The 121896-nt window shown below is 48.7% G+C and overlaps 3 protein-coding genes across 3 annotated transcripts; all 3 read left to right on the top strand.

The window, feature by feature from the left end:
- Window positions 1-4590: 4590 nt before the first annotated feature.
- Window positions 4591-95235, top strand: Tgfa (transforming growth factor alpha). The gene is made up of 6 exons (XM_057785577.1): window positions 4591-4980; window positions 39795-39848; window positions 79251-79368; window positions 88482-88631; window positions 90172-90281; window positions 90702-95235. The coding sequence occupies exons 1-6, from the start codon at window positions 4941-4943 to the stop codon at window positions 90707-90709; spliced, it is 480 nt and encodes a 159-aa protein (XP_057641560.1). The 5' UTR covers window positions 4591-4940; the 3' UTR covers window positions 90710-95235.
- A 12994-nt stretch (window positions 95236-108229) lies between these two features.
- LOC130879240 (histone H2A.Z) lies at window positions 108230-109054 on the top strand. Its single transcript, XM_057777522.1, has one exon. It carries the CDS (start codon window positions 108332-108334, stop codon window positions 108716-108718), a length of 387 nt encoding a protein of 128 aa, XP_057633505.1. The 5' UTR covers window positions 108230-108331; the 3' UTR covers window positions 108719-109054.
- Window positions 109055-111222: 2168 nt separating this feature from the next.
- On the top strand, window positions 111223-111728 carry LOC130887286 (ubiquitin-like). Its single transcript, XM_057789633.1, has one exon. The coding sequence runs from the start codon at window positions 111256-111258 to the stop codon at window positions 111634-111636; it is 381 nt and encodes a 126-aa protein (XP_057645616.1). The 5' UTR covers window positions 111223-111255; the 3' UTR covers window positions 111637-111728.
- Window positions 111729-121896: the final 10168 nt, after the last annotated feature.

Below are 121896 nucleotides of genomic sequence, written 5' to 3'. Positions count from 1 at the left end.
ATTTGAGGTAATTCACATGTCCAGGGTCCACATCTGAGGTCAGTCTGAGCACCAGGAGCAAGGCAGGAAGCAGGGACCACATCCATTCTGAACAACACTGGCAATGAAAATCACCCAGGTGCCTAAGGGCGGAGGCCTCCTCACCCAGGCAAGGAAGATGCACAATGAACCCAGCAGGAGTCCCCCGTCTTTGTCCTCCCCTAGAGCTGGAGACACACTGATCGCTGAGGCCATGGGGCTGAAACTTAGACAATTCATCACTTTGCATCCCTTTCTCTCCCTAAATCCCTTCTATTAGAATATCCTCACTCCACCAAAACTCAGTTCTAAGAGTCCTCCAAAAAGGTTCCCCGTGACCAATGGCTTCTGAACTTTACCATCTGGTGGATGCCTCTGCCACCACCACCCCCCCCCCCCCCCCCGCTCCCCTTGCCTTGTATCGCTTCCTGAGGGAAGGTCCTGCACATGCTGAAGGCAGCAGGTCACTGGCTCTGAGACTGGCACATGGGAGCCATCTTTCCTCTCACACCCATAGCTGTATTTCCTTCTTGAGACTGTCTAGAAGTATCTGGGGCTGTTTACTCGAGACCAGGCCAGCTGGCTGACTGCTAGGTGATAGCGCCAGGGCCTGTGACTGCCCCATAACCAGGAATGAGGGGAAGCTGGGGAAGAGGGGGGGGAAGGACCCCTACACACACTCTCGGAATTTGGGTGGAAGGCACCTGGGCTGTGACTTGGTGGCCTCTGCCCCAGCCCCACCAGAGTTCTCTTGTTTGCCCTGGACAGGTACGATTGGTTCTGCAGACTGAATCACCCTTGCTCCATCCAGAATATACTCTTATAAAGAGGGCTCTGCGTGCATGCAGGAATGGAGCCTCAGGGATGCAGGGGACAGATGCAGGGTCTGCAGGGGTAAGGGCACCCAGTCTTTTTCCGGTCTTAAGGACACACTGGGATTCATTCTGCTCAGAGAGCCATGAATTCTGTATAACTGAAACATGAGTATGTATATGTGCACACGTGCAGGTGTACAGTGTGTTGTGTATAGGTGTGTGTGCGTGTATGTGAATTTGTAAACAAGGAAATTGGCATGGAATGACTGAGCAAGGAAAGAGTTTGGAACATGGAAGGAGAAGGCGAGTCCACAGAGGGAGACTTTGCTGATATGAAAGACTGTTAAGCAAACTCTGGCACCTAATTCTCCTACCCAATACGTCAAGCATTATCTTTAATAAAAACGTGGGGAACCGAGACAGTGGAGCAGAGAAACTTTGGAACAAATTTTGTTTCCAACATCACTCTTGCCCTTTGCTTCCCAAACCTCATTATCTAGTCATAAAAATAAACTGGAAGGCGTCATTGTTTAAAGGACTTGTCACTCAAGCATAAGGACTGGAGTTCAGAGCCCCAGAATCCACATAAACACTGGGTGGTGTAATAGCCTACCTGAAATTCCAATCTTGGCAGGCAGAGAGGTATCTCAAGAGCAAGCTAGCTACAGACCAGCCCAGTCACTGAGCTCTGGGTTTGATTAAGACACCTTACCTCAGTGAACAAATGAGTTAGAAGGACAGTGGATGATGATTTAACCTCTGGCCTCCACATGCACACACAAATGTGCACAGACACCCACACACATACACACACAATACACACAAAAGCATACCACACACACACACACACAAGAATGAAAAATAAACCTGAATGTTCTAAAACCTCATTGCACCAGATCAAAAAAATCTTGGGGAATAAGGAGTGATTCTCATGTATCGGAGCACACTCTAAGCCAGGCACCGCGACACGCTTCTGTTGTCCCAGCACTACAGAGGCTGGGGCAGGAGAACTGAAAATTCCTGGCTGTATAACAAGATCCAGACCCAGAAGAGAAAGACAGAAAGGGAAAGGGTAGAAGGGAGGGAGGGACAGAAGGACGGAAGGAAGGAAGGAAGGAAGGAAGGAAGGAAGGAAGGAAGGAAAGAAGAAAGGAAGAAGGGAGGGAGAGAGGGAGGGAGGGAGGGAGGGAGGGAGGGAGGGAGGGAGGGAGGGAGGGAGGGAGTAAAAACAAAAAGAATATGCCTGGCATTGTGTACTTTTGAGTTTGCAAGCTAGCAAATTATCTTTTTTTCTGTTAAAGAACTTTTCAAATTATATTTATTCATTTTATTGTATGTGTGCTTTGCCGCATTTATGCATATGTACCATGAGCATGCTTAATGCCCACAGAGGTCAGAAGATGGTATCAGATCCCCTGAAACTGGAGTATGGATGGTTTTGAGCCACCATGTGGGTGCTGGATACAGAACTCTGGTCCTCTGCAAAAGTAACAAGCGTTCTTACCCTCTGAGCCATCTCTACATCCCTACAAATTATCTTTTGATTAAAAATACTTTCCAGCCCTTCAGGGAACCAGCCCACTTGCTTGGTTCTGCCAGCCCCAGCAGTGTGTAGGCAGTGGGCAGAGGACCAGGAGAGACCGATTCCCAGACAGCCACAGCCAACCAGAGCCTCCGCTGCTCTGCGCATGCTTCAGGAAGGAGACAACCAGTCCCCAGCCCTGATTCTTTCCCTGCCTCTTGTGGCCAAAAACACCAGGCAAGCTCCAGGGCAGGTTCAGGTCAAGCCGAAGGAAGCGAGCCCCTATGCTGAAGACCTCTGGAAGGAGCTATGCAGTGGGTGGAGGGACTGACTGACGGGCGGACCCTCAGCAGTCACAGCTTAAAGCGGTGACGGAAGCAGCACGATATTGTCTGTCAACGTAGGGAAGGGATGGTTTTCTATGTGAGTTCACGTCCTTTTTTTTTCTTTTCTTTTCTTTTTTGATTTTTCAAGACAAGACTTCTCTGTGTAGCTTTGGAGCCTGTCCTGGAACTCATTCTGTCAACCAGGCTGACCTCAAAATCACAGAGATCTGCCTGTCTCTGCCTCCCGAGTGCTGGGATTAAAGGTGTGTGATACCACAGCAAGTTCACATCCCTTTCAAAGTACCTTTTTATAATAAAATAGTCCGTTTCTTATGGTTCAGATCTTAAATGCCCACCTGCCTCTGAAACCTTTTATGACTGGAAAGCTGGCTCAGTGGTTAAGAGTGCTTGTTCCTCTTGCAGAGATTCTGGGTTCAGTTCCCCCCACACACATGCTATGCATCCCCCCCCCATGCTATGCATCACCATATGTAATTCCATTCCAGGGATCAGACGCCGGCCAGACACGCACGTACAGTGAAAGCCCTTATGAAAACAGTATTGACAAATCTTTTTTTTTTTTTTTTTTCAAAAGAGGCACTTGGAACTGGGTCTGGCTGTGCAGGCCTTATAATCTCAGTCAGTACTTTGGAGGTAGAAGCAGGTAGATCTCTGTGAGTTCAATGAGACCCCGTCTCCAAAAGAAAAAAAAATCAATCAAACAATTAATGAATTAATTAATTAAAACAAAAGAGATGCTTGGATTTAACACCCTTTCTCATAAAAACTTGTTTGTTGCTCTCTTGGACCCCCCAGTGGGCGGTGCTAGTGAGAAAAGGAGGAAGCTCCAGTAGGTGGGACCCTATTGGAGGAAGTTAGATCAATGAAAGTGTACCCTTGAAGGGGATATTGGGACCCCCTTCCTTGTTTTTGGGGCTGCCGAATAGCGCTTCCCACTGTGACATCCTTCCTCTTGACAGGACCAAACCTATAGGGCAAGTGACGATGAACTAGAACAGAAGCCCAACTCTTCATTTTACGTTCCTTAACTGAAGGATGGTTAACACAGTAGCCACACATTGGGTCCAATGGCTTGGGCCTCCTTTTGGAATAGTGGTCCCTCTGTTCTTACAATAAACTGGAATTTTTAACCCTGAGACCTTTGAGCATCCAGCTAAGCAGACAGCAAGCGAATCCCAAGACAAACAGGCCCTAGCACCAACGCTCCACCCCCAAGGAGCATGGGGCCTCTCTGGGGCAGCAAGGCGCAGGAAACAGAGGGGGTCAGTCTGACAACTGTGGCTAGTCTCTTTGGGGCTATTGTCCCCCATGGATGGTCCCGCAAACACACATGAGCCATCCTTTCTCCACCCAGAAAGTCTTCCCTTCCTGTGTTCCCCTCTCCTAGTCCAGTATCGAGGGCCAGGTCAAAGTTATATAAACCTTGAAAGGATCAGCTAGCTGACCCCCACCACCCACTCCCACTTTGTCCTGCACTTAACTGCATGCTAGCCTGCCGTGTTCCGGCTCCCGCACCCCTGAGACAGTAGGGTTGAAACGTGATTCGTGGTAGACTGAGTCCCTGATCTTTACAATTTATCTGGGAGCGAAGGGTGGCTTTGCCCCTGGTTGGTGCAGACGTCCCAGAGCCAGCAAGGATGGAGGCGCAGGTGGGAATTCACGTTTAATGAATGTTTGGCTGACTATGAAGAGAGCGCTTTTCTTGGGTCAGTCCCTGTAGGGTGATTGGCCCTGTTCAGGAGTTGTCTTGGAGCAACCCCTGGCGCAGGTGACTAGATCCTGGGCGACTCCGCTCCGCCGCCTACAGCCTAGACGCAGCTACTGCGCAGGGGACTCGGGCGGCGACCCTGGGCACGAGCACCGCGGGGAGGTGTCTGAAGCCCGGCGCTTCCTGCCTGGCCCTTGGCCCAGGGTGGTGACTGGCTGTCGCGATCGGGGCGCGGGTCCCCGCCCCCGGCTCCCAGTCCCCACCCCTGCGCCCTCGGGGGCGCCCCATCGCGGGAGGGTGGTCCGCCGGCCCCGTTCGCCTAGGGGCGGAGAGGTGGCGGGAACCTCCTTCCCGTTTCCGCCGTGGGCAGCGTGCCGGCCAGTGCCACCGGGAGGCGCGGTCGTCCCTCCGCCCGCGCGCCGGGGGCCGGCCCTGCCGCCTGCGCCTTTTTCCCCGCTCTCACCGCGGCGGCGCGCGGTCACTAGCCAACCGCAGGGAGCGCGGTGGCTGCAGCGCCCTGCGCTCGGAAGATGGTCCCCGCGGCCGGACAGCTCGCTCTGCTAGCGCTGGGTACGTAGATGACACTCGGTGTTCCCGGGCCCACTCCAGACTGCCCTCTGTGGTGCTCCGGAGTCCGCTTGGGAAAGGGGGATGTTTGAAGTGGGTGGGAGCGTGCGAGCGACCGGGAGTCACTGTGAACTGTGAAGCGGGGGGGACAGTCCTGGCGAGGTGGCAGCCGGGCGGTGAGATCCGGCTTGAACTTTACTCTACGCGACGTCGGCTCGCCGGTGCCCACGCCCTCCTGCCTACCTGCTTGTCACGGAGCCGGGCTCCTCCGGAGCCGCCTGAGAGCGGGGTGTTTGAGTGCGACCCTCTGGGTGCCCCTGGCTTGAGCCCCTTTCTTTTCCCCGGGGTGGGAGTCCACGTTGCTGGGCGCCCTCCGCCTTCGACTTCAAGCTCTCCTAGGCGTTGGGTGGGTTTGGGCTTTTTGTGCCGATTAATCGTTCTGTTAATGAGCTTCCCTGGAAGCCATAGTGTCCCTGTCAGAAGAGGCCGAAGTGACACCTGAGCGTGACCAGTTTCCTGAGAGTTGGTTCTTGGACATAAACGGGGGTGGGGGAAGGGACACGCGTCCCGGCGTGTCTGGGAGGCGGGAGAGCTTTCCCGCTGCGAAGCTCGCAGGTGTGTGCTTTGGTAACCGGTCTGTCCTTAACATGTGTGTTCCCCAAGCGCAGTGTGCACTTTCATCTGTCTGGTGCAGGGTCTGTGATGTTTGACAGGGTGGACGGAGGCACCCAGGTGTCCCGGTCATTTCTGCCGCCTTGTGAATCTTTTCTGGTATCTTCAGCATTTAAAAACCCTGTAAAGTGGCTGAGGCTGTAGGTCAGTGGGCCTTGGGAAGGATCCCAAGCACCATGTAAAGCCAGATTTGTAACCCCAGCGCTCGGAAGGGAGAGGCAGTGGGATCATAAGTTCAATACCATTCTTATCTACATAGCGAGTTTGAGATCGCCTGAGCTCGTGAGAATCCGGTTCTAATTGTTAATAATTAAAGCCCTGTAAAGTAAGATACTTGCTCCTGGGTCAATAGAGCTCAAAGGGAAGCTTGGAACTCCCCTCCCCAGAATATGCACAGAGTTGCAGCCTGTCCCAGCCAAGGAGAGGGACAGCTCACAAGTCCCCCTCAATCCTGCCCTGGGAAATCTAGTCCTGCTCTGGGGCAGGAGGGAACACATCTTGAAGTTTCTAGCTGCTTCCTCACCTGAAGCGACAGATAAGGGCAGATTTCTTCACTTTTTCGGGTGTCTGCTAACACCGGTTTTCCCTTCAAATACATCTATACAAGCTGTGAAAGTGGGGGTGTTGGGAAGCAGGTAGGTGTTTCCCATCCCCCTCCCACCCTGCCCAAGAGTATTTACTAGCTAGAGCACCATGAGTGTTTGCCTGGTGTTGCCAAGCAGTTCTAATTCCTTCACTCATTTGGCTTATGCACCCATCTGATGAAAGAAGGAGCCATCCTTGTTCCCATTTTATAGAGGAAGGAAGGACAGGGCAAAGAGCCGCTGTCCTAGGTGGACCAAGAAGTGGAACGTCACCTCACTGTGGTCAGCAGACCAGTCCCATCTCAGGGATTTTGATGTGGCTTTGAGAGATGGCGTAGAAAACTCTAGAACTCACTGTTTGGTGTCTTTGTGGTTGAGCTCTAGGGTGGCAAGGCTGTTTTTATTCAGTGAGAACGTGAGGCAGAGGTGCCTCCCAGCAGCTGCTGACAGCTCCCCAGCCTCTAGCTCTCACACAGTGATTTTCTCCTTGCCTGCGTGTTCTGTTCAGCGTCCTCTCTGCTTCTCTGAGAGAGAGAAAAGCAATTGAAAACCTAAGATTGACCAAGCTATAAAAGCCAGCTTGTACGGTTCCAGAATGAGTAGTTAAAAAATGCATGTGAAAGGGAATTAATTTACACCAGTGAGGATTTCTTTTTATTTAATACTCTTTAAAAGAAAAGAAAAATCACAGTCCTTAGGTGTGTACCTTTATTCAAACGGTTGCCTCCCACGTGCCTTTAATTTGTGATATTTCCTCTGAAGCTGCTTTCTCTGATTTTTCTTAGACAGCTCCAGGCAAATCAGCCAGTATTTCATCGATAAACACGGTCTAGAAAACCCTCGATTGTCCTGAGAGAGGCCTGGATGTTAGTAGAGGCTCAGGCTTATATCCCAACACTTATCCATGTTCTGAGGGACAGAGTGTGGGCAGTGTGGCCCAAATGGCAACTTTAGAAACATGGCACCTCCCTTGTGTCCAGGGAACAAGAGGTTAAGTTGTGAGCATTACATAGCCTTTCTGTGCCTTGTTTTTCCTCTCTGTGAAATGGGAATGTTAAGAGGGCTACTGGATAGACTTGCTGCCTGCAGACTAATGTCTGGTATGCAGTAAGAGCTTAATTAATCTCAATGCCACCCATCCCCTTGTTGTTGGTACTCAGAGCGCCAGAGAATTCTAGATGTCGGGGCAGGTTACGTGGGTTCTATGACCCACAGGTCACCACCTGAGCTTGCCTCAAGCTCCTCACCCTGTCTCTGCCAGAAAACCTGCCCGAGTGATTTCTAGTCGGTGCCACCTGGCGGGGGACAAACTCAAGTAAGCCTCGGCATTCTTCCGTACGTTTCAAACCAACGAGTTTTCCTGGCCAGGCGTCTGTGCCTGCTCTTTGGTGCTCAACAAACAGTGGTTTCCCTTCTGTAAAGTGGGAAAATAAAACCGGTACCTGGAGGCCCAGAGTCCCAGGCTCCGCCTCTGCCACCGCAAAGACGTTAAATCAACTCTGCACTGGAAACCAACCTGATTCTGTGACAGCGAGGGGCTTTCTAACTCAGAGATAAAGCCTGTTTCTGCGGTGCTTTCCCTAGGTGAAGACTGTGGAGCGCAGAGAAGGCTGTCGTGGAGGCGAGCACGGCGGTGACCTTGTTTTGGGTTCATGCTGAGGGTTCATCAGGGAAATGTCATCTTTCAGGCCTCTACTGTCCACCCTTCATGAGTCCTGAAAGACTCATGCCTTCCGTACCGGGCAATTAGGGTGTGCTCGCTGGCAGTGAGGCCTGGAGAGGGGTAGATAGATGCTGGCAAGGTTGCTGACCCTATTTGCTCTCCCAGCATTTGGTTTCCTCGGGACAAGGTGATCTTTTAAGTAATGTGTCTTGCAAGAGAGACTTTTCTTATAGGAGTAAATGATGCTTTGCACTCTTGTTACTATGGTAACCCATGACAAACAGATGACTTTTCCATTGGACCTTTGCAATATGTGTTTGGAACAAGGCCCCCGTCACCACGCTGCCCTCTAAAGCAGGCAGGCATCAGGTCATCCCACACTAAAAACCTTTCTAGCATCTTCTACAGCAATATGCTTCTGTCAGAACCATCTGGAGGCCTGGGGAGCACAGATGGAGGGGTTTGCAAGCTCTGCATGACCTCACATGTGACCTGTGTGCCCAGATCCTCAGACAGGTGCTGTGGGGACCTTCTGCCTTCACCCACTGCCCTGTGCGTCAAAGCCATCCTCACGATTGTAAGTGTGGTTGGCCACTCACGAGCTGTCATTAAAGCTGCTTCCGCCTGTACTGCTGGCCAGGACAGAGTTGGAACCTTGCTGAGAGTTCACAGTTCTGCTTTGCCTATGGCCTGTGTTACTGAACATCAGCTTGCAACACTAACTATTTCGTGCCTTTTCTTTTTAAATTTTGACTTACTTTTAGCGTATGAGTGTCTTGCCTGTGTGGACACCTGAGCACCGCATGCACACAGTGCCCAAGGAGGCCACAAGGGTGTCAGGTACCTTGGGACTGGAGTTACACAGGACTGTGTGCCACCAGATAGGTGCTGGGAACTGAACCGATATCCTCTGCAAGAGTAGTCGGTGCTCTTAATCTCTGAGCCATCTTTCCAGCCCTCTGCCACACCTGGTTGTCAATTGCAAAAGTGACTTGACGTATAGCTTTTTCAAGTATTTCTGATCATATAATTTTAAGATATAAACTTAAATATATATATTTCTAGATAGAGAGGGCTTGGGAGACTTTTCTGCTGACTTTGGTTTGCATTTTATTTTTGTTAAGATTTTTAAAAATTGTGTGTGTGTGTATGTGTAGATTTGTGCACATGAGTAAAATGCCCATGGAGGCCGAAACACAGTATCAAATCCCCTGAGCTGGAGTCACAGGTGGTTGTGGGCCACCCATGTGGTTACTAGAAACTAAACTCACGTGCCCTGTAACAGCAGTGGGCTCCTTTAACTGCTAAGGCATCCCTCCAGCCCCTTGGTTAGTTTCGTAATGTCTCCTAGGGCAAATGGCAAATACAAAAATCTTCCCTGAAGTCAGGAAAGCCAAAAATCTAGCTGGCAGAACCACCTCTGAGCGTCAGCTCAAACGCAAAGGGGTGTGCTCCTTTAACCCACATGCTCAGGTCTAGACACCCCTACCTCTCTCTCCAGGGTGGAACTCACTATGTAGACATGGCTGGCCTTGAACTCACAGAGATCTGCCCGTTTAAAAGCATGTGCCACCACCGTGGCTAGGCTAATTCTTTTGAAGCATCATGAATGTGTTGTATTAAATACGACTTAAGAAATAAAGACTGTTGTTACCTGGGGTTACGAAAAACCAGAAGCTTATGGGAACCTAATTGTGCTCCATCTAATACTGGTTTGTCTTAAGCCTGAGGAAGCTTTTTTTTTTAAAAAAAAAAAAAAAAAAAAAAACACCAGCATGGAGTCATCTTCTAGTCTACTGAATTCTGTGTGTTGATGTATCTATTATTTTTGGAGCTGTAGACTGAGGCAGGATCTTTCCGCATAGCCCAGGAATGCACCATCCTCCTGCCTCTGCCTCCTGGGGGCCAGAATCACAAACGCAGCTGCCTGAAAGAACTACTTTCCTCACTTGAGCCTTTGGCTTCTCAGTTTCACAAAGACGCAGGAGGCTGCCCCAGGAAGGACTCAGACATGGCGCTCCTTCAGCTTGCTGGCGCTTGGCTGTTGGTTTAATCTTCCAGCACTCACCTTTCCTGCCTGGGAAACAAACGGCAGCGCCTCAGCCTCAGAGTCTGGCTCATGTCAGCCAGCTCATTCCTCTTCTCTACGGGGTTCAGGCTCCATGCTCTTCATCCCTGCCTTGGGAACCTGTCAGCACGACCTCATGGAGTGTCTACCTAGGACACTCTAAATATGCCTCGTCTGCCAAACACCAGCCAGGGCTGTCAGCATCCATCCCAGACAGCTCTTTGATAGTCAAGGGTAGGGTGGTTGGAGGCAAATTCTCATGTCACCAATGTCACTCTTCTTTGGGATGTTTCTTGTTGTTTTCAAAAAAATGGATTATGGGGCCAGTAAGATGGATCAATAGGTCAAAGTGATTGCTGCAAAAGCTTGATGAACTGAGTTCAATTCCCCAAAGCCACACAAAGATGGAAGGAGAGAACTGACTTTTGAAAGTTTTGGTTTTGGTTTGCACGCATGCATGCACACATGCAGTAATAAATAATTTTTTAAAAAATATGAAAAGTAGATTTGAAACTAGGGGAATGGCTCAGTCAGTAAGAAAAGTTCGTGTCTTATGAGAGCCCAATTGGGTTCAGTCCCCAGATCTTATGTAGCATGAGCAGAATAAACTCGTAACTGTAGTCTGGTGAGGCTGAACTAGGTGGTTCCTGTGGGCTCCGTGTCCAGCCACCCTTGCTAACTTGGTAAATGCCAGGCCAATGAGAGACCCTGTCTGATGGAGATATGTGGTATCCTGGGGATAACACCTAAGGCTGCCCTCTGGCATCCACATGCTCATTCACATGTGTGTGCACACACGCACACTCACTCACTCACTCACTCATGCACTCACATGTGCATATAAACAAATTCTGACATGTCTTTATGATAGCAAAAGCCTATTTTACTCTTCTGGAATATTTGGAATATTAGAGGAAGAATGAGCAGTGTTTGGGTAACCACACAACGTAACTACAGTTAACACTGCATTAGAGCCAGTGGGGGAGTATGGGTCAGTGTTAAGATGGATATGAATCCCAATGGGTTCATGATGTGTTTATTAGTGTGAGTAGCTCAATCATTTATAATAAACACTTTTATATGACTCCTGGGTAATATATACTAATGTCTAGTGGCTGAGACTTTCTTTCTCTTTTTCACACACACACACACACACACACACCACACACATGTATGCATGTACGCATGCATGCATTCATAGTACCACACAGCCAGCTTTCAAGGGCTTTGGCCTCGTGGTTTGCCTCCAATCACTCTCTGCTAACAAAGAATCCATATATTTTGTCTTGGGAATATCAACTGATACAACACCTTCCGGAAGTCACTGTAGTCACAGCGTCTGATCAGTTCCCAGTGGGCATAGCTTGGTAATACACCCGGCCCACGTTCCCACCTGTGCTACAGAAATGCTTGTAGAGATGCAGGCAAAGACAGGCGAACGATGCTGCTTGCTGAACTGTCGTGATGCTGGAGTTATTTGAGTGAGTGACTTCTCCCTGTCATCACCACGGTGATTCACTCGGCAACTATTTGATGAGAGTTTTCATAATACACTCCAACTTGAAAGGTGAGTTCCTGAGCTGAACGTGCTGCGCAGTGCTTTGGTTTCAAACAGTCTTTTAAAATTTTTGTGGTAGTGAGGGTTGGACCCAGGGCCTCATGCATGCTTCCTCAAGCACTGGTTCACCGTCTTTTATAACAATCATATACTAAATTTATTAAACTTACAATGTCTACAATCTACAAACTCAGAGCTACAGAGATGACTCGGTGGTTAAGATCATTTGTGGCTCTTCCAGAGGACCAGAGTTCCGTTCCCAGCACACACGTCACATAGCTCACAGCCATCTACAACTCCAGCTCAAGGGGCTCCAGCATCCTCTCCTGACCTCTGTGCACAGAGCCACACAGAAATACACACATGTGCATAAGCAAATAATAATCAGAGTCAAGAAACTCACCTTACATCAGACACATTTATACAGAAATGCTGGATTCCTCTTTGATTATTTAAGTTCCCAGAAATTGGCCTTGCTTCCACCTCGTTCCCAGAAGCCTTCAGTCTTCTACAGCACCACACCTTAGATCTCACATCTGACAGGTTTGTTGGAAGGAAAAGATCTCAGCCGAATTCTCAGCTTGGCCCTTTAGTGGGGTAAGTTCATGCATTCATACACCACCCATTTGCTGCCTCAGGATCCACATCTTAACGTTTTAAAAGTGTCTTTGAATTGATCCGTCACTCTTTCTAGGGGGCTCTAGGAGAAAGCGTGTCTCTCCACAGCCTTTCCCAGCCACGTATCAGAGCGCTCTCCTCTGTCATCTATCCCTTACTGTGCTGAGTAGGGCATCTTTGTGAATCTATAGTCTCGGCTTTCCCTGTGATGCTTGGGTTAAATATTTAGGAAAAAAATCTTCCTGAATTCCAAGATACAACAAGTATTTCCTTACTTTTCCCTTCCAGGTCTGTAGTGAAATCATACATTTGGTTGAGATATTTGACTATAATAGAATATAACTTATTTTATGGTAGAGAATATGGTGTAAGAGTGTGACTCATCTTCCATTTGTTTGTTTGTTTGTTTTTTGTTTGTTGTTGAGACAAGATCTCATGTAGCCCAGGCTAGCTTCAAACTCAATATGTAGCTAAGGATAACCTTGAACTCCTGATTCTGCAACCTCCACCTCCCAAGGGTCTGGGATTACCTCTGCCCACTACCACACCTGATTTCATATCCACTCTTTACAGAACAGCCTAGCAATTATTCTGGTTTATCCTTTGTACCATAATCCACCTTGAAAGATTATTATTTAAACCATTTGCTAAGTGCTTTCAAGCACATGCATCAAGCTGGAATTTCAGTTTGACTCCATAATTGCGCATTATTGCCCTAACTGCAAACATTTTCTGTTTCCCAGCGTGGATTCTGATGGGGCTCGAGGTCAGCCATGAGAGAGGCAGGCCCCATCTTCCCATCCCGAGTTAGCAGCGAAGCATCTATCTCCCTGCTGCTGACTCCGACACATGAGGGCTTTCAGTACCTCCATATTTCTGTTTTAATGCCCTTTGCCAACTCTAAGCAGCCTTCAGTTGATTCCCTTAATGTTTCAAGAGAGGAGAGTGTGTTCTTGAACAAAGCCTTCAGCATTTTTTGTGTTTTGTCTATCTCCTTTTATTACACGGTGCCAACTAGAATTTTAAGAACATTTAATTTTTTTATTTACATGTATTTAATTGATTTATTTATGCTCACCTGGCAGGTGTGAGTGTGGAGGTCAGAGGACAGCTTGTGGGAGTCAGCTCTCTTCACTGCATGGCTTCTGCAGTTCAAACTTAACTTTCCACGCTTGCTAGCAAGGATCTTTGCCCACTGAGCCATCTCTCCAACCCTGAAAAGCAATGTCTATTTTTTTTAAGCAGTAGATATTCTTGGGTATAATTTCCATGGATTTACTAAAAGTATTTATGGGTTAGCTTTTTGTTTCATGTATGCTTATGTGTACATTTAAAATACACTTTATAACTCACTGAGAGTCAGCATTTTTCCCTTGGTTTCCAAAACAAGAGGAGATAATTTGAGGTGAAGTTCAAGTGTCTTTAGGACACTTGACTCAATTATATTAAGGCAATCTTTCAAATCTTGAAATAAGCATTGCCATCGGTACGACATTATTTTCTGTAAATACTGCTAGGTTTGATCCACTGCAAAACGTCTGTGCATATAGCTTCATTTTTTAAAGATTTATTTGTGTTTTTATTAGTGTGTGTGTGTGTGTGTGTGTGTGTGTGTGTCTGTATGTGCCATATACGCAGTACCCATAGAGACCAGATGAGGGAGTCAGACACCTTGACCCTGGAGTTACAGCACCCTTAACACCCTTTCTTTTCTTAGGTTTTGGCACTAACTTTAAGTGAACTTCATAAAACAATGTTTTAATGATTCCATGATTTTATGTTGAAGGTTGAAATAATGTAGAAGTCACAATCTCATGAAAGAGGGAAGAGAATGGCAGGTGTGGCTCTGGACCTTTTCAGTGATTGGTTCCAGGTTCCTATTGGTGGGAGCTAGAATAGGAATGGCCACCATAAGTTCATATATTTGAATGCTTAGTCACCTGGGTGTGGAGCTGTTTGAAAGGACTACAAGGATTAGAAGGTACAGCCTTGTTAGAGGAAGTGTGTCAGTGTGTGTGTGTGTGGGGGGGTGGAGTTTCTAAAACCATGCCAGGCCTAGTCTCTCTCTCTCTCTCCCCTTCCCTCCCTCCCTCCCTCCCTTCCTCCTTCCCTCCCCCCTTCCTTCTCCTTCTCCCTTCCCCTCCACCATGCCACCCCATGCGACAGGAAGCAGCTCTTAGCCATGCGACAGGAAGCAGCTCTTAGTTACTGCTCCAACACCACGAGTCTTCACCATCTTTCCCACCAAGGTGATAATGGACTAAACCTCTGAAACTGTAAGCAAGCCCCAGTTAAATGCTTTCTTTGATAAGAGTTGCCTTGGTTCTGGTGTCTCTCCACAGCAACCGAACAGTGACAAAGACATTTTTTCCTAAGTCAGTTTTGATAATTATGACTTTTTCTTAGAATCTGTTCAGCTCAGGTTTTAAAACTTTACGGTAGATTTAGAAATAGTTTTTTATTTTAAATGTTTCCCTTAGAAGCTACCCTTTAGCAGAGTAAATAAAAAGTGAGCACCAGGGCCCCCAAATAAAATAGATTTTAAAATTTGTTTCTCTTGATGATATTGAGGAGAAAAATCTTTTAAATTATTAAATAAAATTCAAGAAAAATTTTCATAGTTGATGCTGTTCCCATAAGTCCATGAATATGATTTTGTTTGTAGAAAGTACTTAGTGGGTTTGTTATCAGACACTATTTCTGATTTGGGGAGTGTCTAATGTAATGATTTCCAGAGGCTTCTAGAAGCCTATGTGTCTATGTGGAGATCAGAGGTCACCTTTGGTGTCATTTTTTAGGTGCCATCTACCCTTTTTTTAAAGTTCTTTTTTAAAAGATTTTATTTTTATCTTTTATGTATGAGTGTGTGCCTACCTGAATGTATGTATATCATATGTGTGCAGTTCCTGCCAAGGCCAGAAGGGGGCATCATATCCCCCTGGAACTGAATTTATAGATGGTTATGAGCTGTCATTTTGGTGCTGTGATCTCAGTCCTCTGGAAGAAAATGAATATTCTTAATTACTGAGCTGTCTCTCTAGCCCTTATCCTATAATTTGAGACAGGGTCTCTGTCACTGTCCTGATGCTCACTGATTACACTGGGCTGACTAGCCAGTAAACTCCAAGGATCTTTCTGCCTTTACCTCTCCATCACTGGAATCATAAGAGTGCATTTCGATGCCTGACTGTTTTTCAGTGGATGTTTTGAATTGAACTTGAGTCTTCATGACTGCAAGGCAGGCACTTTGCCAACTAAGCCATCTTCTCAGTCCCACCTTAAGCTTTAAAAAGCTTGGTGCCCTCCCCAAATGCTGCTGTGTCTATCAGATGCCACTATTACACAGCCAGGGCTGGGGTGTGGACTTGTTGCTTGTTTGTTTGTTTAATTTCTTTTATTTTTCTCATCAGTACCTCCAGACACAAATATTTGGTTCTTGAAGCAAGAGCCTGTCTTCAGTTTGGGTTCTCTGGGTGCTTTAACCCAAGTCTGAATGAGGTAAATCAGCAGTTGTCTGGGCACCAAGTGAATAACTGTGTCTTCATCAGCTACCAGTCATCATGTCCAAACTAAAGCATTTTCTGTCTCATTGCTGTACCTATAAAAGGTCCCAAGGATTAACCAGCTAAATAACACAGTGACACGGGACCTGCCATCACTGATGAATGAGGGATTGGCAGAGGAACACCGTTCCTTTCCCACTGCTGGGCATAGGCAACCAACAGGGAACATTCAAAGTTAGGGGACTTTGGTTGAGTTTAAAGAGAAAGCTTTAGTCCTCCATCTCCACAGATGGAGGAACAGGACAGGTCCACTGACTTGCCACCAAGCTTGACTGGAAGCTTCGGTTTGAACCCTTCTTGCTAGTGCTGGTCTTGCGCTGGGGAACGGCATCCGCAGGCCTGTTGGTGAGCTATACTTACTCCATGCAGCAGATTTAAACAATGACAGATTTTTTTTTGGTACATTGCAGACTCAGGTGTTATAATTAAGGTTTAAGGGGGTGAGTCATGGGTCCCTACACTGGGAGGAAAGCCGGCCTGGAGCCTGAGCGTTTCTCAGGGATGTGAGGTCAACTCATAGATCATACAGATGTGAGGTCAACTCATAGATCATACAGATGTGAGGTCAACTCATAGATCATACAGATGGAGACTCCTGCTGGATTTGGACTCTCTGTGCCTCAGCCTCCACTTCAGTGCCCTCTAAAGGAAACCCCTCAAACACACGCACCCCTGGTGCTATCTGTGGTGTAGGCCACTTCCGATCTCTGGCACTCATGTCCCTGTGGCTGTCACCTCCCAGGTGGGCTGGCCAGGACCTCTCCTCTGCCATCCTCATTAAGTCTGCTGAGTCTTTTTCCAAAAGAAAACAGAAACAGGAATCCACAAACAAGAAAATCTAAAAACACTCCAACATGGCTCTCCAGAGACCCCCAGTCTCTTGCTCTTCACTGCATGCCCTTCTCCTGGACATGAATATAGAGATTTGTAATTTCATCCCCCACCAAAAATGGCACCTGAGAGATTCTATTTTAAAAATCTGTCACTCACAAGGCACGAGGACAATACTGCTGCAGATGTATAAATACCTCTATATGTCCATTTGATGGGTAACAGGTGTTCTACCACACCCGTCATTTAATTATCTGCCCCTTATTGATGGGCATGGGTTGGCTTTTGCTTTGTTTTGGTTTGGTTTTTTGAAGCTTTTAAATATGCAGACCCGAAAGTTCTTGCTGTTAAGTTGTGAGCCATCCAAGACAGGCACTGGGTTTGAAACCAAAAGGGTTTCTAACTGCCCAGCCATCTCTCCAGCCCCAAGCATCACACATTTTCCTCTTAATATGATTTGACACCTGGCTTCCTGAGACGCTGAACAAAGCTACTTTTCCGTCCCCGTGCGAGTGCTGTAGCGCAGCAAACTCGCCTTGGTGAGCACCATCGTTTCAAACGTGAAATGCCATCATACTGTCGTCATTCATACGTCACTGGGTGTTGATTTTCTTGTGTCCATGGTGGAGTTGGTTAGTTGTTTCCTTGTTGACCTGTAAACAGTTTCTAAACCATGCATTAAGTGTTCTTTGCTATTTTCCCTTTTAGACTTGCTTCTGGGTGCTTCTGCTTCAGCGAAGCCTCGGGTTAAGGGGAAAAGGGGTGCTCTATGGCTCTTTCGTGTGTCATTTTCTCTTGGACTTTTATGATATTCATTTACATTCTTTTGGAGAATGTGCTTGGATTTGAGGTCAAAGTCTAATTTTTTTCATTTTTGTCAAATATTGTCTCAGCTGTTCTTTGGTTGCTGGATCATTTCTTCTGCATTTATTGGTTTCAAATTCCACCTTGAAATTCATTCATAGGAGATGTGGGTCTGTCTGCAGTGATTGTTCTGTCCCACAGTTCTGAGGATTGGGGCTATAGTGCACCATCCTTGTAGGGACTGGAGTGTACGATTGCTCCCGGGGACTGGGACAGGACTGAGAACCGGAAGGTCACAGTATGTCACGAGGATGTCCTTCTTTTCTCACTCTGGTGACAAGAGTTTCATTTCCTGACACCTCTGTGGAGCTGGAGAGCTGCTTCTGTACTCCCTGAGAGCGGAGGATCGCTCCACCCTGTTACTTAGCTACAGGCTGGCGGACATTGGGCCTCATTGCCCTGAGAGACCCAACAAGCCTGGTTGGATCCCTGATAGTCTTTCTCAACTTTGGGCTTTCTGGAAATTGGAAGCCATGTGACAGGTCTGCCGTCCTCCATGGAACATTCTGGAGAACTGAGACTGTCTTCCTTCTCATTTCCCCCTCAGCTGAGAACATATGGTGTCTGCCCTGGCCCACTTGGGACCCCAACCCCAACCTGGTACATCTTGTTGGGACATGGATAAATCGGGCATTCAATGGGAACTTAAAAGACTTAAGTCACGACACTGATTCTCGATTAAAACAACCTCCAACAGGGTGGTAGTTGGGCACACCTTTAAGGCCAGGACTCAGGAAGCAGAGGCAGGCGGATCTCTGTGAGTTCAAGGCCAGCCTAGTCTACAAAGCAAGTTCCAACATAATCAAGGCTAGAAGGAGAAACCCTGTCTCAAAAACAAAAGAAATAAATAAGTAAAATAAGATAAAATAAATTTAAAAATTATTAAAACCCAAAAACCTCATGTGCGTTAGTGAACAGAAGGCAAGACTGGAAACACTAGGTTTTCAGTGTCTCCGCTTGTCCTGGATTAAAACAAGACTTCAGAAAGATTGTCGTCTCCCTCCCTAGCCAGTTAGTTACGTGACTCGGGGACAGACACAGCCCCATCTCTTTGCAATTTGGGGAGAGTTGGTGGAAACTTAGAAGGCTTCTCATCCTACATGAGTGACTAATTTTCAGGAACTCCGAGGGGAACACTAACCAAAACGAGGTCATAATTCTTCTGCTTTCTCCCTCTCCCCCTCCCTCCCTCTCCCCCTCTCCCCCTCCCTCCCTCCCTTTCCCCCTTCCTCCCTCCCTCTCCCCCCTCTCCCTCTCCCCCTCCCTCCCTCCGTCCCTCCCTCCCTCCCTAGGCAGCACTGCACCTTTCCCTCTGAGCGCCACTTTCACTGTGTCCTACAGACTTCAGTGAGTTTCCGTTTGCTTCAGCAGCTACTCACTCCTCTCCATAGCCCTTCTTTGACCCATGCTTTGTTTAGGAACGTGTTGTTCAATCTCCAAGAATTTGGAGATTTCCAGCTATTTAAAAATTATTTTTATCATTTTTAATTATGTATATGTGGGGGGGTTGTGCACGTGAATGCTATGCCCACAGAGGCTAGAGTGTAGGATCTCCTGGGGCTCGAGTTACAGGTGCTGGGAGCTGAACTTGGGTCCTCCGCGAGAGTGACTCTTAACCACTAAGCCATCTCTCCAGCCTCTAGCTGGTTTTCTGTTGTTGATTTCTAGTTTCACTTGGTTGTGATCTAAAGCACACACTATGATTTCCATTCCTTTCTGTTGGTTGTGTTTAATGGCTCAGACTGTGGTCCGTCTTGGCGAATGTTCCACATGAGCTTGAGAAGATATTGTGTATACGGCAGCATCTAAAGATGCTCATTCTATCCATTGATGGATGGTAACTTTTTTTTTTTAGACAAAATCTCATGTAGCCCAGGCTAGCACTGAACTTGTTACGTAGCTGAGTGTGGGCTTGAACTTCTGATGCTCCTGCCTCCACCTCCCTCTCAAATGCTGAGATTACAGCAAGCACCTCCACAGCAGGCTTATTCAGAGCTGGGAACACAAGCAAAGAGTTCATCCGTGTTAGGCAAAGCCCTCTGTCAACAGAGCTGCATCTCCAACCTGATTGAGGATGGTTTTTAGATAAACACTGTTTGTTGGTTTCTGGTCTAGATTTTTGACGTGTCCAGCAGCCACGGTAACGTCTGCACCCTCTTTCAGTCTATGGATTTTGCTACAGATTCCGCACAGCAATATTAGGGATTGTGTGACTTTATCCTTTAGACGATTGAGGGGCTGGGAATTCCAGTGAGTCGAGTTCCCTCCTCTATTATATTTTTATGTTTATTGTGGAGAAAGAAAAAAAGAACAAAAGGTTTGATTCCAACTTCCTGGACTAAGGCTCTATTCAGGTTAAGGTAGAGGGATAACGGAGCAGTTCCGCACCAGTGAGCCACTTGAAAGCCGAGAGACGCACCCTTAGGAAAACAACATCAACCGCTTATGTAACGTGAGCGTGGCTTCCTGGGAACGGCCCTTTTCCCATAGTGTGCAACCAGGGAAAATAAACAAAACAGCCCTTTCAACTAAATCGCCTTTTTTTCTGGACTTCAAATTAAAGGGAAGCGATGGGCTCGCACTGCTCCCACCCCAGGTGGGGTCATCTACACGCTCAAGCAGCCCCGGTGATTGTTGTGGCCCAACTCTAATGTGCCACCGGGTACTTAATTTACCCAACAGAGCTGTTTCATCCGTGGTATATTACAGAGCTAGTGAGGTAACAAGGAACACACATCAGTCAGCCATGATGCAAGGGAGGCATGTCTTCAGGTTATCTCACGGGTTATCACTGCAATTGGCATATAACTGTGTTGAGCTGGACTTGGTGATGTTGCGAAGGGAACCATGACCTAGCCCTGGCCCCCAGCCATGAAATATCTTGCAGAAAGCGACATAAGTGGACACGGGGGCTTTTACAAATGAGCATAAGGTATAGAGTGGACCTTGCGCTCAGAAGAGTGTCACAAGAGTACCTAAGGAGACAACACCTGCCCTCTGAAGTCCCGAAGTTCCTTAGCTGTCGTACAGAGCCCTCTGACCCCACGTAGCAGTACTATGAGACACGGTGGGACCCCCAGTTCCATAGATGAGGGGACTGAGGCACAAAAATGTTAAATGACTGGCTCGAACTGCAACCAGCAAGTGCCAGACCCAGAACCAGGGTTTGGATCAAGAACCCTTGTCTGCTGTTCTGCCCCCTAACCTACTTCCAGTTCTCTGCATCAAGTCACAGACGCCATGCAGGCTGAGGCACTGGGCACTGAGGGCTGTGGAGGCTGAGGCGCTGGGCATTGAGGGCTGTGGAGGCTGAGGCGCTGGGCACTGTAGGCTGTGGGGGCTGAGGTGCTGGGCACTGTAGGCTGTGGAGGCTGAGGCGCTGGGCACTAGAGGCTGTGGGGGCTGAGGCGCTGGGCACTGTAGGCTGTGGAGGCTGAGGCGCTGGGCACTGGAGGCTGTGGGGCTGTGGCGGTCAAGCCCCAGGTCATGTGTGAGGGGCCGTTGTTTTCAGGCTGCCATTCCCACATTTGCGCCCAGTCAGACCAACTTCTCAGCAGGTCACCATGCTAGCTCCGAAGGATAGCAAGCTGCCATTGCTCTAGACCGCAGAGTGCTATAAACAAGCCAGGAGTTCAGGTTCAGATGGCACATGCTCACCTGAGGTGCCATTATATGTGTGTATTGTGCCCAGGAACTTAGAGTCAAATTGTTAGTGGTATCCTGTTTGCAGTTCTACCCTGAATTTTTCAAAAGGTGTTTGTCTGAAAGGGTGTTCTCATCCACTGGTTTGTACAATCTGTCACCCATGAATGGCAACAAAATTCGCAGGGCGTGACGTGCAGGCCTTGTGCTGCAGATCTGGCCTCCCCTCTCCTCCCCCAACCCCTAGAACTTTAGTCAGTGCTTCCTCAAATCATCGTGGAAGCCCCCGAAGCAGCTTTAACACCTTCACGTGAACACCTGCGGTCCTTCACAGCCCAGCTAAAGATAGAACCTGCCCTAGCAGGTGTGTCAATCACCGCCCTTCCTTTCAAACTCTGCACCCCCAGCCCTGGGATGCCGTGCGCCCAGCGAAAGCACAGGCGCTGCTGATGCCTTGAGCAGCCGATGAGAACAAAGGAACATTTGCTGCTCACGCCTACACGAGAGCCTGGTCCAGCTGGTGCATTTTTTTTTTCTTTTTCCTTTTTTGACAGGCTTTGCGTATCAGAATAGACAGACACCACAGTATCTGATTCAGGTTAGGGCCCCGTAAAGGCATTCTACAAATGTTTCTCAAAAGTGCTTAGGGTTTTGTTTTTTTCTTTTTTTTTTCTTTCTTTTAAGTACATATTGGCACATTGACCCCTTCACAATGAGCAAGTGTCTGAAAAAACTAAAAGGTTTTTAAAAATCTGAATCTTGGGACAGGAGAACTGGCTCAGCAGTTAAGAGTACATGCCAATGTTTAGATTTCTAGGCACCCACATCAGGTGGCTTATAATGGCCTTAACTCCAGTTCCAGGGGGATCTGAAACCCTCTTCTGACTTCCACAGACAGTGCACTTGCATGCACACACATACACACACACACACACACACACAATTTAAAAATAAATCATTTTTCTTAAAGTATTGATCTTTGGACCTAGTAATTCATTTCTGGAGACTTAACCATAGAAAAGTATTAGAACCTGCCAGTAATGAATCTCATACCTGCACATTGTCTCAGGTTTTCTATTGCTTTAATGAAACACCATGACCAAAAAGCAAGTTGGAGAGAAAGGGGTTTATTTGGCTTATACTTCTACATCACTATTCATCGTTGGAGGAAGTCAGGACAGGAACTCACACAGGGCAGGAACCTGGAGGCAGCTGATGCAGAGGCCGTGGAGGAGAGTTGCTTATTGGCTTACTTCCCATGGCTTGCTTAGCCTGCCTTCTTATAGAACCAGGACCATCTGCCCAGGGATGGCATCACCCACCATGGGTTGGGCCCTCCCCCATTGATCACTCATTGAGAAAATGCCTTATAGCTGGATTTCATGGATGCATTTCCTCAACTGAGCCTCCTTCCTCTCTGATGACTCTTGTGTCAGGTTAACACCAAACTGGCTGGTACACACATTAAATCAATCAATCTTTAAGATTCTAGTACTGTACGTGCCTGTCTTCCTAGCGCTGGGAAGGCTGAGAAAGGACCATTATCAGTTTAAGGCTAACCTGGGCTACGTAGTAAGACCTTCCATCTCATACAAGAAAGGATCTGTATAGTATGGCCTTAAATGGCCTAGAGCATCATTTTCCAGAACCATCTCTCTTTAAGTTATCCACTTAGTTAAGGTAGGCCAGGTCTACTGCAGAGGTATCTTGCTGGTGATTGTGGACAGAGCCCACTCTGCTGGTCTAACCTGAGCACACATCCTTCTCAGATGCCACTCTGCCAGAGCAGGGATCTCCATCTCGGCAGGTTTGCCCCATGACTGCCAACATCCATGCTCTTCATCTGGGTCTATGCATTTCTCAGTGACCCACACCCTGTCACTTGTCCCTGACCCGACTGATACATCTTCCTGGAGGGAGGTTCGACTGTTCAGACTAGGGCCACTCTGATTAGCTGAAGCCTTTCATCATCTCAGCTGGGACTTTTGAGTTCGAATAGCACAGGGCTGCTGAGTACAAAGGAGAGAAGGCCTGGGGAAATAAGCCTCACTTCCCAATAGGAAGGAAAGCCACTGGCTTCGTAGCTGTGTGGTTCGAAAGATCAAGAACACAACTTTCCTGCTGGCTCCTGTCCTCGGTGGGGAATGCCCAAGGTCAGAGAGCAGCCTGCACTCAGACACTGTGAGCAGGCCAAGGATAGAGACGGGATGTCCAAGGACAGACCTTTTATCTGAGCCCTCAGCCTTGAGAACTAGATTGCAGTCACGTGGGGTTTGTTTCTTATCCCTCGAATGTGATGTGATGCAAGCCAACCCTTGTGTGTACTTCCTTACACAAGGAAGGCACAGTGTGTGCCTGGTGTCTGTCAGTTCACCCCATCCTGACCAGTCTAGTCCTCTTCCCCAGGGTTGTCAATCATCTCCCACCCCAGGGACTGGGGCTGGCCTAGCCAAGGATGTTTTCTGGAGCCATGATGACCTCTGCCTCGGCTGAGGGTAGACCAGAAGTGGACAGTAGCCTTCCCCTTGGCCTTGAAGATAGAGTCATTTGCTGTGTAAAGCCATGCTTAGACTCCAAGAAGGTCGTTCAAAGCACAGAGCGGTGGTTCTGCTCACTTGCTCGGAGTCTACTTTCTCTGCTTCCGTTTTGTGCATAAATTGTTCAGGTGCTGCTCCATCTCTGCTGATCGTCACCCAAGGAGCTATTTTTAGAGATCTCTAGAGCTTTGTTCCTATAAAAATTTTTGTTTTGGGGAGATCAGGAAGTCAGCATGAATGGCTATGGATATTCGGCCCAACAACCCCCTGTGTTGGGGGTGGATTAGAAGAATCCACTTCCAGTTAGCAGTTACACTGACAGGTATCTGGGTGACCAAGTCTGTCTGAGAATGGGAGAGACAGGTGACTTTCCTTCTGCTTCTAGTCTCAACTTCCATGGTAATATTTCACTATTGACTAGCATTTACCTCCAGAGACTCTCTTCATCTTCCTCTTCCCCCCACCCCACCATCTCTGACCCCCATACCACTAGCATAGCAGCAGATGGGGGTATTTTGGGGTTTTTTGTTTTGTTTTGTCTTAGCACATCTGGGAAATAGTCTCTTGGAAGCAACTGTTTAGATGACCCTGAGAGCTGTAGTTGAATTCAGTGGTAAGTAATTCTATGATTGATTAGTAATGTCTGCTGGGGATCCAGCATAGAGGTGGCTCTAAGCATGCAACCTGTTTATATTACTGCTCAAGATCATGGTCCATTTTTACTAACATGAGAAAAAGATGGATTTCCTAGTACTGAAGGTGTTGTTATTTATGCTTCTTATTTTTCATGTTTTCTTTATTTCTCTGTTGCTATGATGAAACACTGACCAAAACTTGGGGAGGAAGGGGTTTATTTGACCTGCTCTTCCTGATCATAGTCTATGACTGAGAGAAGTCAAGGCAGGAACTCAAGACCAAAACAATCAGAGCTGACAAAGGAAATCTTCTTATTGGCTTGCTCCTCGAAGATTGGTCAACTACCTTCTTCTATAGCCCAGGCCCACCTGTCCAGGGATAACACAGCCCACAGTGAGCTGGGCCCTCCCGCATCAATCAGCATTCAAGAACATTCTCCCCAGACATTCCTACGGGCCAGTCTGATGGAAGCAATTCCTCAGTTGAGATTACCTCTTACCAGACATGTGGAGGTTTGTGTCAAGTTGACAAAAACATGCTATGACACCTGCCTTGTTACTATTTTTTGATCATTACTTGGATATTTTAAAAGGTGGTTTCTAAACTAATATTTGAGCCATTTAGAGGTACTCCTGCTTATACAAGACTAGTATCCCAACAGGGCACAGAGCCTGTCAGGGCATGGCCTCACCTTTCACCTTCATGATACTCTCAGGTACTTGCTGTCATCAAAGTTAGAAGCAGGAAAGGGCAGAATGCTGGGTACCAAGACTGGATTGATAAGATCTCAGGTCTTCCTGAGATACCGGCAGGAATGTTCTGATGGCCTCCTACCAGAATGGACTCCGGACTCTACCGTCTCTAGAGGGAAGGACTCCTTTCCCTTGAGGACATTAGCACTTCATCAATAGGGACAGCTGTCTGTCAGTTTCTCTCCACACGCATATTTCACAAGGTACAAAAGGAACTGGAGACTGCACTGGTACCCATGGCCCTGGAGGCTGCTTCAGAGCCAGTGTCTTTAGCACAGGGACATGCAAGGCAGAACATCATCTCTGAGTCTTTGTGTTTGCTGCTGACTGAACTCGGGCCTCAGGTTAGTCCTGGGCCTGTTTGCTGTGCCCTTCCCTGTGAGTCTCAAGTGCCAGCCCATGGTGGTGATGAGGTCACCACCAAGGAGAGAAATATTCGAAGTGAGCCTCCAAAAAGGCTTTGGGTTGGCATCATCGTTCAATGGGAACCTGGCCTGGTTGTCCCTAGGGATTTCACAGGGCAGAGAAGGTGGCAGATGCTTTCATGGCTATAGTTCATATTATGACAGAGGCCATGTAAGGTGCCCACTCAGGAACCCTTCTCACATAGCAGGAAGACCAAGAGCTTGACTAGCCACTATTCTTTGTCACATGGCAATGACAACAGGCCCTGAGAAGGAATGTGTATGAGAGGCCCCAGGAACAAGGTCTGTGACCCTGGACCAGGATGCTGGATTCCCTTGGTGTATCCAAGGCTTCTAGCGTACCTGTCTGTGTCCATCAGCCTCCTCTCTGGAAGGCTCCTTGCACACCCATCTGCCCTATCGTCCCTGATGCCTTTTCTGCTCCTGCTGTCCCCAGGGATTGGAGCTTTCCTCTGCTCCCCCTTTGCTGGCATGTTCTGTGATTAAGCGTGGTGTGAGGATGGGTGGTCCCGACAATGGAACCGAGTCACCAGCTGAAGCTACTGTTGCTTGCTGCCAGGATCCCCCACAGCAGCAGCTTGCTGACACAGCCTCCGAGTGGCCCAGGACTGACAGCAGGTGGCTGAGCCTTGCTTGCTGTTCGCTGTCAGATGCCAGATAGAATCTAGGCATAGATAGGCTGGCCTGTCTCCACCTCCACAGTCAGGGAGCCAGGGGTCCAAGATGCTCGTGGACCCCCCCCCCCCGCCCCGAAGCACAGTAGAGGCTCTGCACGTTTGGAAAAGCCCACCCAGCTCTTCAGCCTGTAGCCTTCTGGAAAGGGGGGCCTTCTGCCTGAACATGAGCGACTAGACAATTAGAAGGGAGGGGACTCCTCCATCATGCTGTCATTGCCAATGGATGTTTCTGCTTGGTCTGCTTTATAAATTAATAGGCTATTGTTTAGAGGAGTTTCAGGTGTAAAGAAAAACGGAGCAAGAATCCAGGTCTCCCATACACTTGCTTGTGTCTCCCGCTCCTTTCATTGTCTGGTGTGTGTGACTGTTGACACGCCAATGCCGACACATTATTACCAAGTTAGTAGTGTCTAGCTAATACTGCTTTAAAGATCTATATTTAATTGTGTTTGTGTGTGTGCATGCACATGTACATGCGGACGCAGTGCCCTCAGAGACCAAAAAAAGGTATTGGTTCCCAGGGAGAAGGAATTACAGACTGTTGTGAGCTGCCTGCTGGGGTGCTAAGAAACAAACTTGCATCCACTGTAAGATCAGTATGCACTAAGCCTCCTCTCCATTGTCAGTTTAACTACAATTAGATTTAAGTTACAAGTACCTAGTTGATGTTAAGATTCACATGTGGTATTGTATGTTACATGAGCTTGGAAAGATTTATAATGATGATTGCAGTCTGCCACTGAAGCACTATTCAGTGTGGGTTCAAGGCTTCACAAGTCCCCTGCCTCCTGCTCCCTTCCTGACCTCGTAGCCACCATGGATTCTTCCAGACCCCTACACTCGTCTTTCTTGGTTCACGTAGGGATTCCCAGCCATTTCCAGCCCAGCTTCTTTTACTTCTGGACCCTTATGGTATTCAGACTCCCCGTCTCTTGGTAGCATCATGACCTGTTTGTTTCATTGCTATAGGATACCCCACTCTGACCACACCACCATTTACCTCTCACCTGTGAGGGACTTGGCAGTGGTGTCTAAGTTCCAGCAATTAACGGACAGCTTCTCAGACACTCTGCTGAAGGCTGTCGTCTGGAGTGGCCTCATCGCCTCAGCTTCTCTGAGATGGGTCTGTCTGTTAGGCTGAACTTGAGGGCACTCCGAACAGGGGTGATCCAAGAGCCTTGGCCTGTGCACGCTCCTCTGGGCTTCAACATGGAGTCCTATCTCCTTCCCTCCTTTTCCCCATGAACTCCCTGTTGTCATGAGATTTGAATCTTCCTCAGCAAACATCCTATGTTCCTATTCCTTCTTCTCTCCCTGTTCTTTTCCAAAAGAAGCTGAAGTGGGGGGGGGGTGGCGTCAGGGAGTTCCTACCTCACCCTCCATGACGTCTTCTATAACCTGAAGGGTTCCAGCTGTGACTCTGGTTTCCTTTGCAGTGTTCTAAACTACCATTAACAAAAGGCACATGGCATCGTCTGTCCCCAAACTGAGTGGGCAGTGTGCCCAATTCCTTACCAGTCTCTCCAGGGTCCACGATGAGACTTGGGGAGCATGAATCAGAGCATGGAAGGCACCAAACGGCGTTGCCACATGTGGCCATGGCAACCCAAGTGGCCTAGGACAATACACTAGGGTCCCCAGGCTGGGCTGTGGACCAGCAGAGCAGAATGTTATGTGCCTTGAGAATCCGATAGTTTCTGGAATGGCCTTTGTTTGTGGCTAGCCAGCCTCGATACTACACGGGCAGGCTTTGTACCCTTAAACCCAGATGCTTTGGGTTCATGAAAAAAAAGTGAAACAGACAGGCGCAGACAGATGGATAGGGGATGGAGTCAATGCTGGGAAGACCAGGGGTGCCCCATGCTCTCCCAGGCGGGAACCCCATCGTCCCAGTATAACCCCTGGGAGACCATTTGCCAGGCTCTGATGAGGTACTCGTCAACTCATGTGACTGTCCCTAGCGCCTTTCTACTATGTGCTGGCTCCTTCTGCTCAGGCACGGCTCTGGCTGAATGACCTGAAGTGAAGGCATCCTCCCCTTTCGGGTTGAGAACGACTAGAAGGACCAATTGCATCCTAAGAGGAACAAAGTCTCACGCACCTCAGAAATTTGGTATTCTTGGCCCACCCACTAAATACTAAGAGTGGCCCTTGTCATTGCCACAGTAATGAAACCCATCCCCTGTGAGAATCAGAGGACCCTGGAGGGGTGTGTTGCCAGTGGGAAGAAGCCCTGGCTGGAAGGGGAGGGGTTGCTAGTTAGAGTCTTCTAGCATAAGGCAGTAAGCCAGATATACTTCCACCCGCCTCTTCCTTCCAGCGTGAGCTTTTCTATCCTGTCCTTTCCTTTCTCTTCTGGGTCATTCCTGCTCCTCACTTCTGGGACCCTGCCAGTGTACAGTATAAAGTGGAACCAACAGAGCTTCAGGGAGCTCCCCACAAGCTGGTGACCTTCTAGGGACTGCTTCTTCTTCTCTGTGACCATGCTTTCTATTCAGCCGCTTAACTCATCGTCCCTTCCTCCCAGCTGCCTTCACACCCAGGCTAATACTGCATTGATCTTAATCCTGCCAAGTTATACTTGCATCTGTATTGGCCGAAAACTTCCGCGGGGTGGTGCCAGGGTGTTCTGAGTCTCGGATAGCGGTGGCGAGAAATATGTTTGCTGCTTACTTGGGGAAAAGGATTGTAAACAGTCCTTGAGAACTTCCGCGCCCCTGGCCGGGTAGGATATCTGCACATGGGCTAGCCTCCGAAAAGAAAATATGCCCGGCTGGTTCAAAGCTATCATCAGACTAATTGTGTTGGGTGGTGTCAGGATTGAAGGATGGTTTGAACCACCACATGCCAGGGAGTCTGAGATGTCCCAGTGGGCCTCACAGATGGGGAAGGAACTCATACCATCCGTGTTGGACCTCGAAGACTGGAAATAGCTTCCGCATTTGTTGGCAGCAAGTGTGCTCTGTCTGTAGCAGCAGGGGCACAGAACAATTCCACTCATAGCAACCCAAGAGGGTCCCTTCATTTTCCCACTCAGGTGAAGTCAGATCCTTGGCTTTGACACAGTAAAGATTTTCAGGGTGAGCCAGGATGAAGCAGAACTGAGGTTTTAAGTTACTTTCAAGTATAGAATTTTAGGAAGCTCACAAAAAGATACATCTGAACGTGGGGTGTAGGCTTCTCTGAGAGAGTCCCTTTCGTAGCTTTTACAATAGCCATATGCAGGATTTGGGTGTTTTTGAAGTTGTTATCAACAAAGGGTGGCTAAGGAACCAGAGTGAGGTCACACATGGCTGCTGAGGACAAGATCACACTTGATAAAGGAAAAGTCTAGATCATAGAGCTACGGGAAGGTAGGCTATCGCCAGGAAAAGTCTAGATCATAGAGCTACGGGAAGGTAGGCTATCGCCACTGTAAACAGACAGACTAGTTAGAGATTCCCAGAAAATGGAAGAGCAGTATGGCCCTGCCCAAAGTCCTACGTGTTCAGGCCATAAGCCTGGCTTACCTTTCTGCTTACTGATCTTTCAAACCCTCCCAGCAGGTGTGCACTGTGCTGGAATGCTTGCTTCTTGCCCAGTGAGGGGCTTTTGACGCTGGAGTGAAGGGCTCCTTTCCCTGTCTTTCTAGGCTGCCCCATTCTCTGCCTGTTTCAGGCTCCAAGGCCTTGGTCCCCATAGTTGGTACTATAACCTCGACCACTTGAGCCTCAACCCTGTGTCTGCCCACTCCCCCAGGCTGTTTCTCGTCCTTCTAGGACCCTTTCCAGAGACGCCTGGAGGTCTGACTCAATGGCAGTCAGCTGGCATGGGCTTTCAGAGCACTCGGCCTGGCACATTGTCTTTGCCCTTCGGCCCTTGTAGAGTCTGTTGGTGACTCAAGATTTGGGGACCCCAGCCAGCCCTGATACCTCACCGTTCCAGGCACTCAGATGGGGGTGGCTGGAGGAGCCCCTGAGGAAGAGGAAACTTGACTCAGGACCCATCCCAGGTCCAGAGATGGGCTCCTCCTGGCAGAGAAGGGCATGGCACAGATCTTGCAGATAGGCCTTGCCAAGGGCCTTCCTTGCCCTAGGACACACACAGCTCTGAATCCTGGCAAGTAACCGATGGAGCCAGAGCTGTGTTGTCAGGTGTGTGTGCTCCTCAGTCAGAACCAGTGAGCAGCATACTGAGTAGTGCTCGTGAGTGGGTGAGGAGTCAGAACAAGGAGGGGGGTCTCTGTGGCAGTGCAATATGTCTCTGCTCACACGTGTGGCCTTAGGAATGGAAGTGTCTCAGGGGGACAGGGTGGGTCTCCTGCAAGCGCCTCTTCAGCTCTTCGGCTTTCTCACTGTTTATTTACCTTGGCCGCTTTCCAGCCGGTCAGGATGCACCACCTCCTCCTGCAACTGGGTCGACTCTCTGCCCAGCTCATGTCTGTGATGTCAGTTTTAGGCATTTATTAATTAGGACCTAAACTGGAAACAGCTCAAAGTACTAGGCAAACATTCATCCTTGACCTTTGACACAGGGAAAGAAAATTACTAAGTAGCTTTTATAAATCTGAGACTATGAGGTCTGGGCTGTGAGAAACTGAGAGAAAGAAACTGGGAACCCCAGATGATCCGTGTGTAAGATTCAAGTGGGATTCATTGCTGGTCCTGGTCATGAGCAGCCGGTAGCTCAGGGAAGTCAAAGGACCTATCCGGGAAGTCAAATGACCTAGTAACAGGCATGTGTAAGAAGCAGGCATTGAGCTGGGCTTGTAAAACTGGATGGGATGATACACGGGGAGCAACTGAGCTAGCGTGTGTAAGCAACCTGGACCAGCTGGGTGCCATTGGGAAGAAAGAACAGGAAGAGTGAGAGCCTCGTGGACCTGGCAGGAACTCCATTGATGCTTCAATGTGGCTCCCCTCTGTGGGGGTCCCTCTTTTGCTTAAAGAGCCTGGGCACACACTGGTCCCACTGGCTTCCATGCTCAGGACTCCTTAAAGTCGTCCAAGTGAGCTGAGAAACTTCCGGGAAGATCGGGGGTCCCCGGGGAGAGAGGAGAACCTCTGCATCCTGACTTGCTATGAGACAAGCTAACACCATTGAGTAGCAATGCATTCATTTGAATTTCAACCCAACCATGGGTTTTGTCTGTGGCTGGTCAGCCTAGGTATTCGACAGGCAGGCTCTGTGCTCACAACCCCAGTGCTCTGAGCTTGTGCAAAGAGTGAGATAGACAGGCACAGATGGACAGACAGGACATGGTGGGAAGAGCTGACAGGCACAGCTCCAGCTCCCTGGGGCAGGTCGATTTCCTTACTCCCCCTTGAGCTCTTTCTTCAGAGGCCATTTCTAGAGTTCACTGTGATGGCTTTGAAAACTGGAAGGGTAGCTTCCTGCAGGAAAGGGACTGTAGGCTGTGAGCAATGGGCCTCTTTGTCCCCCATCTCTCCAGCCCCTAATTGGCCACCGTAATAGATGCTCAGTCACCACTTGAATGAACAAATGGTCAGGATCTAAGCATGCTCCATTTCCCCTGAAACCTGAATAAGAGAGAAAATCTAGAAATGTAAGAAGAAAGGAGTCTAAGCAGAGAATTCTGGGGAAGGGCAGTTTTCTTGACCCCCCTCCCCCGGCATGTTCCCCACCATCACCTCCAGCTTCCTTCCCAATAGGGAGACAGACCTCTTAGAGAAACTCAGTCCAACCAAAGTGGGTGCCAGACGTTAGGCCAAATATGGGGACAGTGGGCACAGGGAACACCACACCACTGGGACAGACGGGTAAGTGGGACAATCTCAAAGCCACAAGGTGGAATAGGAGGAGTGAACTGAAAAGGACATTGTGGATTGTTTGCCACAGGTGAGCTGGACTTTGAGAGGCAGACGTGATTTCCACAGGGGTGAGGTGAGCCAACATGAGAGAGCAGCTACTGTCCGTGCACATATACGAGTCACGTGTAGTTCAGGGCACAGCATGCTGTTCTGAAGTTTGTATCAGCTGTGACCCGGGTGATTGGCAATCCATTGGCCTAAGCACCATCCATAAGAGCAGTCAAGTGTGGTGGGGCAAGCCCGAGATCCTAGCCCCAAGGAGATGGAGACAGGAGTATCAGGAATGCAAAGTCTTCCTTAGTAGTAAGTTGAAGGTTGGTCTGGGCTACCTTAATTATTAAAACCCACCCTGTGTCTAAAATAAAATAAATGGGAAGAAACTCTCACTCAGTGCCCTACAAGTTTCTGGAAAATCCATTAATTCTTGCGTCACAATGACTTTGTCCAGGGGACAGGATCTGTGGCCTTTTACAGTGAAGGAAAAGAGGCTTCCACGCTCCATGGAGGTCAGAGTTGCAAGGCCCCCCACGCATGGCAGCCACTAGGATAGGCAGTGGGAGCTAAACAGAGGAGGTAGGGGTCTTTGGGTGCAGTACCAATGGGGCTTGGTGACTGGGCGGGCGGAGTGAAGCTTTGCTGTTTGTTGGGGAGAGACTAGCCTTAAACTCACAACACAGTCACCGAGGACCCCTTCATCCTCCTTCACTTCGCCACCACGCCTGGATTTTCAGGCTGTGTATTTAAAATCTGGCTCAGGTTTAAATCTGGGCTGTGAGTTGGGGAAGGAGCTGGTGCGGCTTGTGGCCTCCTCTGCCCTCTCTCAAGTAGCAGCATCCAGAGCAAAGGCCGGAAGTCCTTGTCAGAAGAACCAGTTTGGCATCTGCTGTGCTGTCTACAGAGGTGCTGAGGCCTGGACTGGGGAGCCCAGGGATGCAGGGGTGGATGAAGTGTCTGTGTGGGGGATGATTGTGTTGGAGGGCTCGGGCTGGATTGCAAAGTAGAGGGAGAGGCCGACCTGGTCTTCAGTCCGGCCTAGAACAGGAGGAGGCAGAGGAGTACGGGAGTTTAATTTTGACCTTGTGACTTGGAGAGCAGGCTCTAGTGGAGGGTGGGGCTAGAGCTGGTGTTGAGATGGTCTCGGTGGCTTCAGCAGCTGGTACCATAGACCTCTACTGCAGTGTGATAGTGGGACAGTGCTGCTGCCCCATGTATCTCAGATGTCTAGAGGGGAGATCTCAGATCTCAGATCTCAGATATCCTTCCTTCCTTCCTTCCTTCCTTCCTTCCTTCCTTCCTTCCCTCCCTCCTTCCTTCCTTCCTTCCCTCCTTCCTTCTTTCTTTCTCTTTTTGAAGACTTACATCTTAAATTATGTGCGTTACGTGCGTGAGTAAACGTGAGTGCAGGTACACAGGTACCATTGGTTCCCCTGGAGCTGGACTTACAGGAGATTGTGAGCCACCTGACTTGGGTAATGGGGACCAAACTCAGTGCCTGCTCTTGACTGCTGTGCCATTTCCACCCACATCCGTTCCTCCTGCATTTCTTTCTCTTTCTCTTTCCCTCCCAATCTGACCCTCTTCTTGTTGTTGTTATGTAGTTGTTTGCTCAATATTTGACTCATTAATATAAGTAGACTGTGACCTTTTAAATCCTCAAAAGCAAGGTTGGTGCCTTAACACCCTTGGGCTTTAGCCAAGTGACCCTGGCTCTCAAGTAGTCCCTTGTTGAAGTCCGTTCTGGACATCCTGAGGGAGAGCAGGGTGGGTGACTGTTGCTTCTCCTCTGAATCCTGGAGAGTTCTGCGGGGTGAAGAGGCAATAATCCGGCAAAGCAGGTCATTGCGCTGTACGCAAGCAACACACTCACTTTACCTTCGCCACAGTCCCGTGAGGAGATTCTGTTCCTGTTTGACAGAGGGATTTCAAGGCTTAGCGAGATTAGAGTGTGTCAAAGTCTCCTGGGCACAAACACAGGTCTGTGGCAAAGTCAAGGCACACGTGAGTCAGAATTCAGAAGGGGCAGAGCTATTGTGCCCAACCCCTCTGCTGTCCTTCCAGCTCCCCGTCCCTAGGGTCTTTTCCATCCAGAAGGATATAGAAAATTGCTATGAACTTTCAGTGACACTGGAGGTTGAACTGTGACACCAGTGCCATACAGTCACCAGAAGGCAGCGCCTTAGACTTGCCAATGTGCAATTAGCTGCTCGAGAGACCCCAGAGGAGAGTAGAGCAGGAAGCCAAGGGACCCAAGGTCATCGACTCTCTTGAGACCTCTGGATAGATTAGCAAGCCATCGAGTCTGTACTGAAGATACAGATGTGGGAAGTACACTGACCTGATATCTCATCCAAAGCCTGATAATTTCTATTAAAGCACCCCTTGCTGAGGCTGTGTACAGGTAGTCATTATGCCTGATCCCCAATTCCAGGCTTCGGACTTACTCAGTAGGGGTCAAAACATGGTCAGTTGTCCCCAGCTAGCCGACTTAGAAGGTAGACAGCCCTCTGTCTTTGTAGCTGCTTGTAAATTGGAGACTCAGCCAATCTCAACCAGCTCTGCCACCTAAAGAGACAGTCCAAGATTGAAAAAGATGTAACTGGCCGAGGCATGGTGGTACAAGCTTGTAATCCCAGCCCTCAGGAGGCTGAGACAGGAAGATTGCTGTGAATTCAAGACCTGCCTGAACTATGAGGTAGAAAAGAAGGAAGAGGGAGAAAGGGAGGAGAGGGAGAGGAGAATGACTTGCTGAAGAAAACAGTGTCCTAGACAAACCTAGACTCTGGTCTCCTGTTTGCCTGTATTCCCCATTCTGAGTGTGCCTGACCTTAGCCGAAAGGGAAAGGGGTATTGGCGTTTTGGGGGGGTGATGTTTTTATTTTTTGGTTTTTCTTTTGAGTTACAGTCTCAAGTGGCCCATCTGTGCTAGAATTCTCCATGTAACTGAGGATGGCCTTGAACTTCTAATGCTCTCACCTCACTTCCTGAGTTTGGGGGCTACATACCTGGTTTTGTGTAGTGTTTGGGATGGAGCCCACAGTCTGGTGTTCTGCTGGCATGTCTTCTCACCTCCAAAATAGAGCATCATACAGGCTGTAAACCTACAGTCCAAAATCCACAGTGTTTTAAGTGCCCACGTGAGGCTTCAAGCAGCAGATTCCACATCTGACCTTCTGGAGTGGGTCACAGTCATCAGGCAGGTACCCTAAAATTGCTGAGCCCAAAGACACTGAGTCTATTCATAGGATATATATATATGTATATACATGAAACAAATTAATTTTCTGTTTAGACTTTGATCCTGTTTCCAAAATATCTCAGAGTCTACATACAAATATTCCCAAATAAAATTCCAAAAAACGGTTGCCCTGCAAGTATAAGGCCCTGAGTTCAACCCCTAGAACAAAGCCAGATCTGATGACCTGTGCTTGTAATCCTAGCGTAGGAAGGTGGAGTCAGGCTCCAAGGGACTCACTGGAGCTCCAGGCCAGGAAAAGGCCCTGTGTTCATACAAACTAACAAGGGACTGGAAAGACGATGGTCCCGCAGTTAAGAGCATGTCTCAGTCAGGGTTTCTACTGCTCTGACAAAACACCAGGACCAAAAAGCAAGTTGGGGCCGGGGGGGGGGGGGGGGGGAATGGATGGGTTTATTCAGCTTCCACTTCCACATTGCTGTTCACCACTAAAGAAAGTCAGGACAGGAACTCAAACAGGGCAGGAACCTGGAGGCAGAAGCTGATGCAGGGCCACAGAGGGAAGCTGCTTACTACTGGCTTGCTTCCCCTGGCTTGCTCAGCCTGCTTTCTTATGGAACCCAGGACCTCCAGTCTAGAGATGGCACCATTTACCAGTGCTTCCCCTACCCCCGCCCCATTGAGCCCGACTTGAGAAAACGCCTTACTGCTGGGTCTCATGGAGGCACTTCCTCAACTGAGGTTCCTTCCTCTCTGACGACTCCAGCCTGTGTCAGGCTGACACAGAACCAGCCATACAGAGAGAGCACTTGTTGTTCTTCCGGAGGATCAGGCTTTCAGCCCTGGGACCCACATGGAAGCTCACAGCCATCCATAACTCCAGTTGCACTCTGCATCAGGACCCATCGCCTGACACAGCACTGACCTTTGTCAGTGAGTCCCCCACCAATTCTCTTCCCGGATATCAAGGCCCAGCCTGATTCTGAAAGATTACTCTGGAGGTAGGGTGACTGCGGGAAGAGCCCTGTGTCCCATGGGGCCATCTGTCTAGTGACTCATTCCTGGGTCTCTTGTCTTTCCAAACACCTTACCTCACTGTCCCCAGACTTCTCCCTGTCCTGTCTGGCCAGTTCCTCCAAGGTTCCTCTGTAGCTTTGCCTGATGTCCTTGGGAGCTTGTGCATAGCACCTCTGGGAGAAGAGCCAAGTGTAAGCTGACACCTCTTCCCAGGGGAGACAGGGAAGTTCTTCTCTCCTGGGGAATTTGTGGGTCTGTGCCAGCAGGGTCTAGGATCCTGGTTACCCATTCACAGGTATTCTTGTGCCCCTGGGAGCCCTACAGACCTGGTGCCAAGCTCCAGGGTCCCAGAGGGGGCTACTCACCTTCCCCCTTGGTTCCTCATCTTTTCCTCATGGTTTTCCACGTCCAGGGAGATAGAGAGGAAGAAGGGGAGACTAGCAGTGCCCCCTCAAGTGCTCATGCATCCCTCTGTCCCACCTTAGGCCAGCTCCTGCCCACCCCTCCCCTGTGCTGTTGTTGAGCCCACGGCTCCCAAAAGCACCTGCTGAGACCATGATCCACCTCCCCATCTTTCCTGGATGCAGAACTTCGCCCAATCTTGTCCTTCCTCTAAACCCAGGCATAGAGTTCCAAACACAAGATGCGGAGCTCTTGCTAGCTGCTCATCGAGCAATCAGTGGAGGAGACAGGAGCTAGGAGCAAACACAGGCAACAACAGAGGCCAGGGCAGGACACACTCAATTGGTGCGGCCAGGAGCCAGAAGATGCCCCTCTCAGGCCTGAGCATTACAACTGAATGTTTCCATAAGAGGTGATTGCCAAGTGACGGCAGTTGAAGACAGAGGGTCCTGTCTCAGACAGAAAGCCCAGCTTGGGTTCCTGTCCAGACTGTCTCTCTCAGGAGTGGGGCTGAAGCATGGATGTCCCTGCTCTGGGACCCAGGGGAACAGGAGTGCCCAGCCTCTCTCAATGGCATTTCCCACTTTTCCATCATGGCTAGGCTTGAGGGTGAGAGCTGCACTTCTGCAATCTCTCAAAGCATGGGTTAGCCTTGTTGACCACCTTGTCTCTGTCACAAGTTTCTGAGTGGCAGACAACGGAATTACAAGCATGGTGTGTTCACCCTTCCTTGAGGGCAGGCCGTGGATCCCAGGTCTGTGTTGGGAACAGATACCAGGCTTCCCTAAGGAAACACTTCCGTTATGTGTTGCTTTTCTCTCAACACCACCCTCTGCCCTCCTTTTCTTTTTGAAGACTGCAGTCTGGGTTTCCCACTTTGGAGCTAGTTAGACAGACTGAGAATGAGAACCTGGTAGGACAGTCTTGAACGGATTCCTGTCCCTGAGGGAGGAAAGCTCGCTGGGCGGCCCTACAGCCCGCCTTCCTGTCCCCAGGACTGGTGCCAGGTGGCTTTGATACTCACCCTAGAGGAACTTATGGCTCTCGCCTGCTGCTGAGCCTCAGCCTGGACTGTATCTTTCTGAGCTCTGGTGTTGACAGCCAGCTCTGTGGTGGCCCCTTGGCTTCTCAGAGCCTCATGTCTGCCAAGGCCACAAGTTCCTAGAAGGCCTTCAGACACCAGGCCACATGTACGGGGGCTTCTGACTCCCCAGGGTATGCAGGTGGAACAGCTCAGGCCTGGCTTGTGAAGAAACTGAGGGCAAGGAGAAGAATCCCAGGAGATGAGGCTGTAGGCTCTGCGGGCCTGCCAAATCTGTGGGTTAAGCCAGGAGGGTCATACAGGTGGGAACATCCCGGCTGGTGTGCGGTGACCGGCCAGGGCACATTCACTCAGCAGTGTCTTGAACATCGCAAGTAGGAAGACTCAAGTTTCAATGTAGCATCAGAAGTTTGGGCAGATTTCTGAATCTTTAAGCCTCTGTGTCCTGGGCATCCCCACGGGCAGGGGGACTGGTAGGAACTTGCTTCTAGGGTCACAATAAGAATGAGATGAGAATGTCTGCAGAAACCTGCGCAGGTTGTGGAACCATGGCACCGCACCTGAGAAGAGAGGCTGAGCCTCGTTTGCCTGGCCCAGGCCCATAGCGGCTAGAGGAAAGTCAAGGCTTCATGGGAAATGGAGGACAGAAAGTGGCTAGGATTCTCACCGTTCTAGAATCATGAAGAGAAACAACGTGTTGTTCGTTCCTCAGAGGAACACGCATACTTTGTGGCCATTAATTACTTCCTGAAATGCCTTCACGAGTTTGGCAATTGGCAGCTGGCAGGTGAGACGGAGAAGGGGCTTTGTGCCAGGTGAGGGACGGGCCCCAGCGCACACCCCGTCTCCTGTCTTTCCTCCAGAGGCTGGCAGGACCAGACTCAGTGCTAGGATTGTGCTATTCGCCCTGACAGACAGGGTTCAGGCAGGGAGGAGACATAAGGATCACTCAGTGGTTTGGGGACAGTTGCTGACAGGCTGGTCATGCTCCCTGTCCTGAGGTATGCCAGGCATCTCTGTGTCAGCCTTGACTGATTACGGATCACTGACTGACTTCAGCCCAGAGTAGTCTGTGGCAGTGGCCACAGCATCAGGACGTGACTGTCCCACAGTCTGAGGGTACAACCCCTAGCTTTTTCTGGCTCTGGCAGGAATGGAACCCTGGGTGTGAATGTGGCAGATGTCCCTTTGAAATGTGTCTGGGGAATCCTATGAACACGTGTAGAAAGGGAACACCTCCTCTGAGAAACGGGGGCCCACTGTTGTACCTCAGAGGTCACGTGGGTCCTGTGGTATGTTAGAAAGGCAGAAAAGACCTAACTTGATTTCTGCAGTGGCTTAGGGAATCAATCTTCTAGAATAGTCTGACTGAGGCCCAGCCTCCCCTGCAGGGCTGCCTGAGGCATCTCTTTGCCTTTCAGATTGGGGAAGTTAATTCATGATGATGGCAAAACTCACAAGAGCTTCCTTCTTTACGAGAACTCACTGCTCTGTTTCTAGAAACGTCCACCCCGTAACATGAGGGCTCATAGGGATCACCTGTTGGCAGAGGTGGCTTTATGGATCCCAGAGGGGCCCTACACATGTGCCTTGCTGTGTAGTCTTGGCGTCTGTGTCTTGTGAGGGAAGTCAAAGGGAGCCTTGGCTCTCAGGGTCCTGCGTGCTGCCGTCACGGGTTTCCATTCATGGGTCAGTGGCCCTCCCATGCTCAGCACCTAATGGGGCCTGGATGTACCTGAATGTGCCAGGAAGAGTGCAGTGACAGTTCTTCCCCACTGTCCTCAGCCACGCTCCTCACACATCCCGACTGCGGTGGTGCAATGCTCTTGGAGTAACCATCCTCCTTGGCTGGGGGCAGCCAGTCGGGGAAGCAGAGTTCCTTACTAGACCCCAGCTATGTCTCAGTGCATTGCTTCAATTGCTGCTTAGAGGGAAGCCTATCTGCCCCTGTGTGAATATGGGGAGCTGTACCCAATCTGTGAGTACCCTCACACCCAGCAGACAGAAAACTCTGCAGCAAGTGGGGAGAAACTGCAGCCAGAGGAGAACACAATTTGCTAGCCCCCTATGCACCTCAAACCATGAATGTGTTTCCCCTGGTCTTGGCACAAGGGGCCCTGCTTCCATTTTGCACTGAGTCCCTCAAAGAAGGTAGCCAGACACACTTGTCAGCCCCTTAGTAAAACCCTGAAGTCTTTGCCTGACCCCCAAGGAAGTTCTTTTCTGAGGTGACACTTACCTGCCCTCTCTGCTTCCCCCACAGGTTTCGTGTTAGCTGTGTGCCAGGCTCTGGAGAACAGCACGTCCCCCTTGAGCGGTGAGTCCATCCTCCCTGCATGTGCACGGGGTGTGGGTCCTGCCTCGCTTCTGGAGAACCCTCTCCCTGGGATACTCGCCTGTCCTTGAACCTTCTGCATCTCCTCTGGGCAGGAAGAGGAGAACCTACTAGAAGGCCTTCACCATGGCCCAAGGGGGCTGTGCAGTCCCCTCAGGGGCAGCCCATTCACAGAACCCTTCACCTGCTAGACAGCCAGTGTGGCAGGTGAAATGGGCATGCAGGACCCCAGAGCTTGAAGCTGTCCACACTTTACCAACCATGTGATGATTGGGTTTCCGAAGCTCCTGTCCACTCCTGCCCAATGATCATTGTTTATTTATTCTCCCCACAACCGCCCGCCTATCTCCCCTGTTTCTCAGTACTTCTGAGAGTTGGGAGACAAAGCCCTCACCGTCTCAATGTCCAAGGGAAGACCCTTCTGTTTCACGGGCGCTCCTAGCTAGTCGCTTCTGTTTGTACACGGTAATGGTTGTCTTAGTGATTTTGATTCCTGCTTTTCCTGTGTGTTGGGACACAGGAGTGTGCATTTATTAGGTACTCTGTTTGTGTGACAGGCACTTACCCACTAAGCCATCTGGCAAGTACCAGATGCCATAGCAACATTTACAGCCTGGCCTTGAGGGAACTTGGACGTGAGGCCAGGCGGGAGTCACCACTTGTTCTGGTACCTGATGGAAGTGCCTCCAGGCCGTCCATGAGGCTGAGATGCTGGCGTGTGGCCCTGCCTTGCACTCTTCTAAAGCAAACTGTGCACCTGAAGCATGCAGGCTTCAGGGCTGGGTCAGCCCCGCCAGCTACTGAGCCACTCGGTTGACACAGGTTGGGATGGTGGCGAATGCTGAGGTGGCTGTCAGTGGGAAGGATGCTCTTGACTGTGGTACCCCTTCAAGTCTATTCACACAGACAAAGAGAGTCTGGTGACATGAGTCTGCTCCCTCTGAGCCCTGGAGTGGCTCCTGAGCCTCTTCGAGGTGCTGTAGGCTCCCTTGGCAGACCTGATCATTCATCCAGAGAATGACAGACTAGCCCCCATCTGATGCCCCAGTTTCCACTTTTCCTTCTGGATTTCCTTCTGAGGGAATGTGCCCAACCCTTCTTACACAGAGGCCCCCAAAGCAAGTCGACCGCCTGCTATGCTGCCTGGACTCTAGCACCCGTGGAGGCTCAAGATGGCAGGCCAGAAGAGAGGCCACACTGCATTGTACAGAAGGCCCCAAACAACATCCCCTCTGGGGACAAGGGAGGTGGCTACCTGTCTGACCGCTGGCTGCTCTCAAATGGCTGAATGCTGGTTCTCTTTAGTTTTACACACTCTAGAGCCTGGGTCCTGGGACTCAGGAGAAGAGGCCAGGAGTCAATTTCAAACAGTGGTGACTATGTCGTGGTCACCTCTGCAAAGGCCAAGGTTGGGTGACAAAGTAGGGCTTGCCTGTCTCCCTTTCTCTTCTTTGCGGTGACCTCATCTATAGGACTGCTTGGTTTGTCCCACCCCTCTCTGCCATCCCCAGGACTGAAATTCTGCGGTGGGGGTGGCTCAAATGTGCCTGTGCACGTTCAGGTACATGTGTGCATAGGTGTGCATTTGTTCATATGCTCGTAGAGGCCAGACGGCAGCTTTGGACCTCATCCTTTGAAACATTGTCCGTCTTTTCTGAGATAGGGTCTCTCAGTGGTTAGGAGCATCCCGGTTAGGCTAGACTGGCTGGCCAGCGAGCCCCAGTGATCCTCCTGCCTCTGCCCCTGAGCATTGGATTAAAAGCACTCAGCAGCCTCCTTCTTTTTAGCATGGGTTCCAGGGATTGAACTCAGATCTTCATGCTTAGACGTAGGCACTCATTGGCTGAGCTTCTCCCCAGCCCTCGGTGTTAATTTGGGATTATTTTGGTATTTTCTTACATTGCCTGATACGTGTATTTTTTTCTTTAGTTATTATGTTGGTGTTTTCTTATGTTACCTGATTCAGGTATATTTTTTCAGGTGAACTCTGTTTTAGAAATTTTATTTATTTACATGCTAAGTGACTTCAAAATCTAAGTTTTCCTCCCTGGGTATTAGTGGACTTGTATACTGAATTCCACAAGCATCTGATAGGTGTTAGGATGAGGAATTTCAGGATTTTAGCAAATGGGCCCAGCTCTGCACTTTGTTGATCGGAACCAGAAGCCAATGGATCTACATTTGATTTAATACATCCCTGAGGGACAAGGGCCTCTGGCAGACCTAGGGAAAGCCCCAGTATTACAGAGCATTGTGGAGAGAAAATTGGAGGCTCCAAGTGCCATCAAGGGTGGGACCCCAGTTCAGCAGAACACAGGGTTTGTCCTTTTTCTTTTCTTCTTCTTCTTTTTTGGAGGAAGCATCCATGCCGTTAGAGCAGTTGCCTTTGGCCTTTCTTGGTAAGATCTCATTTTGCTACTTTCTCTTAGATCCCCAAATACGGAGGGCAGAGGGTGGCAGAGGTGTGGGAAACTAAGTTTCATCAGTAAAGGCTTCACTGGCATTTACTCTGGGTGGAACAGCGGAGAATATGGGGCCTTGGAGAGGAGGCCAGGATCCTGTGTGGGGCCCACTGGGTTTTAGACTTTCCAAGTCCTGAGCAGGTTAGTCCTCAAGTGTTTGCTTAGATTAGTTTCACATCTGTGGGACCGGGCTGAGTGATGGCCTGAGAATCTCCACGTGGCTGTCCTGGTGGACGCAGAGAGGCCTTGGAGGGCTCCTGAGGATGCCTTCAGGCTGTAGGGAGCATTGCAGTCAGTGATCACATCATAAGGCCTGCCCTGAGCTGGGTCGAGAAGTGGTGCTGAGATTGCCTAGCTGATTCACCCTCCATGTCCACAGGTTCTGTGTTGTTTGATGTTTTATTCTTTGGGCTTTTTAAAGGGCCCACCACCCAGCTCCCAAATAAATCACACACGGAGCGTATTCTTAGTTAGGAATGACCGACCTTAACTTGACTTGTTTCTTGCCAGCTTTTCTTAAATTATCTTGACTACCTTTTGCCTCTGGGCTTTTTCCTTTTCTTCTTTCTGTGTGTCTTGCTTTCACTCTTACTCTGTGGCTGGCCTGCTGGTTGGGTGGCTGGCACCTAGTGTACTCCTCTCCCTGTTCTTTAGCTCCTTCTCCTCGTTGTTTCTCTGTCTATTCATTCTCTCTGCCTGCCAGCCCCACCCATCCTTGCTCCTGCCTTGTTCTTGGCCGTTCAGCTCTTTATTAGACCATCAGGTGTTTTAGACAGGCAAAGAATCACAGCTTCACAGAATTAAACAAATGCAGCATAAACAAAAACAATACATCTTTACATCATTAAACAAATGTTCCACAGCATAAAGAACAATATTAAAATAATACAAAATAATAGTAAAATGATATTCCCCAACAGTTATGCATCTTAAAAGCCAAAGGATAAATGACTCAAAAATACCTGGAAAAATGGTAAAAAACTGAATATGTATAGACTTGCTTCCCCAAGGAGTCTACAAAAACAACAACAATATGGCTGCTATTTATACATTATTTTGCATATTATAGTAATGCAGAGGTAATTTTAAATGCACAGGAGGGGCTAGGGAAATGGCTTGGTGGAACTGTGAAGATCAGAGTTCAAATCCTCAGAACCCACATATAAAATAGACAGGCATGGTGGTTTCCTGTAACTTCCAGTAGGGGAAGACAGCTGATTCCTGGGGCAAGCTAGCTAGACTAGCTGAAAAAGTGAGAGACCCTGCCCCAATAAATACAGTGAAGAACAGTCCAGGAAGACAGCTGATGTCAACTTTGGACCTGCACACACACACACACACACACACACACGTACACACACATGTGTGCAGAAAAAACAAACCTAAAAAATGTGTGGGAACATGAGTGTAGTTTCAGTGTACACTCTACACTATTTCCTGGAAGGACTTGAGCATCTGTGGTTTCAGTACGGATTGGTCCTTCCTGGGTACAGAGGGATAGCTGCATTTGATTCTCTTAGGATGCTGCATCTCAAGGATGCTCTTGTACCTTCAGAGTCTAACCGTCTGGTTGTTAAAATCCTACAAAGAATCGAAGATCTCTGCCTGGCCCTCCAGGAGCCCACACAACAGGTGACGACACAGTCTGTGGCCTTTCTTGAGAGTGTCACTGGCTGCTCAGTGTGTCACTTAGACCATAAACTGCCGCAGAAGTGAAATCAATGTTCTGAAATGTGGAGCATAAACTTTTATCCTCGTCGGTTGTCTGTTTATAAAACATCGTCTGGAGGCAGATGAGGGCGTCGGCATTCACATCCTAGAACTCGGCTACGCCCTCCTCGGAAGAGCTCCCACCTATATTCAAAAGGCACTCGCTCTTCAGTGCCCCCTTTAAAAAGGACAGAATGCACGCAGACACAAAGCTATCAGGCAGCTGCTTGCCTCACCCTCAGCAATGCTACACTCTCCCAGGCCGCTCATCTGGTTCTTTTCTCGTGAGACTCACTGTAAAGACCCAGAAGGTGTGGTGAGGGCCCCTCTGGGTTCCTGCCTGCTTGCACGCTCCTCAGAGTGACTGCGCCCCAGATTCCTCCTCTTTCACCTTTGGCCAGTGTCTGTGGACACATCCCTGGCCTCTCAGCGTGTTTGTCGGTTTGTTCAATTTAGTGTTGGGAAGACTATTCAAATATGATAAACACAGACGCTTCACCGTGGGGTTCTTCGTAGAGCATGCCACCATTCCCACTCGCTTGGGGAGATCGTAGCCAGGTCAGGCATCACTGGGGACTGTAGACTCCAGTCTGTTGAGATGAGAGTCCAGGCTGGGCTAAACAGAAGGAGGGCATGTCGGATGAGAGGGGAAAGCCTTTGAAGCCTTTGCTTGTTTACACAGCCAGCCAGTCAGGGCTTTCCTCATGGCTCACCTCCTTTAACCAAAGCTTTTCAGAACTTCAAACTGCTTCCCCGTTCCATTGTCTACAGTTTTCCCACATGTGAAGCTGAAGCCATTCTAAAATTAGAAGGCTCACGTGTTTGAGCCAGGTACATGGTTCACCTGTTTTAAACCTGCGTCTCACACAAGAGGTTTGCTGTGCCGAGTTCGGGAGGAAACCCCACACACCTGTGAGTGGTTGCCTAGTGCTCGCATAGAGAAGCAGCGGGATGGAATGAGAGTCTTCCTGCCTTCCAGGGTGTGGCCTTGATGTCATGTACTTCCTCATTTTACCTGAGACTTATATGTCTATGTGTGGCAGACATGCCTGTACAGGTGTGTGTTTGTACACATTGATACTGGAGGCTGACTGACATAACTTCAATTGCTTGCCACCCTTCCCCCCCTTTTAGATTTTTCTCTCAATTTACAGTCACGGGTTTGTGCCTGCCTATGTTTGTTTACTGGGTGGGCATAGGAGTTATCAGAAGGCAGAAGAGGTGTCAGTCCCCTGGATCTGGAGTTACATGTGATCGTGAAGCCACCATGTGGGTGCTGGGCACTGAACCCCAACTTTAACCCCAGTCCTCTACAAGACTGTAAGCATTCTTAACTGCTAAGCCATCCACCATATTTTTGAGAGAGAGTCTCTCACTGAGCCGAGAGCTTGTGGATACAGCTAGATTGACTGGCGGAAAGTACCAGGGCCCTTCCTGTCCCTGCCTCCCCAGTGCTGGGATCGCAGGTTTGTGCCTTTGCACCTGGCTTTTCGCAAGGGCGCTGAGATCGGGACCCGGGTCACCATTATTTCACAGCAAACACTTTACCAGCTGAGCCATCTCCCGGCCCCTCCCTGTTAGTTTTTGCAAAGGAAATTGTGCTATGCCTGTTGCTTTTCAAACAGGCTTCTCTGGGAAAAAAAAAATATGGAGAAGGGTTGTTCCCCAGACTCTGTCTCAGAGACACTTACAGAGCCCTAAACTCTCCTTGTACCTTGATTTCGTATCATCAAAATAAAGGAATGGAATCACGTCGGTGACTTTCAAACCACAGGTCACAGAATAGCTTTAGTAGGGGCATGAACAAACTTCAAAGGCATTCATGAACTCCCTAGAGGTATCAAGACACAGGGGAAGGACTCGAGTGTCAATCCTTGTCTGAGACAGGGTCTCTTTGCTTTTTTTCCCTGCTGTGTGCCAGGCTAAGAGGCCTGTGCGCTTTCAAGGATTCTCCTGTCTCCGCCTCCCATTTGCCCCACGTGGGAGCAGGACAGCAGATCACTTATGACATGCTCACCTTCATCAGGCCTGTCCAAAACCCCGTACCTACAAGAACAGTAGCTCTCCTTCCGTGCAGATATTTCATTAATTTCCATAATATATAATTAACTTACGCAAATACAATAATGAGTACAACTGACATGAACAGGTTTGAGCACAAACACAATGGCCAGTGGTAAACATATAATCTAGCTGGTAAGAACAGAAATAGGCTGTCAACTATAGAAGCCGCCTACCTGAGCTGGTGCTGGCTGAGGGCTTTGATCCAGTGGTGCCAGGAGACGAAGGGGAATGCTTGGCACTGGGTGTGCTAAGGGCGTGGTTTAGTAGAGCTGGGGAGGGCAGCCATCATCTTTGGAGGAAGCAAAGCAAGTGATAAGATGCATAGAATTTTAGAATCTAGGGCTGCAGAAGCCTTACTATGTTGTTTTTAGTGTTTAACATTTATTTCCCACACACTGTTGAGAACATTCTGTGGACCAGGCATTGTATGCAGCCCTGAAGAGAACTAAGTGTATGTCCCGCCAGAGAAGGGCATCAGATCAGCCAGGTTGAGATCATGATTGGTCTGGTCTGGTCTGGTTTTTAGAGACAGGGTCACGTACAGCCCAAATCGGCCTTGACCTTTGATTGGATCTGTAGTCGAGAGTGGCCTTGAACTCTCGATCCTTCTGCCTCCACCACCCCAGAGCTGGGATTGCGGGGATGTGCCCTCACGCCTGGCTGATGATAAATGTGGCATCCCAAACACAGACAAAGCTGGGACATGCCATGATAGACTTCTCTGAAGAAAGCCACACTTGTAAACTCTGGAGACTCCGTGTTCTTAACTTAGGTTCCCAAGTGAATAGTTGTCACCCATTGCAGTCAGTTACACATTGCTAAACTGGGGTGCCCAGCTGGCTTCCCTCTGATTGGCATCTCTTCCCAGTAGCGGCCAGACATAGCCAAGGAGAGCGTCTCTCTCTCTCTCTCTCTCTCTCTCTCTCTCTCTCTCTCTCTCTCTCTCTCTCTCTCTCTCTCTCTCTCTCAGCAGTCCTGCCAAAAATAGAGCCCAGGTCCTACTCCTACAAAAACATCACCTTCCCTCCGTCCTCCTGTGCAAAATGTGGCTACTTAGAAAGAATTGGCTCCAGAGTTCTGTTGGGAAAGTACTGAGTACCCCAGTTGGCCCAAGGAACACAGGTACCAAGACACATGCAGAGGTCACACATGGACTGGGCCATTACTCTATCTTACATGAAGAACATCCTAAGGCCAGCCATCCTGTGTCTGCCTTAGTGAAGTCCAAAGAAGAATCTGATTGCCTTGATACTTTGGAGCTTTCGAAGCAGGAGAGGGTGAAAGGGCCAGAAGGCAGTGAGACCTGAGGAAGAAGGCAGATTTCCTACTTAGACCTGGAAGAGAGGAGCCTGGCATCCCAGGTCCAAAATGCCCTGGGAACTATTATACAAAACATGTTTGCTGCGCAATTTGCTGCCTTCCAGGCCCTGATGTCAATTGGACACAGCCTAGAATTGCCTGAAACTAACTTCAACGGGGCAATTGTCTTTATTAGGCTGGTCTGTGGGCATGTTTGTGAGGGCTTGGTTTGACTATTAATTGACATAGGAGGGCCCAGACTGCTGCAGACAGCACCATACCTAGGCCAGTGGTCCCGGGGTATATAAGAAAACTAGCTAAGCGTGACTCTGAGCCAGTCAGCAAGCAGGGTTCCTCCATGACCTCAGCTTCCTGTTCCTGTTTGCCTTCCCGCCCTGACTTCCCCCAATGATGGATTGTGATCTGGAAGTACATGACTGAGTAAGCCCTTTCTTTCTTCAAGACCTTCTGCTCCACTGGAGACAGACATCATGGATTACTGCTGAGCTGACACATTTTCGAGAATGATAGTAGAGTTTGGGACATTTCATGTATATGTTACAGGATGGCTGCATGGATTGCCAAAAGGTGTGCAAGCCAGTGTGACCTTTATGATATTGGCAGATTGTGACAGGGTCTTCCTATGTAGCCCAGGCTGTGTCTTGAGAGCAGCTCAGTGTTAGCCCGTAAGTATTAACTTTAACATAGTTCACACCCTACCATCCCATTGTGGCTCTTCTATATAAAAACAATGAGAGGTTAGGTTGTTCACTGGAGTGAAAGGAGTCTTTGAACGTCCAGAAAGGGAAGCAGTTCCAGAACAGGTGGGCAGAGGGATTGTAGGTGCTCCCTCAAAGCTGTCCAGGCGAGGGGATGGAGAGATGATTCTGGTCGAGAGCACTGCCCTTCAGAGAATCTGAGTTCAAGTCTAATACCCATGCGGCAGCTCGGAAACCCCAGTAACTTTAGTCCCAGGGCTCCCACACCCTCCTCTCCCCTCTGAGGGTACTGCATGCTTGCGGTGCACTTACATGCCCGTAAAACACCTGTACGCATTCATTTTTAAATTTTTATTTGTGTTAATGAGCCAGGCATGGTGATTCATGCCTGCGATTCCAGCCCTCGGGAAGCTGAGGCAGAACTTTGAGGTCAGCCTGGGCTACAAAAGAAATCCTGTCATGAAAAGAAATTAGGCGAAGTCTTGTGTATCCCAGGCTAGCCTCGAACTCACTTATATAGCTGAGGATGACCTTGACGTTATGGTTTTCCTGCCTCCACCTGCCAAATTCCAGGGTTACAAATATGCTTTTAAAAATTCTTTTGATGAAGAAATGAAATGTGCAATGAGAAAGGAAGACACGCATGATGTTCATGTAGAAAAAAATGAAATTGAAAATCTATCTAGATTTACAAATGATAGGAGCAGATGTGAAAGTCAAGGGTGAGCAAGTTTACAGCAATCATGTCCAGTTGATGAGCTTGTCACTCCCTTCGTCCTGGGTGTCTAGCAGCTCCGGTGATCACGGAGCCTGGTCCAGCTGTGCTGTCTCCAAGCACACCCCCACTAGTATTGGTCAAGAGCCTCTGCCCTGTGCCCTGAACCCTACCCGCCCCCAGGTTCCAGTCCCATACAGCCCTCCCGGTGGCCTTGGCATCCAGCTGAGTGGCTCCTCACCAGTTCACCTTCATGGCCCTGTGGATCCCATGTCACAGTCCTCTTTTAGAACCCAAATGTGGGGGTTCCTAGGTCCTGACGGTTCAGCTTGAGTTTTTTGCTTTGCAACGTCTTGTGCTCAGTAGCGGTGAATAAGTCGCACAGAACACTTAGCATTTCTTAAGAATCTGGCTTATTACGTGGATGCTCAAGGACAACTCTGTAGAACTTGCTCTCGATGATTACCTCTGCACAGGACCCCGGGGACAAACTCCAATCCTCAGGCTTGCCTGGCAAGCTCCTTAGCAGCTGAGCCATTTCACCCACCCCCAGGTCCTCGGTACAGTGTTATCAGGTGGGCCCTGTGTTAGATGACTTTCCTAGCGCTGGGCTAATGAAGGCAAGAGATCGGGGTACATTCAAGCTCAGGCGGTTGGCAGCGTGGTCCATTAAAAAACTTCTCTTTCCTGTGTGTGTCGTCCACCTCATTGCAAGGGGAGGAGTCATACCCTGGAAACGTCTCCCTTTTAACAGAAAAGTGGAAGACGTCCCCAACCCTAGGGACATCTCTCATCCATGAAGACAGACTGAGGAGAACCGGGAGAAGCTGAGGGTGGCGTAGCCTCCCTGTGCCAGCTCCTTCCTTGGTGGAGTTCTCCAGGGCTGAAAGGATGAGGCTTTTGCTCTGTGTGTGCACTGGAAGGGTTCCTCCCACATTGTCCCTTGCCACCCACTGCTGTTCTCCATGCTTTGTGTCGTTGCTGGAGAAGCAGGTCCTATGAAGCAAGACCGTCTTTATGAGGCTATTTTTCCCCTTGCCGTTGAGTGCTGAGGCTGTGGCTCTGCCCCTTCAGTGCTTTGACAGGCGTCTCACTGAGTTCCCACAGCATGGGGCCTGTGCATCTGGGTTCTCAGGCTTCAGTCACATTTTGCTAGAGCTTGGTGGGGCTGAGCAGCATTTGCTCTTAAAAGCTAAGATGGTCCTACCTTTGAGTGACAGTGCCCCATCCCTGGAGCCCTTGCTTCTCTTCAGCTGAATTCTGGAATGAGGCAGGTCTGAGTCTGAAGTGAACTAGAGCCGTCACCTCAAAGTCCCCTCTCCGTTGGCCTTTTGGGGATGGTGGGAAGTACTCAGTGGTTTTGAGGCAGGATGGTAGCTTTGTTTCCTGGGGTCTCAAGCTGGAGTCCCCACTTCTAAGCTGTGGAGGCTCGGATCGTGCAGTTCATGGATTCATCCTGAATCTAGGGTCTTCTCTTGAAAGTCATAGCCCAGCTCCCAGATGTTTCATGCATCTAACCCTTTTGTGACCAGTTCCTTTGGCTAAAGTGTTTCTTGAATTCATGAGCCTAGGAGAAAGGGGGTGAGATGGAGCAGAGCGGAGGCCCTGGACAGCATCCTTGCAACCCGAGCCAAAGAGGACATCTTTTCCTTCTCTTTTGTCACCCAGCTGCTCATAGCAGCCCTTTCTTCGGTCCTTCTCTCATCTCTACCCGAGGGGCTTGGGTTGTGGCAAGAACCCCTCTGCACCTTGCACCTTGCCCAGTAGATCTAGGAAGACGTTTGAGGTCTCAGAAAGGGAAGGTGTCACATGTCACTCCAAAATCTGCCACAAACAAATCTTCCCGATACTGTAACAGGCTATGACATGCCTCTATAAAAGTCCGGTATCTTCTATTAAAGTCAGTTTTCAGCACACTTTGCAACCAACACCCAGTTAAATAAAAGCCGACCAGAGAAGGCAGAATTCTGAGGCCTGGCCACAGGGGCCACTGTGGGCAGCTTCTGTCTCAACCCTGGGTCAGTACTTCATTCTCTCTCTCTCTCTCTCTCTCTCTCTCTCTCTCTCTCTCTCTTTCTTCCTATCTCTCGCTCTCTCTTTCTCTTTCTCAACAGGGTTTCACTCTGTAGCTCAGAATGGCCTGGAACCCATATGTAGCCTAGGCTGACTTTGAATTTGTAGCAATCCTCCTCCCTCAGCAAAAATCTAATTTTAATATCAAAAGCATGAACCCTACAGATAGTAGCTTGGCCTTTATTAATTACATCTTATTGAATCAATATATATAATTGCCAAAGCTACCATGAGAGTTCAACATGTCACAATGAACTTGTGTTTCTTGTGTGTGTTAAACTCATGTAGTTTCAATGTGAGCTGACAGACTGTATTTGCTACAAGCTGGGTATTGGTCTGTCTAGACCATTTAATTTCTGTAACTCAAAGGAGGTAATTTTAGCAGCCACATCTTACACTTGGTAAAACTGAGGCACAGAAAGTTATAAAGCCTTCCCAAGGTCACTAGAAAGTGGGAGATGTGGAAATCAAACCCAGATGATAATGGAATACAGGGTTCTGAGTACCCTACCTCTGGGATTTTTAACCTTTGCTTACACACACACACACACACACACAATAAATGCATCTAAAAATATAATAAAAATTAAAATTATTTATCGTAACACAAGTTCTCCTTGGCAGAATCTCCTTGCAGGTCCTGATGAGACACTGTCAGGGGACCTGTAAACATTGGTGACCCTGAAGATGGCACAGTCAGTTGTCAGGGATAAAAGCAGTGCTCTCTTGGCTCTGCTTTAATGTGTGCAATGTCTCTGTCTGCTGGTCATCTCGGGTGACCACAGTCCAGGAAGTTTCTAGGTCAGCAGGATAGAAAATCAAACCTCCTCATCGTCTCCCGCTGACTCGGCGAAAAGATGTCTGAGTGGGGAAATCACTCACGTTTGACAGCGCTGTGCGTAGAACCCGCAGGCCTGCCTAGTAAACGACTTTTTAAAGGCCTAAGTGGCATAGCTTTAATGAGTGTCCATCCCCAGAACCCGTATGTCTTCCTCTGTCTGTCTGTCTGTCGTTCAGCCTAGACCAGCGCAGGTCCTGTGGGGGTCTCTTCCTGTGAGTGTGACAGTCATGTCAGGAGACTCGTGCAAAGTGGGTGAGCCTTGACAATCACTGAGTTTTAAGATAGAGTCATTTGTGTGTGTGTGGCTGTGTAGTGCTGGGGACCAAATCCCGGGCCTTGGGCGAGGCAGCCAAGCACTCTACTGCTGAGCTAGGGAATCACAGCCCCACCCCCAAGCCACTCCCTCCTCCTCCTCTTTCAAAGATGGGCATTATTTAGAATCTGGCTCAGGCCAGGCTTTAATCCCAGCACTCAAGTGGCAGAAGCAGGCCTGAGGATCTGAGCCAGCCTGGTCTACATAGTAAGTTCCAAGCCTGTCAAAGTCACAGAGAACTCAAAGAAGAAGAAGAAAATAGTTCAGTTTGTTCTGTCTCAAAGAAGAACAAGAATGTAGCTCAATCAATGCTTTCTTTTTAAGTAAGAGTGTCTCCCCTTACCCACTCCCCCATGGCCCAGGTCATACGTGTGAGTCTTCCTAAATAGGAGACATCTCTGAAAGGTTCCGGACAGTGTGTGGAGAAACACCCTGTCCCATATGACAGCCACACACCACTGGGGAACCCCATGCCAGCTTTCTGGAGATTCTGTCTGCACAGGAACTAGAATGCTATAGAGTATTCTAGTTTGCTGTTTGCTGCTATGATAAACACCGTGACCAAAAAGTACCTTGGGCGGGTGTCCTGGTTACTGATCTATTGATGTGAAGAGACACCATGACCAAGGCAACTCTGTAAAAAGAAAGCATCAAATGAGGACTTGCTTACAGTTTTAGAGGGTTAGTCTATGGTCCTCATGGCGGGAAACAGACCTTCCTGGTACTGAAGCAGTAGCTGGCAGAGAGAGATGAGACAGACACACACCTCCAACAAGGCCGCACCTCCTAATCTTCCCCAAACACTTCATCAACTAGGGAGCAAGCACTCAAATATATGAGCTTATGGGGGTTGTTTCCGTTCAAAACACCACCAGGAAGATGGCTTCTGAGTCTCCATCACAGTCCATCCTTGGAGGAAGTCAGGGCAGGAACCATGGCAGAAGATGCTTAGTGGCTTGTTCCCTGTGGTTTGCCCAGGCTGCCTTTTTTGTACAACCCAGAACCTGCCCAGGATGGCATTAACCACAGTAAGTCAGGCTTTCTCATATCAATGATTAACCAGGAAAATGCCTCGCAGACAAGCCCTGGTCCAGTCTGGTGGCGGCAAGTCCTCTAGAGGCTGTCTCTTCCTGAGTGACCCTAATTTGCATCAAGTTTACAAAGACTAGCATGTGAGATCAGAACTCTGTGCCTAGTGCACTGACCCCAGCAATAGGCTCCGCCCTGCCATCTCTTCCGGCGTAGTATGTGATGGGGAACGCCGGTTCCCAGAAGCAGTGACCAACCATATCCTCACACCCTCTCTGTGACATTCTGCTTCCTGTGTAGCTCAAACTAAGCCACCCACAGGTTCCAGGAATGCTACTGTCCTATAAACTGGAAATGGCCCCTAAAGCAAGTCTTGATTATAAAAAAAAAAAAAAAAAAAAAAAAAAAAATTGGCAGAGCTAATCATTAATGCTAAAATAAGCTGGTTTTAATTATTTTTTTTCTTGTGCCTAATAATTACCCTCACTGTGAGTAAATGCAGCAGCATTTATGAAGGACTTTGCGCCCTCGCTATGAACAAAGATGGTAGAAAGAGTTGCTCAGCCTGGACAGCTGGCACTGCCTTCCTGGCGACTGCTAATGGCCATGCCGACGACTCAAACTACAGAGGAATCCGTGGCCTGCCTGAAAGCTGGTGACTCTGTCACCCTGCCCTCTTACCTGGACCTCCCTTGCTTGGTTGGTCAGGGCTGGAGTGGACACACCCGAGGGGATCAGCCTCTGGAAGGTAGGAGGCAGTGGGGCCCTATTTCTGGGTGCCATATTCCCAGGCACCGTGCCTCCTGAGTGGCAGGTGTCTTAAGGCTTTTCTGGTGCTTTGCAGGGAGTTTTGGGTCAGATCTCTGTGGCTCACTTTATTGCAAACGGGATCCACGACCATGTGTGCGGTCACACCCCCATGCTCCCAGAGTGTGTGGAGATTTGCCCTCAGGCCTAGCATGCTCAGGTCTGTGATAGAGCCTGATAGGGTATGAGCCTGTCTTGATAGGTCCGTGGGTAGGGAGTATTTTGTGGGCGTTCCTTGAAGAGCAGCTGAAGGGGCTCCCACAGCACACAGCTTTCTGTCTGCTGCCTCTGAGATGGGTCCTTTCTCGCTGTTTTCTGCAGAAGAACTCAGAAGTAACAAGGAAAGTTCCAGTAGGAGCTTATTTTGGAGGGAGCTGTAGAGGTTTGCTGGAACAGGATCACAGTGATTCCTGTTGGAGAAATAATGCACTCATGTTCACCACTGGGTCTGCGCTCCACATGGACAAGGGCAGCTAGGAACACCACCCAATATAAAATGTAAACTTACTTGGAACATTATGGTAATTTTTGTGATTTTGAGAGTTTTGTGATCTAACTGTACAGTTCTCCAGCATGGACTTTATAGACAGCTAATCGTTTTCCAGAATCAAAAGGTCAGACACATCATAAAACTTTTAGTCTGGTTTTTGTAAAACAATCAAAGTGTGCCAGCCATTATCAGACGGTACAAGCAAGTACCAGACAGCAGTGATGAAGGTCTGCCCAGCACCTCAGTGTCCACATTGTGGTTCAGGGAGCTCTGCAGAACTGCTGAGACAAGGGTGATAGCCAGCCAGGTCCATGCTCACTTTACCCTGACTGGAAAGAAGTTCAGTGACCATTTTCACAAATTAAACAATCACACACCAGGAAAACACCCTTAACCCCAAAAAGTCTGTTCAAGATATGGAGAGCAGAGAAAATGGCTCAACGGGTAGTGTGCTTACCGTGTGACCATGAGGACCTGAGCTCAGATCTCCAGAGTGCCTGTTTGTGTGTATGTGTGTGTGTGTGTGTATGTGTGTGTGTGTGTGTTACAGTGCACACGTGGAGGTCAGAGGACAACCTTGGTAGTCAGTCCTTTCCTTAACCTTGTTAGAGACAGGGTCTCTTTCTACTTGATGCTGTAAATGCCCTGCTGGCTGGCCCACAAGACTCGGGGATTCTCCTGGTTCTGCCTTCCATCTTGCTGTAGAAACTCAGGGATTACAGATTCATGTTCCCTGACTTTGCCTGGCCTGTGCTCTGGAGGGAGCTTCTACGCCAGCTACTCTGTAGTTGATAGGGCAGGGAAGATGCTGCCATGGCAGATGGTGAGTTCTCTCAGTGCTTACCCCCCATCTCAGAGTCACTGGGGCATGACCAGCTCTTTCCCAAAGACATGAAACACCAATTTATCCCATGTCAGCTTATTGGGAGCAACTAGGTCTCTTCTGGGGCTTTCCATGCCGGTTTACTGATGTAACTTTCCTTGTGCAAGTGTTAAAATGTTTTAATTCCCTCAGTTTCATTGTGTCTATTATAAAATTTGATGGTGCAGATCTCTCCACGTTTAAAGGAACATTGTGTCTTTTAAAATATTTTATCTTACCCTTAAAGGTGAACTTAGTGTCGTTTTGTCAAGTTCTCCCTTATCCTGGAGGTTTTGAAAGAGTAACTGAGTCTTCCCTTGATGGCAAATGTGCTAATGAGATTAATTTTATAGCATTGTGCTTCCTCATCAAGGCAGAATTTCTGCTAAATAAATTTACCTTAAAAGGAAAGATCCATGGAATTCCACAAATAGATCTTGAGGACACCTTTTAAAGATTCTTTCCAAGTGTTCTACAGAATCTATATTTCAAATCTTTGAAGGCCGTTTATCCCAGGATGTTTTGGGAACTTTTTACCTTCTTAAATTTTTATGTATACAGCACAGCATGGTGAATTATCATCTTCAAATATGATAATTTTGAAGTGTGCATGTGTATGCTATGTTATGTGTTGTGTGTGTGAATGCAGGGGCATCAGGCCCCTGGAGCCGGAGTCACAGGTGGTTATGAGTCGCCACGTGGGTGCTGGGAACCAAACTTGGGTTCTCGGCAAGAGCAGCAAACACTCTGAACTGTTGAGCAATCTCTCCAGCTCAGCAGTTTCAGGAAATACAAGCCCAAAGTCGTACCGTAGCTCATGGCTTCTTTTCATGTTAACACAATGGAGCTTCATGCCAGGGGCAGAAACTCACCCTCCCCCAGCTCACCCTCCTCCAGCTCACCCTCCCCCAATTCACCCTCCCTCAATTCACCCTCCCTCAACTCACCCTCTCCCAATTCACCCCCCCCCCATCCTACATGGTCTTTTTTGATTACCGTGGTTTTGAAGCAACTCACCTTCATCCTGACACTGGGTACTGTTCAAGGTCCCGTCACACATAACACGATGACACAGGACAAAGAGGTGGAGAGCAGTTCATGCCACAGTGACTCTGATACAGAAGGGTAAGCATCTGAAATAAACAAGTTTAGATTTGGAATCTGAGTGACATTTTAAAGTAAATATTAGCAGATTGAAATATTTCAAAGATAGAAACATACAATTCTTCTAAGAAAATATACACGAGAGGCTGGGGACACAGTGCAGGTGGCAGAGTGCTTGCCTCACACGCACAGAGTCCTCAGCCTCAGGGCTGATCCTCAGCACCACAGAATGCAGGAGTCGCGGCACACAGCTGTGACCTCCGCACTTGGGTGGTGGAAGTTCAAGGTCATCCTGTGCCAGATGGTGAGTTTGATACCACCCTGGATCATGTGAGAACCTGTTGCAAAGATGTTTTTGTTACATCTATTTTATCATATTATGTTTGTTAAATAGTATATACATTATATATTATATGTTTATTTGTTATATATTATATACAGCATATATTAGAGATTGGGAAGTAAGACCTTTGCCTGACATTTGTGAGGCCTTGAGTTTAATCCGCAGGGCCAGGGGGAAAGAGAATATTTATGTGACAAGAAGAGCATGAGCGTGAGTCACAGTTTCCTGAGCACCATCAGAGAAGCCACTGCAGAAAACCCATAGTAACTGTCTGTCAATACTCGACCCCTAAAAGGATTCCATACTTTAAAATATGAAATATTCACTGAAAGCAATGGGAAAGTCTTGACATCCCACTAAGAGGATGATCAGACTATCTGAATGGGCACGATATAAAAGAACAAGTCCCCGGGCCAAGAAGCATACAACAGATGTCCAGGCTTGAAGCCGCCAAAGATACATAAATCTTCGTGAAGTAGTGTTGGTGCACACAGTGGGTAGAGTTGGAGACAGGCATTGTGGGTGTGTAAGCTCTGACAACTTATGATAGCAGGTTGGCAGCGTTCATCACAGGCTCGAAGGGAAGCCCTTCTCACCCACTGGCTCACCTGTAAGAATTTACCCTAAGGAAGTAAGCATTGTGAGGCTTTATGCTGACCTAGCTGGGGGCTGACAAGATGGCTCTGCAGGTGTAAGTGCTTGCTGCCAAGGCTAGCAACCTCCCCAGGTATCTTCTACCCTCCACACGTGTGCCACCACAATACATGTGCACCCTGCACACACAAAAACGATAATATGATAATAATAATTTTAAAGAGAAACTCAAAGTGCTGGGGCAATAACGGCTGCTGGGGAAGGACTGGAGTCTCCATGGGATGCCAGAGTGGACGGGCGTGGGGGCTGGAGACCCTGATGGAGGCTGAGAGCAGCTGTGTGTGAGTAGCACTGAGGCCTTTGGGGATTTATGGTTTGGAGGCTTTCCTCAGTCTTCACGCAAACTTCTCAGGTTCTTACCTTTCAAGTAACATTGAGTTTGGGGTCGGATTTCTGGAATCTGGTTTTCCCATTACAGCTTAGGCTTATGCGGTCTCAGCAGAGAGTCACGTGTTTGAATTTCTGGATTTTGCTGGGGGTGAACTGCTATCATCCACACACAAGAACTTAAGTCTCTATTCACTTCTTGCTGCTTTGCCTTTTGAAAAAGTTGTCTCGGGGCTGGAGAGAGGGCTCAGCGAAAAAGAGCACTGACTACTCTTGAAGAGGCTCAGAGTTCAGTTCCCAGCATCCACATAGCAGTTCAACCATCCCTAACTCCAGTTTCAGGGGATCCAAGGCCCTCTTCAGATCTCCACAGGCACCAAGCCCATACGTGATGCCCAAAAATACAAGCAGGCAAAACACTCATACACATAAAATAAAAATAAATAGGTATATTTTTAAAGAAGGGTCATCACAGTAGAGTAAGTCTTGGTACAGACAGCAGAGCAGAACACTTTTTATATGATGTGACAGACATCCAATGATGTCTACCCCTGGTCCCCAGAAGCTGTGACTATGCTACCTCTGTAGCCAAAGGGACTTTGCAGATAGTCTGCGAGATCTTGGAAGAGGGATTATCCCCATTAGATAAACTGATTCTAGTCTCGAGGACCCTTAAAATGGGAAAATGAGGGCAGAAGCTCAGTGGAAGATGAGGCGACAGGAGCAGAATTGCTTCTCAAGCTGAAGAACTCAGAGAGCTAGCTGAAGCGGCTGGTCACGCCTGCCTGGTCCCAGCCTCTTGACATTCTTGTCAACCTGTGGCTTTCAGGACTGTAAAACAGTACATATGTGTGCTTTCTTTCTTTCTTTCTTTTTTCTTTCTTTCTTTTTTGTATTTATTTATTTATTTTGTTTTTTCAAGACAGGGTTTCTCTGTGGCTTTGGAGCCTGTCCTGGAACTAGCTCTTGTAGACCAGGCTGGTCTCGAACTCACAGAGATCCACCTGCCTCTGCCTCCCGAGTGCTGGGATTAAAGGCGTGCGCCACAACCGCCCAGCTGTTTTTCTTTTTTTCCATGTGTGTGGTTTCTAAGTCACTTACTTTGTAAATTTTGTCCTAGTGGCAATAATAAACAAGGCAATTGGAAAGAGAGAGCACAGACTGAATTTGAACTCGATTCTTCCATGCATTTTAGGTGTCCTGGTAAGAGGCTCAAGGATTTAAAGCCCTCCCAAATGCACAGGGTGCCCTCTCTGTCTTCATCTCTCGGGCTCCCTCCTTGCCTAGAGCTCTGTTTACCCCATTGGGTGCCTGGCTGTTGTGACACTGACAAATGTGGGTGAGGCTGTGGAGGAAATTTAGCTGATTTATCTGGGAGGCATTTTCCTTTTTGGGGTGTGTGCTCAGATGAGTGGCATATTTCTCCGTGGAGGATCCTGGAACTCCTCTTCAGTGAATGCTGTGCAGACAAAAAGGGTTAAAAGCCATCAGAACCATGACAGACGGAGACCATGGTACATCTGATTCTGGGCGTGTATTCTTCAGGTTACGCATAGTGGTCCTAGATCTTTCTAGAACTGTTTCCTAGAAGAGCTTTCCTGCTCAAATTCATACCCCAGATCACTACAGTTCATATAAGAGAAGCCATTTGAGATTCGGGACTGGAGAGACGACTGTTGCCCTTACAAAGGACCAGAGCTCCATTCCCAGTACCCATATGGGGTGGCGCACCCCTGCTGAAGCTCCAGCTCTGGGAGGTCTGATGTCTCTGTCTCCTCTCACACCAGCACTTACACACACACACACACACAGAGAGAGAGAGAGAGAGAGAGAGAGAGAGAGAGAGAGAGAGAGAGAGAGAATAATAATAAAAATTTTTAAAAAGAAGTTTGAAACTCTAGCATCACCATAGGGCAGACATTCCAGGTTTGTAAAAGCCGCTTGCCCAGAAGAGAGGGTGGGCACTGCTCTGTGTCCTCCCTGCTCTGTGTCCTCCCTGCTCTGTGTCCTCCCTGCTCTGTGTCCTCCCTGCTCTGTGTCCTCCCTGGTCCACAGGAAACATTGCAGGGAAGGAGAGTTCCCATTCAGTGCTAGGTAACAGTATGGAGCTGTTGGGGGTTGGTTTCTACAATAATATTTGAATTTCAGAAAATTAAAAAAATATTTGTCTATTTACATCTTTCCTGGATACATAAGCACAGCCACCATAATAATCAGTATTCATTACAATTGGAGCTTGAATCTGTTCAACATAAATATACACACACTGTTCTTAACTTTGTGTCTGCAAGGAGCCAGGACTGTCCTTAACAGCAGACTGAATCAGCCTGAGACCCACTGCGAACAAACGGCTGAAGGCTTCACACAGAAGCTGAGTGTTTTAATGAGGGGATGACGTGAAAGGCACCTTTGTCTTCTGAGGATATTTGTAGCACAAACGGTGATTGAGAAGCGTGTGAGGGGATGCCGAGATAGCTTGTTAGCCCAGCGTGTGGAAAGGGTGTGAAATCAGGGATGTGAAAACCCCCCACTCTCTATGAGTGTGGTTCCTAAGCTAAAGAACAGCAAGATAAATGAAGCCTGCAGCAGCCACACAAAGAAACAGGGACAGCAAGGGCTTGCGTACATAGGGCCCTGGGCTCTGACCAGCTCCCGTGCCAACTAGCAGAACGACCTTAGACAAGTCGCCCGACCTCGCCGTTTCCTTGACTGTGAGATGGGAAGATAATACCTGCTTGTCTAGTGATGGTAAGAAGTAGGGCTGAGACTGACGCAGGCAGCCACCTCATCTCATCCTCGCCTGACCTCAGAGGACATGCCGTCCAGCTGCAGAGATGCCAGGGCCATCCTTAACTGACCATGCTCCGACACAGAGCCCATTCATCCCATCCATCCTTTCCCCTTGGCCCCACCTGGGCCAGGTGTGCAGAAGGAAGTGTCATGTTCACGTGCCCCATAGGATCGTGGGGCACCTAGGATCAATGTAACACCAGCTCACCCTCTGTTCCTATCTCCCAAATCCTGTGTTAGGTCCTCATGTTGGGTCTCTAGTCTTGTGTCGCTCCCCCCCACTCTCGATCCCTTCGTTTTCCTCTCCCTCAACTCTCCATCCATCAGCAAGAGTGCAGGCACCCATGTCCGCAGGTATCAGCAGGAGTGCAGGTCCCCAGGTCCCCGGGCATCAGCAGGAGTTCAGGCACCCACGTCCCCTGAGCATCAGCAGGAGTGCAGGCACCCACATCCCCTGGGCATCAGCAGGAGTTCAGGTACTCAGGTCCCCAGGCATCAGCAGGAGTGCAGGTACCCAGGTCCCCAGGCATCAGCAGGAGTGCAGGTACCCAGGTCCCCAGGCATCAGCAGGAGTGCAGGTACCCAGGTCCCCAGGCATCAGCAGGAGAACAGGTACCCACGTCCCCAGGCTAAAACTTGCTTCTACACATTTCTTTTCTACAGCATTGAGCCAGACTTGGGGGTGGGTATAGTCTTGAAAGTCTCTGCATGTGGAGAAGGCCCTTCACCCAGCAAAATGAGCCCTTCCAAAATGAAGGCAGAGCCAACAGGGAGGGGACCTGGCCAGTGGACAGGGTGAGACGATCTTGTCTCAACTTATACTTGTGTCTTTTGAATTTTTAATATAATAAAGGAAATGAACATTTTTTTAATTTTTGAAATTAAAGTATAATTGCATCAATTTCCCACTTCTTTTGTCCCTCCAACTCTCCCCATGAACATCCTTTATTCTTTCTCAAACTCATGGTCTTTATTTCTTCAATTATTGATATAGTTATTCCTAAACATACAAGTACAACCTGCTCAGTACATACACTGTTACTTGTATGTATATGATTGATTTCAGAACTGGCCACTTAATCTTAGGTAGCTGGTTTGGGGGCCCTTCCCCAGGGAAGACTATTTCTCCCTCTCTCCGCATTCTTTAGTTGCCTGTAGTTTTTTATCTAGGGTTAGGGTCCCGTGAGATTCCCCTTCAGTGTTAGCATGTCTGCTGGCGGTGTCCTTTACAGGTCATGTTTACAACGTCACATGGATGAGACTTCATGAGTGTAGCTTCTCTGACATTTCTAGGAGACAAAAATCTCGCAGCAAACTTCCTGTTCTTCAGGCTCTGTAATCTTTCTCCCCTCTCTTCTGCTATGAACACGTTTTTAAACTCAATTTTCCAAACTCAGACATGGTGGCCCACACTTGTCATCCAAATGCTGAGGAGGCAAAGTCAGGTGGGTCCCTGGGGCTCACAGTCCAACCAGCCTGACCTACTTAGTACCAGGCCACTGGCAGTTCCTTTCTTCAGCCCCAGGAAAGAGAGTGGCACATGAGGAACCACACTGGGGTTGTTTTTTTGGCCTACACACACACACACACACACACACACACGAGAAAGAGTTTCCTACAAGCAACCCAAAGGGACCTGGTGGGGCACTGGCCGTGCCATCTTGGACAGAGTGGCTGCTTTTGTATATGTACATTTGGAGTTACTTCCGGGTTGTGTCATTCCGGGAAGTGTGTTGGGTTGTTGGAGCCCTGCGCTTGCTATCCAGGCTTTCATTACTTTCCTTGTCCCATTCCCCACCAACTTGCTGAGTTCTGGTGGGGCCCTGGGAGCTCCAAGGGCTTCCTTTGGGGGTAAGAGGTCCGGTAGGGTATGACCTCCTGCAGCCTGCAGATGCTTGACCAATGGGATTCTAACAATTACATAAAACTCAATACCACTGGATGCCCTTGTGCTTCCCCCGGGCTTTCTGAATGGCTTGGATTCAGAGGCAAAGTGCTAACTCATCTGCATATATGTACCCTTTGTTGTACCCAGAAGCAGATAAAGCTGAGGCTTGGGAAGCCCAGGAGGAGTCACAGCTGGGGGGTGGGGGCTGACAGCCTGCCTGGGTGTCCTTCCACAGCTTGCTGATGAGCTGAAGGTAGAGAGGGCGATTGATTCACAGACCCTTGATTATTTACTCTACACGATGCTGAAAGGCATTTGTGTTTTTTGGAAGTTCTGCCCATTGGCACAGAAATAAAACCTCCTTTCTAAGCCTGAAAGATTGATGCCCAGCTACAGCAGAGGAGGTTGTGCGTCAAAGGAAAGTCTGTGTAGTGTGAGTGAACACTAGGCCTTCCACCTTGCCCATGGAACTCTAGTGCACTGCACGTTATCAGACTAAAATCCACCGTGTGAAAAGAAAACCGAGCTAAGGACACCAAAACGGTCCGGTTCACCGAGTCTGAAAATCGCTGTGTGGAAAAGCCGTTTTTCAAAAAGAATTCACAAGGAAAGGATGCGGGCGGGTGGGAGGCGATGTCTCTGAGCTGTGCTGAAGAGCAGGTTTCAGTGATTTTATTTTCCTCTTCGTAAGTTTACTGACACCATATGGTAAAGTCGCATCCGATGAGCTGTTCTTATACGGCTGGTTCTCAGTGAGGTCGGTTGTGATGATTTACACATCTTTCTGTGATTCCACTTAGAGCCTGGAAAGGAAGGTCTCCTTTTAGTTTTTCTTCTTGTTGTTTGCTTGTTTGTTTGTTTGTTTGTTTGTTTTAATCTATTTATATGCACCCTAAACCATTGCCTCTCGAACTTTTCTACATAGTAGGCACCCCAAGAAACCAGCTATTCTCCTGGCTGTACCTCAGAACAATTAGGTCATTATTCTGGGTACGGGGGTGGACCCAGACTCCAACCTGCACATAGCTGAGGCTGAGTGTGCCTGGGCATCTCATCCCTGCTTGCCGCATGCATGGCGCTGTTTCTGGGGTGGTGAGGAAACAGCTCTGGGCTGAGGGGAAAGCCTGACACTTTCTGGCAAGTCTCTAAGCTGCAAGATCCCACACTGTACATGAGAGTACACAGCCAGAGAAGAGGCCTTAGACAGCCATAAGCAGATGCCTCGCAGCCTCTCCTTGGTCCTTTGACTGCTTTCTCCAGTTCTGATAAATAGCAAAGCCACCAGGACCTGCGTCTTCCCTTTCTTTTACTATGAGGTGTTTGGAAGACTCAGAAAGAAGGTCGGTTTTCCTCTGACATTACCTGGTGGTTTTCCTGTCCCTGACAAGTCTGTGTCCTCCAAGGTGGAAGCTGGGGCTTTCTGGCCTGCAGTGGGTGGTATGGGCTGGCCACACAGTGTTTCTGTGCTTGGTGACTGCCAGGTTGTGGGAACTTTCCCAGGAGGCCCAGGGAACCGAAGTCCCATGCTTCTCGTGGTGGAGGAGGGATTTTAGTAAACACTGCGTGGGAAGAGGAATGAAATAGACAGAGAATGAGGTTAAGGAATGGGTGTGTGAAATGCCAGGCTGAGTGAGGCCAGGGTGGCTCGGAGCGGCGTTCCAACACCCACCTCTCTCCAGCAGCTGGTGGGAGTAGACACTCACCTGCCGGGGCAGCTCTGCCCGAGTCTGGGAAGCCAGGTCCCATCTCCCGAGGTCAGGCAGGCAGTACTGGGCCCTGAAGTCTACCTGCCTCCTGGCACAGCTCTGTTCACGGCCCATCCAGGCTTCCCTCTGCGTCTAGAAGGGCGGGGCAGCTGCCACCTATATCCCTCACACTTGCCTCTTTACAGAGGGTTCGTGCCCTGGTCTGTCTCCTGGAATGGGGAAGTTCATCTCCTCTGTGTTTCTCTGGCCCTCTCATCTCCTAGACAGAAATCGAGACCAAAGTCCCTGCGTTAATGAGCCCAGGAAACCTGAGGACCGGCCAGAGCTGTCTGCTTTAGGCCCTCAACCACTCTGAGGGGGCGGAAACTGTTGATGCGCAGCCAAAGAAGTTGCTAAAAGGAACAGACTAGGAACCGGTGTAGGGGAGCACACCTGTAACCCTGCACTCCGTGGGGTGGAGGCAGAAAGCATTGCACAAGCTTGAGGCCACCCTGGGGTTACAAAACGAAGTCAGGGCCAAACTGGGGCTACAGAGTGAGTTCAAGGCCAGCCTGCAATACAGAAGGAGACACTGACTCAGCAAAAGAAGGAAAGGAAGAAGGAATGGAGGGAGGGAGGGAGGGAGGGAGGGAGGGAGGGAGGGAGGGAGGGAGGAAGAAAGTCGGGAGGAAGGAAGGAAGAAGGAGGGAGGAAGGAAGGAAGGAAGAAACTGGCTGTGAAGACTTATTCCAACTTGGCCTTCCCACACTGACTCTCTAGTAAAAAGTCATCTGGAGTTTGTGTTGTTCAGTCTCAAGGGCTCTCATTTTCCTCCTCGTCTTACTTCTCAGCCCTACACTCTTCCTATAGAGAAAGGGAGAAAGGAAAGAGAGAGAGGCCACATTTTCTGTGCCTCAAGAGCCACATTCACACTCCCACCTGTCTCTAAAGTGCCCACCATTGTAAAAACCACCTAGAATTCACTAAGACATACGTGCCTGTGGGGCTTTGCCTTCCCTCAGAGGGTTGACCCTCCCACCATCTTTGTTTCTGTTGGTTTTGAGATAGGGTCTACACTGGTTAGCTGCCCTTGTCAGCTTGATACAAACTAGAGTCTTCTGGGAAAGGGGAACCCCAGTTAAGGAGTTGCCTCCATCAGATGGCCTGTGGGCAAGTCTGTGGGGGCATCTGTTTGATTAGTGATTGATCTGGGAAGGCCCCACCCACTCTAGTGACGGCACTCCTGGATTGTATAGGGAATCAGGCTGAACCAGCCATGGTGAACAGATCAGTAAGTAGCTTTCCTTCGTGGTCTCTGCTTCAGTTCCTATCTGGAGTGCTTGCCTTGGCTCCCCCAGTGAACTGAGACATGGGATATATACACCAAATAAGCCCTTTCTTTCCCAAGTTACGTTTGACTGTAGTAAGTTTGAACATGGTGCCATGTAGCCATAGCCCAAGCTGGCCTCAAACTCACTATGTCGCTAAGGCTGACTTTGAGCTTCTGATCCCCTTGCCTCAACCTCCCAAGTGCCGGGATTACGAGCGTGTATCACCACACCCCACTAGGTTTATACCATGCAGTGCTGGTAAGGAAACCCAGATCTTTGTGCAGGGTGAGACCTCTACCAACTGAGCCCCACCAACAGCCTGTCTCTCTTTCCACGGCCTTCCCATCTGTAAAGAACCTCCTCTGTGTAGACCTAATACTTTATTGTTACAAAGAAACAGAGCCAGGGAAACCAGTGACTTGACCAACATCCTCAGGATGAGCTTGGCAAAGCAGTCACCAAGTCAGGCCTTTGGTTGTTGTTCCTGCAGCCCTGGTTCACCCCGCTAGTCCCTGGTTCTCAGCTCTGCAGTGGCCATGATGCCCGGAGGACTCTGCAGAGTCTGTCCAAATGGTTAACAAGGACTCCAAGGCCATGACCTAGAAGTAATAACTCCATGTGGTGGATCTTCATTGTAGATCACAGCTGAACCATGGCCAAAGGGAAAAACCCCTTGTGTCTCTAGGTAGAAAAGTCAAAGTTCTAACTGGGCCAGTTGTCCCTAATGTGTGGTCTCAGTTCCCTAAAAAGATTTGGAAAATCAGGAGAATCCTAAAGTTGATGTAGAAAAAAATAAATAGGTGAAAATATTCAAACTGTTTAAAAGGAAAAAAAAAGCGAGGAGACAGCGGCTAAGAGACGACTCAGGAGTCAGCAGCACTGGCTGCTCTTTCTGAGGACCCGGGTTTGGTTCCCAGCATCCACGTGGCGACTCACAGGTCTTCTGTAACTCCAGCTCCAGGGGATCTGAGGTCCTCTGCTGACTCTGTGAGCATTGCATGCACATGGTGCACAGACATACATGCCAGGAAAACAGCCACACACATTAAAATACATAAAATATGTAACTCTTTTCCAAAACCGTAAGAAGTGAGGTCAGGGGACAAGGACAGATCATATTACCAGGCTAGAACCAGAATCTCAGTGGAACTGGACAGAACCGGAAAGTGAGTCCGGATCCGAGACAAAGATAGCAGTCTAAATCAGCAAGGAAACGAGGAGCTATTCAATAAATGGTTGGGAGTGATTGGTGGGCCACTTAGAAAATAATAAAGCACACTTTGAACACTGAAATAAATTACAGATGGCCTGCATTTGTATAAACAACCCAGTGGTAGAAACGCAGGTAAATATTTATATAATTTCAGGGAAGGGAAGGTCTCTAATTACAAGGTCAAGGTGTCTTCTGCATCAACAAAATGAAGACTCAAACCACAAATTATTTGTAGTATACATAACAGGATGCAGAATTGTTATTCTTAGTAGCTTAAAGAGAGCTTATTCAATAAACAAGAACGGGTGTGTCCATAGAAAAACAGGCAACAGATAGAGCTGGCTAATTAAAGTCAAAAATGGAGAAGCTGAAAATCTTGAGAAAAAAATCTGCATCCGAAGTTACAGAGATGGTGTTGTAAAGATTCCCAAACAGGCTCAGTCGAGAGGTCTGAGGGATTGCTCAGTCGAGGGACCAGAGAGATGGCTCAGTCGAGGGGCTGGAGAGATGGCTCAGTCGAGGGGCTGGAGAGATGGCTCAGTCAAGGGGCTGGAGAGATGGCTCAGTCAAGGGGCTGGAGAGATGGCTCAGTCGAGGGGCTGGAGAGATGGCTCAGTCGAGGGGCCGGAGAGATGGCTCAGTCGAGGGGCTGGAGAGATGGCTCAGTCGAGGGGCTGGAGAGATGGCTCTCTGGTTAAGACCATACTTCCTGAGGAACTGAGTTCAGTTCCCAGCACGTATGTCATGAATTTCACAGCTTCCTGTAACTCCAGGGATCTGACATCTCCTTCTGGTTTCCAAGGGCACCCACATACATGTGCAATGACCCACACACAGATTCGTATGTATACACACATTTGATTTATTTATTTTTTAAAAAGACCTTGGCCAGAAGGGTTCTGAAAGGTGACAGCAACGTTGACGGGAGAGTAAGGAAACAACCCCATCCTTTGAGTGGCTGCAGCTTGACCAAAGACCTCGGAAGTCTTAGAAGGGAGGAGCCCTTGTCACACTGGTTCTTCTCGCAGGAAGATAACCATTAGTGCACACAAACAAAGATGTATAGCAAAAGCTGGGTGTTTGCTTTAATCCCAGCACTGGGAGGCAAAGGCAGGCAGGTCATTGTGAGTTCCAGGCTGCTTGATCTACACAGGGTGTTCCATGCCAGCTAGAACTACTCAGTAAGACCCTCTCTAAAATGTGTGTGTGTGTGTGTGTGTGTGTGTGCACTGTGGAGGGTCCATGGGACCCAAAGAAGCAGGTATGCCAAAGGAGACATCAGTCACCGACCAAGTTTCCTTCTAACATTTGAGTTGAATGGAGCTTACTAGGGTTTGGATCTAAGACACCCCTCACAAGCTCGTACTCTGAGTGCCTGTTCCCCAGGTGGTGGCAGTAATTTAGGAAGCTGTAGAATCTTTGGGAGTTGCCTACTGGAGGAAGTAGGTCACTAAGAGTGAGCCTTGGAAGATTTTGGAACAGACCTACCTGGTTCTGGAGCAACCGGCTGCTTCCTGATCCGCCATGATGTGAGCTGACTGTACACATGCTCCCAGCACCACCATGATGACCAAAACCGTGAGCCCCAGTAGGCTTTCCTCCTTTACAGTTGCTTCAGGCAGGCGTCTTAGCACAGTGACAGGGAGTGTGAGTTGGCAAGGCTGGTCATTTCTGCCAGCTTCCTGCCAGCGGCTCAGTACGCACAGAGTAAAGTGGATGGTTAGCCTCCTCGGTGTTCCCTGTGGCTCTCTGTGAACCAGGGGCTTTTGGGTGACCATGGCTCTTTCTTCTCTGTGCTTTCTCTCTTGAGTGTGCTGCGTTGAACTGAATGCTGCCTTGGAACTTTCGAATTGCTTAAAGTGAAAAACAAGGGTGGGAGCCGCAGTGATAAGAGCACAAGGGAGACTTTCTCGGATGCTCTCAGAAGAGCTGGGTGGCCGCGGTCAGGGTCTGATGCCGCTGAGCGGCATGTAGACAAGGATCAAAGGAAGCAGGCCACTCTGTCCTCTGTCCCTGCACCTCCCTTCCCTGAAGGCCACCACAGAACAAGCCAGCGCATTCACTGTGTCACCAGCCAGGCTACAAAGGGTACATAGGCAGGATTGGCTGGGCACAGAGGGTACACAGGATTGGCTGGGCACAGACGGAGGGTACACAGGCAGGATTGGCTGGGCACAGAGGGTACACAGGATTGGCTCGGCACAGACGGAGGGTACACAGGCAGGATTGGCTGGGCACAGAGGGTACACAGGATTGGCTGGGCACAGACGGAGGGTACACAGGCAGGATTGGCTGGGCACAGACGGAGGGTACACAGGCAGGATTGGCTGGGCACAGACAGAGGGTACACAGGCAGGATTGGCTGGGCACAGAGGGAGGGTACACAGGCAGGATTACCTGAGCACAGAGGGTGCACAGGCAGGATTGCCTGGGCACAGGCTCTAGCCCTTCTCCTCAGGCAGGAAGTGTCTCACAAATAGAACCATGAAGGACTGATCCACTCCACAGGCAAATGAAAACAAGAACTTCCTTACTCAGAAGTCTGGGGGAAAGAACTTTAGGACACGTTCAGGTTTTCTTTGTGAGAGTTCTCAAATACTGCCACCTTGACACCTGAGAGCATAGGTGATCCTGGCTTCAAGGTCAAAAGCTGACAGTATGGTTGTAGCACGTGACCTCCTGTCGGAGAAGATGGTGCTGCCGATAGTGCATGATTATCTAGTCGCTCTCAACAGTCCATCTGAAATGTGACCATGCAAAGCCACCAGAAAGGAGCTGGTGAGGAACAAAGATTCAACTTGAAATTTTAGCCCGGCTTCTGCACTATGGACATGGTATGGGGATGTCTTTGAAAATTTGAAATAAATCATTCCAGTGAATTGAACGGGTCATGTCCTAGCCTTATGGCTGTGGAGATTTGGTGAGAAGAATTCGAAAGCCATATCTTCTTGTGAGGTTCTTTTGGTTACAGCAATCACAGTCTGCCACCTTGAACCAACAGAGGCTCATTGCAAGGCTGTGGGGAGCCACATAGTCAAAAAGCTGAGGAGCTGTGCTTGGAAATGAGTGATAATCCAGGAGGTTCCTGGAGCCAAGATCAGGGATTACAGATTCCATTCTAGAACACTGTGCTCAACATGCTAGCCTGCCAGGCACAGCGTCATCTGCTGCATGTCTTTCTTCTCGAGATCTGCGGTACAGGAGAGAGGGCATGTGGCTACATGTAACCAATGTAAACCTGTAGAGCAGAAGCTATTCACAAAAGGGAAATTGGTGCTGTTAGGAAATGGGGGGGGGTTCTGCTGGGAAGCCCCAAATAGACAAATGTTGATGGACAGAGACATGGATGTCTGATCTATGACGGAGGCATGGGTGTCGGATCTATGATGGAGAGATGGGTGTCAGATCTATGACAGAGGCATGGATGTCGGATATGTGGCAGAGGCATGGATGTCTGATCTGTGACAGAGGCATGGATGTCTGATCTGTGATGGAGGCATGGATGTCGGATATGTGGCAGAGACATGGATGTCTGATCCGTGATGGAGGCATGGATTTCTGATCTATGACGAAGACATGGGTGTCGGATCTATAATGGAGAGATGAATGTCTGATCTATGATGGAGGCATAGATGTCTGATCTATGACGGAGGCATGGATGTCTGATCTATGACAGAGGCATGGATATCTGATCTATGAGTTTAAAAATCAAGGGCTGAAGAGATGGCTCTGTGGATAAAGGGCTTGCTGTGCACACCTGAGATTCCCAGCACCCACACTAAAAATAATAATAATAATTTTTAAAAAAAATAGCAGTGTATAGGAGTCAAGGTCTTTAATCCCAGTGTTTGGGGAGTAGGGAGGAAAGACAGGAAGATCGCTGGTATTCATTGTCCAGCCAGCCAAGCTGGATCGGTGCTTCAGTGAGAGACGTTGTCTCAAAACATAAGGTGAATTGCGCTAGAGAAAGACAGCAACATCAGTCGGTGCATGCACACATATGCACACACGCACACGTGCACACACGCACACGTGCACATGTACACACACACGCACGCACACATGCACATGTGCACACACACACACACGGGAGGAGAGTAAATCCATTTTTTGGAGCACATGAGATAAAGTCAGTGCAAGGCTGGGAAAAGGCTGCCGCCTCTGCGTGTTCTTTTGCTTTCGTATGTTCTGTCGAGACAAAGGGGAGAGACATAGAAGTCTGTGCACAGGTTACGGTGAGAAACCACCCAAAGTCAGAAGAGAATTTGCTCATCAGGAGCCCAGATGAGCTTCGCCACGGTGTCCTAGGGGAACTTCCAAGAACTTTCCATCTTTGCTGGTGATCTTTAAGAAGTAGCCAGTAGAAATGATTGCTCAGCGAGTTGGGAAAGATAAATCTGTTTCTGAGTTTAAATCCATAAAAATGCCCCAAGATTCTTTAACGTATAGATAAGAAAACTTGATATTCCCAAGAGAATCCAAGACTTGTCCTGGCTTTGGTTCCTTGACTTTGGGTGGAAAATTTCTTCACTGAAATATGCAGCCTTTGTCTGAGACCCAGCATGGCTGGGAAACAATTAAGAAGTTACAAGTCCCTGCTGTGGCTGGGACCTCCCAACATTTTATTCCTTAAGAGCAAAGTTCTGGAGTTAGAGAGATGGCTCGGTAAGTAAAGTGCTCAGTGTACAAACATGAGGACCTGAGTTCAAAGCCATTGCAGCCATGTCAAAGCCAGGCTTAGTGACGCAGGACAGTAACTAGGGCTGCGTGAAGGATGGCCATGGGAGGGTACTGAGACTGACTGACCAGTAGTCCATCTGAAACGGTGAGCTCCTGAGGAACAACACTCAAGGTTGTCCTCTGGCCTTCACACACAAATGGACATGTGTGTACATGAACCCACACACAACCCACACATGCACACTCACACACAAGACACAAGTGTGGTTAGAGATGGAATCACATAGATGCCATGTCCTTCAGAGCTTGTACTTTTTTTTAAGATTTTGTGTATGTGTGCACGTGTGTGCGTGTGCATGAGTGTGCCACATGAGTGCAAGTGCCAGAAGAGGGCATCAGACTCCCTGGAGCTGGAATTACATGTGTGAGCTGTTGATTATGGCTGCTGCAAGAACACTAAGTTCTCTTAACGACGGAGCCATGTGTCTAGTCCCATTGCCAAACGTCTCTCATCTGAACATGTTCTGTCTTCACTAAGCAATTATAGACACTCTACATCCATGGATTGTGTACCACAGATTCAGCCAACCTCCACTTAAAGACACTTGAAAGAAAATTGTATGTGTGCTACACTCATAAGACTTCCTGTCACTACTCCCTATCGGATGTGGTACAACAGCAACGCAATCATGCCTCATTTCCACCGCACTGGGCACTGTGCATGGTCTGGGAGCAATCCAAGCATACAAGAGGACGTTTGAGGGTTATAGTCAATGCCGCAGAACTCACAAGGGACTTGAGCATCACACTCATGGGTCTTACCAATTCTAAGGCTCCTGAAACTGAAGGAGGGGACAGCACCATTCTCCAACTTTTGTGGTCAGTGATAGAGCCTGAGGGAGTTCCACGGTTTTGTTTTTGTTGTTGCTGTTGTTCAAATTCAAATCCAGATTCCTACAGCCCAGTTTCTCTAGCCCTACATACAGCCTGTGGTTAAGACAGTAAAAATAAAGCTAGGCTTTGTGCCCCAGTCCCATGAAGTTTGAAGCTTTGGTGTTGTTTCAGACTCTTAAAGTGACCATTTTGTGAAATATAAAAAAAACTACAAAAGAAGAAAATTACCCATAATCCCCTCGCAACATCTCGATCCTTCCCCTTGGAACGTCATCTTGACAGAAGGTCTTTCATCTCAGGCAGCTCCTTGACGCCAGTGGCACACTCGAAAGGGACTTACTGTGTATCCCAGGTTAGCCTCAAACTCACGGCCCACCCCGCCTCAGCCTCCTGCATGCTGCTGGGGTTATTATACGCTCGCATCACCATGACTGATCTTACTTTTATAGTTTTTATTATCATTATTATGATTACATTTTATTTATATTATGCCCACGTCTGGGTACACGTATACACGTGCTGTGGGACATTGGGGAAGGTCAGAGGCCATCTCGTCTCCTCCCACTGTGTGGATCCGTGGATTGAACTCAGGCCATCAGTCTTGGTAACAAGTTCCTTTCCTCACCAAGCATCTCCGCAGCTCCACTCCGGGGATTTTAAAGGCTTCCGAACTTGGTCTCCAGCCCACCTCTTAGTACCCTAGTCCCCTCACTCAAACTTTGGCGCATCATCTGCCCACGGAAACTTTGTGTTCAGATTGCATAAGTAAGACACCTGTGGGAGGGTTCGAGGATAGGAGGTGTGGCTTGGCAGTAGAACGTAAGTCTCAGATGTGCAAGGCCTTGGGTACCATCCCCAAAAGTTCTGAGGACACAAAATGTTGTAGAAAAACCGCCATCTTCACAGTGTTTATCACCCTACATGCAGAGGGTTTGAAGGGATTAGGGTTCAAAGACTTAGCAGGAGGGAGCATTTTTCCCCCCGGGGCTGAGTGAGGGTTTCCTGCCAGCCACTCTACCTAACAATTTTGGTATTTATAAAGAGAATAGAGACTCACAGAGCTGGCAAAGGCAGGTAGCCCTGGGCTCTAACGGGACTCTTCCTTCCACAAAGCTGGGTCAGAATTCCCCGGCTGGCAGGGCTCACCTGTCCCCAGGAGCCCCTCCTATCCTGATTCGGAGAGCTCAGTACAGGCATACCCTTGTTGGCTGCATGAATGGAAATCAGAGGTGAAGTGTTTTCAGAACGCTGACTGACACCCAAGAACATGAAATTAGAATAAGGGGCTTTCTGCTTTAAAGATGTGAAAGAAGCGGTCCTTCTGTTTGAAATCAAATGTTTAAAATGCTGAGGTGGAGGGCATTTGGCACCTGTCTTCAAAGCAAAACCATGACCTGATTTTTTTTTTTCCTTTAAAATTACCAAGGCTTTGGTATAGACAAAAAGAAAGACCTGTAGGCTCAGCCCAGGGTCTCAGGGAACTGTAACAGCTGTGGGAAGGGAGCCATCTGTCCTCTGTCGTCCTTAGTCCGTGATCTAGAATGCAGGTTAGAATAGGACTGGCTCCCCTTCTCCAAGGGAGGTACTGTCCCCAGAAACACCGGGTGTACAGTTAGGCGGTCAGCTGAAATCTGCGTATTGTGACTTTGGTGGGACACACGGAGGCAGGTACCATCTTACACTTCATGTTAGCTCACTGGCATTTTATTTTAGACTTCTAAATTTTCTTTGCTAATTAAAGCCATTTGCTTTGGGAATCTCAGCCCCTTTATCCTAAAACCCTCCTGGAATGTCTTGGTAATCCCAGGTTCATTTATTCTCTGAACGAGTCGTCTGTGTGGGATGGTGCCCACTAAGGACTTCTTGCCTCTCTTCACATGTATCCACACCCTGAAGTAACAGTCAGGTGTCAGAGGAAGAAGCCAGAATGACCACCCCTAAATTCAGGTCTCAGCTCTGCCCTTACTGAGTGAGCAGCCTTGAACTAATGTCACCACCCTCTGTTTAAATTCCCTCATGTTGCAGAAGGGATAGCAATGGACTCTCATCATGTTGAGTGTGGTGCCTGTAGATAGACAATCCACCAGCGGCTACTGTTAGTGACATTAGCTGTCACCATTATAGCTCAGCCTCAGAAAACCCAACTGGACTAAAACTGTATACTTGGGTCCCTCAGCGACAACAGGGTCCTGGCATGGCTGTACTCCAGCTTCCTTCTTAAGATGGAAAGACACTTCAACGTGATGCCACCTCTGCCTCTGACTTAAAGTAAGGACAGCAGGAGAGCCCCTCCCTCCCAGGTGTGGTATCGCCAGTGACACCCTAAAGCTGACAATGGACCAAAGTAGCCAGTATCTTTGAGGATGGTAGAAGATGCACTTATCTTTGAACTTGGTTTATTCTTATATCTTGGTTTTGCCTGGAGCTAGAAATGAGCAAATGAAATCAAATTGGACCAGCTGTTCCTGCGCTGTCCCTCAGGGTCTTACTTTAAGCTGTAGAAAGTATTCTGACTTCACCCATGCCTGCCCTGAACCAGAAGCTCCTGGTCTCTTGGGCATGAATGCCATGCTGCAGAGGTTCAGTGATCATGGCTGGGGCTCTCGGCACACCCCAGGTACTCCTCGGTGAATGGTCACTCATGACTCTAGAAATCTCTGTGCACCTGTGTGTGGCTCTGGCTGCCGCTCCTTTGAGGGAATGAGAAACCATCATCTTCAGTTTCCTCCTCTTGTGAACGACAGAATTTTCTCTTGTTTCCTAAAAGTGTCTCTTCTGCTCAGAGCCGCGTCTGTTGGTATTGCCCTTCCCTGCTGCTCACGGGGGCTTGTCGGTTCTGATCATGCGCCTCTCGGCACTTGCCTTCCCAGACTTGGGCAGCATCCTGATTCCCTAAGCCTTTCATCTGCTCCAAGTCAGAGAAAAACAATCTGAGTGTCTAGTTCTAGCACCGTCTAGCTGTCTGGAAGCTTATCTGAATGCTGGTTTCTGCGTCTGAAAGCCTCTAGCTGTACAGTGGTGTGAGGTTTGGCCAACATAATGAAGAGCCCCTTTCTCTTAAATGAGAGTCTAGGAGGACACCCTTCATGTGTCCCAAAGTCAGTTTACAGGCGGGGAACTAATGGAGCCAAGCAGGGTTGGAGTCAGCCAGTACAAGAAAGACTGCTGAAGGATCTAGAACGACTGTGTCCTGGGACTCAGTCATAGGAAGTATGTTTACTTTTACATGTATTTATTTATTACATGGGTGTGTAGGGGGAGCATGTACCGTAGCACACATGTGGAGGTCAGAGGCTCCCCTCCCCTATTCTGGGTCCTGGGGATTCAACTCAGTTCCCTGGGTTTGGCAACAAGCCCCTTTACCAGCTGAGCCCTCTCACTGGTCCATTTTCTCGTTCAAGTAAAGGAGTCTGTCAGCGAGCATTCTGAGAACCCGGGACTCCCCCTTATCAGCTGACAGAGCCTGAGAATGAGACATTACTGACTTCAGCAACAGAAGAGACATGATTGTTTTTTCATCCTCGGATGACTCTTAGCTTTAGTTCCCTTGAGGCCTGCCTGCCATCTTGCAGGGGCGGCACTCGCTGGCTGTCTTCCTGGAAGGGGTGCTCCTCTGTCTGGTGACAGTCAGTGGTGACCACACAGTGCGGATGGCATCCTTCTCTTCAGAATTATTTGTAGAGTTCCACTGAACTGGGCATGGTGACTCATGGCCTATAACCCAGAACTCAAAGGACTGAGGCAAGAGGATTGTCGTGAGGTTGAAGTCTGCCTGGGCTAGAGTAAGATCCTGCCTCAAACAAACAACGGCTTGCTCTCTCCGACCCCCAAGTGCCCCACTCACCAATGGGGACGCGTAGGCTGGGGCCTGTGACCTGGGCCATTCACCCCTAACCCCAGTGTGGCATTTCTTCCCGCTGGGGAAGGCCTGTTCCTTTACTTGTGGCACTTCTGTCCTCAGCAAGGAGTCTTAGCCCTGTAGCCAGGCCTGCTGCCCTGAACCCACCCTCCCTGGCCATGAGGCCTCCAGCCTGGCCACAAGGTGAAATACTCGTCTAGCCCTGCAGGGGGCACCCTTCTGGCGTCTACTTTTCCCTGGCTATGTGGGGGTTGCTGGGGACTCTCATATTCATTAATTTAGCTTTCCTCCCGGACATCCAAGAAGCAGTAGTCAGCCCTGCTATTGTTGCCTCTGACTGCTAGCCTCGGCAGATGATCCTGTAGATGTCACGTCGAAACTGTCGGAAAGTTACTTGGCCTCCTGGAGGAAGTGATGAAAGAGCTCTGAGTGATGTCAGCTTCACAGCAGGCAAACACCACATCTGGGGAAAGTGGAGCACCACAGCCCCACAGGCCCCCAGCTAGCTAGACACACAGGCCAATTAGGGCTGCTCCTCGGGATCACTCAGGGGTGTGGCTGCAGCAACCCTGGCGTGCCCCCACTCCAGCTCCCAAAGACACTGCAGATGGTGTCTGCCCAGACTTCTGAACCCCCTGTGGTTTGAAGCAGGGATTTCCTCAACCCCTGATGACTATTCCAGACTCTTTCTGTGAGCTGGGCCGGGCTCTAGGCCCTATTAGTGAGTCTGTGGTCTCTCTTTCCCGGCTTCCCCAGAGGACAGTGATGTCTGCAAGATGAGCGTCGGGTCTCCAGGATGTAGGGGCCTCTCGTCAACTTCACGACAACAGGAACTGAGCAGTCTTGAAACTCCAGCTGCTAGCAAGTGCAGGTGCTGAGCTGCTCCCCAACCAGAACATTTGCTTTTGCTATCAGCCCCAGAGCTAATCAGACTCGGTGCCTGGCCGAGATGGCCCAGGGCAGGAGCTGGGCCAGCGCCCCCTGCCCGTTGTGTGCACTAGAAGGACAGCCCTCCTTTGGATGCTGCCCAGTAGCCGTCACCCCACCTTTTCTACCTGAGCGTGTTCTTAAGCTTTCCTTCATCTCTTGATGTTGTATTGAGTTTTTAGACAGAGAAGAGAGAGGAGGGGACAGGTGTGATGGTACATACCTAGAATCCTAGCCTTGAACTAATGTAGGAAGATTAATATAAACTTGGGGCCAGCCTGGGTTACATAACCCCATAAAGAAACAAAAGAACTGGAGATGTGACTCAGTGGTTAAGATATAGTAATGCTCTTCTAGAGAACTCAAGCTCAGTTGCCAATACTGGCAATCACTTACACACATACACACACACACACAGGCACACACTCACACACACAGACATGCACACACATAGCAGACACACACACACACAATAATGCTCTTCTAGAGAACTCAAGCTCAGTTGCCAATACTGGCATTCACTTACACACACACACACACTCACAGACACACACACACACTCACACATACAGACACACACACACATACTTTTTCATTTAAAAGAACAAAAGGAGAAAATAAAAGCTGAGAGACCCAATCTTGGGGGAAGATATTGGGAACTTGGGGTCTCCTCATAAACTTACTCAGATAAACTAGAGGCAATGCCCCCCATGGGAAGCAGAGATGGTACCCTGGCGAGCCCATCTTTGGTCTTTGCCCTTGACACAAACGAGCCCTCCCCAGCCTTCCCACCTTGAACATCAGTAGGAATGTGCTTGCCTGTGAATCTGAGCGCACGCTGAGGTGTCCTGGTGGCCACAAACACTTCTGCGAGTCCCAGACAAGGACGGTTTCCTGGTTGCCATGGGCTTCACACTTGACTTTAGAACAGGAATGTGAGCCCACAAGCGAGTCACTGGGTGGTGTGTGTTTTTATGACTCCTGATGGGTTGAGGATTAAGGATGCGTGCGCATTTGTCTCTGAGGTGGCTTTTATTGTACATCAGTGGTTTCGGTGGACTACTTTCATAATTCAGAAATTTGTGAAGTTTCTAGTAAAGTTTCAAGAGTAAATGTATCACTGTAATTAAGACAAAAACATTTTTTAAATAAACTGCTGTTTAGTTGTAACATGGGCTTCATCCTTTCTGAGACCTTTGCCCTGAAAAGGACAGAGGGCATCAGAAAGGACGCATGCTTTCTAAGCAGCAGGGCAGGTAGGCAGCTGTATGAAGGACCAGAGTGAGCTGGTGATGAAGCCAAACTGTAGAGTGCTGGCCTGGTTTCGTCCCCAGCATTACATAAGCCAGGTGTGGTGTCACACTCCTATAATCCCAGCACTTGGGAAGTGGAGGCAGGAAGAGTTCAAAGACAGCCCGCTCACACAGTGAGTTCAAGGCCAGCCTGGGCTACACGAGGCTCAAAACACAAAGAACCAGAAGGGTACACTCTGCTTACAGCGGGCTTCTTGTTCTCACCCTGTGCTCTGAGGACTGAGAGTGGGTGTCAGCCACCCTCACTGTGCCTGCTACTGGAGTTTCTTTATGGTGTGGACTCCATGAGATGCCCCGGGGAGGGACACTGGCAGGCGCTTCCGCAGGAATCTCTGGGACGTTGTTGAGGAGGTTATCTGCCATTGTTCACTATGTTTTCTTCAATAGCTCTCTGGACACGGAAGCGGGAAAGTTGAGCCCAGCCTGCATATGTGTCTGTATATTTCTGTCTGATGAGCATCCTTGTTCATTCTGCCACGAGGCATAGAGCGCTGCCCCGACACAATCCTCACCACTACACCTTTTTGTGTGGGTACCAGAGCTCAAACTTGGGCACTTTACCCACTGAGCTGTTTCTCTAGTCCCTTTTTTATTTTTAAGACAATGGGATCCAACTGTTCTCAAACTCAGTTTATGGATCAGGTTGGCCTTGAATCCCTGACCCTTCTTCCTCTACCTTCTGAGTGTTGGGGTTACAGCTGTGTGCTGCCACACCCAACTACAAACAAATTATCATTAGGGCTATTATTTAAAACAAAAAAAAGAACTTCTTTGCAAAAATGACTCTAACTAGCTATCTTTGAATTATACCAAAGCCTTTGGAGAAATTCTTTCATAACCTTGGAATAATAATCAGACTTCTTGATGAAGACTCTGGGCCCTAGCTGGGCATTAGACAGTTGAGAGTTCTGCAGGGGGTGTTGGGTGAGGACAGAAGTCCCTCCCGGGTATGAGCTGTTCCAGGTCTGACCTCCGTCTCTTCGCCCCAGCAGACTCCCCCGTGGCGGCTGCAGTGGTGTCTCACTTCAACGACTGCCCAGATTCCCACACTCAGTTCTGCTTCCATGGAACCTGCAGGTTTCTGGTGCAGGAGGAGAAGCCAGCGTGTGTGTAAGTATCCCCTAGTCTCCAGAGGGTGGTTAGGCACCCAGTGAACAGAGCGTTTACTTCTATGAAGCTGGCCAGGGATCTGAGACCCAGAGGACGGAAGCTGAAGGGTGAGAGCTGCCAGCCAATTGCCCAGGATAGAGGAGGAGCCCTGGAGGCAGAGCTGGGGTCTGTTTTTAACAGCAGTCTCTGACTGGAGTTCCTGAGGGAAGGCACTGACCTGGGTACCTGCACCTCTGTAATGAAGTTCCCATTCAGCCAACACTTTGTATCCAGCCTGGGAAGTAGCTGGAAGGGATGCAAAGGGTCAGTCTGCATGCGCACCTGGGTGGCTCCCATTTCCCTGGAGCCTCACAAAGTATGTCCAAGTGCCATGCAGGTGCTGAGCCTTCTCAACACACGAGGACTGGAGAGATGGTTCACTTATGCTGATGAGTTCAGACCCCCAGAACCCCCACAAAAGCCAGATGCAGTAGGATCATGTCTGACAAGGACACACACGCAGCCACTGGTAACTGCCATGGACGGTGGAATCAGAGAGAAAGGCCGTGGAGGAAAGCCACTTAGCAGATGTGGGGCTGACCAGGACAAGCAGAAAGGTGTCCAGACCCAGGGTTCCAGGGGCTACTGCAGATCAGAGTGCACAGCAGGGAGGCAGCAGATGCAGTTAGAGGCCAGAACCTATTGGGAGAAATCCCTTACCCTCTGGGCAGTGGGAGCCTTGTTAGGTTCAGAAAGGGATATTTGCAGGAGTTCATCTGTCTGTGGCAACTGTGACAAGATGGTCATAGGTGGGTTTGTCACAGAACTCACCTCAAGTCATCAAGCTCTCCTGTTTCCAAGAAAGGACCGGGCAGATGAGCTCTATTTCAGAGAAAGGTCAGGGCTGGTCCTACCCACTCTCACAAGACTTCTTCAGGGCCAAGGGCCGAGATTAGGATGCTCTGCCAACCTTGGAAAGCTGAGGCCATGGAAAACAGTGACCACCCTCTTCTCTCAGTTTCCCTACTGGATCTTGGTGGCCCAGGGGCAGTATTCAGTTGGCAGACATGTTAATATGACAGGTAATACTGTGTGTTCTTCTCTGGTAGCTGTAAGTCTTTGTGTGTATCTTAGAAGTTGGGCTTCACATTTTCCAGCTGGTGCTCAGATTTCCTTGCCTTAACAGGAGACACAGTGCTGGCCTGACCTCCCACAAACCACAACTGCTTATGCATAGCCCAGCCACAGCTGCCCACACATCACCCAGCCACAGCTGCCCACACATCATCCAGCCACGGCTGCCCACACATCACCCAGCCACGGCTGCCTACACATCACCCAGCCACGGCTGCCCACACATCACCCAGCCACGGCTGCCCACGAATCTCCCAGCCACGGCTGCCCACATATCTCCCAGCCACGGCTGCCCACACATCACCCAGCCACGGCTGCCCACAGATCACCCAGTCACACTTCCTCACCCAGCCATGGCTATCCTCTCCAGGTCTCTGGTTCCCACCTTTCCCCAGTGTTGCCTGGGGGGAAAAAAGCAGAGTGTTGGTATCCATAACCTGCCACCACCTCTATCTGCTTACAGTCACACACTGGATCTCTCCAGACATTCACATGGCCCCTGAGTGCTGTGAATGATTGGCCTTTAATCCTCAGAAGGTCCATTTAGCAACAGAGACTGTGGGGGACATGAGGGCCATGCCCAGCCCTCAGCACAGCACTCTGGGGCACAGAGCTAGTGTGTCTGGACAAGGCAAGTTGTCGGGCCTGGAGACCTGGTGAGGTTTGCTTCTCTATCCCTTCTGGTGCATCATCTCTAGGAGACAGAACCACACCTTGCTCCTTTTTAATATTTATAGTAACCAGAAGAATGTTCTAGCTTCCTAATTCCCACCAGACCAGAAACTCTGAGTCTCTACTGAGAAAGTCAGAACATTCTGTCCCCGCTCTAAAGAACCTCCCGCCTTTGAGGAGTTGACACACTCAACATTCTGGTCAATAAAACTGACAGAGCTTGAGGTAGAGCCCCATCTGTCAGGGCCTCATAAAGAAGCCCAGCAAGTTGAGAGTGTAGTGCAGATGCAGACACTGCTTCCTAACATGCTCTCCCAGAAGAAAAAAGTCATTAGAAATCCCAAAGTGACATTTCATACTCTAAAACCAAACAATGAAAATACCACTAGTCAGACACTGTTTGATTCAGATGAGTCCAAGATTGTTCCTCTGAACTTCTTGGAAATCTCGCCGGCAGGACGATATGCAAAAGCAGAAAACTGTGGCAACGTAAGGTCAGGGGCGGCCCACCCTTTTCCCAAGGTGCCCTGGGCAGGTAGCGGCAGAGTCCACACACGTGATATTGTGAGGAACCACAGGAGACTGAAGTTTCCCATCTGTCCTGGATGTTCCTGTGACTAAAACTCTGACAGAGACCCCAGAGCAAAACATCTCTGTCAGTCAAAGAAAACATTCCCCATCACTCTGCCTTCCCTGGCCACTCTGTCCACCGTGCACACTGGTGGGTCTGAATAGCCAGACACCTAGAGAGAGCAGACCACAAGTGGCATTCCAGCACAGACAGGCAGCCTTGCAGCCATGGGAGACCAGATCCAGGTGGCACAGGAGCCCCCACAGGCAGCTCTATTAGCATCTGAACACCAGTGTGGGGGGGAGGGTAGCATGACATCACACCACACCCATGACAGGACGCGAGAAAACTATGCCTTGGTTTCGTTCTTGCCCCCCTCCACCCAAAGCAGACAGTAAGGGTCTCTTTGGATCTGGGGGTCAGATAGACCTCAGTTAAAATCCAGATAAGTGTCCCATACACTCAGTGGCCTGGCCCCATTTAACCTCAGATTCCCCTCGGGGACCAATACCTCAGAGACGCAGAGTGAGAACTTCGCGGTGATTGCCACTGTGCCTCTGGACACATTCATTGACTTAATTAAATAGGGCTTAGTTTTCTGGTTCACGACCGCCTTTTAAGCTCTGAACACCTAGAGGTGTCAGGAGGCAAATTCTGTAGTCATCACTGAAAACCTCCAGGAGACTGCCAAGCCCTGCTCCCACACAGCATAAGCCTACAAGTTTTCCCCATGGCTCAGGGTCAGCGAAGGCGTCCCAAGAGACCCTTGACTCTGAGCTGCAGAGGAAGCCCTGGCCTCCCAGCCCCGTGGAAGAAAAAATAGGAGCAGGTAAATCCAGTCCTTTTTGTTGTCTCTGAGCTGGGGATGGAACCCAGGGCCCCCCCCCCCCACACGTGCCGAGCAAGTGCTCTGCCTCTGAACCACGCCCAGCCCTAAATCCATTTCTCCAGAGAGCAAGAAAAGGTGAACTCGGTCCTCATCCCACCAGTCCTAGGGAGTCCAGTCGCAGCCCAGCCTGGCAGGATGGTGCATATTAAGCACAAGTTGATAAAGAACAAGTTCGGAGACAGTGTCACCCTGGTCCTCAATCCTCAGGTTCCGATGCTTGCCTTGAGACCAGTGCTGAGGGACTCAGCAAGTCACCAGGTCCTCAGCCGCCTGCCAAAGAACACAGCACAGCATACATACAGAGACCTAACAATGTCTCCTTTGTGAGTGAGTGAGTGAGTGTGTGTGTGTGTGCTGTGCTGTGCACACATGCGCACATGAATAGGCAGAATCAAGTTCATGTGTGCAAGTGTGTGTGGAGGTCAGAGGTCAATTTCAGCATTGTTCCCTAAATTCTGTCCACCTTGTTGGGTTGGGATTTTTGTTGTTTTTCAAGATTATCTTTGTGTGGGGGGTGTGTGTGTATGCCTTCAATGGCCAGAAGAGGGTGGCATTGAATCCCCTAGAAATAGAGTTGCAGGCAATTGTGAGGAACAGTGTGGTTGCTGAGAAAGGAACTTGGGTCCTCTGCAAGAGCAGCAAGTGATCTTCACAACCGTACAGTCTTCCCAGACCCGCCTTGTTTGATGAGACCAGGTCTCTCGCTGGCCTCATAATGAACAAGTTGCTTCCGCTGGCCAGCCAGCCGGCCCAATAATACACTTGTCTATGCCTTCCTAGCTCTGGGATTCCAAGCATACTCAAGGCCCAGCTTCATGTGAGTTCTAGGGGTCCAAACACAGATCCTCCTGACTGCCTAGCAAAAACTTTACCACCCAAGCGAACTCTCCAACCCCCACATTATTTTTTGAGACAGAGTCTCTCACTGGCCTGGAGTTCACCCAAGTAGGTTAGGGCAGCTGGACAGTGAGCCCCGGGAATCTGCCTGTCTGCTGGGACTACAAACACTCAGCACCTTGATTGGTTTGGGATCGAATTCAGGTCCTCAAACTGCAAGGCCATCAAGCTCTTTCCAACAGAACCACCTCCCCACCCCTGCTGTTTAATTTGATCCTTAACAGAGACATAGCCTGTGGGCTTCACACTGCTCTCCCCAAAGACAAGGCTCCTTTAGTGCTCTCAACTGGGGGCGGGTCTTACCAGCACTTCATCTTCACGATGCAGAGTCTGTGGTAAAGAGCTGTTACTGGCTCCAGGTTACCCAGACAGGAAGTGAAGAAAGGGCTTTGAATCCAGGCCAGTTTGGCTACAGAGTCTGTGCCAAGTTGTGTATACCTTTGAGCTCCTGTCCTGAGGATGTAATCGGAAATACAAACAGAGTATCTTTGAGTACAGAGATAATGCCCGGCCTTCTGCTTATCACACCCGGCACCGTCTGTGTGGAAAGAATTTGGTGAAACTAAAGCACAGAATTACTGTGCTCCATTTAAAGTGGCTTTGCAAAGGATTTTTGTTTTCTGTTTTGGTTTGGTTTTTCCTGTGTTGCTGGGACTGAACCAGGGTCTCTGTGCGCACTAGGCAAGCACTCTTGCTCTGAGCTACATCCTCAGTCTGGTAGAGCTTGAGATTCTGGTTTGAGGTTTCTTTTCTTATTGGGTTTTGTGGTTGTTTGTTTGTTTGTTTTTCTTTCTCTCTCTTCTACAGTTTTACAGTTTCATACATTTATATGAATTATAGTCGCTTGCAGACATACACACACACACACACACACACACACACACACACACACACTGGCACCATGGCAGTGGTATGAACTTCTCTATGTTTCTTACAGTTTTTATACTTCCCAATGTGCTTAAAGCATTCCTTTCCTGGTTGGGGAAATTTTTCCTTAAGGAAAACCTTAACATTTGACAAATGTGGTTTTCATATTTCATAATATTTTTTAAAGAGCATTGTGAGCCAGGAGGTGTAGGAACTTAGGGTGACCCAAAAGCTATCCTTAGAGGAGAAGGAGAGGTGCCATAGACGGTTAAAACAGAGGGGCCTGCAGTTAAAACTCTTAGGAAAAGCTCCAAGGTAACTGGCAGCCTTAACCACCAGCAGGCCCAGCTACAGGCACAGGAGGATGAGGGTCCTCAACGCTTATCTGCAGCCTTGTAGTCCTGCAGCCCAGCCAGGCACCCTCTCTTCTTTTCCTTTATTGTTGTTGTTCTTACCATGGGGAAACAGCCTGGGAAGGGTCCGAATTACTGAATTACAGAAGACAGACAGCATTGCAGACGTGTGTGTCTGACAAGCAACTATCTCAGGCCCAGCAGACCCTCTCTGCACGTGTGCATGGTCCCATGAGGAAGGCGCCACTCTCACGTCTTTCCCCCATTGTCACCACACTTATGTCACTCAGAATCTTTTCCTAAAGGGAGGTGCAGCCCCTCTACCCCTCATGTCCAGTGCCTGGCACGAGGCTTTTCTTACAAGCTGTCACTGTGGGACAGTGCTGAAGGAGGAGGGGAGGAAGGGAGCTAGAGGAGGAGCCAGCGCATTTGACTTGGTTCCAGATTCCAAGCCAGTCCTACCTCTGCGATCCTCCGACTTGTATGCATGCTAGGGCCACCCAAGTGGCCAGGTGGCCAGAATGAGGGTATGGCCTTGGACCCAGCAGTTTCTAGAACCCCCAGGGGACTCTGCTGTGCCTGCCAGAGGTAAGGCAGCAGAGTGAGGCTGTGACTCATCTGTCGCCAGGTGAGGTGACACTCCACCCTCCTTATGTGGCTTGTGCTTAAAATAATCAGCATAATTAAATCTAATATTAGAAGACTAGAAACTAAAGAGAAGATGAGCTGTCAAGTTTGGTCTTTTTCCCCACTCATAAGGAACTACTGAGACACAGGGCATTTTGTAGGACAAGGCCTGCCCTGCAGGAGCGAGGGGCTGGGGAAAGAGGGTGGGCACAGGTGGGGCTGCAGGTGTTCAAAGACGGACAGGGTCTGGGAGGCGCTGCTGAGCCATGGGAAAATGGACAGGCTAGCGAGTGGGAGAATCTGTGCAGAAAGCACGTGGTTTCTGGAGAATGTGGTCTGTGGAAGTCAGTGTGGAAGAGTCAGGGATGTATTCCAGGTGTCTGAGAACCATGTGGCTGGCCTAGGAGGGACCGTGTGGGCTGCTTGACCTCTCAGGATGCTAGGAGGGAGAGATTAAGACCCTGTAGGAAGGAGATGTCAAACATCACAGAAAGTCCCCTCTAACTCAGAGACTCCGGGAACAGAGTTAGAACTTGAGAATGGGCAGAGAGAACCTGACCAATGTTGTCTGGATATGGACAACTCAGACTGGGTGGGCCCAAGCCAACAGCTGATCACCAAACAGTTCTGGGGGCTGTTCACTGTTGTTTCCCCCCCATCTGCCACCAGGGAAAAGGCCAGAGGCTACTCAGTGAAAAGGCTGTCTCCTCTCTGCCTCCCCCCAGAAAGGCCAGTGGCTACCCAGTGACCTGTCTCCTCTTTGCCTCCCGGCAGGTTTTCTTTTCTTTTTGAGACAAAATCTTATCTCCATCCCACTGCACTGAGCCATGAAGGTCAGTGTAGACAGCCCGACTATCTACATGAGAATCCACGTAGACAGCCCGGCTATCTAGGTCCTCAGGGCATTCTTTTATTTCCCTGTTAGCACTGCCTAACTTTCTTAGTTACCAAGGACACAAGCTCTTTACAGCACACTTAACTTAAACTCCAATCTTTTCTACTTTTCAAGGTAAGACGCTAAACCATAAGCCTACCATCTGGCAAAGGAGAGGGAGCCGCCCCCAGTCTTGGACTTGGTGCAAATGTCCTTCAAGTCCCCAGAACAGGTGCAGGGAAAGTGTGGCTCGGCTTTTCCATAACAAGATTAAACGAGAAAGCACACCAAACACTAAGTAACCCAACCAAAGAACAAGTAGCCAAGCCTGGTAGTGCCCGGCTGCCATCCAGGCATTCGGAAGCTGAGGCAGGAGGATCATGAGTGTGAGCTAGCCAAGGCTACAAAAGCATTAATAAACTCAACTATCTGGGCTTCAACTAATAGCCACCTTTGGGTGATTCAGCGAAGGGTGCGCCCGTATCTCAGGCTGCCGTTAGCCTTAAACCCCTACAGTGCCTGACCCTTCAGCATCCAAATGCTGATGTTTAGCCCTGGACAAAAGCCATGACCTGAGAAAACATGCCTTGTTTGTCCTGTGGCTCCATGAGCCTTCGTGAGAGCTGGGCCTGAGGGCTGAGGAGACTGAACTCAGGGATCCCACCTGGGATGGCTGCGGAGCCAGCCTGGCACAGCCCCAGGTACCCCAGGGAGGGCCTTGTCCTTCCTGTATTCTTTAAAGCCCTTTTACCTGACAGCTGCAAGTTAAAGGTAATTCAAGCATAGACTTAAGAATATTAGCTACCTTAGCCATAGTTAGAAATATATATAATATAAATGTAAATTCAGTGTGTGATGTGGGGTTGCTCCTCAAGGAAGCTTCCTGCCTGAGAGAGTTGGAACTCAATATTGACATTGAGGATTTTAAAAAAGGGACCATGGTGTCACTTTTCTGTTAAAAAGAGTCGCATGCTTGGAGGAATGCCAGGAAAACAAGTGGCCCGTGTCTGTCATCATCAGTCCATCCTAAAGAACCGTCCACTAAGCAACCCTGTGCACACAGGAAGCTGCCTTTGGCATGACAGAGCCAGAGAAGCTGGGGGTGCAGCCAGGCAGGAATGAATGGACTGGCGATGCACACACCAGCATGCACGTTCACACCTGACCTCACTAATAGCTTTACTCACTGTGTAGAGGTCAGGCATGTTTCACTGGCTGCCAACACACAAGATCTCACAGGAGTCCAGAGGCTTCTCAGCCCTAATGTGACCAAGTGACAGTGCCAGGCCCTCATCCCTTCCTGGAGGGACCAGATGATGTACTGAGCCACGCAGGAAATAGACTTGGGGCTGATTAAACTTGGTGAAGAAGACAGAAAGGCCAGCACCGACTACTCAGCTAGTGTATTTTTTTCATTCAAAATTCTAAATAAGCAAATTTGGTTTTAAAATAACCTGGATTTGGGCTAGGCGGCATGATAACACGTGCCCTTAATCCCAGCACTTGGGTGGCAGAGGCAGACAGATCTCTGTGAGTTTGAGGCCAACATGGTCTACATAGTGAGTTCTGGGACAGCCAAGACTACATAGGGAGACCCTGTCTCAAGCAAACAAACAAAAAAACACCTGGATTTGGAGCTGAGGAAACAGCTCAGTTGGTAAAATACTTGCCACAAGACTGTGAAGACCTGAGTCCAGATTGCTAACTCCCATGGGGAAAAAATGGTGTAGCGACTTATTTAACCCCATAGCTGAGGAGACAGAGGCAGGGGGATCCTTGGAACTCAGTGGCCAGACAATCTTGCCATATAGGGGAAGTCCAGATAGAGTAAGGGACTCTGTCTCCAACATAAGACAAAGGGTGATGGATAAAAATACGAAACAGTGACTTCTGGCCTCCACAGATGTGCACACATCCATGCACCTACACCAGCATGCACACACGCATGAGCATGCACACACAGAGCTTCATTGCCTACCAAAATGAAGTTCTCGTCCTCAGTGCTCGAAAGTTAACACAAGTGCAGAGATCCCAAGTGCTCCCTTGGTGAAGAAGGGGATCAGTTTTCCCTCCCCTCAGCAAGCAGCAGCATGACAAGAAAGAGGGACTCACTGCCTCACGCCTGGGTCTCCAATCACAAGGGATACGGAGGCCCTTTGGGGCTTGTCCAATAAGCCCAGGTCCTTCCAGCTTAGCTTGGGTGAAGAAGCCCATCTGTCAGAGGCAAGCTAACATTCCTTTCTCCCACAGCTGCCACTCTGGGTACGTGGGTGTTCGCTGCGAGCATGCAGATCTCCTGGCCGTGGTGGCTGCCAGTCAGAAGAAACAGGCCATCACTGCCTTGGTGGTGGTCTCTATCGTGGCCCTGGCTGTCCTGATTGTCACCTGTGTGCTGATCCAGTGAGTATTTGCCACCCCTGTGTTCATGTCCCCCAACGGCCTGCCTTGCCAGGAGCAACTAGAATATGGCCACACAGAAGAGCCACATTGTTGTGACGTGAGAGTGACGTCAGCGAAGAGGGTTAATGTCTCTCCACCCAGTGTCAGGCAATACGTGCAAACACCTGGACACAGGTGGGCAGTAGCAGTGGTTCTGGGCTCTTCTAGAAGTCATGTCAAATCAAAGACATGCCCTACCCCTGCCTGTGAACCCAGAACCTTCTGAAAACCTGTGAACTGGGCAGGGGCTCTGGAGGGAGCTGGAAACAGCTCAGTGCCCCTGGTCTGCAGCAAAGCTTTTCCTCCCTGCAAAAAGCATTTGATAAATTCTGCAGTTACGTCAGGGGCTCCCGATGCTATTGCTGCACCCTGGTGTCCTCACCCTCGGTGCCCCCCCTCTTTCTCCACCACCACCCTCTCGTCCTCTAAACTGTATCCTCCAGGGAGCTGCGTTGGGCCCCAGGTCACGGGAGACTGCAGGAGTATCTTATCCTATTAGCTTGTCCATAGCTGCCCACTGACCTGGCTGTTACAACCAGAGCCCTGGATACACAGTGTTGGATTCCCAGCAGCTGACCCCAAGCCGGACTTCATCCCTGGGACAGTTTATTCTAAGTCAAAGGGCTCAGAGGATCCTACCTAGTTTGAATTGGCCCAAGGCGCTCTTCAGTTAAAGGCAGCCTGTCAGCACATTTCAGGTTGACTGAAGGCTGGGACTGCAGAAAGCACAAAGGCTATTTTGATGAGGCTGGGTATAAAAGCAAGGCCAGGCTTTTGTCCTCCGAGGCTGGCCAGGTTGCACACAGGCCAATAAGAGACGCTGTCCTGGTGAGTTGCTGCTGATCGGGCATCTGGGACACAAGCCCAGTGATGACTTGGCCACACCTGAAGCATGATGGCCTCCAACCCCCTGGTCTGCTGGTCTTAGTCCTCATGTCTGTTGTAAAGCCATTGCTACATTGGCAGAACTTCTCAGCTGGCCCAATATGGAGACAGCAAGCAGCTGGGTGGCTGGCCTGTCCCCTCAGCCAACCAGGGAGCCTGGAGCCAGGTGATCCAGGGTGTCTAGGCAGAGCTCCAGCAATAATGGTGTCTGTGCAGCAGCCAACGGGTTCTTTGAGGCTGGTCGGTAACTGTCTGGGTCCTCAGGGTCCTGGCGTGGCTGATGAGTGAGAACCCAGGGCTGCCCAGCTGGGCTCCCTGCCAGGCAGGTGCAACTCAGCCTGTCCCTTCTGCCACCAGCTGGGCTCCCCTGCCAGGCAGGTGCAACTCAGCCTGTCCCTTCTGCCACCAGCTGGGCTCCCCTGCCAGGCAGGTGCAACTCAGCCTGTCCCTTCTGCCACCAGCTGGGCTCCCCTGCCAGGCAGGTGCAACTCAGCCTGTCCCTTCTGCCACCAGCTGGGCCCCCTGCCAGGCAGGTGCAACTCAGCCTGCCCCTTCTGCCACCAGCTGGGCTCCCCTGCCAGGCAGGTGCAACTCAGCCTGTCCCTTCTGCCACCAGCTGCTGCCACGTCCGCAAGCACTGTGAGTGGTGCCGCGCCCTCGTCTGCAGACACGAGAAGCCCAGCGCCCTTCTGAAGGGAAGGACCGCTTGCTGCCACTCTGAGACAGGTACAAGACAGTTTCTCCCCTTTCCTTCCTCGGAAGGTACTGCTGGGTGGAGAAAATGGCCACCATTTTCCAAGTTGGCACAGAGGTGCTGAGACCAAACAGGAGGGAAGTGAGGGGCTGTTTCTCCCTGCCACTCCTGACAGGAAAACCGGTCATGGGTTTGGCTGAACTGCAGCCCTCCTGACAGAAATATGTCCCCCAACCTCCTCGCTGCCCTAACTCATCTTTCTCCATTACAACCCCACCCCCTCTACTGTAACTCGTAGTCTGTCTGTCTGAAGCTGAAGGCATAGTTTCAGAAGCTGATGCCCCTGAAGCTGGCCTAGAACTGGGCCTGGTTCCAGAGACATCAGTGACATTCCCCAGCTTGTCTTCCCAGCTCAGACCCGCATCGCTCACTCTGTCTTCCTTCTCTGCCAGTGGTCTGAAGATCCCAGAGGAGGAATTCGGCCATGTGACCTATGGAAGCCCAACACCAGAAAAGCTTCTTGGGACAATGCCACTGGCAGTACCCACGTTCCTGGGACACGCTGGCAGACTTTCCCTGTGCCGCGCACAACTGTCCTCTGCAGGCCTTCAAAACTGTGTGGTAACTTTGCCTGCCGGGCTTCCTCAGCACACCCTAGAGAAGAAGCCAGTAGACCATGTTTCAAGACAAACTGAATGCGAATCTCAAAGGGCTGCCTGGCCTTCTTGCTAACCCACACCAGGCATGCGCTTGGGTTGGTGTCTCCTGCCAGTCATGGATTCCAGGCTGTTTCTTCTCAATGGGCCATCTGGTCCCAGCAGAGACTCCATGGTTGATGTACAAAATGGACAAGGGAGATGCCTATTGCTATATGAAGACAGCGTGGCCTCCTAGGACCCTTGACATCTCCTCAAGCCGTTGTCAGGATGTGTGTCTTATTTATTAGATGGATAATGGTTTTATCTTTGATCTCTTAAGTCAATGTCAGGCATCCACATTAACGATACAAGAGCAGCTGGCTGTGACGTTACACCAAACAGAAATGTCCAGCCACTTTGATAGAACCCGACTGCAGGGAGGGGTGCCTCCCAGGGGCTGTAGGGACAGTGGCCAAAGGTGACTCTGATGGGAACAGAACTGCTATTTGGAGGCCATGCCCTCTAAGATACAAAGCGGAAAAGTCCCTCCAGATAAACATGGTCGCAAAGTCAGCAAGGCCAGTGGCAGAGCGCCCCCCACGGGGACAAGAGCACAAAAGAGCCTGCGGGGGACACCTAGGGAGGACACACATGCCAGCACTTGGCTAAGTGGATTAACTTCCTTGTAAGCTCCGGCATAAGCTCCGGCATTAGCAGCGAGTAATGGGACAAATCCATGAAGGGGAGCAGCCCTTTATTTTCCATGCTTTTGCCTTGGTTTTTGCTTTATTTTCAGAAGGAGAAACTTAACTTTCCTATTTATTTTCAAGCATTGGATAAATATCCCACTGTTGGATTTTGTTTGGTTTGTTTTCTTCCCTTTCAGAATGTTGGCATTATTAACAAAATTGCTACCAAACCTCTCCACTCCCCTCTGGAGAAGGAGACCTGAGCACCCTAGAGTGCTCTGACCCATTGGGCCCACCCTCACCCCTGGGCTGCTCGGTACTGTCTGGAGACAGAATGACAGTTAATATATAATGCTGCTCATGGAGGACATTGTCTAACTCAGAAGTGTAAAGCCTGCCCCCATCAGCCCCCCAGAGCCTCTGACTCTGCCTAGGGAGAGGGCATTCGGCACACCAAGTCGGTTTGGTTTCTATCAGAAAGTTTGCTTCAATCTTCTTCCATCCCACCTTTTTCTGTAGATTTTTCTCTTCTCCTAGGATCTAGGCATTGATCTGCCCCAGGTCTTAACCCTGGCCTGCTCTGCTCACAACAACTGGAGCCCCAAAAGAAGAAACTGGGTCTGTCCAGAGCTGTCCTCTAGCTACAGAGCCGATGCGGCTCCAGGCAGAATCCATCACTTTTGTTATTATTATTATTATTATGGTTTGGTGTTTTGTTGTTTCTTTTTGTGAGACAAGTTCTTGCTGTATAGCCCAGGTTGGCCTTGAACTCAAGGTCCTTCTGCTCCAGCCTCCTGAGTTCTAAGCATATAGGTGTGTACCACCATGCCCAGCAGAGTTTTTCAGTTTTTAAAGAAAATAGGTTAAGTTTGCTTTCCTTGGGTCATTCATGTGGGTCAAGGTCGGGTGTAGTCTGCTGCTCAGAGACCAATCAACTGCACTGGACCTTAGGCCTCTATTGGCCCCAGCATTTTCAGTAGGACCCTGCCTGAAGTCCTGACTCGTGGGGACCTACACAAATGAGGCACAGGGCTTATTCTCATTTAGTGCACACCGTTACCTTCAGATGACAGATCTTCCCTGGTCTGCTGGAGGCTCTTGGACATCTGACTTCTTTAAAGATTTTGAACTGACATCAAAGTATTGATGGGAACTTCTTCACTAATGTCCCATCCTAAAGATGTCACCAGGAATTGTCATCCAAGACTCAGCAGAGGTGGGGAAAATTAGGATGGACATACGATGGTTAAGGCGGAGGATCCCAGGGAAGACCTCAGCTTGGGGTCTGAGCATCCCAGTTCTCAGGTCCAGCCAATCACAGCAGCCAGTAGCCCTCCTGGTGCCAATACACAAATACAGCAGCTCAGATGCCCCTAGAAGTGCCTTCCCAGCCAGGTCTTTTGTAAAACAACGGGTCTGAAGAGTCATAAGCTGAGGCTAGGCTGTGATGAGTCTGGCTGGACATCATCCCTGCCCCAACAGATGACAGCCCTGTTTTTTGGTGACTGATTTTTAGAAGACAGATGCTATTTTCCTTCCTGGGCCATCTCACAGCAAAGATAGCCCTGATTAACTGTACCAGCGTCCTCCTGCCAGTTCACACCATACTCTTCACAGCACCCTCCTGCCAGTTCACACCGTGATTCCCACAGCGCCCTCCTGTCAGTTCACACAGTGTTCCCCATAGCATCCTCGTGTCAGTTCACATTGTGTTCCCCACAGCACCCTCCTGCCAGTTCACACCATGCTCTTCACAGCACCCTCCTGCCAGTTCACACCGTGCTCCCCACAGCGCCCTCCTGTCAGTTCACACTATGCTCCCCATAGCATCCTGCTGCCAGTTCACACCATGCTCCCCACAGCACCCTCCTGTCAGTTCACACTATGCTCCCCATAACATCCTCCTGTCAGTTCACTCCGTGCTCCCCACAGTGCCCTCCTGTCAGTTCACACAGTGTCCCCCATAGCATCCTGCTGCCAGTTCACATTGTGTTCCCCACAGCACCCTCCTGCCAGTTCACACCGTGCTCCCCACAGCGCCCTCCTGTCAGTTCACACTATGCTCCCCATAGCATCCTGCTGCCAGTTCACACCATGCTCCCCACAGCACCCTCCTGTCAGTTCACACTATGCTCCCCATAACATCCTCCTGTCAGTTCACTCCGTGCTCCCCACAGTGCCCTCCTGTCAGTTCACACAGTGTCCCCCATAGCATCCTCCTGTCAGTTCACATTGTGTTCCCCACAGCACCCTCCTGTCAGTTCACACCATGCTCCCCACAGCACCCTCCTGTCAGTTCACATTGTGTTCCCCACAGCACCCTCCTGTCAGTTCACACCATGCTCCCCACAGCACCTTTCTGTCAGTTCACACTGTATTTCCTGGCTCTCTCTTGATGTTCAACACAGCTATAAACAAGGAGTAATCCTCAGCAGCCACACAGGACAGCACAGTTGATCAGTGACTCAGGGGACAATGAACAGCCCCCACAGAATGGATTGAAATTAATTCCAGGGACATCAAGATGGCACCATGAGTAAAAGCATTTGCCAACAACCCTGAGGACCCGAATTCAATCCCTGGGACCCACATGGTGGAAGGAGAGAACACACACACACTCACTAATTTTTAAAAATAAAAGTGAATTTTAGAAAGGCCGCCACACCTCTGGTTGTAACCTTGAACACACCACAGCATTTTCTCCATGGAAAAAATATAGTGGCAACTCCAGCCTGAAAGACAGATTCCAGATGGACAAATACAGAACCAAGCCAGGAGTCAATTTGTCATGTGTCCTAGAAAAAGTTGGGACCAATAGTCCCAAGGTGCGTTTTCTCCCACTCCCCCCAAAAAGGGGGCAGGAGGCAAGACTGGTCCTAAACACGCACACTGGTGAGGGACGAGGCTGTGGCTCTGAGGCTTGGGTCGTGGGTTGTTCCCAAGTACAGAAAGTCACCTGGGGTTCCCAGGCCAGCTTTCCTAGTGCCTGTTAGTTACTGGGTGAACCAGCAGCATTCTAACCCTGCCTACAGGTCCAGTCCTGTGGTGAGTTCTAAGCTTGTCCCTCCCAGGACCAAGGGGAGGCCATACTAAACAACACATGGTTTTTGACACAGGGTTTCACTCTGTAGCCCAGGCCAGCCTCAAACCCATGATCCCCCTGCCTCAGCCTCCTGGGTTACAGGTGTGTGCCACCATGCCTGACTTACATTTGTTTTTAATGTTCTGGTGTAAGATTTATTCCCTGAAGCCATTTATCTGTCTCAAAGACATAGTGTTGCACACACTCGTGCACACAATTACACACCCAGAGAACCGAACAGCAACTCCTCTCCGTAGTATAGTAACTTTATTATAAGGAACCTGATGCTGTCTTAGAACTCATCATTCTGACTTCTGTATATGATGCACTGAAGGTTAATATGTAATGTTTTAATTTATTTTATGTGGTAAGTTAATTTTGGTTTCTGTAATGTATTAATGTGATTAGAAGCTTTTTTTCTTAATATCTGAATTATACTTAAAGAGCAGTGAGGAATATAAGATACTCTTGTGGTTTTCAGAAGTGTGTATTGTTACTCAGTTGTATTGTACCTTGTTTGGAAGGATGAAGGAATGAACTTTTTTTCCTAAACATCAAGACTGGCGTTTTCCTTTAATGTGGCTGAAATAAATTTTTATCTGCAAGTATGAATAAGGGGAAAAACAGTAGGTGATCTTTTTATTAAGGTCTACTTTTATTCATGTGTATTTATCCATGTATGTCTAAGCAGGGGTATGTGCACATGAGTGTAGTTGCGCTCAGTGGCCAGAAGAGGGCACTGAATTTCCCCTAGATCTAGTGTTACAGGAGCTGTGGGCCACCTAACATGTTCCTGCCTGACATGCCAACACAGGTCTATTGAAAGAGCAGTAAACTCTCTTAAGTGTGAAGCCATTTCTTGAATTCTAGATGATCTTTGCAGGAATCCTAAACCTGATTGTACTTGACCCCTGTCTGCCTAGAGAAATGAAGTTCTTCCTAATACCTAGAGGGAAAACAGTGACCCTTCATCCTGCGCTGATAGAAACTGAGTCAGGATGGCAGCAGAAAATGCCTCTGGGTTATTTCCTGACAGCCTTCATAGAAACCATGAGATTTGAAGGTGAAGAGTGTGTGGATGGCTCTGTGGTCTAGATTAATATTCCTGAGAACTGTCGGGAATGTAGAGCTTGGGGTGCAGTATACTAAAGTCTAGGGGTACCCCTGCTCCTCTGCTTCTGAGTCACTCTGATGCCACAACCCAGACTAAGAGCCTGTGCTGTAGGACCCTGGAACCGTTTCTGTGTGAGGCTGTTTTAGTTTTAGGGAAAGTTTTGCAGAATCCCGAAGAACAATGAAACTCAGTTACCCTGTGGGGTTTGTTCTAGTGTCCTTTCTGCTATATGAAGACACCCTGACTCAAAGCAGCTTAGGCGAGGAAAGGCTTGCCCAGATTCCAGGTTACAGTCATGAGAAATGCCAAAGCAGGAACTTGGAGCAGCTCTTCACATCACATCCATGGTCAGGAGCAGGGGCATGAAGAACTCAGTAAGCTCAAGGCCAGCCTGATCTACAGAGCAAGACCCAGGACAGCCTGGGCCACAAAGAGCAAACCCTGTCTCAAACCACCACCACACCCCAAAACAAAAGAGCAGAGGGGAAAGCACAGATGCCATTTGCCTGGGGTGCTTCTGCCCAGGTGACTTTCTTTGTTGCTCTTACACAGTTCAGGGCCCACCTCTGGTGCCACATTGTTCAGGATGAATAAATCTTCTCATCTTAAGGAACAAACAAGATGATCCCTTACGGACATGCCACAGGCCAACCTGATTTAGACAACACCTCACTGGGACTTGCTTCCAAGAAAATCTAGGCTGTGTCAAGCTGGCAGAACTAACCAGCAGAGAGCTGCAAAGCACAGCGACCCAAATGCCGAGGCTGCACCTCTTTGGCTCTTCTCTGCACAGCCTGGTGGAAAGTGCACACAGGCCTGTCTGTCTCTCTTATGCCCCATTGTGGAACCCACTGTTGGTCTCTAACAGCAGGGAATACTTCTAGAACGGTCCACCCAGTCCCTATAAGTCTTTGGTGAGCCCTCCCCGTGTCTCTCCAGTGCATGGGCCTTGCATGTACAGCTTAGCAGCTCACAGCCAGGGAGCAGGAGTCAAAAGAGTTGCCAATTGGTGTGGATGCTTTTTAGTGAGAGACAGAGCTATAAAGATCCATGTGTGTGATCCCGAGGTCCACCTTGGTCAACCAACCTTGAAGTAAGATGGAAGCTCCTGCAAGTAGGGCCGCTGGTCTGTGCTCAAAGTTATGTAAAAGTGGACCACAGCTTTACAGGAACTTTATTCTTAGGCATAAAAATAAATCGAGTTTTTGTGCCGAAAGGGAAATGTGAGGGTGGGGAACAACCTCTTTGCAGGAGTGCTGGGTCTGCTGAACATTCCACACCGAGGTATGCAGATGCCCAGGAACTCCAAGAGCTCCTGCTGCTACTACCTAGGTCCTCCTCCTCAAGGTTCCCCCTGGAAGAGAGGGGAGCTGGAGCACTGCCGAGGAGCCTGCACCACCAGCATATGGAACATGGCAGGGCAGGATATGGAAACATCCCGGACGACACGGCAGCATTGAAACGTCCCACCAGGACAGGAAAAAAGAGTGACCTTTCCCCTGCAGTGTGCACAGCCTCCACCCAGGGTGTGAGACTTCTGGGTGCCTGTCAGGAAGGGGACCCAGAAGCCAAGTTCTGAGCATGCATCCTGCTCCTCCCCACCTTGCCACTCTGGGGCTTTGCTGGTCCTTCTGCCTCCAGTACTGTATGTTCAGTTCCCGCTCACTCATCTGAGGAAGCTGATCTAGGGCAGTCTCCTGATGCACATTCTTGTTCTTAGAATAAAAACCTAAATGTGATCCTAAATGCCTCAGGTATGTGGTCCAACTCAAGCTCCCAGCCTCCAAAGACCTTCAAGGTAAAGAAAAGCATGGAGGGGCGGTGTCAGGAGAATCCACAGAGCCTGGGACCTGGGGGCCACCTAAGCAGATGATAGCATCACCATGTCAGGTGTTTGTTGTTTTCTCTTTTTACTCTTTTGGCTTTTTAGCTCTTTTGGGGGACTTGTCACCCAGCTCCCAAATAAATCACACATGGAAGGTTATTATTTCTTATAAATGTCTGGCCTTAGCTTGACTTGTTTCTAGCAAGCTTTTCTTATCTTAAATTATCCCATCTATCTGTAGTAAGGATGTTGCTTGTTTATTTCCCAGCTGCCTGGCAGTTCAGACCTGAAATAATCACACAGAAACTGTATTATTTAAATCCTGCTTGGCCAATTACCTAAGTGTATTGCTAGCTAGCTCTTACATTTAGAACTAACCCATTTCCATTATTTAATGCCTACTGACAAAGCTTCAGCATGTCTGTCTCTGGTGGCAGCTCCATGGCTTCTCCCTTACTCCTCCTTCCTTCCAGCATTCAGTTTAGTTTTCCCTGCCCACCTCTGTTCTGCCCTGCTCTGCTATAGGCTCAAAGCAGTTTCTTTATTCACCAATAGTATTCACAGCAAACAGAGGGGAATCCCACATCATCTATCTTTTGGGCTTTTATCTTTCTCTATATCTGTATACTTTTTCTTTCACCCCTACTCCATGGTTGACTGTGAGCTGGATGGCTGGCCCCTGATGTCTTCCTCTCCTTGTTCTTCTTCTCCTACCAGATTTCTCCTCCTTCTCATTCTCTCTGCATGCCAGCCCCACCTATCCTTTCTCCTGCGTAGCTATTGGCCATTCAGCTCTTTATTAGACCAATTGGTTATTTTAGACAGGCAAAGTAACACAGCTTCACAGAGTTAAACAAATGCAACATAAAAGAATACAACACACCTTTGCATCATTAATACAAATGTTTCACAGCATAAACAAATGTAACACATCTTAAACTAATATTCCACAATACAGGTTAGAGTGGTTAAGTGTAGAGGGAGCTGTGGGCTGCGTTCCTGCCGCCCAGCTCCTGGCCACCTGGCTAGCTTATGCCCCAAAATAACAACACACAAATTGTATTCATTTAAACATTGTTTGGCCCATTAGTTTCTAGCCTCTTATTGGCTCTCATATCTTGCTTAACCTATCTCTAATAATCTGTGTAGCACCAGTCTTACCAGGAAAGATTCAGCATGTCTGACCTGGCGGATAGCTTCATCGCGTCTGCCCTGGAAAGAAGTGGCCTGGCATCTTACCTCACTTCCTCTTTCTCCCAGAATTCTGTTCTGTTTACTCCACCCATCTATGTTCTAACCTATGAGGCCAAGCAGTTTCTTTATTAATTAACCAATGACCTTCCTCCATCAGTTAAGGGGCTGAGGAGATGGCTCAGTGGGTAAAGCTCTTGCCACACAGGAGTAAAGGCATGAGTTCAAACCCTCAGAACTCACACTGGTTACATACCTATAACCTCACTACTCCTAAATGAGATGGGAGGTAGAACCAGCAGAAACTCTGGAAGCTCACAGGCAGGTGACATGACCATACTCACCTCACATACACACACACACACACACACACACGTGCACCCATACACACATGGACACAAATACACCAGATACACACATGCACACACACAGACATACACAAACATGTGTACATACACACATGCAAACACACACATACACACGCAGGCAGCTCAGGAACCTGGCGTGTGAAGCTCATGGCCAGCATGGGTCTTTAGTCTTGCCTCCTTCCTCTACTCTGGTAAATTGTATCTTCGCGTACATTAGAAACATGCCCCAGCATCCTGTGACTTTCTTCTACCCACCTGAGGATCTGTAGCTTTAAAGATCACCCAAGCGAATACGGCAGGGCTTCATCACAGCTGCACCCAAGTGCTTGAGTGTAGACTCAGGTGCATCCTGGAAGATTTCCATCCTAGGAAGGAATGAGCAAAAGACTGGATTCTGGTTGAGGCAGTTAAGCTCCCATTTCAAGGCTGTGGCTTTTAGTTGGCTTCTGGGAAGACACAAACCACTTCAAAAGCATTTGGTCCACAACTAGAGGTTTCCTTGAACATCTACTTAAAATTCTGACATAGGAAAAAGGCAAATCTCAAAATCTGGTGCAATGATTTTTTACAAAAACCACTCTTTTTTTAGACAGTCTCCCTAGGTTGTGGTTGATCTGGAACTTACTATGACAACCAGGCTAGCCTTCAGCTTACAGCGATCTCCTTACCTCTATTCTCTTCTGAGTGCTGGGATTAAAGTTGTGTGCCAACATGTCTAGCCCATTTACTGTGAAACAGAAGAAACTTTAAAGATAGTATCCCTCCCTGGCATAATATAATCTGTAAAACAGATAAACTGAAACTAGAAATTAGTTATATGAATTTAACTAACCACGACAATAACACTAATAACAATAACTTAATTTTTATAATTATAATTCAGTGGAGTCGAATACTTCAGCTATTGAATATCTCCAGGGGTCCTATGGGATGGGACAGTGACAACCTTGATTTTTTTTTTTTTTTTGAGCTAAAGGTGTAGATTTATTGTTAATGGGAAGGAGTTTCCAGGGTGACAACCTTTTTGGAGGAGAAAGCTGACCCCTACAGGCTGTCTTCTGATGTCTTTTCACTTCTCATAGCATGCAACATGCACACATACATACGAAAAAAATATTCAGAAAAATTATATATTGACCCATAATGTAAAATACAGGATCTCTATTGTTTCTAGCAATTAGTTACTGTTCCAACTATGTATAGAATATAAACTAAGACACCTGCTGTAGATTCTTCAGACTCTGCCTACTCTGACCTGAGGATAACTGGCCCTAACTCTAACCACATGGGCCTATCCTTCTCTTCTGCTTTCTTCTTTATCAACTCTGTAACTATTTCATGTATGTCGTATAGTCATCCATTCAATCTGTGACTGCTTCTCCCATAGGAACAAAGACTTTGGGATCTTAACTCACTACTGTGTCTCCAGGAGTAAAATTAACATCTACGATATGAACCACCTAACAAATATTTGTGGAATGGAAAAAGAAAAAGAAAAGATGAAGAATGATGTGGGACATCCTTCTGTGTATGTGTTGCTTTACTGGCTAATGACTAAAGCTGTTTGGGCCAATGGTTTAGCAGAGTAAAGCCAGGTGGGAAATCCAAACAGAGATATACAGAGAGAGCATGCGGAGTCGAGAACATGCCATGTAGCTGCTAAAAGACACAGATGCCAGAACCTTACCGGTAGGCCACAACCTCATGATGATACACAGATTAATAGAAATGGGTAAATTCAAAATGTTAGAGCTAGCTAGAAATATACCTAAATGATTTGCCAAACAGCGTTGTAATTAATTTAGTTTCTGTGTGATCATTCAGGTCTGGGCAGCTGGGAAACAAACGAGCACTCAATGAGTAAGAACACCGGCTGCTCTTCCAAAGGATGCCAGTTTAGTTCCCAGCACCCACGTGGGGCCCACAGCTGTCTGTAATCCAAGGGGATCTGATGCCCTCTTCTGGGCATTTGCACCCATGTGCATATTATGTGCACACAAACACATGTACACATAAGTAAAAATAAATCTTAAGAAAAGATGAATAATTTTGGTCAAGCAAAAGATCAGTGTCAGAAGCCCATTCATATTTTTTCTAGTTAGCATTTTAATAAAAAGTACAGTTAAATAAATTAGACAAGGAAAAATACATAATCACTGTCTTAGCAAGAGTTTCTATTGCTGCAACAAAATACCATGACCATAAAGCAAGTTGGGAAGGAAAGGGTTTATTCAGCTTACACATCCACACTGTGATGTGGGATTCCCCTCTGCATGTTATGGATATGTTTTATTACCATTGGTTAATAAAAAATCTGATCTGGCCTGTGGCAGGGCAGAATATAGCTAGATGGAGAAACTAAACTTAATGCAGGGAGAAAGAAGGTGGAGTCAGGCAGAAGCTGTGTAGCCCCAAGAAAGCAAGATGTGAGGTAACAAACCACAAGCCTCATGATAAAATATAAAATAATAGAAATGGGTTAATTAAAATGTAAGAACTATCTAGGAATATGTTGCCAAACAGTGTTGTGATTAAGATAGTTTCTGCTTGGTTATTTGGGTCTGGGCAGTTGGGAAACGAAAGCACAGTCTCCATTTGCAACATCGCTGTTCATCACTGAAGGAGGTTGGGACAGGAGCTCAAACAGGGCAGGAACCTGGAGGCAGGAGCTGATACAGAGGCCGCAGAGGGAAGCTGCTTGCTACTGGTTTGCTTCCTCTGGCTTGCTCAGTCTGCTTTTTATACAACCCAGGACCAGCAGCTCAGGATGGCACCACCCTCCATGGACTGGGCCCTCCCCCACTGATCACTACTTGAGAAAATGCCTTACAGCTGGGTCTCATGGAGGCTTTTCCTCAGCTGAGGCTCATTCCTCTCTGATGACTCCAGCCTGTGTCAGGTTGACACAAAATCAGTCAGTGCAATCACTATCTATAGTCAGAGAAACAATCAAAATTTGAACACTGTATCTGGTTGAAGCTCAGAGGCAAAATCTTCTCTATTAATTAACTAAAGAAAAAAATAAATTTTCAACTCAATAATCTATAAAACAAACTGACAAACCGCCCAAAGAAAGAAAAAATAATAAAGACAAAACAAGGAAGTAAGGAAAAATTGAAAAGCATTTGAACTGATATCTCAAAAGCTCTTTCTTTGAGAAAAAAAAAACTTCAATTCTAGAGTCAACCAGATGGATCAGTGGCTGAAGACGCCATATAATGGAAGAAAAGAATCCACTCTGCAGGTTGTCCTTTGACCATGTTTGTGCAAGGACACACACACAAAATCACATAAATAGACGAAAAACTTACAATAAAAACCAATCCAATCCAAACAGGAAAAGAAAAACAGATCCCCAAAACTCAGAACAGAAATGATAGCACACATTTGGAGTCACCTAGGAGACACAGCTTCTCTGCTCATGATGTCTAGATCCCCACAAAATGGCAAATTCCCTACTAAAAATAGAAGTCACCAACAGTTACTCTACAACAAGCAGAAACTTTAAATCAGTGGGAGGCTGGGTGTCTAAGGAAATTCTGAGACATGTGTCTCTCACAATCCCCTTTAGTGGACAGCAGGTCCCCATTAGCTCACTAGACACTCTCCTTTCCTGCCCTCGCCTTCTTCCAGGTTCGTCTTGTCCACCAGGCAAAGGATTAATGCCCAGAATTTATAAGGAACTCAAAATACCCAGCAATAAAAAACTAAATAATTCAACTTTAAGATGGCTAAATGATTTGGATAAAGATTCCTCAGACGACATACAAGCCAAGAAGAGAATGAGAAAATAACCACTGTCACCATTAGGGAACTGCAAGTCAAAGCCACAGTGAGGTACATAACATCCTACCCAGTTTGAACGGCTAACAGGGAAAAGAACACACACATGAAAGCATGCTGGCAGGTGTGTAGAGCAAGGGGACCCCCACACAGCTGTCAGAGCGTACATGGATACAGCCATGTGGATGACGAGGGGACTAAAAGACAGCTGTCGGTATAAACGGATAAACCATTGCAGGTTACGCCATGAGAGTCTTTGAAGAAACAGCACAGGAAAAACCATAGTGATAGCCTTCATTGTCAGCTTGGCCACATCTACAATCATCTTGAGACACCCTGGGTGTGTCAGTAAGGATGTTTCCAGAGAGGTTTAACTGAAGAGGGAAACTCACCCTGAAAGTGACTGGCAGCATCCTCTGGGCTGAAGTCCTAGACCAAACTAAAAGGAGAAAGGGATCTGAGCACTCTTCATTGTGGTCTGCTTCCTGACTGAGTCGTGCACATACACACACATGCACAAGTGCACACACACACACACACACTCAGGCACATGCATGCACTCACACACACACAGGCACACACATACACACACACACAAATAGTAAGAAATACTGTCATTAAAAAAAAAGTATCAATCCCATGCATGAGTATTCAGATGTCACAGATGGCAGAGAGAGAAGGAGACTACGGCTCAAACTCATTGTAAGTGATGATTTTAAAGACCTAGGTAAAGGCTTAGATTTTTGCACTGATGTAAATAAAAGCACAGGGATTAAGGGAACTTTTCCTCAAGCCACAGTGGCGCAGATACGAAAAACACACTTTATATAATCCATCTTGGTCCTGTGTATGGGCTTCTGAGTAAATCCTGCCTCCACCCTGTGCATTCTGGGTACATAAATTAACTTCTCTGGCCTCAATTTCCTCACAGTGGAATGAGCATATTGGCTATATCTAACTGGGGAGGTTTTGATTGGCTTGAATGAATTATCACATAAAACCTCAAAGACGGGCGCAAGGCAAAGGCTTGGTAAACCTTGCTTACCCTGAGTATTCTCAGTGACGTAATGTGTATAGCTCCTCTGTTTTGTTGGTTTCAGCTGTATTGATCCCCGGAAGATGTGTTATACACACACAAAGAAAGAAGTCACTCATTGCAGGTGAACTGTGAATGAGCTCGCGGGCTAGTTCCCACTAGACACATGTGTCTGTGAAGGCAATGCAGTGGGGACAAGGGTAGCCAAGGAACACAAGGAGAGCGGTGCCAGGCAGGTGTCATCACGCCACCTGCCTGGGACGTGCATTCAGGCCTGTGCCAAGCCACTTGGTAGTCATTGCACAAGGGGTAGGAACGCCCTAAGAGAGACACGGGTGCACACAAAGCAGGCCCAGTGTGTGAGCCAGAGGGCAGTGAGGTGTGACAAACACAGTGATGAGCTCAGAAGGCTGTGTGACAACCTTTTTCCCAAGATGTTCCTGTAGCTTTATCCAGCTGGTCCGTAGTGCCTGCCCTGAAGCCACAGCTAGAGTTAGCGGGGCTGACTGCTGACGACAGGAACCACTCCTTAGCTAGCATCCTGAGAGTCCTCAAGGAGCTCAGCACCACCCTGCTCCCCCCCAACCCCACCCCCACACCCTCCACCCCCGCACAACCCTAGCATCACCAGGCATGTCACCTGGGCGAGAGGGATCAGGAAGCAAGGGTAAAGCCGCTCCTCTCATTCCGAGGAGCCAGGGACTCGCAAGGCTTGCCTCTGGGAAGGCTCAACACTGAGTGAGCTACTCTCATCTGAAAGGACTCATTCTCGGGGCACACCTGGAGTGAGGGTCCACTTCCAGATCTACAATGCCTGTTGTAGCCTCATTCCCTTAGACAATCTGTCCCTTGTGACATCTCTAGACACAAGGGGCACAGGCGAGGCCACACTGTAGGATGACGAGTGAGAGTTCTGCATAAGACACATGGTACAGAGCAAGATCTCAGAGGAGGTTTTATTCTGACAAAATAAGGATATTCTGGACTGCAGGAGACATGGCCTGGTGCTGGGCATATAAGCTTTCAGGGAGCTTGTAATGAGTGGGGGAGGGGAGGATGAGATAGAAAGGAAAGAGGAAGTCTGAAAGGAACGAGCTTAATTTTCTTCTTTGCATTTTCCATACCATGTGCTTCATCTTTTCACGTGTGTGTGTGAATGCCTCTGTGTGTGTGTGTGTGTGTGTGAACCACATGTGTGTAGTGATGCTAGGAGCCAGAAGAAGGTGTCAGACCCCTGGAACTGGAGTTCCAGGTGATTGGGAGCCTCCATCTGGGTGTTGGGAAACAAACCCCAGTCCTCTGCAAGAGCAGCGCGTGCTTTTAAACCTGCTAATCCAGCTCTCCAGTGCCTCTCCAGTGCTGGTTTCATTTGTTTGTTTGTTTGTTTTATTTGTTTTGTTTTGTTTGTGGTGTTTGGGGGATTTGTTTGTTTGCTTGTTTGTTTTGAGACTATGTAATAAGTAGCCCAGGTTTGGCCTCAAACTCACTGTGCAGTCAAAAATGACTTTGAACTTCTGATCTTCCTGCCTCTACCTCCCAAATGCTAAGATAACGACCAGGTGCCATCCCACCCATAAGAGTTGTTTTACCCAGATTGCAGGCTTCTGTGGTAAGATGGCCAAGCCTGCCACCCTCACAGTGCTCCAAGCATTCTGCACAGCAAGCGATCAGTCAGTCTGCAGCCATTTCCTTCAGACTGGGCACAGGGCCAGTTCACTGTCTGCCTCCAACCTCACCCGCTATCTTCCTGATTCAGAGGCTGAGAATTGAGAGCTTACTATTTTCTGTTAGGAACTATTTTCCTTTTTACATGAAAAAGAATAAAGACAGATCAAGATATTCATATGCATTAAGAGTCTGAAGGCAGGCGCTGGGCAGCGGTACTTTATTCACAGGCTTAACCAACCACACCTTGAAAGACCCAACTGTCTTCCAGCTTTCAGCCCTGCCCACCTAGAGTTTCAATAGCTCCCCTGGGAAAGGACAGCCTTTCCAGAACCTTCCTCCAGTGTCCAGCACCCCTTCCCTTCAGGTCGCAGCAGCCTAAGCCAATCACTCACTGCCAGGGGACGGCCCTGCTCTGCACTTAGAGCAGGCAGCCATGGCCACTCTCCTGTGAACACATGAACAAGTGGTAGCAAAGCAGCAAGAAAGAAGCGTGGGCGCTCCAGGACGGACAGGAGTGCTTGTCAGCGTCATGCTTAGGGAGCCCGTCTTCCCCCAGAGCCAAGAGGTCTGGCTGTCTTAGGCGCTTTTTCATTGGGTTTGGCACAAAAGTAAAGTAAATGGTCCCAAATCAGGAGAATGAGTGGAATGAACGAATGAACAAAGACAGTTAACGGGGAGAGCTGTAGGGCAGTGAGAAAAGGAGGCAGGGACAGCAGGAAGGACAAGGGATGGACAGCAGAGACTTGCTCAGCCCATCCCCTGCAGATGTGTGGACACTGAGGAAGCTGATGGTTTGTTCTGCGGCTCTGATTCTGTAACTGGGCTCGGCGACACTTTACTCTGACCACAGTGCTCTCTATGTTGGGTACAAGAATATACTCTCTATGAAAGAGGAAAGGGCCCAGGAACAAAGCTAGAGTCGGATTGTTGTAAAAGCTGGGTGCAAAGTGCACTGAAAATTCCTACCTGTAAGAGCCCCGTGGACAGAAAGGGGCTTGCAACTGCTCTTCCCAGAGTCAAGCATCCCAAAGCACTGGGTCTCAAGGTAGTAGGGAATCAGAGAGGGTCTGTACAAGGTGAGTTTGAGAGAGCCCTGAGTGTGTGTGTGTGTGTGTGTGTGTGTGTGTGTGTGTGTGTGTGTGTAACTGAGGTCTGCCTCAGGCACCATCCACCCTTTTGGTTTGGTGGTGAGAGAAGGAAGCTGCTGGCTCCAGACCCTGGCCCGAGTCAGACCCTCAGCACACTGATGAGAGCAGAATTGCCTGCAGAGATGGCCTTCTCTCCCGACAGTCAGCTGTGCCAGCTGGGCTTCGTCAGCTTGATACAAACTAGGAGCATCCAGGAAGTAGGAACCTCGATTGAGCAAAGTCCCCAGTAAGATTGGCCTATAGGCCAGCCTGTATGACATTTCCTTTAACCATTGACGTGGAAGAGTCCAGGGGACTGTGGGTGATGCCACCCAGGGGTAGTGAATGAACCATGGGGAGTGAGCCAGTTAGCAGCCTCTCCTCACACCCATGGTCCTTCAGTTCCTACCCTGAGTCCCTTTCTAATGGACACAAGCTGTGAGAAGGAATAACCCTCTCCTCCCTCAAGTGGCTTTGGTCATAGTGTCTGTCACAGCGACAGGAAGCAAGCTAGAGCATCAGTGGTCTTAGCCAACACTGGATCCCGCACGCTGCAGTACTGACCCACCAGGTAAGCGATGCCCACTGGTGCAGTGGTATCAAGGCCAATATTGGGGCAACCACCTGCTTTCTGATTGGACTGGAGGCCTGCTCCACAGGAGGGAATTCCTGAATGGCATTGTAAACCTGGTCAACAACCCAAGGCTGTGGGGATCCCAAGCCATAGGGGAACTCGCTGGCATTGTTCTGTTAAATAGTCACATTGCCAAACTGCTTTCTAAAGGTGTATGGTTTTCAGCCATTGATTCTGCTGCTTTCAGCCCGGGTCAGAGGAGCCTCCCATGGCAGTGGGGACTCACACTGGCCAAGGTGCTGAGCATTAGAGAGAGCCAGAGCTCAGCCATTGCCGGGACATCTATATCAACCTTCTCCAGTCACAGCTCAGGGAACAGCAAGGAAAGAGGGGGCAGAAAGTGCAAGAGCTGGAGGGTGGGGAGGGAGGCTGTGAGGCGCTGACTTCTGAACATGGCGTGGCTGTTGCACACATGAACTCACAGGGTCTGTAGTTACCTAGGCAGAACCAAACTCGTCAAAATTGCAGCGCGGATGGGAAGGTGCAAAGGGGCCCATTCCAGATGAGGAGCTGGTGGTAGCCGATGGCTGCTGACGGAGGGAGAGCCATTTTCCTTTGGGGACCAGTGGCAGGTTGTCCGTGTCCCAGTGGTTGGCCTTACACCCACGCACATAGGGAAGCACCCACTGGGTTCACTGGCTTTTTGTTTTGTTGCTTTTTTTAAAAAGGTCATGAAGTCGGGAGGTAAATATTTTGGGAGATCCTAGATGAAGTTGGATGGGAAGAGAGGAGTGACAGTTGTCTATGACCAAAATATATTACATGCGCATTAAATTTTCCAGAAATAAATTAGATAATCTTGTAAAGAAACATTTTATTGGCGCAGTTTGAATCGCGGTCCGACGGAGGAGTGGGCGCCGGGATCTCGCTGCGCGTCCGCCTGGCCTCGACTCTTTCTCGCTTGTCCGATCTTCAGCACGGTCCGAGATGGCTGGCGGTAAGGCTGGAAAAGACTCCGGAAAGGCCAAGACAAAGGCGGTTTCCCGCTCGCAGCGGGCCGGCTTGCAGTTCCCTGTGGGCCGTATTCATCGACACCTGAAATCTAGGACAACCAGCCACGGACGTGTGGGCGCGACCGCCGCTGTGTACAGCGCAGCCATCCTGGAGTACCTCACCGCAGAGGTACTAGAATTGGCAGGAAATGCATCAAAAGATTTAAAGGTAAAGCGCATTACCCCACGTCACTTGCAGCTCGCTATTCGTGGAGATGAAGAATTGGACTCTCTGATCAAGGCTACAATTGCTGGTGGTGGTGTCATCCCGCACATCCACAAGTCTCTGATTGGGAAGAAGGGACAACAGAAGACCGTTTAAGGATGCCTGGATTCCTTACTATCTCAGGACTCTTGTTCTTAACAGCTGTCCAGTGTCGGTGATTCCAGTGGACTGATCTCTGTGAAAAACACAATTTTGCCTTTTGTAATTCTATTTGAGCAAGTTGGAGGCTTAGTAGTTAGCCTTCCAAACCAACCAAATTTCTGCATTCAAGTCTTAACCATATTTAAGTGTTACTGTGGCTTCAAAGAAGCTATCGATTCTGAAGTAGTGGGTTTTGATTGAGTTGACTGTTTTTAAAAAACTGTTTGGATTTTAATTGTGATGCAGAAGTTATAGTAACAAACATTTGGTTTTGTACAGACATTATTTCCACTCTGGAGGATAAGCTCAATAAAGGTCATATCCCAAACTAGTTTTAAACCTGCTTACTGAAAAAAAAAAAAAAAGAAAGAAACATTTTATTTCAATTTTTCCTGAGTATGTCTAATTTTAATTTTATGTGTATGAATATTTTGCCCATGGTTATGTTTGCACACCATATGTGTGTCTGATACTCACAGAGGTCAAAGGATCCCTTAGAACTGAAGATGGTTGTGGGATGATATGTGGGTGCTGGTAACTGAGTGTACGTCCTCTGGAAGCTTAACCATGGAGCCATCTCTCCAAATACATACATATATAATTATATATAATGTGTGTGGTATGATAGTTGTAACCGCAGCACTAAAAAATGGAGATAAGCAGATCCATGAAGCTCATTGACCAGCCTGTTCCAGACACACATGTATATGCAGGCACATGCACACACATACACACATATAGCCACACACTCTCATGCACACACATACACACACTCACATGCACACACACACACACACTCACTTGAGCATACATTTAAACTAAGCTCACTCAGAACCACAGTTCTTCTGATGCTGAGTTTCACTCTGAGCCGTCCTCTCTCACCCTTAGATCTAAGCCCTGTGCCTCATAAAATCACCCTGCAATTTCGTTTGCAAGAGAGTTAGATAAATAAGTAAACCCACTTGGATATTTCATTTAATTTTTAAACTTTGCTTAATTTCTAAACGTTTTTGTAAATAGCATCCTTTGAGCAATGTCTGAGACAGATGGTCTGAATTCAATCCCTGAAACCCACATAAAAGTGGATGAGTGGATGGGGAAGACTGACTCCATGAAGAGTTCCTTTTGCCTCCACATGCACACCGTGACATGCATGTGCGTGTGCGCACACACACACACACATACACATGCACACACACCATGCAGCAATAATAAACAGATATTTTAAATCTGTATGTGGAGAGAGAGGTTGAGCACACACAGTCCTCTGGACACTGGAGCTCTCGCAGTGAGAGTCCCCACTACAGCTACAGCTTCACCTTTTTAGAAATTTAGAAATTGATTAGAATGCTGTCTGTCTCTGTCCCAGGCCTAGTGAGTCAGGACCCCACTCTGCCACTTTAAGTGACACAGTTCTCAAAGCATGTCTATCAAAAGTAAGAACGTTGAGCCAGGTGGTGGTGGCACACGCCTTTAATCCCAGCACTCAGGAGGCAGAGGCTGGCGGATCTCTGTGAGTTCGAGGTCAGTCTGGTCTAAAAGAGCTAGTTCCAGGACAGCTAGGACTGTTACATAGACAAACCATGTCTCGAAAAAAACAAAAACAAACAAAAAGTGAGAGCATTGACTAGGACTGAAAAGGTGGCTCAGCTGAGAAAAGGCACCTATACTCAAACATATACACCATACACAGCAATAATTCATATCTACTTAATTATACATATGGAGACATAGATACACATATGGAGTACTTCTGTGCTTCACCTGAATAAAATTCTACATGCAGCAGGGCATGGCAGCACATGCCTGTGATGTCAGGACTCTAGAAACTGAGGCAGAAAGATTGGCGTAATTTCAAGACCACTCGGCTCATACAGCAAGTACCAGGCCAGTCTGGACTATGGAGCAAAACTGAGTTTAAAAAAGAAGAAAGCAGGAAGAAGAGAAGAAAGAAAGGAAAATGAGGGAAGGAAAGGGGGTGGGAGGGGAAGGAAGAGAAGGGCAAGGAGGGAAGAAGAAGGGAAAACGAGGGTAGAGGAGAAAAATCCAACTTATAAGACCTTCAGTTTCATGACTGTCTCCACAAGCAGAGACTTACATGCCAAGTGATGCCTGGCATCATGGGAACGAGCCAGGGACGCGAACTTGAGGAAACTGAGGAGAGAACTCCGTGTCTGAGCCTTGCACGCCTGCCTACACCAGGTGACCGCAGCTGCTGTGCCCACTGAGGCCATGAGGAGGGCAGGCTCTGTCTTAATGCCCACCTGAGGGCACACAACAACGAGACCAACTCACTTCCACCCTTCAGAGACATCACCTCACAAAACTGGCCCCTTAGAAATAGCCCTGGCACATGTCTGCCAAAATGGCTTTGTGTGAAATTCTCAAGGATTAATGAAAATGTTGCTTTAAAAAAATTACATTAGAGTTCCGTCGAGACCTTGACTTCCGTAGGTTCGTCTCTAGGAGGATCGCTGCCGCCAGCGCTGACAATGCAGATCTTTGTGAAAACCTTAACTGGTAAGACCATCACTCTGGAGGACAAGCCCAGTGACACCATCGAGAATGTCAAGGCAAAGATCCAGGACAAGGAGGGCATCCCTCCTGACCAGCAGAGGCTGATCTTTGCAGGCAAACGGCTGGAAGATGGCCGCACTCTGTCCGACTACAACATCCAGAAAGAGTCCACCCTGCACCTGGTCCTGCGCCTCAGGGGTGGGATGCAGATCTTTGTGAAGACCCTGACAGGCAAGACCATCACCCTGGAGGTTGAGCCCAGTGACACCACTAAGAAAGTCAAACAGGAAGATGGACGCACCTTTCTCAGCACACTGTCTAGAAAGAGCACTCCTTGTGCTTGTTCTTGGGCTTGAGGGGAGATGTCTTAGTATCCCCCATCTTTTAAGCTGTTAATCAGTTTCATTTCACTTTGAATAAAGTTCTTGCATTCCCAAAAACAAAAAAATTACATTAGCCAGGCGTCATTATTCTCAGTACTCAGGAGGCAGAGGCAAGAGGATCTCTGTGAGTTCCAGGCCAACCTGGTCTACAGAGTAAGTTTAAGGCTACACAATGGGACCTGTCAAAAAAAAAATTTATATTTTGTATGTATCTGACTGTCTACCTGCCTGTCTGTTCATATGTATGCTGCTCTTCAGAAATCATCCACGCCTTATTTTGGGGCCATCCTCTTATTGGCCTGGAGGGCGCTGAGCACACCAGGCTGGCTGCCCACCAGGATTAGGGTCACAAGCAAGCATGCCACGCCCAGCTTTGTAACAAGATGGCTTTCACACAGAAACACGCCGCCGAACCTTGACAGAGCCGGCAGAGGCGCTAAGAAGGGTTCTTAGGTCCTCCCCGAGTCCTCTGCCTCCAGCCTGCTGTGTGTGAAGTGTCTCCTTTATGGTCTGTGAAAGGCTTTCTCCTCACAGCCTCACCTCCCTGGCCTCAGACAACAAAGCCCGCTTTACTGTTAGCACAAAGTGCTTGTTGCTTTCTTGATCCCTGAGCAAACCAGAGAGCAATAATGCAGGCTTTTTTTTTTTCTATTCCAATAAAAGAGAGATGACACAGAGACCCGGGGGCGGCAGCTCCCCGGAGTGTGTTTTGACAAAGAAGTCATCGCTGTAAGCACACAGTAAACAAGCTCAGAGCCCAGCACTGTGGCTCTGGATCCAGCTGCATGCCGGGAGTGGCTGGCAGGCGCTTAGCCTTACATTCAGAAGGCCTCAGAGCTACCTGTAGAGCTCTGTCTCGTCCCCAGCCTGGACCACAAACCCTCCGAGAGTCTCCACCTGGAGTTCTGAAGGCTACTGGGAACGACACAGGTAGATTTGAATTTCCCTGTTGCCAGACCTTCCGCAGGGTTGAAGAAGGGCCTAGGAATGGCTCTACGGCTTTGTGGACCTTTGAGAATTGTTTTGTTTTGCCATTCCAGATAAGTTTAATGAGTAGCTAGGTTTAGGAACCTGTTCTAGAGACATCTGAAGTATTTCTCCTTTTTTGAAATCTTGAACCTCCCAGACAGAGCCAGTATCACATCCCACCCAGGCCTTACCTCTGCTTTTCCTAGACACCTTCTAAAGGAGTCCAGGCCAACCTGAAACTATACCAGCAGGCTGCCTGGTGTCTGAAACCAGGGATAGTGCCAAAGGGCAAATACGTGTGTGTGTGTGTGTGTGTTGTGTATGTGCCAAATGTATACTTCTTTTACAAATACATTCCATGACAAAGTTCAATTTATAATTTACATAAGAGATGCGCAAACAGTACTCTAGAGAGATGGCTCGGCAGTTAAGAGCAAAGGACCGGAGTTCATTCCCAGCACCCACGCTGAGTCCTTCAAAAGCCCCATGTCTCTACCTCCAGAAGTCTGACACCCTCTTCTAGCTTCTGGGGGCACTGTGCTCATATGCACGTATCCCTCCCACACTTTCGGACATAATTAAAAATAAGTCGTTTGAAAAAGAAATTAGCAAACAATAAAGAATAGATTACAGGACAATGTAATATAAGTTGCATAAATATGGTCTCTCTCTAAATGGCTGTGTTCTGTTCTTGCGCTTCTCGGCAGCATGTGAGGATAAGGTGTCTGCCTGATGAAACTGTGGCAGAGATTCAGGCCCCATGACCTCATGACACCGTGAAGCGGACTATGAGCTGGTCAAGGATGAGGGAAAGCTAAAAAGTGAAGCTACAGCTGGAAGAGGTGCCTGTGCCCCTCTCCATGGCTGCTCACCCCTCGGAATGGGAGGAGAGGTCAGACCAACAAGGTCCTGTCTAAGCTCTGCCCTGTGCCAGTACAAGTCCCCAGGCAACTGACAGGCACTTGAGCCTCGACCTCAGCAGCTGCAAAATGGAAGCAATAATCTCTGCCCAGATCAAGTTGGAGGACGGTGAGGGCTAGAAAGGCTGGAAGTGTGTACAGAGCCCCAGCACAGCTATGCTGGTTACTCCTAGGCCTCTGCAGACTGCCCTCCCAGGTGCTTCTCTGACCGGCCACACAGTGACCAACAGCCTCAGCTCCCATCCAGCCTCTCCTCCAGGTGTAAGCTAGGTATTCTAGTTTCGTTTTTGTTGCTGGAATAAAACATCCTGACAAAAAGTGACTTAGAGGAAAAGGGAGGGTTATTTGCCTCATGATTCCAAGTTGCAGCCCATTACTAAGAAGAAGCCAAGATGAGAGATTAAAGCATCACACCTACGGTCAAGAGCAGAGAGAGACAAATGCACCCGAGCTGCCCTCTTGCTCTCAGACAGTCCCCTTCACTCTTGTGTAACTCAGGACCCCCTGCCTGGGGGATAGTGACACCCACAGTGGGCTGGGCCAAATGATGATCAAGACAATCCCCACAGATACACACTCAAAGGCCAGTCTGATTTACACACTTGTGTCCCCGTCCATCCTAAGTGTCACTGTCGCTTTGTGTTCCCACACATGTCACAAGCATGTTCCCTTCCCTCCTGACTCTTACATCCGCTCCTGGTGCTTTCCTAAGACCGGGGCATGGAAGACTCACCTTTCCCACACCTTTGTCTTTTGAGAGAGCAGAACTGGGGAGCAGGTGAACCACTCGCTATATGCCATGCTCCCTGCGACCTCTGCCCTCACCACCTCAAGAACAGAGCAATGGCTGTGCTCTCACCTTTGAGCTGGGCTTCCCAGAAATTCCAAGTTCTCCTTCCGGGGTCCATCCTCAGCCCTAATGAAACCGTGTCCATGTCCTGACTGTCCTCAGAAGGTCTGTTTATCCTCTGGAAGTTAGTTAGCTCCATTGAGAGCAGCTTCTGAGGGACTCAAAGATGCTCAGTGCTGTTTTCAGTCTTCAGCAGTCTTCTCATTACAAAGACTGTAAATGAGAAGCTGGTGAAGCTTCTGTGTTTCTAAGAAGGAGATCTCCTGTGGCATCTCCTTGTTAGAATAGAATTTAGGCTGTGTGGTGGTGTATGTCAATAATCCAGGACTCAGAACCCCGAGGCAGGGGGACCAGTGTAAGTTAGAGGCCAGCCTTGGCTGCAGAGTGGCAACTCTATCTCAAGCAAAGGAAATAGAGCCAGGCAGTGGTGGCACACACCTTTAATTCCAGCACTTGGGAGGCAGAATCAGGATGATCTCTGTGAGTTCAAGGCCAGTTCTATAGAGTGAGTTCCAGGATAGGCACCAAAGCTACACAGAGAAACCTTGATTTGAAACTACCAAAATAAAAAAAAAAGGAAATAGAATTCAGAAATTCTCCATAAGCTGAAACATGTTGACACATCTTTCCACAATTTTATTAGCTATACAAAACACCCTGATTATGCTGTGCTGATGATCCAATCCATTTCCTAATCTTTTTTAGACCTTATGTGTGTCTCTGTGTGTATGTATGCACACATGAGTGAGTGTGATTTCCTGTGGAGTCCAGAAGAGGGCACCAAACTCCTTGGTACAGGAGTTAAAAAGCTGTGGCACACCGCCTGATATGGGCGCTGGGAGCCCAATCAGATCCTTTGCCAGGGCCCCAAGCACTCTTAACTACTAAGCTGTCTGTCCAGCCCCAGCTTTGAATCTTAAAAGATGCTTTCTAAACAGACTGGTGTTTCCAATGCTCCCTTTCTGACAAATACATCCTAGTTTTCCATGGTTTTCTGTTCCTGTCAGCCAGCGAGTCTAGATGGACTGTTCAGAGTCAGGAAGAACAGCAACCAACAGTGTCTTCATCTTTTTTATTACACAAGAAACTTCAAGAGAGACTCTAAACATGTACTGCAACTTTTCTGTTTTATTACACTTATTTGTGTTTGTGTGCACACGAGCCTGACACAGTATGCACATGAAGGTCAGAGGGCAACTTTCAGGAGCAAGTTCTCTTCCTCTGCCATTGGGAGTCCCAGGGGTCCACCTCAGGCCATAGACTTGGTGCCAAGCACCTTTACTAACTGACCCAATTCACTGGTTCTATTTTGTGATATCTAATTAAAAAAAAAAAAACTTACTGGCCAGTCATACCTATTATCCCAGCCCTTGGGAGGCTGAGGCAGAATATCATACCTTCCTTGCAGTGATGGACTGTATCCCTCCAAGTGTACACAGGAATGGACCTTCCTTCCTGAAATTGCTTCCTGTCTGATCTTTTGTTGCAGCCATGGGAAAATAAACTAATGCATTTGGGAGTCAGAGTATTAACATAAGACTCATGAAGCTGGCCCTGCAAGGGAACTACGTTTGAATTAAAAAGCCCCTGGGGTGATGTCCAGTCCTCAGCCACCTAAGGAAGGAACCAAAAAGATTTCTCTCTCCAAGCCAGAGATTCCTGGGAGAGCAAGAAAGGGGGTTGACCTCAGGGACACTTGAGAATTTCTGCTGCTGGGCAAGGCTGTATTAGACCATAGTTTAGGACAAAGGGGTGTGTCACAGAGTCTTGGCCATCAGCTGGGACAATCTGACAGGCATTCTCACAGACCCCCAGAACACTCCTGAAGACAGGAAAGGAAAGAAATGTTGAGGACTCTGGCGACCCTGCTCATCCTGGCATGCCACCAAGCAGCCCCCCTCAGGCCCCCAGGAACACACAGTACCCCTCATTCAGGAATGCAGCTCCCCAGTGTGTGCAGGCTGAAAAATACAGAGGAAGCCAGGCACAATAGCACACATTAGTAACCCCAGCCCTCAGAAGGTTGAGGCAGAAGAATGGCAAGTTAAAGACTAGACCAGACTCCAAGGTAAGACCCTATCTCAAAACACAAAGGGCCCATTGGAGTGAAAGCTGCCCTCCTGGCTTCTGTCCTTACTGGTCTTCCCTGCCATGGTTTGCTCCCCTCCTTTCTCCTCCCCACAGAGGTGAGGACATCAGCCCTATGGTTTCTCCAGTGTGCAGTCTGACAGAGAGTTCTGTGCCCACACAGGAAAGCTCTGTGTCCCACTGCCTGCCACAGCCTTCGATAAAGCCACACTAGGAAAAATCTCTTCCAGGTAACAGGGTAGCTAGAGGGAGTGTGGGTTGGCCTGGAGCAGTCCCCGGATGGAAAGCCTCGGCCTCCTCCTCCAGCCCCACTTCAGAAACAACTTAAATAACCGCTTTCATGTTGTAGTCTGATGGGAGCCAAGGTCTGGGAAGTTCCCAGCTTCTAAGATGAGGCTTTCCTGCTGCTTCAATGGCTTAGTGTTCAATGGCTTTGACTGACCCAAAATCAAACTATTAATCAACAAAAACATACTGAGCACTTAACTGTTTCATTCCCTTGCAATGGATTTTTTTAAAACATATCCATTTCTACAGAGATGCCAGCAAAGCTTCCAGTAGAAAGAGACAAGGTGAGAAGCAGACCCTCTGACTCCAAAGCTGGAGAGTGTGTAATTTAGCTTGTTCAAGGTTATAAACCTGAAGCCCATAGGTTAGCTTCAGGTAGACCCAGTGATCTTCAAAACATTGCAATTTAATATTGGGGTTGTAGAGATAACTCAGTCAGTAAAAGCTTGCCTTGCAAGATTAAAGATCTGAGTTAAAGCTTCAGAACCCCTTTTTAAAAAGATTTAAAAAAGAAAAAAGTCAGGTGTTTGGCTGGAGCAAGCACTGCCTGTTCAGACGATCCTGGTTTGATTCCCAGCCTCCACACTGGGCAGCTCACAAATGCATGGCACTCCAGCTCAATGGAATCTAAACTCTGGCCTCTAAGACACTTGCACTCAGTGCGCTCTCTCTCTCTCTCTCTCTCTCTCTCTCTCTCTCTCTCTCTCTCTCTCTCACACACACACACACATAATTTTACAAATAAAGTAATTTTTCATTTTTTAAAATTTTATGTATAGGAGTGCTGTGTCTGCATGCCCATGGAAACCGGAAGAGAACATCAGATCCTGTGCTGGCTACTTTTATACTTTTATGTCAACTGGACACAAGCTAGAGTCACTGGAGAGGAAGAAGTCGCAAATGAAGGAATGCCTCAAAATAAGATCAGGCTATAGGCAGACATTTTCTTAATTAGTGATTGATGGAGGAAGGTCCAGCCCATTGTGGGTGGACCATCCCTGGGCTGGTTGTCTGGGTTCTGTAAGAAAGCAGACTGAGCAAGCCAGTAAGCAGCACCCCTCCATGGCCTCTACATCAGCTCCTGCCATCTAGTTCCTGCCTGTCTGAGTTCCTGTCTTGCCTTTCTTCAATGATGAACAATGATATGGAAGTATAAGACAAATGAATCCTTTTCTACCTAACTTGATTTTGGTCACGGTGTTTCAACACAGCAATAATCAGCCTAACTAAAACAGATCACCTAAGACTGGAGTTACAAACAGTTGTGAGCCACCATGTGGGTGCTGAGAATTGAACTCAGGTCCTCTGCAAGAGCAGCCAGTGCTCTTAACCACCGAGCCATCTCTCCAGCCCCTAAAATAAATCTTTTTTAAATGTTTTAATTTATTATACAATTTACACGTATGGGCATTTTTCCCACATGTTTGTTCACCAGTGCTGATACTGTGGCCCAGACCTGGGTCCTCTAGAAGAACAGTCTGTGCTCTTGACCTAAAATAAATCGAAGGAGAAGAAAACAAGGAGGAGGCTAAACATGGTGGCACATTCTTTTAACCCCAGCACTTGGCATATGGATCTCTGTGAGCTCCAGGCCAACAGGGCTACAAAATGAGCCCCTATGAAAATAAAACAAAGTAACAGATGGGAATCGAACCTATCTGTAGGGCCCCGGTCTACCCTTGTTCCTGGGGAGCATCTTGAGGACAGTTTCTGGTCAGCTAACTAAAGCATTCTGTTTGTTCCTGTGCTCCCCCTGCCCCGCCTAGTGATTAGCTGTAGGGCATTGACTCCATCGTTGGTATGGTAATTTCTCACCTGCCTGGGTGGAAATCCTTGTGCAGCAGCTAGGTATATAAGGATTTCCCCAAGGTTGAATAAATGGCATTCAGCTGATCTCCTTTCGAATGACCCATGTCTCTTTGTGTGTTCTTTCAATCTCCAGGCCCTTGCCCGACTCGCGTACGGTACAGTGGCGTGTGAACTGTACCGAGGGTGTAACACAAAATCAGGTGTTACACCTATCCTGTCCCTGGGGAAGTAGAGAAAGGACTGTCCCCTAGACAAGCCAATCTAGCCAAATCTGGGAGCTCCAGGCTCAATGACAGACTCTGTCTGTGGGAGCCTAGGCAGTTTGGATGCTCACCTTACTATACCTGGATGTAGGTGGGTGGTCCTTGGACTTCCCACAGGGCAGGGGACCCTGATTGCTCTTTGGGCTGATGAGGGAGGGGGACTTGATTGGGGGAGGGGGAGGGAAATAGGAGGTGGTGGTGGGGAGGAGGAGAAATCTTTAATAAATAAATAAATAAATAAATAAATAAATAAATAAATAAATAAATAGAAAAGGAAGAGAATGATGGAGGAAGACACCAGTGTCAACCTCTGGCCTCTACATGAACATGTATGTATACACACTCACATCGATACATAAACACACACATGTGCACACGCTGGCAGAGGGAGAGAGAGCACTGAGTACCTGCCCGCAATGACTTCTCTAGAATCACAGACCGCATCTCAAACTGGAAGACAAACAAGACCTTCTTCTTTAAATTACTTTTGCCAGGTGTTTTGCCAGAGTGTCAGGAAAAGTAGCTAACTCAGAGACCTAACATCTGGGCCTGGATGCCAGGGGCCACCCCTGGGATCTAGAACTAGGATGTAAAGTCTACTCTCGGAGGCAGAAGTGCCTTCGGGAGAGCAAACCTCCTGGGTCAGTCTGCCGTCATGTGACATGGATCAGTCACACAGCTACAAAGGCTGCTTGCTTCCTGTGCTCCCGCTGCAAGGCTACATGGACAGCCACCTCCATCTGCACCGCTTGGGAACCCATGCAGCATTTGCAAGCTGCATGCTATGCAAATTACTCTCATCAACCATAAGCACTGCAGGGGATTTAAATCGGGGTCATTTGCCTTACAAAGGACTCTTTGGGCAAGTTTTGGGTGACCCTCCATCCATTCTGCTAAGAATTTCTCAACAGCCTGACACCCAGGCTGTTCCTACATAGTTCATTTCCTCCACCCTCCTTCTGAGGACTCTCTCAGTTACCTGTACTTCCTCTCCTTCCATCTGTCTAAGCTGACATCGGCACCCATACTATAACACAGGGTCCACCAGAGAAAACAGACCTCACCTGAAACAACCCAGGCCCAGCAGGAAGAGCCAAGAAGGGCCTTCGCCCATGGCCCACATTCTAGGGAAGATGCTTGAAAAAGGGAATTCTCAAATGTCCCTAGAGCTAGAGCAGGGCTTTTCTTTCTGCTTGTGTGTTTGTGCACCAGACGTTGTGTATGTGCACCAGATATTGTGTATGTGATGTTGTGTATGTGCACCAGATGTTGTGTATGTGCACCAGATGTTGTGTATGTGTACCAGATGTTGTGTGTGTGCACCAGATGTTGTGTATGTGGTGTTGTGTATGTGCGCCAGATATTGTGTATGTGCACCAGATATTGTGTATGTGCACCAGATGTTGTGTATGTGTACCAGATATTGTGTATGTGTACCAGATGTTGTGTGTGCACCAGATGTTGTGTGTGCACCAGATGTTGTGTATGTGATGTTGTGTATGTGCACCAGATGTTGTGTGTGTGCACCAGATGTGTGTGTGCACCAGATGTTGTGTGTGTGCACCAGATGTTGTGTGTGTGCACCAGATGCTGTTGTGTATGTGCACCAGATGCTGTTGTGTATGTGCACCAGATGCTGTTGTGTATGTTCACTAGATGTTGTGTGTGTGCACCAGATGTTGTGTATGTGATGTTGTGTATGTGCACCAGATGTTGTGTATGTGCACCAGATGTTGTGTATGTGCACCAGATGTTGTGTGTGTGCACCAGATGTTGTGTGTGTGCACCAGATGTTTGCCTGGCACTTGTAGAGGCCAATAGAGGACACTGGATGCCCTGGAATTGGAGGTACAGGTAGTTGTGGGCCACTGGAACTGGAGGTATAGTAGGCCATGAGCTACCATGTATAAGCACTGAGAACCAAATTTAGGTCCTCTGCAAGAACCCCCAGCCATCTCTCCAGCCCTGTCAGACGGCAATTTCAAAATCCAAACATTTTAACATAAAAACCTGAAGATAGGCAAATTTTATACTTACATGCTGAGGAATGAAGATAGGGGAATATTAAAAATGTACCTTCCAGATTCCATGATATGGTTCTCTGTGTGAAGGTGCTGGCCACTAAGACGAAGGACCCAAGAGGTGTAGTAAGAGAACTGACTCCCACAAGGAGTCTTCATGCCCTGTGGCATGTGAGAGTCTCTCTCTCTCTCTCTCTCTCTCTCTCTCTCTCTCTCTCTCTCTTTCTCTTTCTCTGTCTCTCTCCCTCTCTCTCTCTCTCTCTCTCTCACACACACACACTCACACATGCACACAATAAGTAAGAATTTATATTTCTATGTGGAGATGGACCTGGGAGGAGATGAAAGAGGAGTGACACAATCAAAATATAAAGTATGAAATTCTCAAAGAATTCACCTTTTTCCGTAATTATAAGCAGTAAATAGTTGCTGGGGAAAGAGGTTCCTCCATGGAGCAGCCTTCTAGTCATGCAGAGAACTCCAGCGTGAAACTTTCTGAGTCCTCACCGTGCTAGGGTGTTTTTGATGATACACGAGCTTAAGTCACCTATAAGTGACCCCAATAAAGTCATCAGTTCCCTAGGCTATACTTGGACAGATCATTTCTTTGGGCTGTCATCAGTGACTATCTGTGATAAATATACATTTGCTCATGTTTCCCCAGGAAAAGTAACACCATTGCCTCCCAACAGCACCATGGAGTAGGAGCCAAAACTTTAATGCCTAATCCTTTGGCAGATATTAAAAGTCCAAACTATAGCAGCCCAGACACTGGTGGGCTGTGCCCAGGGCTCCCTGAGGAGCCCAGTGGAACAGAATAGTAATACTGCTTTAGGAACTGTGGTCCTCAGACCTGACTGTGCATCATAATCAGCACACTATGCTTCATCTCCACCCAGACCAAATCAAAGTCCCAGGGTGGTCCAGGCATCCCAGACTTCCAGACCAGCTAGACAAATAGTGCCAATGTCAAGCCTGGCTTTTGGGGCATTAATGGAACAAATACCGTATCACCCCACCTCAGG

The sequence above is a fragment of the Chionomys nivalis genome, chromosome 1, assembly GCF_950005125.1.
Source record: "Chionomys nivalis chromosome 1, mChiNiv1.1, whole genome shotgun sequence".
NCBI lineage: Eukaryota > Metazoa > Chordata > Mammalia > Rodentia > Cricetidae > Chionomys > Chionomys nivalis.
The sequence above is the reverse complement of the archived record's forward strand: the minus strand, read 5'-3'. Positions and strand labels throughout refer to the sequence as shown.

Bases quoted from the DNA above. Each gene is read 5' to 3' on its own strand.
- Tgfa (XM_057785577.1), top strand. From the start codon at position 4,941: ATGGTCCCCGCGGCCGGACAGCTCGCTCTGCTAGCGCTGG. The intron at 4,981-39,794 runs GTACGTAGATGA...CTTCCCCCACAG, and splicing joins GCTCGCTCTGCTAGCGCTGG to GTTTCGTGTTAGCTGTGTGC. The intron at 79,369-88,481 runs GTAAGTATCCCC...TTTCTCCCACAG, and splicing joins GAGGAGAAGCCAGCGTGTGT to CTGCCACTCTGGGTACGTGG.
- LOC130879240 (XM_057777522.1), top strand. From the start codon at position 108,332: ATGGCTGGCGGTAAGGCTGGAAAAGACTCCGGAAAGGCCAAGACAAAG.
- LOC130887286 (XM_057789633.1), top strand. From the start codon at position 111,256: ATGCAGATCTTTGTGAAAACCTTAACTGGTAAGACCATCACTCTGGAG.